At 39.4% G+C, this 112,547-nt stretch overlaps 2 protein-coding genes across 3 annotated transcripts; both read left to right on the forward strand.

Moving 5' to 3' along the window:
• The first annotated feature begins 34,486 nt into the window (after window positions 1-34,486).
• On the forward strand, window positions 34,487-59,089 carry LOC127464477 (desmoglein-1-like). Of its 2 annotated transcripts, none has more exons than XM_051774811.1 (16): window positions 34,487-34,752; window positions 41,306-41,341; window positions 41,711-41,839; window positions 42,514-42,669; window positions 42,798-42,945; window positions 43,806-43,969; window positions 44,220-44,354; window positions 44,930-45,115; window positions 45,297-45,556; window positions 46,472-46,614; window positions 46,764-46,982; window positions 48,126-48,602; window positions 50,744-50,892; window positions 51,565-51,625; window positions 53,011-53,219; window positions 54,665-59,089. In XM_051774811.1, exons 1-16 carry the CDS (start codon window positions 34,705-34,707, stop codon window positions 55,634-55,636), a joined length of 3,492 nt encoding a protein of 1,163 aa, XP_051630771.1. In that variant the 5' UTR covers window positions 34,487-34,704; the 3' UTR covers window positions 55,637-59,089. The 2 variants fall into 2 exon arrangements, with proteins under 2 accessions (XP_051630771.1, XP_051630779.1); XM_051774819.1 differs by lacking the exon at window positions 34,487-34,752 and adding an exon at window positions 39,995-40,179.
• An 8,321-nt stretch (window positions 59,090-67,410) lies between these two features.
• On the forward strand, window positions 67,411-93,190 carry DSG2 (desmoglein 2). The gene is made up of 15 exons (XM_051774823.1): window positions 67,411-67,616; window positions 74,301-74,336; window positions 75,220-75,354; window positions 76,323-76,481; window positions 76,743-76,887; window positions 78,100-78,260; window positions 79,086-79,220; window positions 79,364-79,549; window positions 80,597-80,856; window positions 81,679-81,821; window positions 82,471-82,698; window positions 84,648-84,878; window positions 85,901-86,047; window positions 87,070-87,404; window positions 89,399-93,190. The coding sequence occupies exons 1-15, from the start codon at window positions 67,572-67,574 to the stop codon at window positions 90,419-90,421; spliced, it is 3,369 nt and encodes a 1,122-aa protein (XP_051630783.1). The 5' UTR covers window positions 67,411-67,571; the 3' UTR covers window positions 90,422-93,190.
• Window positions 93,191-112,547: the final 19,357 nt, after the last annotated feature.

Raw genomic sequence — 112,547 nt, forward strand, 5'->3', positions numbered from 1 at the left:
GAGAAAAAAATTATTTAAATAAAATATTGATAATCATGTTAATAAATGGGCTGCTGGTACTAAAAAATAAAGTTTATGTTCTCTATAACGTTCTTGCTCAAATGATTGAGTGAGGCTTATGAATGTTCCAGCTGTACTATTAAAAAGAAATCCATAAGAAAACATTGAACAGAGCAATGCAACAAGAAACAGGATTGTCTTTGCTTGTTTAGCTTTCAGTTGGTTCCCAGGACAGAGTTATTTTCTCTACAAAAATGCTATTGTTTTTCTTTGCTAATCCTCCGTGCAGCTATGACAACAGATGACTGCAATAAACCTTTTGCATTTTCTTGAGACAGACTGGAGCAGTCTTGATCACAGTTGATGACTCGTAAGAAAATAAAGATAGAGGCTGTCCTAAAAAAGAAATCTCTAAAAGTGATTTTTTAGACCATGATAGTTGATGCACTCTTAAATGAGTTATGTTCTTATATTTAGCATATTGTTTCACATATTTTGGTTATGTTCACAATAAATATTTTCATTAGGTTTGATCATTATGAAGTTAAAAGTTTCAGCCATCTCTTTCGGTATTGTGCTTTTGCCTCTTCACTGAAATTGGTTTTAATTAGAGTTCAGCATGAGCTAAGGGAAAACTCCTCTCTGCTTCTGGGTGACAAAACTATATTCACGTGTAATCTGCAGTTGATCAAATATCTCATAAAATCTGTGAAATTGTTTTGGATGCTGTAGTGTGTCATACAAAATAGCTGAGCTTAGGTAGTGTCTTCTCTAAAATGTCTACCATCCAAAAGGTAAACCTGCTAAACAACTCTCTAGGGTGGGGACTTTTTGTGAATAATTAGCCTTGAGCAATGAAACTCTAGAGCCACACCTGGGCTAAATCTTTGATCTGTCTTTATAGAGTTAGAACCAAGTTAGAGAGTTCATGCATTATCTTGATGTTGCAGGTGATAAAATCTTAACTCTTGCTTACATACTGCAACAAATATACCTGTGTGTGTATGTATACATGAATATATACCATATATATATATTTATATAGTAAAAATGGATGTTAAGGCTCACCATCCAATTATGTTTCTTCATTGTTCATACTGGTGTGGCTTAATCACTTTTAAGATTTGTTATTTTTCCTTTTTTCACATAAAAGATGAAACCCAGTGACACATTTTTTCTTAATAGCATCAGAACAATATGTACAACAATCAGTGTGCTGACAGAGCACAATCTTTACCTGACCTATTTAGTAGGCACACTTGTCAAAAGCAGTGAAGTAAAATAAATTAATCATTTAAAACATGAATGTTTATTTATTGTTTTACACATAAAACCCATTTTTTATACAAGTTTTATTAAATTACAGAAATGGTTAAATACTCTCATGTACCTGATTTGGCTGCATATGGTTTTTATTGAAAAGTCTACAAGCAGTGTGAACACAATGATAATCAGTTTGTCCTCCATTTTAATCCTTGATGCACTTCCAGCTCTACCTGTGGCCTTGGGCAAGTCCCTGAACTTCTCTGTCTCTCTTACACATGGAGTAACAAGTATAATAATAATTAATTAATTGGCTATTTGTTTGCCATTTTGAGGATTGCTCTCTTACTTATACTAATGTAATATCCCAAGTGAATGAATTTTTGAACGTGTAATTTAGAAAAACTCAAACACAGGTGATACCCTCATGCTTAATGTTGTACATCTCTTCTGTCATTAGGTTCTGCAAATACACATGGGAAACACCCATGTTGTTATGAAATTGTCAAGAATAAAAGACTTTTCTTCTTTTATCCTGCGTAGCAATAAATGCTTCTGATTTTAAAAAAATAATTTTGTATTCAGTTAATAAACTAGACTCAGTGCTTTGTTGTGAGTGTTAACTCTTTGCTATTTGTAGTTCTTCAATACCATCAACATGTATCTGTATGCTTCAGTGACACTCCTCCCATAAATATTCAGATTTACTGAACTGATGTGGTTGATACCACTAAGAAGTAACCATGCAGAGTCACAACACCTCGGGTGGGGAGCACTCCCCAGCTTCCTCTGCAAGAAAGAAGCCCTCATGGCTTTTCAGATCCAGCAGATACTTACGTTCTGTCATCACCCAGTCTTGGTTTTGTGCTCAAACTCGTGGCTGATTCTCTGAGAAAGTCCAACAAATCTTGCATCTGAGTGAGGTTTCAGTCAAAACCTCAAATAGCATTGGTTAGCAATGTTTACAGTGCTGTGGTTTCAACTACAGGCTAAGTAAACAAATATTTAATGAGCAATAAAATTTTTAAGATACTTGAAAAGTAGGGGAATGTGGTTTTGCTTGGCTGCATGCTGTCTCATGCTGAGATACCAAGTAAAATGTTCAGTGCTTGGTTTCTTTTTAAGACCCACGCAAAATGCTTCCAGGATTAAAATTCACTTCAGGTAGCATTTTAGTGCAGGACTCATATATTCCTCTAAAAGTTTTCCTAACAAGATTGATAGCAACACAACTGGAGGACCAGGTGATTTTTCCAGTGCATAGCTCAGAGGTAGCATGATGCCCAGTCTCCTCATTAGCTTTATTTCCATTCACACTGCACAGCTCTTCTGTCCTGCTGTGGGTGTGGTGTGCTTCCCTATTTATCAAGTATGGTTTTAAAAGCTGTGACTGCAGCATGAGCTTGTCACTTGCATGCTTAAAGAATTAATTTTTCTTCCTGTTGTTCTTTCTCTCTCATTTGCCCTGTTCTGCTAAACCCCAGCCTACAACATTCTGCATTAGTACACCACATGCTGCAGTGTAAATTCTGAACTAAATTTAATTCCTGCTTTGTTATGGGTTTGAGAGTGATGGTGCAAAAAAATCCTAGTGGGAAAAGATGAGAAACCTCTATAATCTATAAGGAACAAGACAACTGGTGTAAGAATTTCCTCCCCCCTCAGATTTCTCACAGAGTCAGCAAGACTGGCCCAGTGTTTAGCTGCTGTAATTCACAGTCGAGTGCATTAGCCAACATCCACTTTGGTTGACATTGACACGCTGGGCTGTGAACTGCTGTGCTTGAGGAACAGGTTCGCGTCCACTTCTGAGTCCTGGCTGTGGGGAGGCAAACACAAGCAGAAAGGTGGTGCAGGCATCCCCAGTGCTATCCTAAAATGTCTTGGCACCTTTTTTTTAGCATAAGGCACTTGCAATTCTAGAAATGGTAAAAAACTAGAAAGCACAGTAGGAGTGAGAAAATACAGGAAAAGAGGTTAAGGTTTCAGGCTTCAATGTAAACCTTTCCTTTTACTCTAAATAGAACGGAACTAGTTAAACAAGTTAAGCTGTTACTTTGTCCCAGCTGGTTTGCCTGCAAGAGGGTGAAATAATATTCGCTTTAGAAAGGCGAGATTGTACCTCCCTCACTGTGGTTAGCTAGGCCACACTCCATGGCTCTTCTTTACATATTCTCTTTCGTTTAATGTTGTGATCACCTCTTTAAAGACGCAGGCAGAGCTGATTGCCAGGCCGTGCTGATGGTTGCAGATGCAGGCTTCTTAGCATTCACAGGAGGCTCATATTTCACTTCTGTGGTGGTAAAAGCAATTCGAGTTTGCCAGGTGAAATATTTTAGGATCATGTGATGTTTTATTTCCTTAGGTGGTTATCACCTTCAAACAGTAAATACAATGCAATGATCACCTGAGTTAGTTAAACAAGAAAAAATTTTGGATTTGCTTTAAAATGCGTCTTTTACATTTGTATTTTGTATGTAATGTACAACATATATGCAATATACATGCAATATGCAATATATAAATAAATATAAAAGTCACATATAGTAAAAGGTTTCCTGCATTGTTAATTCATGCCCATCTAAAAAAAATTCTGCTTTGATAAGTGAGCAGGAATGATTTATTCCAGAAGTATTTCAAGCAGTTTTATTCATAAACAGGAATAATTTCTTCTGGAAATATTGCTATGTAGTCAGGCAAACAAAAGGTCTTTGTTGTTAATACCATTCATTGGGCTATTTAGGACTGATAATGTAAGTAGATTGTGACTAACACCTCTCCCACCCCATTCCTCAGGGTAAACTAAGTCTCCATGTGTTCACTAGGAAAGCACAGAGATCTATGACCAGCTGCTGGGAACACTACACTTGTCTTAGCCCACCTGAGGTGCCTGAACAGGGCTCAAGGTGCATTGGCTACTCTGTCACCTAAGGTGGTGCTTAGTCCAAGGAGGAATACAGCTCTACATCGCATGTGCAGAGGGGTAGAAACTCTGGAGATAGAGCTAGGAAAAAACAGAGCAGGCAGCAAAACACATCGAGGTGCTCTTCTTGTCACTATGATATCAGCTTTGGTAAAAATTAAAGTTCACAGAAGCAGTAAGCAAAGTATGTAGTTATTTTTGAAAGAATGAGTAATATAGATAGCAAAATAATCATATCGCTTCAACTAGAAAATAAAAATTCAGTGTTTCTACAAATGCAAAAATTATGACATCGTAACTTTTTATTGCATTTTGGATTGTGCACGTAGTTCACAAGTGCAGGATTTTCTTAATATATCTGATGTGTAAGCACATCAAATTGTCTCTGCTCTTCTTGAAAGCAATTGGATTGTGACAGATTTGCTGTTGGCAATAAAAGCACATGACATAATATTTTATTCTCATCTGTTGCTAAATAGATAGTGAATATAAAAACAATCTCAGAGTTTCTCCTTTGTGTAGCACTCTCACTGCTTCACAAACTTTTATGGTATAGTCAATATTAAGATTAATCATTGAGAGTATATGTTTCTTCTTTGATGCATAGAATAATTTCAAAACAATTTTTTGTTGAGTCAGAGATTAGTCGTCAATATTTTTATACAAAAACTTAAAAGTAATCAACTAAGCCTGCATTTACTGCAGGTAATCTGTCACTTTCTTTTATGTTTAATAATTGCTTCCTTCCAGGTATTCAAAAGATAAACATGCCTGTCAAATGTTGATTTTAGTGTTTGTCTGGTTACAGCCCAATGGTATTTCAATCCTTATCTGTTGTTCGATTACTCTTTGTTAGTCTTTAAGAACAGTTGTTTTTCAGCTAAGTCTCCTGGGACAGTTCTGAGGCTTGAGGCGCTGTCTTTTAGTTCCAGTCATACTACTAAACAAAAGGTTTTTCTCTAAGTGTGACAGTACATTCACTACAAAATGAACCCAAAAATGGCTCATGGCACAAACATGATTAAAGAAGAAGCTTCTCAAGGGGTTTAGAATAGAATAGAATAGTTCAGTTGAAAGGGACCTACAACCATCATCTAGTTCAACTGCCTGAACTCTGCAGGGCTGACCAGAACATAAAGTATGTTGTTAAGGTCATTGTCCAAATGTCTCTAAAGCACTACCAGGCTTGGGGAATCAACCGTCTCCCTAGGAATCCTGTTTCAGTGTTTGAGCACCCTCTTGATAAATAAATGCTTCCTGATGTTCAGTCTGAACCTTCCCTGGCTCAGCTTTGAACATTATCTTATGAGATATAAACTCTTAGAGTGTTGTGTCATAAGTTTAATATTTCCTATGTCTGTGGTCAACAAAGATAGTTTACTCCAATCCATCCAAGTCACTTTTTAAAAAGAGTTAATTACATGTAATATTTCAGTAAGACATTTTACATGAATAATACTAGATATTTTTGGCCTTACTTTCAGTATCACTACTCAGGAGAATGCAAAATGAAAATTTTAAACCAACCAGGAGCTCTGTTGTTCACACCTACTTTATAAACATCATCATGTTGTATGTAACTGGTCATAGTAATCTTGCAGTCATGAAAAGCTCTGAAGAATAAAAATGAAGATATGTCCAGAAAAATTTAACTCCCTTTGCAGCACTCCAAAATATTTTGATTTACGCTCAAATGCTACAGTCTTTACTCAGTCAAATTTACTTTCTGAATCCAGCACTGTAGCTTAGGTAGTCATTTTCCCCTGTGGAAAGTGCGCAGAAAATAATTACAGTTATAAACACTTGTAATATGAAATATGTAATTGCTACTTCTCACTTTATAAATGACTGTCCAAGGAAAGATGGAGGAGACAGTAATGGAGTAGAGAATAACTACTTAATGGCACCTTCTGTGAGCAACTGTGAAGGCAATGGGCCTTGTTTCCTAATTGATTGAACCTTTTTACATCTACGTAATACTGTTGATCTTTTTGAAACAGGTCTTGGTAGCACTGACAGTAATGATGTGAACTGAGAAATAAGCCTACTCACTATTCTTTAAAAATATTAATATGCATGATGGAACACACTAGATTGCATGCCTGTTAAGTAGACAGTAACTTGTTGAGACTATTTTTTGGGTGTTTTCTTGGACTATATTATTCAGTCAAAGCTAAGCAACAGGTAGTATCTTGTTCTCTATTTTAAGTCTGTGTGCCATAAGCTTCTGCACAATCTCTGGAGTTCTCCAGAGCTTGCTGATACATTTTTTCACTATTTACCATATTTACACCATATCAAACCACATGAAACCTGAAGACAAGTTTTCCTTTTCACTGTTTATGTTTTCCTTGTGTGCGCAACACTTCCATGATAACTATTTCCCCATATACAAAATTCAACTCAGATCTGAAGCACTCAGCTGCCCTTTGTGCGGTTAAATGAAACCCAGGAGGAATGATTTAGCAATCCAAATCTACCTCCAGACAGTTTTGCCAACTCTTATTTATCTTTCTATTTTTTGCAAAAATCCAAATGAAAACAATTGTGTGTAAATGAACATTAAACAGCAAATATATTCCGCCTTGTGAAAACTACAAAGACTGAAAACTTTTGTACCAGTCTAGGCTTTCTTTTCCTTCCCTATTTGTTGGGGTTTTTTGAGGGTTTTTTGAGAGATATTTAGATACATTGTACTTCCAAACTAGGCTAAGAGGTACTGAAAAGAGTAAGGAATGCTCTGATCCATGCTAGTGGAATGCTATGAAAACCAAGCTGCAACATGCATGCTGATGTACAAATGTCTGTAGTGATTTATTAAAAAAATTTCCACATACTTAGGTACTGTATTCAATGCACATCACCACACACAAATACAAAATACACATGCAAACACACATTCAAGTTTACTACTAGAAAACTTGTATCTACGAGAATGAACTTTCAGTGCAACAACAGTAAGTTTGGCTTTAACATTATTCAACAATACATGTAATTTGTAAATTTTAAGGAAGGAAATAATTCTACCTGTGTTACGTCAAAAATATTCTGCTTATGAATAAAAATACTTAGTTTTACAATTATGAGAAGGAAAATGGCTAACTAAGCAACAAGATGCAGAACCGGCTCTAACTTTTTGAGGATCACAAGCTGAATTAGATCCAAGATTTTCAGCTACTGAAGAAAAACAAGCCATAGGAACAACAAAATCATTATTCTCCTGATAACTCTGATATATAAACAGAAGTACTGTTTGTAAGACATAGAACCCAACTTTCTGATCTCCTAATATCTGATAAGGCTTTATTCATGTTGGACTTTTGTAAGATGCCTACAAGAGAGATACAAGGTGGATCAAAGGCCAGGGAAACTTGGCCTGTGATAACAGTTTGGCAGAACTTGTGTTGTTTAGTCCAAAGAAGAAGAGACCCAGAGGAGGAATCATAATTTGTTCAGAACTGCTGCAGGAAGAAGAGGGTAGAAGAAGAGAAAGGTAATTTCAAGATAAATGCGCCCATGGGAGGATCTGTGGGAGGATCTCTATACAGAAGTCTGAAACAAAACAGAGGAAGACCCTTTTCTGCAACATTTAAGAGCATCTCCCAGCCCTTCGATGTGGACAGTGGGCCTGCCTAGCTTTCTTTCCCTATCTTCACCCTACTAGACCACCTCTCCCATTCCTCCCTAAGTGCCAGAGAGGTAGAGCTCTTCAAGAGCATCACTGGCCTCTCTTGACATGGGAACAGCTTCCTACTGCTAGGCCCTTTTCCTTCCCTCGTTACTCACTCAGCCACTCCACTCCCTGAATTAAATATATATTTTCAACAGGGTCTGTGTGAAGGCCTTCAAGGATTTCATGATTTTTCAAGGACCGCATGTAATTGTGAACCAATGGACCATATTTCATGAGATAATTCACACCTAAAATTTTAGCACAGCTTTCAGATTCCAAACTGAAAAAGATATATTAATAAAAATGCGCATAACTTTTGGGCTTGAAGTTTTCCTGGATTGCCCTGTCATTTTGTTTTTGTTTCTATTTATTTCTCTCTCCATGAATTAATTCTTATATAAAATGCAGAGATGTAGAAAAGTGCAAAAAAAAAGAAAATTATCTCTTGCTTTTGTAGAGGGCAAAGAATTACACAGTAACTACAAGATGTTTCTTCTCATTAGAAGATACTAAAATGAAAATTATTATTATTCCACAGGTTTTACATCTGATTGGATTCCTTTACCCTTTTCACCTTCATTCACATTATTTTTCTTAAATTCAACCATGAAAAAGAGTAAACCAAATGCTGTTACACCTGAGGTGCAATACTGCCACAACAGTAGCGGCAGTCAAATGATAAAGGAAAGGGCAATATTTGAAAACTTACAGTGTAACCCATTTGTTTCAGATTCAGAAGGGGAAGTATTTGAGGATGAGGCTGTATCTATGTATTTATACCATCAAGGCTCTTCTCTTGCTATTGAGGGTAATTGTCCAAGAACATATCTGTCTCAGGTTCCTATCGAGATGAAGCAGTTGACGTCTGATAGCATCCTCTCTTTCTTTGCTGGAGCCTGGCAAATTCCTACTGAAGTCACAAGAAAGAATCCCTCTGACATGAGCAAGAAGTTAAATTGGGCTTTCTTGGGCAAGACATAAACTCACTGTTCCATAAGTAATTTAGCTGCATGCTACCTTTCAATACTACAGTAAGCCAAGTCAATAGTGAATTTGAAGTGTGCAGTTCTTCTATGCTGCATTTCAAGCAGTTCAGAGAAAAGTCTTACTTCAGGTACCTATATATAATTATAAAACTGCAATCATCAGATGTTAGAAGCAGTTAAAATCTGTAGGCTACACAAGGGTATTACAGAGTTGTTGGTATTTTTTTTTTTAATATTAAGATAATTGAGTTTCTGTTTACTGTATCATCTGGAAAATGGACAACATAAGATAGGGACTGGCAAACAAACAATTGTTTTCATGTTTTACATTTTTTCCCTTATGATAACTTTAAAGTTATGATTCATGGATGCTGTAATACTGCATTACATTAAATTTTTAAAAACTGAAAGTAGGGAAGGATTAATTCTACTTCTCATAAAAGAAAAACTATCTTTAATAAGCTGAAGGCCTTTTCTTCTGACATACAGTTTCATACAGGGAAGTTCCAATTTCTAAGGAAATTTATAGAAAAAATAAACAATAATATATATATATATGCATTTTTTATTTCAGCTGAAACATAGTTTAAGGTACAGAGAGAGAATTGGACTAATATTTGCTTACAAACCAAAGTTGAAGTTATATCTTATAAAGATCAGAATAATCATAGAATCAAGCCTGACAACCAAAAAGTATTTAATTGTTTTTACAATGTAGACCATTGTCTGTTTGGTTAGGAGTATTTGACAAAATTGGTTAAGGAAACATTTAACCTTCATTTCCAAGCACCCAAAGTAAGAATCATAACCAGTCCCTGAAATTTATTTAGTGTGGGGAATTGTGTGAGACTCATCTGACTAAATTAGTGTTTACTACAGCAACACAAACATATGAGCTTGGATTTTTTCATAATCAGCAGAGGTCTGGCCAATAGTTGATGGATATGTCTTATCCTAAACTCAATACCTACATTGGGTCAGATTAATATTGCCCTGTATGGCATTGATCGTATCTATTCTACTTCCACTGACTACAGACGGTGACTAGGTGACCGTAGGTTACCTGGGTGACTAGCTCAGGTATAACCATCTACGCTTCAGACACCAAAAAGTTAGATAAATGAATATTGGGTTTTTGATAGTATAAACAGAAAAGTTGGACTCCGTGATACTTGTGGGGCCCTTCCAATTCAGCATGTTTTGTGATTCTGTGAACAGTGTTCTTGTAAGATTCACTCGTATGTTAAACACAACTAATACAAGAGCATGAGCAAGGCACAGTTTAAATAACCAACCAATAGGTTACTTTTCTGAAATAGGAAAGACCTTGGGACAAATCTTTGTTCTCATTTATTCAAAATAAGGAATGAAATCAGCATATTTTACATCCTATCAAAGTTTACTAATTACGGGACTACCATAGTTACTATTCTGATCTGAATGGCACTTAAAACTTTGCAAGATCCCTTTTTTGTTACAGTGCAGGACTCATTTGAAAATTTTTAATAGTTCAAAGAGATAGAAAAAATATGTTTTGATCATGTCAGTTCCACATGATTATTTGCTACAGTGTGTGTCTCCAAGGCATAATTGGACATCTAACCCTTTTAATCCATCTGGTAGAATATATACACAGAGCGGGAATAATTTTAAAGTGGTTTTGATTAACTGTAATTTACACATTCATATAGCTTTCTTCTATCTACTTAACATGGCACACCTTTACCCAGTCCCTTGGCACACTAATTAAGCCAGCTTTAAATTGCCCTACAATTTCTTACTCTTAGACTATGAAGGATAAATTCAGAGATGAACTCTCAGATGAAGAGGGAATTCAGTGAGGATCTAAGGTGGTTTACATGCCTGGCAAATTAGCTAAACTTAGATTACCACTAGAATTATTTAATCTTACAACTGCAGTTACTTAAATTTACATAAAACCTAATTCCTGAAGGTGGCAGCATCCTGACCAAACATATACACAGTCTTAAATGCATGCAAAAGCCTAGAACATGACCATGCAATTATAAGTGTTAATTTAACAGTAGTGTCATACGTGATTTTTTAACACATACAACTGGGAGTATGGTCTGTGTTAGCAGTTGGTTCAAGTATTCCCACTGAGTATTTCCCATGTTTTTCTTTTGAGCTGTAAAACTTAAAAAGAACATTTTTTTCCCTTACACGTCTTACAGCATTTCACACTACTGGTCTTCATGAACTACTTTAAGCATTACATACAAGAAATGGTCAATTTTTAAGATTTCTGTTTGATCCTTTTTTCACAAATGTCATTTTACGTAACACAGGCACTGTAAAAAAAGTCATATCACAGATGTGATTTTAAAGCCCTCTTCATAATGTGAAATGAACACTGTAGGAACTACAGGTTCCCTATTTGTCTACAAGGTTTTTTGTTTGGTTTAGTTGGTTTTTTTCCCCCTACTTTATTCTTCATAGTTACTAGCTATGCCTGTGTAGACTAACTGGTTACAAAAAAAGGAGGGGATAAGGGTTTCACCCAGTCATGTTCCTATGTATACAGAGGCATGAATCACCCATTTTTACATAAGCAAATTTTTTAAAACTGCCTTTGGTAACAAACACTTGAGAGCATACTAAAATCAGGGGGAAAAGTTCCATTAAGCTTACAGGTCATGGGATAAAGCTTTTCTTTAACTAGACTCAGATCAGAAAAAGCAGAGAAGAGTTACAGGTTGCTGTTGAAAGTCCTTGGGACAGCCAGAGGGAATTTCAGTCTGTCCCCAGAGGAACAGAAGCTGTACTTCATCCCCATCTACTCAAAAAAATCAGGCTTTTCAGAGAGGGCAAGTCCAGCCTCTCACACTTGGCTAAGCAGGACAAACCACCCCATGCAGGTGGCATTGCTATGGCAAGGTAAAGCAAAATGTAGGCATGTTTCTCCATGCTTCTTCCTGGAACAATTTGCATCATTCCTTAGTAATGGCTACACCTAAATGTTGCAAACTAGCCCTTAGCTGTTCTTAACCATTTTCTGATATGCAGAGCATATTTTCCAGTCCAGCAGGACTGTCTCCCTGCTGTAGCACAAGCCTCTGGTTGTTGGGTTCCCAAAGCAGAAACCTTCAGACCAGTGTTCTGCGTTTGTGTTTCATTCAGCTGGAGAGAGTGGCCTGGCTTCCCTGTACCTCTCCCAGTGTGCTGCTGTCTCAAAGGCACCCAGCATCTACCCAGCTCCATAAAGCACAAAGTATCTAATTAGAAAAAAAGCATTTAGGAGAAAACATGCCTTAAAACTGTTGAAATAGCATGAGTAACACTTAGCTTACCTGCTTGTCACATGTATTTTTCCACATCGAAATCCTTTAGAGAGTTTGCCTTTATCTTGCTCAGTCCTACATCTCTCAGTGATGATATGGGTAAAATGCCTTTTCTCTCACGTCAGAACCAAGATTCACTGCATTTTCAGACTCTCCATCTTCTAACACTTCCCAAACCTGGCCAAACTAGTCTGAACTAGTCTCACAGGGCAATACTTCAAAAGGCTTTTTTTCTCCTTAATTTTAGTATTGCAATTTACCCTCATTATTTTTAGTTCCTACAACAAACATATCTATGTTAATAGATAAGTCAGGAAGACTTTAACTAACAGCTCTGTAAAAGGGTGTATATAACCTCAGTAAACTCAGGGTAGTTGCTGCTGCGTATGCTGTGCTGCTATAACATCTGCAACATTAGCACAGATGGAACGACACCGGTGCTGCAGCCTGTTATTTGTGCTGGGGAGTTCCTGATGCAGCTTCTTTAGGATTTCACTCCAAAAAAATTTTTATCAGTTCTCTCTGGCAAAAATGCAGCTGCCAGAAATCCACTGTATTACCTTTGGCCCCAGTTCTGCCAAGGCAAAATTAGCTCATCTCTGGTGCGGTTGTATGACTATCAGTATTATAGCTGTGGGGTTTTTTTCACCTGGGCCACTTTGCCTTACAGATGTGCTTGTAGACTGAGATGTGAAGACAACATGTCAGAGTGTATCTCAAAGAAAAAACTGGAATAGCTGAGTGGCATTACCTCAGCTAATGGCAAGTGTTACTGACCTGCCATTCTGAATAATCAGCAGGATAAAAATAATTATTTAAAGGAGAAAAAAAATACACAACAAAGGGAAAAATTAAACAGAATGGAAATGAGGACTGTGTCTTCCTTCTGTGTCTGAAATAAGCCTAGACTTGTAGAAGAGACCTGAGTGTGACAGGGTGTATTAAATGAACCGTGCCCAGACACATCAAGGTCAATCACTAGAAGACAGTCCTTCCTGTGCATCCTTCTTCAGGGGCAGCTTGTCTGTGTCCTACCTCTGTATCCACTCATCTCTGATGAGCGTCACGCAAAGAAGAAGGGAAGCCCAGCTCCCTACTCCTGCCTCCACTCCTTTCTCACTAAAGAGCAATACTTTCAGAAATCTGTTTTTCTCTTTTCTTCCTTGAGCTTTCACCTAGGCTATGACTAGATAAGTCATAAATGCTTTACAGACCATTTGTATCTATCTTAGTGATAAGACAGTTTGTCTAGTTAGCTGCTGCTTAAAAGCTTTTCCAATGTTTGATTTAAATCCTCATATTTTTAAATTATTTTAAAGTTTTGCCTGTTTCTAATGCCAGATGAAAGTTTACCACTGTGCTGGATTTGGTTGGGGTAGAGTTAGTTTTCTTCACAGTAGCTAGTATGGAGTTGTGTTTTGGAATTGTGATGTGGATTTGATGAGTGGAAGTTAATCTGGTCTAGGGCAAAAAAAGTCAACGTAATTGCACAATGCAGCCTTCTCAGTGCTCACAAGTTAAAGATGTCCAAGGGTGTTTTAAGAAATGGTAAACAGAAATGTACGTGATCTCTTAGTCATAAATAGAAAGTTTTACCTTTACATCTGGTTGCTAAACCCATAAAAGATATTCACAATATTTTTCTGGCAATGTGAAAGTGGCTGGAATTCTTTGCAGAGATTTTCTCCAGATAAAATTATTAAAAAATATTAGAAAATATATTAGAAGTACAATGTAACCTTCATATAAAAAAGTAATGCAGATGCTTGTGCTTGATGATCTAATACATATAAACAGATATTTTCAATTTTTATATATTTCCTTTTATTAACCTAGAAGGACCAAGGTGTACTGCTAAGGTATTTGTATGTTCTAAAACATGTTTGTGTTTCTGCTTTTATGGACTTTACTCAGAGAAAACTTCCATATGAAGTGCTTCAATTGTATCTGAATCTCCAATTATTAAAGAGATATTAGGCTTTCATGGGAACTGAGAGCTTCAGAAAATGGTTTTTAAATCAGAGTGACTTGGCTTGGGAGTTTACACTGGCTCCCATCCAAGCAGAAATATCCAAAAGAGCAAATTACACCTCCACACCCAGTTAGAAAGTCTGCAGGTATTAAGTTGTTTGTTAAGTAGAGTCATTGCGTTAGTAATTTTAGATGTGTTTGTTCTTTGTGGAAGGCAACAGGCTCTTCCAGATAGTTTCAAAACACGGCAGGGCAAAACTTGATCTTATTAAAACTAAGTTTCTACATGAACTGTTGTTTCTTGCTTCACAGGTTTCCTCTGCTATTCTCAGCCAAAATTATTGCTAGTGTATCTTTCTCTATGAAACACTTTTTCACAAACATTTTTTTCAGAAACTACCTTAAAAGCCTGTTCTTTAGGGAAAACAAGCAAAATCACAGTGTTCACAGCAGACTCTTTTGCCTTATTATTTTATATTTTACCCAGTTGGAAGAAAAACTGTACCTCTCTTGCAGAAAAGCTCTGTTAACCTTTTTTTGGGTTTTTTTTCTAAATTTAAAATTACAAAGCAGTAAATCAGATAAATGTTTTTTAAGCTTCCTTAGACTTCTGAATAGAATGCCTCAGGGCTACTTAAGGCTGTAGCTCAATTCCGATCAATGAATATCTTACTAGAGAAGTCTGGTCAGAAATTTTTTTTTTTCTTAATAGATTTGTCTGCACAAAGCAAGGATGACTAAATGATTACAGTAATAATAACTTGTTTCACTTGGCCCTTTACTGTTGTACTAGGAAATTTCTCTTGGAACCCTGAACTGAGTGAAAAAAGCTGTCGTCTTTCCTCTGCAGCAGCAGTGAGACTTCTCAACTAGTTTCAGGGAAGGGCAAGGCTTACTAACTCATAGAGGTGCAGCTGAAGGTAGAGTTCAGTTCAAAGGCTGATATATATGTAACCAACAAGCCCAACTTGTTCCTCTGGCTCCATGGACTCCTTGTATGAGGAGGAAAAGCAGGATTGTGTTTTGCAGAGGGAAACAGTGCTTTAACACTTACCGTATGAAACCACAATGTAATCCAAAGGAAGTCTGCTCTGCAGTGCCTAGTGAAGATAACCTTTCTAACAGAGGATTCCAGTGCAATGCTGTGCCCTCAGTCAACTGTATATCTTCAGGGTGCCTGCAGACTACTGACATAACCTTATGAGAGATGTAGCTGTGGCAATGAGACATGCAGGAATTGCAGGCACTACTCTTTCAAACTTCCTTTGCCTTGCATACTGCTGCAAAATTGCCATGCAGACTCCTTTCCTCCTACCAAGGAGCTCGGCTGTCCCTCAGGCTCAGTGACTACTGCTGACAACTGGCTAGGGCAGTTTGAATTACGCCAACTCTAAAAGGTGATTCATCCTTCTCTTGTCCAAGTCTCAAAGCATGCTCAAAATCAGCATATTTCAACTCACATATGGTTTCTAAACCAAAAAACATTCAGCTGCCATTGCTGTGGATCGTATGGTTAATTTCCAAGTTTAAGAGGCATGAATGTCTTCTTGTTAGCTGGATTTCTAATATGCAAATGACAGGATAGATTTTCTTTTGCCTTCTCACATCCCCTCTGTGGAACTTCTCATAAATTCAGTTGCAGCATAGACACCAGAGCTCGTTTTGCAAGTTGTGCAGAAGTGGGCTGGTAACACAACTAAACAGAGCATAAGCCTGGAGGCTTCTTTTCCAGCCAGCTGTCAAAGCTTTGAAACTATTGGGTGTTTAAGGCACTGAAAGGTCCACAGAGCATGATCCTGATGGAATGTGTGGTATTCCTTTATCTCTGGAAGTTTACATGTCCTACTCAATGAATTAGAGCTATAAAGTGATGAAGCGAAAGATGAAAGAAGCTACATAGGAGTGAGAACTTCTGCAGCAATACAAACTGTTTGAAAGCTTGAATTCACCAAACAAAACTTTTACTTGAAAGTACTTTCAGAGATGAACAATTGATTTTGTACCTGAGCAGGTTGCACTATAACAGTGCTCAATTCCAGTATGATTTCTAATAGCTGGTCTAGAAAAGGACAGTATTTTCCATTTAACAGATAATGTGAGCTCTGAAGCCGAATTGTGAGTAGATTCCTGACCCTGTGTCACAGAGGAAGGGTGACAGGAGAGGGAATGAGCCACAAGAACACCCTAACAACAGAATCATCCTTCTCTCTTTTTAGGAGTAAGCTTTAACTCTTAAGTGCCCACAGAGTTCTGCTGATGACTAGGCAACCAATTTGCAGCTTATACTATATATAAACAGTCTATATGGCTATGAGTTAAGAGCAGTGTACTCATGTGTTTGCTTTGAATTTAGCCAAAACAGCAATCTTATGCTGCAAGGTCACTGCAAAAGCTGCTGAAGAATTGATTTAAACATCCAGAAGACAGGGTCTAGAGTTGAACATGCTATGCAGCTCACTTAAGCCATACAACATTGTTTCTGTCATCACACCATGCAGAATAACTTCTGTAAGTGGAGAAATATCTGTACAGTGTATTTCTTACAAGGGATGGAAAGCCAACTCAATGTAGGGCTTAAGCTGACGCTCTGACTTACTAAATGTCATCACCCTGTGCTCCCTCTGTAGTCACTGGGAGGAGATAAGTATCTCCAGCAAGTAATTGAGATCTTGAATGCTCTAATTCAGCTTCTACAGATGACTTCCTCTCCACCAGCAGCACAGGGAGATGGTGCTCGTGTTTGATTTACCCAAGTTAGCTGTATAAAGGTAAATGAACTAAAGATTCCTCCAGACTAGCCAGGGGAACTCCAATGTTTTCTTCCGTCTTTGTTTCCTTTTTTTGTCCTGAAAAGCAAGTTACACAGAATTTGTTTTTAAAATATGTATATTCCCTTAGGCATATATATAGACTGGGTACGATCTCCTTTTCTCACAGAAATAATAAGGTTTACTTTTCTTATTGTTATCCCCAACTGCAGTAAGGCTTTACTCCAAAGATTTTGGGAATGGTTTGGGACCACTTAACTCCTTTCCTCTTTAACAATAAATCTTATGCTCCTAAGCAGAAATTTCCAGCCTTACTGATAGATTCAGTTTAGGGGGTGGAAGGAGACCACAAAACTCCTTCTCCACCTCCTCTTCAGATATGAATATTGCCTTTCTGGGAGAGGGAATCTCTCTGAGGGATCACTTTTCCATTGAATGATTGCATGATGAAAGGAGAAGGGTGAACAAAGCAGACTGTGGCCTGGTGCACAGGGGATTTATTGTGGGTAGAGTGGGAATAGCATAGGAGCATTTGGATACAGAGTCTAACATCCCCTCATCAATCGCTGTTGCAATGACAGCCCGTTAAAAGGAATTTTTGTATGACTATTGCCCACCTCTTTCGCTTCTCTCCTCTCAAAGTCTGTTGTTGGTAGGATGTAATCAGCCATCTATGTATTTAAATCTAATTGCATATTTTAGACACAAAGAGAAGGAGAAGAGGGAGCTCTTGATTAAAAGATGGAGACTGCTTTTATAAACAGAGACTGAGGAAAATGTCTTGCAGCTCATGACTTCTTCTAGGAGGAACAGTGAGTTTTGCCTGTTGCTACTGGTACCACTTGTGACTGGAAGCAAAAAGGTCCATAGGTATTTTCATGGGCCATAATTATGCACATGAGTAGAAAATCTTGGCCTTAGAGTGCTCTTTAACTTCAGTAAACTAAGCAAAACTCCAGATCTGAATCTTTATACTAGAGAAACACAAGCTGTAAATGTGGTGCAAATTTTTAAGATGGAAGTAAAATCATGGCTAGGCTTCACGAACGAAGATTTGGGAAGGCTCTATCCACATTTGTTACAGGCACGCTGGTGGCTTATGAGGCCAATACAAGACAGACATATCCGATTGCAAAAGGCACAGCAGAAAGACTCCTTAGGTGGTGTGTTCTGCAAGACACGATTCTTTCTGCGTTGCCTTTTCTCCTCAAGAGTGATCCTGCGTGTGTTCTCAAAGGAGACAGCTGCGTTATAGATGGTGTGTCTCCAGGCCTTCCGATTGGAGGCCAGAGTAGACCAGTTATGGTGATCAATATGGCCAAGGCTGAGATGTTGTTTCAGGGAGTCCTTGTATCTTTTCTTTGGGGCTCCTCTCATGCGGCAACCAGTGGCAAGTTCACCATAAAGCAGGATCTTCGGGAGGCCGTGGTCCTTCATCCTGGAGACGTGCCCTGACCAACGCAGCTGTGCTCTCAGCAACAATACTTGTGACTGCTGCTTGTTCTAGAACAGATGTATTGGTCACAAAATCTGACCAGTGGATGTTCAGGATTGTACGGAGGCAGCGTTGATGGAAGCGCTCTAGGAGACGCAGGTGGTAGCGGTAGATGACCCATGATTCGGAACCATACAAGAGAGTAGACAGCACAATGGCTCTGTAAACACTGATCTTGGTACTTTTCTTCAAATGTTTATTATGCCAAATTCTTTTGTGGAGTTTTCCAAAAGCACTATATGCCTTTGCTAACCTGTTGTCTATCTCCCCATCAATCTTACCATCCGAGGAGATGAGGCTACCTAGGAAGTAAAATAGATATTAAAAAAATAACCAGAGGAAGCAATGGAATCTCCAGCATGCAAAGGCTTTAAGTCAGGACCAGATATGTTCTGAATTAGGTACTCTGTTTCTAATTCATGGCAAGTAAAATTATTGTAATGGTCCCCTCTAGCCTTAAAACATATGAACTGCTTCCTCTGGTGCAGCAACCTAACACAGCAGGCCGAGGGGAGAAGGAGTTTATTGCGCCAACCACTGCTCTTAAATCCACGCCCCAAAGGAAATGTGCTTGAGAGGAAATTGGTGCAGTAGGTTAATGGACAGACAACAGTAACCAACACAGAGAGAGGGATTCACACATGCTGCTCTCTGTACAAGCACCCTTTGCACCAGCTGGGGCAGAAGGACCAGGAGAAGCATCTAGGAAATCAAAGCTGAGAGTGAAAACCAGGATTCAAGAATGTTCTTCCATTCTCATGGTTCAGTTCTCTAGTTTTGCTTCCTATGTCTGTGCAGAGACACTATCCAATTGCCACCTTTCATGAAGGTAGTACCTTTCTCCCCAAGGAAAAAGTATCAAGTGCAAACTCAGCTCACAGCAGCCACCACAAATTACTTATTTGCAGATTCCTCAAACTTTTCCAGATAGCTTCCTCCTATAAAAAGCTGGCTGAATCTGCGCTGTATGTCTTTTTGAGTTAATGAATAAAATCTGAAGTGATTTCAAAAATTTGAAGGTTTTGATGACATTTCCTCAAATCATTTCAACTTCATGGTAAAATGTTAATTTTTTCCAGAAAATTAGAAACTCTGAGACGGCAACAAGAGGCATAAATGCATCAGATAATATTTTCCAGTCATTTCTAGTGATCAACAGCAAAGAGGTTTTTGAAGTACAGGGTTTTTTATTCATAAATCATGATTGAATTTTAACAGGATTATTACGAAAACTTCCCCCCCATCTATGGATTTGGTATAAGTGGAAAGAGCTGTGTTTACTAAAAAGAATGTCAGTCTGCTTTTTGTTTCCTTAGCAATCTCCACACCAAACTACTGACTATGTCACTGCCTTTCTCAGCAGTTTTCTAAATGCAGTTGTACCAGTAGAGTGAGGTTGATTTATTACACTTCTTCTAGCTTTTCTGACAACTGTTAAGAAAAAGACTATTAAGTTATTTTAGAAGATCATGTATTTTACACAAAGACACCCAGTAGTATTCATAATATACGAAGTTCTCTTATAATCTTATTATAGGCACCTAGTCCCATTATGCAAAATATTTAGAATTCCTTTATTATAACAGGGTTTTTTTAAAGATTTTTTACATTTCTGGTTTTGTTTCCCATTCCTTTCAACTCTGCAATATCTGAGCAATTGCTTGGAAAGAGAAAAAAACCCAAATATTTCTATCACAGAAAGATTCTATTGCACATACCACACAAATATTTTCTTGTTTCCAGGGCCAGAAGTTGGACTCTATGATCTTTGTGGATCCCTAACAACTCAGGTTGTTGTTCTTATATGATTTCTCATTGTTATTACCATTATTAATACCATTGCTATTAATATAAAATAATTATACAACACTGTGATTTTTATGAACATGACTAAACCCAAAAATCTCTTTCCCAAAGAATAAAAAAGAGGAGTTAGAGATGAGCACATGCCTGTAGGTTATGATCTTATTTGCAATATGGAGAGAGTGGTGAGATAGGTTCTATGACTGGAGTGCTGGAATGCAAGGACCCAGGCTCTTTAGGATGGACAGGTAGGAGAGGCAAGGAGGCAGTGTGACTCTCTAAGTCAATGACCAGTTGGAGTGTACAGAGCTCTGCCTGGGGATGCATGAGGAGCTGACTGAGAGTTTATGGGTCAGGATTAAAAGGAGGCCATGGATAGGTGACTTTATAGTGGGCATCTTCTATAGACCTCATGAACAGGAAGAGGGAGAAGATGAAGCCCTCTTTAGACAGATAGGAGCAGCCCCGTGTTCACAAGCCCTGGTCCTCCTAGGTGTATTTCAGTCATGAGGATATCTATTGGAGGGACAACACAGCCATCCAGGAGGTTCCTGGAATGCACTGATGGTAACTTCCTTCTCCAAGTGACAGAGGAGCCAACAAGGAGAGGTGCTAGGCTGGACCTTGTTCTCACCAGCAAGGAGGGACTGGTGGGGAATGTGAAGCTCTGGGACAGCCTTGGCTGCAGTGGTCATGAAACAGTGATATTTCAGATCCTTAGGGCAGTGAGGAAGGCACACAGCAAGCTCACTACCCTGGACTTCAGGAGAGCAGACTTTTGTCTCTTCAGTCATCTGCTTGGTAGGGTACCAGGCAATAAGTCCCTGGAGCAAACAGAGGCCCAAGAAAGATGGTTTATATTCAAGGATCACCTCCTCCAAGCTCAGGAGCAATGCATCCCAATGAAGAGGAAATCAAGCAAAAACACCAGAAGGCCTTCATGGATGAACAAGGACTTCCTGGACAAACTCAAACACAAAAGGGAAGCCTACAGAGGGTGGAAGCAAGGACGGGTAATCTGGGATGAATACAGAGAAATTGTCCCAGCAGCCACAGATCAGGTTAGGAATGCTAAGGTTCTGAAAGAATTAAATCTGGCCAGGGACAAAAAGCTTCTATAGATAAGTCAGTGATACAGGAAAGATTAGGGAAAATGTGGGTCCTCTCTAGAAGAAAATGGGAGATCTGGTTACCTGAGATACGAAGAAGGCAGAGGTACTCAAGGATTTTTTTGCCTCAGTCTTCATCAAGCACCACCCAAGTCACAGAAGGCAAAGGCAACAACTGAGATAATGTAGAAGATCAAGTTCAAGAACAACTAAGGAACCTGAAGATGCATAAATTCATGGGACTTGACATGCATCTGTGCGTCCCAAGGGAACTGAACAAGGAAGTGGTTAAGCCATTATCCATCATATTTGAGAGGCTGTAGCAGTCCAGTGAAGTTCCCACTGATGGAAAAAGGGAAATGAGGGAAACAAGAAAGACCCAAGGAATTACAGGTCAGTCAGTCTTACTTCAGTACCCAGCAAGACCATGGACCAGATGCTTCTGGAAACTATGCTGAGGCAAATGGAAAATAAAAGATGATTGGTAACAGTCAACATGGCTTCACTAAGAGTAAATTGTATCTGACAAACTTGGTGGCCTTCTATGACAGGATTGCCACATTGGTGGATAAGGGAAGAGCAACTGACTTAATCTATCTGGACTTGTGCAAAGCATTCGACACTGTCCTGCATGACATCCTTGTCTCTAAACTGGAGAGACATGGACTAGATGGACGGTCAGTTGGTCAATAATTAATTGACTGAATGATCACAAATCAAAAAATTGTGGTCAACAGCTTAATGTCTGTGTGGAGAACAGTGATGGATGGCATTATTCAGGAGCTGATACTGGGACCAGCCCTGCTTAAAATTCTTGTTGGAGATATGGACAGTGGGATTGGGTGCACCCTCAGCACGTTTGCTGATGACACCAAATTGTCTGGTGTGGTCAAGATATTGGAGAGAAGGGATGCCATCCAGAAGGAACCGTTTCAACTCAAACCATTCTGTGATAAGAGGCTTGCCATTAATTAACAAAAAAAAGACAGACACAGTTACAGTCCAATCACAGTCCAAAGGTGGGAGGGCAGAAAGGATATATATAGTTAGCAGAGTGGCATATCCTTGCACAACACACAGAATCCTCTGTGTTGCTTCCTGGCAGTGCAGTCTCCCAGTCAACTTGAAGTCAATGCTTTGCTGAAGTACACGTTGGTTTCATACACCTTTCTAAAGCTAGTTTGGCAGACCTGCACTACTCAGGTGCATAACTAAATCAGTGGATGAAGAGTTCTGTCTTGCTGGAGTTCAGCTTATCAGTTTGGATGTGGGGTACAGAAACTGTTTATCATTTTCCTGAGTGACTGGTTGTTTTCTTAGGTGTGTTCCAGTACTCAGTGCACTATAAAGCCACACCTCTCCATTTTCACCACTCTCATTCCTGATCTAATTACATGTGCACTGTCATACTCTTGAGAAACCAACTGAATAACTTGCTAATATCATGACAACACTTCCTTTCTCTCTGTCTCTCTCTATTTTTTTTTTTTGGTTGTTGAGGCATCAGCTTTATATCTAGCACTGATTGACACATTTTTAGTGTTTAATCTTTGCTTCTTCTTACAACATCCTTTATTCATCACAGTCATAAAGACATAAACTGCTGGTAATGATTTACTTTTTACAGAAGGAAACACCACTACGAAATCCAGTATTTGAAGATTTGTCCTTATTCTTATCACTTGCTTTTCTTTTGGCTTCACCTTCTCATCTTTGTATTTGTGTAAAAGAAATCCAAATGGTTTAAAAGTATCTTCGAAGCTCAAAGATGGCAGTCTGTAGGTCAGTGGCATGTGGGTTTTTTCTAAATTTGCTGCAAGAGACACCTGTCTCTCAGGGTCAAAGTTCAGTACATTCCTAGCTGAGAAACAGCTGCCAAGGGAACGCAAGGAGTGGATGACTGTGAATTCAGCAAAATGGCAGACAATATTGTCTGAAGTTGCAGAGGTATCAACATCTTTTGGCAGATGGAAGGTGTTTATACATTCCCACCATATTCATTAATTTCTGAATGTGTGTACAAGCACTCTGTCATATTTCGAGCATGCATTAGATATACTAAATGATCAGAGATAGCACCTGGAATAATTTGTGTATCTTCCAGAGCAGAGAGGGAGCTGTCCTCAGAGATGACATCAGAAGAGGAAGCAGGGGAAAGTGGGGTGCATTATAAAGGTCTGGAGAGTGAAGATGCCCCACTGCAGGTATCAGGGAAGGATCTACCACAGTGACAAGGTCTGCCCTGAGGTAGACCACTGTGGTACCCCCTAAGACGCTACAGGGCTCAGTACCAGTCCCTGTATGCACTGCCACTAACAAAAGGCACTAAAAAAAATAATCACTTTTAGATTTGTATGGCTCAGGTCTGAAACATTTTAGACAAAATACCATGTAAATGAAATTAGAAAAATATATATCTGCTGGTTTAAAAGAGTTTCCTGGAGTCAGGTTTCCCACATAAACCACTAGAAGGGGGAAAATAATAAATAAATAAATAGAAAACAACAACGAGAATAGTCAACATGGAGAATACCTATTTCCCTAGATTTTCTGATATACCTAGAATGCTTGTTCAAGTGACTTAAACTAAGCTTAACTGAAAAATTATCATGTATCCTTTCGATATCACACACAGGATGAGCACCTGACATCAGTTTTGGCTTCCCCCATGCTCAGAGGCAGTGCTGTCATCACCAAGCTCGTTGGGAGCTGCGGCTGCTGTGGTGGTGGTGTCTGTGAAAACTGGAGTAGACAACTGAGAGAAAGGAGTTTTCATATGTGTAGTAAAAGATGCATTAATTAAACTGGATCCTACTGGAAAGCAGTAGGATCCAAAACTTTGCAGCAGGTCAATGCATTTCCTCCATGTTATGGTGATCAAATGAGAAAACTAGTCCCTTGAGAATCAAGAAGAAAGAGAAACAAGTCGATTTTGTGGATAAAATGCAGAACTTTATAACAAATCCTAATCTCTGCATTGTATATACAATTAATGGAAAATAATAGACAAATATTTTTATAAGAAGTATTTTAAAAGAGAAGCTTCAATAAATGCCGAATTTTATATTTGCTTGCACAGAATCTCAGTTGCACATGTAATCTCAGTAATTGCTTCCTTCTAATTAGACTTGTAATAGGTACCCAACCCAGTCTAGATGTTCTTCGGCAACTTGTCTGAGAAGTCCATGGGCCAGATTGCAACAGAAGCTGACACAGGAACGATGGAGTAACACACCACAAGCCTGTCTGTCATCAAGTGACCAGTGCAAGGGTCGGCCACATCTTCAGTTCACACACAATTTGGAACTTGGATAAATCCCACCTATCTGACTAAGTGCCTGCCCAACAAAGGCATCAAAGAGCATCATGTTAGGAGTGCAGCGACTTCAACTTTCTAAAAGTCAGAAAAGGCAATCTCTGGAGGCTCATCTTTGAGCTGTCTTGAGCAGGTGACAGTCTATTGACTATATATGTATTTGTGATGCTCACCTTAGGTAGGTGACACAAGCCTAGGCCTTGAAGGGATATAAAGGAAAGCTGGTCCACAGAGCATAGAAAACCAATAGTAGACACACAGCTTACTATACGCTGCTCAGTCTCTGGTGATCCCCTTTAGGCCCTGGGGGATTTATTTCTTGAAATTAAGGGTGTGAAAAATCTCCACCATCTGCTCTTCAGCAGAGCATTTGTAAGGCTTATAAAACTAGACCGTTTCATGTCTTCTGGTGTTCAAATGCACCTGTGTCAGGAGAATAAACTAAAAACATGATTCACATAATTTAGGATTCCAAGTTCATGGATCTGTATACGAATCTTCTGTGGAGGTACTTCTTGCTCTACTTGACTACATAAATAAGGGAAACCCATTTCACCTACAGAAGCACATCTCCCCTCATGGGACCTATTCCAAAGTTCAGCAAACTCAAAGACATCCTTTCCCATGAATTCAATAATCTCTGGGTCAGTCACTTCCCAGAGATGAAAGACAGAATGCAGAACAACTGGAGAGATAAAACAAGCTGATCTTTATTTCCAGCAACGCACCATGTAAATCCTTAATGGTGTATAATGACTGATATTTACAGGGAAGGCTGACTCTTGATTAAAAGAGAAGTTTAGTAGTCATTCTTAGAAGGTATGCTCTTTATTTTGCTGTGTAAGGTACCATCATTCAGTAAGATGCCAGCAAATGACCTGGAGAAGGTGACTAATGAACGATTACTTTCTGCTTCTCATAACAGAGTCCATTCAATGAAATAATCAGTTCTCATGTTTAAAACGACAGAAGGAAGAATTTTTTCACATTGGACTTAACTAAATCTGAGGAAATCATTGCCAGAGGGTGTTTTGGCGGCATAAAAGTGTTAAATTAATGAAGAAAGGTGCATCAAATACTGTTAGGCATAGCCTTATGAATGCAAGTTCCAGCTCATGAAGTTCCTAACCACCAGTGACCCTCTTCCATGAGTTCCTTTCTGAACTTGAGTACTGCACTAAGCAACTGCTGTTGGCCACTCTCAAACTCTAGCTGTTAAGCTAGGGGGAACTCTGGTCTGATGTTTACGGATAGTGATGTGATACATTTTTATGTCATTATCCCCACTTAATACTTTTATTAAGACATCTTCTCACAGGTTCAGTTTACATAAATCCTCAGCCAGACATGTTTTATAGACCTTGTCTGGAACATAAAAACAGTTCAGATGCCTACATTACTAGTGCTCATATAAAATCAGAAAATAAAAATGTTGTTGTACTAACAAAGTTGATGCATAATATGTTATGTAAACAAAGTGTAAAACAAAAGTATTACATTGTGGAAAACAACTAAAATACATATTTCAAGCTCAAGCCTGGGCATTTTCAAGCCTGCTTTTTCACTAGGAAAATAAATAAGAAATCTGACATCTTAAAACATTTTTGTGGGTGACATGGAAATTTGTAATGACGTCATAAAAACTTGTTGAAATTGAGAGAACAGGGATCACTACTCAGGAATTCAGTATTTTATGTTGGTCGCAGAGCATTGTAATACCACAGTTCTCCCTCTACAAAGGAAAAAGAAAATAACTTTAATTTTACTTAGCGATTTTTGTGCCTTATTACCAATTTTTCCTTAAAGCACTGTACTAGAGAGATGATTTTGACCTTACTGATTATTGTTGCCAGTGGTGATACTGTAATGATGATTGCTGAACCATATTACTTCCACTTTCTCATTGTGCCTAAATGCCCAGATGCAGGCTACGCCATAAAATACGCCTTGAAAAAAGACAAGGTTATCCATGCACCAAAATAATTTGGAGAGTCAGGGCAGCACCTGAAGTCATTATCAATGTAGTGATGACTAATCTGGCAAAGAAAGCCCCAAGCAAACGGCTACTTCTTCAGGGACCCAGTTCATACTTGAATAAAGCTGCATTCAGAATATCTTTGTGCTATTAGTCATGCAATTCACACAGCAATCACTGCCTGAGCAGTCAGATTAGACAAGAAATTGCATGCTTTGCTTGTAGCTCACATACTTGGACCATATACTCAGTCAAAAAGAAGCGATCACACTCCCAGTAGTGTCATGACAGCTGCTCTGTAATTGCGGTCGAAGTGTAAATGCTCCTTGAGCCTCACCAAAGGCAGCAGATGAAGATTGCTGACCATGCCCTGCAACAGTATCTAGAAATACTTGGTCATTGCTATCTAAAGCCTGCACTGTAACCCCCTGTAACCCCCTTCAAGCATACTCCATTAATTAGAGTTGAGGCTCCAAGGGCTAGAAGGAAAGGCACTGCTTTCCTTTCTCTCATCTGTCCTTCCTTTCTTTCCAGGAAGAAGAGGTAGTTGAGGGATTAATTCTCCTCCCACCAGATGTGAAGACATTTCAAGGAGCATCCACCCAGAAAAATTCCTGCTACCTCTCCATTAGCTCCACTGCAGTGAGAGCTGGAGTGAGAGCAGGCCTGTCTGTCTATCTCTGATCTGTCTATTCTACTCAGCAGTTTTCAGGGGGAAGGAAACACATCAAGGTGTCTGAGATAACACAGTTATCCAGAAATCCATGGCTGTGTTTGAATAAGATGTGAATGTGACTTTCAGTCACAATCTCTTGGCAAGAGGAGAAAAAACTTGAGAGTAAAACTAGGATGAGAGCACTGTGCTGCAGGGGATTACTTGTCTTTGGGTACTGAATGCAGTAAGACTGAGTAACAATATAACATTGCTCAAGTTTCAAATCCATGGATGCTTTAGTACAATATATTTAGAGATGGCGAGTTTGTTTGAGTTTAGACACATGTTCCTGCCTCATTTGTGGCCTGAACATGGACTTGAATTATATATACAAAAACATATATGTGAATACTGATCTGAAAAAATTCAAATTGTCCTGTCATGAATGATGAGCTTCTTAAGCTTATACACAGATTTTATCCTTGCTGTTTACGTCTCCAGTTCTTAAAATTATATGTGGTCTTTCACACCCTTCGCTTGTCAAGACAGAACTTCTGCAGCACATGAGATAGCATCACCATTCAGAAAATGGTTTGTTTTGAGGTTAGATGGGAAATTCTAGCTGCAACTGACATTAAAAGGCTAAACACATATATCTTTGGGTCTTACTAACATACACATTGCTGAAATGTGCAATGTCAGTATAGATTTTTCCTTTGAGAGAACAAGCTGCAAAATTGAACTGAGTAACCCACATTTTCACAGCACTGAAAGTCAGTGAAAGCATTCCTAAAGCCCAGAAAAAAATTCTTATCATGTGCAAAGGGTTAGCAAGTCAACTGAGGGAGGAATACTGGAAGAAGGACTCCAGAAACAGTTTTATAGCCTTGCTCTTTACACCTAGGCAATTTTCTGCTCTTCCGCTTGCTTATCTGAAGGCAAACCCTGCTGAAAGTGATCCCTAACTTGGCACCATCTAAATCAAATTCACCTTTAACTGATATAAGTGTAGGGGTTCACGCTTTATGTTTCCAAGACAAGATTTTTTGGTTGTTGCCTTGTTTTGCTGGTTTTTTTTCTTTACTGGCTGCTGAAATTAGACTTCTAAAATCATCTTCTTTGGAAGAGATGCTATGATGCTGTTACCCAACATGGTTTCCTAATTCACAGGTCTGATTTTAGCAGTGCCAACCTGGTGGTGCTTGAAAGTCATGCCACTTAGATGCCTTCACAAGCCTGTTACTTGGTAAAAGCTTTTAGAAATGCCGTTTGAAGTTGAGCTTCCACTTGTCATAGAATTGGTCCTAGGTAGCTCTATTTTGCTCCTATAGCACCTAGATCATTATTTTCTTGCTTCTTCAGCACTGTCTCCCTTAAATCTAGGATTATGACTGTTCTTCGTCCCAGCATGGAGGTTCTATTCTTTATCTCTAAGCAGGATAGCTCATAGGATTTTTAATGAATTTTTAGTTAAACAAAATATACAGTAAAAGCAAATCTTCCACATTACTATTAGTTTTATACTCTTAAAGCACTGAAAAACTTTGTCTAAATGCTAAAATATAGAACACATTTCAAACATTAGGACTGAATTTTACTTATCCACATTGGTTTAACCACCCTATTCTCAAAACCCAGCCTTCTCTCGCATGTACTTCACTCGTTTTTTTGGTTTAGGTTTCGGGTTTTTTGGGGGGTTGGGTTGGGGTCTTTTTTGTTTGCTTTGTTGGGGTTTTTTTAGTTTCTGTGATATAATATATGACTTTGGAATTATTTAAATTCCATATGTATAATCAGATACCACTAATTATCTTTCACATAACACTGATGGTTGAAAAAAATGCAACAAATAATTAAAGATATAATAATGTTAAAATACTTGCAATAAGATATAAATTGTAGATTGTTTTTTGTTTAATAAGCTATAACAGCTGAAAGATGTCTGGAAACAAATGTGTATAGATGTTTTATTTTAGAGATAAGACAGGTTTTCAACCTGTGCCCGTATTGACCAATCATTTTCTCTTGAGGCTCTGAAGGTAAGATTAATTCTGACTTGTGAATTAAGTCTTCCTCAGGAGATAATAATGAGTAAGAGAGGATAACTTTGGGGTTTGAGAGAGATGGGCAGGGCTATATTCCTCTAAGACTTTCTTGACTTTCCACTATGAGACTTGAAGACCTCTGAAGAACTTCACTGGTCAGCACTTCATGTTCTCTGATGTCACCTCCCAGATTTTGCCACTATGGGGACATGGAAGTGAATGTTCTATTTTATACCAGAAGTCTGTACTCTGTCACTGCAGACCTGCCTTACACAGAAAAAGCAACAGAGTTGGTCCAGATCCTCCATGCAGACAGGCCTAGGATCCGGGAATTGTTCCTATGATTGTCATAGTAGAAAGATGGCAAGAGCATTAATACTGACTTTCAGTGTTGGGACTCAACATTTGGGGGGAGTCATGGTGGTAACTCATGAAGGCAACATTAACCTGCATGTAAGCCTAGACCCTACTGCAAACCCTAGAGTCAGTGAACTTGGCGTCATCAGAAGATAAAGCTCACTGGCTGCTCAATATAAATAAAAGAAAATTTTTATCCAAAATTGGGAGAATAAGAAGGTAGCCAGGACATGCTAACTGCTTGAAAAAGTAGCAGATGACTACTACTCAGGGCACTTACGAATCTGAATATTGTCCTGTTGCTGTTGACTCCAAAGGTTTGAAAGAAAAGACAGGCATTATCTCAGAATGAGCAATTTCATTATTATATTGCTCTAATCATTCTTATTTGCGCACACTCTTTCTTACATACATTCTGCTCCTTGCATCATGTTTAATTTTCCTAGTTTTGTTGCAAGGCTGTCTTTCTGATTATGTTCCTAGATTTACCCCACACATTTTCTGCAACTTCAGAAGCTATAGTTACCATCACATTTATTATTATCAACAGTCACTAACAACAGCAGTAAACTGAATGAATAGGGTGCAAAAATCATCTATTCTGAAGAAACTAAAAAATTGCATTTGGCATGATCCTGCCAAAATCAAATTCTAACATTCAATTTCATAACCAGACAGATGGGACCATAATATAATGAGAGAAATCCTTTTGGACTAAAATGGATGGTTAGCAGTCTGAAATAACCTTGACAGGAAAAGCCCACACTGCATACAAGTTTCATCAGCAACAACACGGATCCTGCTGATATTTAACTGAGATTCCCGAAACATATCAAAACATAAAGTACATGATGAAACACAGACCTGTGTATCATAAGCAATGCAAAGTGTGTCTCTGTGCCTTACCTGTCAAACAATTCCCAGGAACTTCAGCTCCATAAATGTAAAATCAGATATATCAGAGGTGAGCGCACCAGGTGAGACAGAGTCCTGCCCCTGCTTTGCTGAATTATTTCAGACCAGTCACTTCATCTTGCTGTGCCTTGGGTTCCTCGTATTAAAATAAGGCAAATCATGCATCAATTTGATAGAGCTCAGAGCATTTCCCATTTGCCTTCTCTTGCTAATAAAGACACTCTTTTTTAGCCTTCCATACAGGTCTGAATATAGCATTGATAAAATAATTTCAATCTACATTCCTGGGTGATTGCCAGAAAACAGTAGTTCAGGAAAGACTTAGGTTGGCTTTTGCTTTCAGAATGAAGGTCTTTACTAATTTAAGTATTACAGATTCCCCAGATACTGCTGCGTAAACATGCTTCCTTTAATCAAGAAGATAAAGCTAGAGCTGAAAAGTTTAATTGTTTCCATTGTTGGGGTTTTTCATTTCCCACACAGGAAGGCTAAGTTGAGAGTGCAGTGTTAGGGGGTGCGTTCATGACTATCTCATGTAGATACAAGACCCTCTATGGGGGAATTGCTTGTTGATGACCTGGAGGACAAGCCTCCTCTCCGAATCCCGTGACAGGGACAGGCATGAGTCACACTGGGGACTGTGCCAGGAAGGGTGCAGGACCAAATATTTTCCTGTGAGATGCTCAGAAAGTTGATTGAAATGTCATATATATGCGTGTATTCTTTCATGAAAAGAAAAGTCAAGCTTTGATTAACTGCATTATATGCCAATTACATTTTTAATTATAGAGTTCTGTTTACAAAATGATCCTCAGCCCTTTCCTCTACTGTTCTGAAAGGTGCTAACAAGAGTAAAAAGAAAAAAAAAGCATAAAAACCTTCATATAAAATATAAAGGAGAGAAAAGCTCCAAGAACAAAAAATGACTGTTAGGTAGATGCCACTAATTCTATGTTATTAACTCCAGCATTCCCAAAGGGTAATGGTCAGTGGATTAGGATTTCTTCTTCAAGCTGGATTAAATTACTCTATTTTTTTCAATCATTTTCATTTAGACTAAACTATTTTTTAAAAATTGTTAATGTGTAAATTATATTTTTCAAAGTTTGAACATTTGTTTTGAAATCTTATTTGAAATTACATGACAAGTTTTCCCATTAAAGAATTATTCTAATTTTTTTTTTTCTGATAAGTCCATGTGCACTCTTCATAATGAGGTGTGGTAAAGAAAGACATAGTGTAACAGTTGCAGCTTTCATTTTCACTTCTCTAGGGCTATTGTCATTTGAGGCATTTTATCGTCTTTTCTAGATCAAATTATCTTCTGTTATATAATAAAAAATTTGACACAACAGAAGTTGGATATTTTGATCTGTAAAAGAACATGCCTATTTTACATTTCCAAGAAATAACTTCTATTCAGTAGTCAAAATGGAAATTCAGCACTGCTAGGAGCAGTTTTGAGTGAGACACACTTTCAACCTTTCTTGATTTCTTATCAAGCCTCCAATATAGCTTTCACATGCAGTGATTTCTTGATAGTTTAAATAAGTTTTATCAATCTTCTTTCTGGGATATTCCAAAAATAATCTACTGACTCAACTCTCTGAAGGTCTGTAGAGAAGTTTGAGAACTACTCATTCTGAAGCACTGTTTGCCCTTTTTCTATGGCCACTGGTCCACTTCATATTGCAAAAACATAAAAATATAGGCCTGACACCAGATGCACAGAGTCTATTAACTATGAGTCTGGTTTATTTAGCACAGTTTATTGAACACAACATATATAGTTCTTTTGGATTGCCAGTGATAAATGCATTAACTGCAGAATAGCTATATATAGCACTAACAATACAATTGCCAACACAAGCTTAATTTACCAAGTCAAAACACTAAACGTAGCTGAGGACACAAGGCTTACCAAAAAGCATGACTTTTGTGGAGGGAGAGGAGGTAAGAACTGCCAATATGTCCCTACAAATTTTGTGTAAAAAATTTGGTACAGGTATGAAATTGGGGTACATCTTATATCTTATTTATCTCTATTGTGTAAAGTGCTGAGGGTGGGACTGTGGTCAAACTTTCCATTCTTTGTAATCACGTTGTACACAATATTTCTTGGTAGGAGATGTAGGAGATGGACTTGATTTGTACAAAACATTTCTGAATATCAAGCAGAAGAACGAGATCACGCAACTTCCACCCCATTCCAAGCTTCTCCCCAATGCCATGGCAACACAAAGTACAAGACCTCCATCCAGTTTCCATATCTGCACCATGAGCTCCATCATGTATTGAGCTTTGCATTTTCTTCACTGTTTTATGCTTCCAACACTTCAAACACTGACTATTGCATTAGTAATATGGATATTTTATGTGTTACTGCAATAATGATCATATCGATCTGGTATAAAACAGTAAAAAACATACAAAAATAATGCTTGAAATTCTGTAAAACAAAAAAATATAAGCCTCCAAACCAAACATTTGAAAAACCTAGAACAAAAAATGTTTTTAAATTGTCATTTTTGGAATATTTGATTAGGCAAAAGTTCTGAAATAAGATACTTTGGTTCATAAAAGAACATGCATATTTTATACATGCAACAAATAACTTTTTATTTTTATTTAATCCAAACACAACTTTTAGATTGTTAAAAAATTCACAGAAAGGGGAAAATCTAGATGTGATCCATTTAACTTTGCCTGTTCCAGTTTGCCTCACTGACTCACTGCTTGGCATGTTTAGCTTAGTACCAAGAGCTGAGTGACAATGGGGACACGCACAACTGGCTTTGGCAGCCCCAGCCAGCTGCAAGACACCGAAGCATCCATGCTAAGTGGCATGGAGATATGGCATGCTGCAAAACTGCTTACCCAGCAGGAGCATGAGACCTCATCCTGGCAGGTGCTGAGTAGCCCCAGAGGTGCTGAGCTCTCTTTTCCCAGCCTGCATCCAGGTCTAGGAGATATCAAGTTCCATGGAGGGCTCAGCAGGCTCAGGAGCACACCAGTCATATTGCATTTGGGGGGATGAAGTGTGTACCCTTCTCCCAGGTTCAGTGCCAGACCAGAGGGTCACTCTGACTTTTTCTTGCCATAACGGAGTGGTTCAGGTGTCCCAAAGACACAAGGAGGGATTAACAACACTTCTTCTGCAGAGAGGGCTTCTGCAGAGAAAGCTATTGCAGAGCAAAGTGGGGAGTCTTCTTTGATTTCTCTGTCCCCCAATAACTGTGCTCGTGCCATGCAAAATGAGGCCAGAAGCGAGCTGTGTGGGCACATCCTCCCTCTCCTCTACTTCCTGTTGTTTTGTCTGGCTCTCCAGTTTCTCTGGGACAGGGCATGTGTGCAACTCTCTCTCTCCGCTGTGTCAGTGAGAGCACAACCCATTGGAAGGCAATGGTATGGCATGAGGCAGCTTTGCAGATGGTGAAAGCAGAAAGTCTTCCTCTGCTTCAGATATGCCTGTGGCCTCATGAATAAAACATGATTATTTTTTTTTCCCCAAATTGACATGTTACCTCTTTAACAACAACAACAACCCCATTCTGCTCTCAATGTTTCACTTCTGTGAATAATGTACATGGCACTGACTTCTTTGTGCCTGTAAGTAAATGGACTTCTAATTCAAACAAGTAATTTCTTAAAGTCCATATTCTTCATGGTAATATTCATTAAGTTCTTCTATTATACTGGGTGCAAGAAGAATACTGGCAGTTGCATTGAAAGCAATGATAAGTTACCATTTTAATGATTCCTTATGTTGTGAGTAATTTATAAATCACTCGGTATCTTCTCAGCGAAGCTTGCCTTCTGTTTTTAAAACTTACCCTTTCGTATCCAACAAAGGGTTTCAGTGCAGTAAGAATTAAGGTGTGTCTCTTAGCTTTTACCTGCAAGCAATAATGATGTTGTCAAGCGTTTCAGGTGAGACCAGCCCAGGATTTTGGGGTGGGGAAAGACACTCTGTTATACAGCATCTTCAGTGCTTCCCTCAGAGGGAGGCAGAGACACTTTGAAGGGCTGAGTATAAGGACACATACCAAGTGTCTTTTTAAATACTCACTAGAGCTGAGGGGGGAGGGGAACAGGAACAGGCTTGTAACCACAACTCAGTTGGACTTGTATCCGAGAAGTCAGATGCCATGGATTGGCTTCCTCACCGAACGGCTGCTTTTCTGTTCCTTTTGTTGGTAAGTCAGATTTTAAAACAGTATTTGTAAATTCTGTGACTACGCCGGTTGAGTCTTCCTCAGGAGACCATTACATTTTACACTGTAAACTGGTCCCCCAAAATATCTTATGAAATTTACAAAAAAACCAAGGCTTTGCTCATTTTAAACAGTACTTCTAAACATTCTACAGAATTAATTTAGTTTTTCATTAAATAATGACAAATGTTACTTTCTGTGTTGACTTTCTGCAACCTCTTGATGATCAGCATGTGGCTTTCTCTGTTTAATGCATGACTTTTCAGACAAATGTTGTCTGTGTCTACTATTTAAGGGGTCACTGTTATTAATAAAAGACATCATTATAAAAATTGTAATGATTAGATATAATTTGTTTCTACATCTTTACTTTTTTATCAGTTGAAGGAATATCTTTTTCTAAAGAATTCAAATCTCTTTTTCTAAACTGATTAAACTGATTAGCAAGAGCACTTCAGAGCTGACAAAATCCTACAGCTATATTAATGAGAAAAAAACCAAAAATTCAGTGAAAATCTTAGTTGAGTAAAAATCAAAACTGGGCCTATTTTATCATATTACAAAGAATTCCTGTGTTATAGTGCATTAGTGTCTGAGCCGCCATGTGCTGAGCAAGAGAATGCATGATGAAAGTGTTGCTCTTTGGGTTTGTTTTCTCACTGTAAGAGGAAAGTTGTGGTGGCTATGGTCAAGGGGCATAGTTGTACAATGTGTTCATCAAGACATGGAAATTACCCAGAAGGGACTTAAAAGGACTATGGAGGCCTTATTGCTCCTGCAATCTGATTTTTGTGTGGATTAATTTTACTCATCTGTGCTGCTCTTTTGAAACCAGGTAGAGGTTTAAGGCCAGGAAGATTGAGAAGAGTGAGATTTCCATTATAGTTATGTCTTTCTGTGATTTTCATGCAATTTTACATTTTACACAATGTATTACTAAGCATAAATGTTTATTAACTTCTCGTTACTGACGTTTCTAGGAATGTTGCAGTCTAAGTGTGTTATAGAATATGAAATCCTAAAACTAACTTGAAAACATAATCCATTAATTTTAGCTGACAGCTCTGCGATCAGTAAAGTAGAACTAATTAGCACAGGGCAGCTGCCAAGCAAACAACAGCAAAACTTGGCAAAAGCAAGTTACAGTTTGGATAAGTTTCTGCTTGTTTAGGCTAGTGCAGAGATCTCCGAGGCTGGTCTGTTGCACATCACCAACACCTCTGGATTTTCATGTTGCTCTAGTGACTATCCATTTCACTCAGTTACCTGGTGATGCATACTCCCAATGTGTCAAAGTTCAAAAAGCTTGACTGTACCATGTCTAAGATCTGTCCATTCAAAAGAGATTTTACTGCTTTACTTCTGTCAGCACTCCTGAAGCCATTTTCATTCTTTTAGTATATTATTGTTGCAATTGTGAGTGACGGAGGGTATGTGTTGGGTCACAAAAAAAGAGCAATTGTGAAAACTGCCATTGTGTTTTGATGACTATCAAGCATTTGAACTTCTACTGCCCAGAGGAAACAATTGTAATTATTATGTGTTCTTCTGCATAGCAATGTTCACGATGGTCCATACAGCTTAATAACATCTTTCAGCACTTTATAGAAAGCTAACAGAAAAACTGTAGAGATCAAATAAATTATAAATTTATGTATCCAATTTTGGTGCATTGTGAGAAAGAGTCTTGGCTTTCAGCTTGATTAATCTTTCATGAACATTACCTGTCTGAATGGTTTGTCTGGTTAGTATATTGTTAATAAGTTGCTTCAAATAAAAGTGCCGTGGAGTTATACATATTTTAGTACATTACTACACTTTCAAAAAAAAGAAAACTTACCAGCCCTGAAACTAGTAATTTTCTGCATGGATTTCACCATCGGTGGGACTGATTCTGCAACCCTTGCTCACGTGACTTCAAAGACATTATTCTCATGAGTAAGGGAGTTCTGTTTGTGATACTAGCACAGACACGTTTTATGGAAATAATCTGTTTGATCAGGTATGACTCTTCTCCTGCCAGCTATCATGTGACAGCCAATAATTTTAAATACACCACATCTCTTATGCACTTTTGTCTGGCCACATTTTCCCATGTGTTATCTATGCTTTTTTTTTTTCCCCCCCTCCAGTTGTTAGGCTATGGTTACACCTCCTACTCATAACTTGGTTGCACATAAAAAAATTAAGGGGCTAAACTCTCTCCTTGCATATGCATACGAAACATCTGCCGGGATTTAATCAGGAACTTGCAGGCTCTTCTGCCAAATAATTTTGTTGTAGAAATAGAAACTAAAGCAATTTCACATTCAGGAATTATCACCTATAAAAGGTTCTCATGCCTGCAGTTTTACATTCCTAAGTAAAATGGCCATTAAGCAAACATGCATTTGCAGCCAGAACACTCTAAGCCATATCAGAATTCAGGTTTTATTGAGGAGATTTATTGAGGGCACTTAGCATGACTAATTTGAAAAACTCAAATTTGAATGATAATGGCATACACCCTACATTGAAATTACTTTTCTGTTCATTTTTCTAATGGTTACTGTATGGGAATTCATTATATCTGTATGACTTAGCAGAACAGAAACATTGCAGTGGAAACTTTCCCAAAGTGTTCAGTTCTTTGAATAAACTTATTTTAAAATAAATAAAACTTTGGAATATATTCTTCTACCTGACACAACCATTGTCATAACTCTGCTGAAGTAGCAATGGATCCTGGGTGCAATACAAAATATTGACATCAGTAACTGATATAGGAACACCTGATTTCCTCTAAATTAGTAAACAAAATGCCAGAAAAATCATCCTGAAAAACTTTCCCTATAAATTGGAATAAGTACATTAATTAGTGACCTATGAAAATGAAAAGTATAGAATAAAACCCCATCACGTTTCAATTAACAAGTGATTAAATGGCATCTTTTTAAAATACGAGGTTTTGTCATGTTTGAACTCTGCTTCTTATTATCTCGTGCACTGATTTATCATTTTTTAAAGAGAATCAGAATGAATAAAGGGAAGGGTTCATTATTGCAACCCTTTATTAATCAGAGCTTTGGATGAATACGAAGATATAAAAGTCCCAAAACGCTGACAGTACCAGAGCTACCACTGCACCCTGATGACTAATGCAATACATTTGAGTTCTCAGCACTCCTCCCATCCAGGCCAATAACAATACTGCTGTTGACTTCAAAGAGAGGAAAGCAGGTCCCATATGAATAATGCTGGGAAGATGTTAAAGGCGTGTTCAGTCATTTAGATTTCAGTAGGTGGAGGAGGGAGGATTCCATAATTGCGTATAATATTGCTTGGCACTCAATTAATGATTAGTTAATTCTTGTTTGTAAATTGCTTTGAAGGTGCAAAGAACCATACACATCCTATGGGCCTAATTCTATTTTCAGTTACATCAGAATAAATCCAGAATCACTCCAGTGTGACTCTAAGGTGTCATTTTGGACAAGGGTTCAGGTATCATTACAATAAAGGACAAGCTTTCAGACAGGACACTGTGCAAATGACAGCCACCATAACTTGTTCCCTGACAGCACATCTCCCAGACCAAAACAGAAACCACTTCTGCAACCAGCCTCTAGCTTCTCTGCAGCTTCCTTTTTCTTTTCACAGTCTCTCAGAGACTAACAGACCAGCAAATCTTGGCATCATTCTGATCAGCCTGCCTACCCCAAGGTCCTCGGGATGCATCCCACACATTCCAGTGACTCCTGTAGCTTTAATTAATGTTATTCACTGGGTCTGTGGAAAGTGCTGTACTTGGATACTGGTTTAGAAGGAAATTTTTTTCACTACCTAGAAATATGACAGAGTTAGCTGCTAGGAGACAGCACTTCTCTGCTGGAAATAGCACTAGAAAAAAACAGGTTTGCCTCCAAGATAGATATTAGAAATAGATAACTGGTCTGGGGGAAGACTTCTAACTGCTGATCATAGCAGACAATGGGAAAGCAGTAGTTGGGGAGGTAGAGGAACCTCCATCCCTGTATCAAGTTGGATAAATATAATCTCAAAACTGTTGAGGTTTATCTGATGAACCAGATAGCTTTTTCTGGTGTCTGCCTGCCCTCCTTCCTATAAAAGAGAGATATACCAAACACAGACATCAAGTTCATTGGATCAGCCTTTTCAAATAATAACACAAATTTTACTAAGTACTCTGGATTCAAGATCTTCACTAGCAACAAGTAGCAGAATAGGGTTATCCTTGATTAGCATAGGACAAGTGTGGAAATACAGGGCCTAAATTTACAATCCCCAGCATCCGCAATGGACAAAGTCCTGACATTCTCATTACTGGTGCTCAAAAACAAAGAATGAGACTCCAGTGTAAAATACATATTTTTCATTGCTTGAAAACAGAACTTGGTTGAAATTAAGTGTTTTATCAGTATTCATAGCCTTAAACAACAGAATTCTTTATGGGCATAATTCTTATTTCAGAGGTACTCAGAATAGTTTTTCAATTAGGCCTGCTGAGTATGAGTGATGTGTCTGGGTGTGAGGTATCAGTCTCACTGTTGAGTAACAGGATAGGCCACAGGATGCAGACAGCAGACAAGATTCACTAGCATTGCACTGGGAGGTGTATTCTCATACTTTGCTGGGTCAAGACAATTGCTCTCATGCCAGAAGGGATTTCAGCCCAAGGGTGGAGAGTATTTCATTGTGCTCACCAAAGGAGGCTCTGCTCAACTAGTGGGATTGATTGATAAGAGACTATTCAATTAGTGCTCTTTCTGGTAGACCTCATCACTCAGGTTCTCTCTGAGGGTATAGTCTGTCCCTTTGACTTTCCTGTGTTTCCTCATGCTCCAAGGGGGATTACAAAAGGACAGGCCTGAGCTCCCACTGGGGTGGAAAAACCCTGCCATTTACCTGAAGTCTGACATTGTCCCTTCTCTGAGATGAGTAATGGCCACACATGAATTTGAACCCTATTCTGAAGCTCAAAATTTAAATAGTCACCAAGACATAAACTCAAAAATATATTAATGCTCTTAGTACAACACGAACATATTGTTAAGATTTTTCTGCAGAGTACTTTTCTGAACCATTTATGTCAATAACTTCCTCAAAGAAACACGGAAAAAAAATCCTTTCCCTATGAATAGTCAAATAAATTTCAAGGTATATGTACATCACGTGGGCAAATCCACAGTCTAAACTCCCTCATTCAGAAACAGATTAGGGCAGCCATTATGTGCCAAGGTCTCAGGGAATGTTCTGGGCAAGACCAGATCATTGAAGACATTGTTTTTTAAATGACAGATGGTGGACCTCTTGCAGAATAAAGGTAAATGGGGAAAAGAGAGAGAGCAGAAGAAGGGTGAAGCTACTGTTCATTAATCTGTTCCATGTAAGAGGTTGTCTTCACATGAAGTAAGTGGAAAAAAGTCTGTGTCCATGTTCCAGCCTTGCCAGAACAATGCAATAAATTTAAAGCGAGGAAAGTCCCATGATGTAAACCATAGGATAAAAGATTGTCACAGATTTTATCTAAGTACAACTGGCATAAAACAAACAAAAAAAAAGCTATGGGAAATGACAAGGAAGTGGAAAACTCATAAATGCAGATGTTAACAACTTTTTTTGAGAAAAGAAAAGCTCTGAAATACTTTTTGAGTTACCTGGATATTTTTTTTCTCCCAATGATGAATGAAAAAAGCATCCAGCCCTGAAAATCCCATATTCTTCACCTTTATTGTCTGAAGAGAGGAAAACCTGGTCCTAAACCCAAAAAAATGCTCTGAAGAGGTTACACCTTATTTAGGAATAAGGTTAATTAAACTGTGCCTTCTTTTAAATTGTGCTAATCAAGAAACTGAGGCTTCTCTCATTTAAATTTTAATTTTAAAGTAATTACATATTGCATCTGATCCTGCCACCTTCATTTACTCAAGACTGGTTGCATGGTTAGGTCTCAAATCAAAGCCCACTGCACTCCAGGGAAATATGCTTGATGACTGCAGTTCTCTTTCCATCTTACTTTGAATGTCTTCGACTTCACTGGGAAGTTCCAAGAAATTATTTTCATTCTTTTTGGTTTAAAAACCTAGTTAAGTATTCCAGGTTTATTACGGACAAGGAAAAATACATTATTTAGAATAAAGACTCCTTCTCTAGTTTCCTAGATATTTTGGTAACAATTCCTGCAACCAGCTGAGGTGTTAAAACATAAAAATCTGTGTGAAAGCTGTATTTTAATGTAGGTATAGCTTGAAATTTGCTATGGTGTATCCATTCAAACCCAGAGTTCTGTCTTGAAAGACAGAATTAATTTTGAAGGTTTAAACTGTCAAGGAATTCAAGTGCTGGAGATAGAAAAAAATGAATTGCACAAAGTCATTTCTGGAAATCCTGTAGCTACTGCCTAGATAAGCTATTTCAATAGACTTGAGAAAAAGTACTTCTCCAGTCCTGCAGTATAACAATGTCTTGCAGTTGGGCTTTGCTTACTGCATCTTGCCTTACATTTTTACACGCCAATCTTTCATTGTTCTTGCAGGTACTCTTGGATTTCAGCACAGGATTTCATGTAGAGGTAATATATATTTCTTTAGAAACTGTTTTTCTGATCAAATGAAATGTAACCAATGAAAAACCAAGTGGAAAATACTGAACTAAGACACTTCTGAACCTGAAGATTGAAAAGATATTTAAATATTAAACAGCTGCAGGTAATAACCTGCTCGCTCCCTTGAGAGAACTTTTTCTAAACCTAAATGAGTATCTCACACAAAGGAATAATTTTAAAGTAAACATGTACAGTCTTAGAGTTTGGGACTCACAGACATGTAAAAAAGCACACGGTCTAAAAAAATCTCTTTCCTCCTTATCATTGAAAATTCTAATTGTCTGTATTAATTTAAAATGGATTGATGTCATATGACACTGGAACTCTGTGTCAAAGGTAAAAGAATGGGATGAAAATGGAATGGCAAGATGGAAAACCTTCAGAAGACAAAAACGTGAATGGATCAAATTTGCCGCCGCTTGTAGAGAAGGAGAAGATAATTCTAAGAGGAATCCAATTGCCAGAGTAAGTAGAAGGAAAAACAAGTTTCACTGACAAGGAAGTTTTTTGCAAAGACAGGCTGATAAAACCACAGAGAAAAATATATTTGCTTAGAGTAGTTGAAGCAAGGAATGCAGAATAGAAGAAAGATGATGCAATATTTCCAGCTCTGTTGAGACAGTCTCATAAAGTGAACCCATGTGGCTGCTGAGGAGTGACCAGAGGCTTCCTAGAATGTTGCCATCAGTCTACTTCCTGGGCAGCTCCAAACGATGTCTTTGCATGCAGCGTCTATGTACCAGAGCACAAAATTTTTCTTTTGTCTCTCACCCTGATAAACTCCTAAGCAGAAGCTCAAGCATTGTGTATGACTTCTGTGGGAAACAGAGCAAAGATGATATCTTCCTGTCCTGTCCTTTCACTTACTGAGGTCCAGCCACAGTGTGATAATCTTGGAGGTTTCTCTCTTCACTTGCCTAACAGATTTAAGAGAAAGCCTATCCAGCACTTAAGGGGAGATGGATCTCTAGGTTAATTGTTTAGTAGAAGAACTCTCCATTGGTTCTGTCAACTGAACCTTGTGAATAGTGGTTGAGAAACAGAAAGTACATAGAATGTTTTATGGGAACTAAGAATAGGAGAAAAAGCCCTGCGGGTATCCTCAGTAAACTTCCATAAATTATTATTTGTTGCTGTAGATCCGATCAGACTGTGAAGAAAACAACCCAGTCACATACAGCATCTCTGGAGTTGGAATTGATCGTGCACCCTTTGGAATATTTGTTGTTAACCCAAGAACAGGAGAAATTAATATAACATCAATAGTGGATAGGGAAGTAACCCCAGTATTCGTTGTAAGTACTCCCATTTTTTTATACCTTTTTGATGATGGATCCAGGGTGGGGTAGACAACAAATTAATTTGTTTCAGATTGCTACTTTGCTTACTTTTGGTTTTAAAATGAGTAAATCTCTTTATCTAGATACGTTGCTTTGCCAAACACTCAGTGACAGGTATGGATTTGGAACCACCTCTTGAACTTCGAGTCAGAGTTCTGGATATAAATGACAACCCTCCTGTATTTGCACAAACTGTATTTACAGGATCTATTGAAGAGAGCAGTATGGACAGTAAGTAACTACACTATGCCTTTATAGCAGTGCTAGTGAAGCTCCCAGAATACAATAAATATAAACCTGAGGTGCTCATTCTGCTTTTTCTTAGGCAATGACATAGATTAGCCAGGGCTACTGAAAAGGAAGGAGCACCAGATGCTTCTCCAAGTACTGTTTGAGCCAGGGCCTGAGCTTGTTGCCATAAATTAAGCAGCAGTGCTTCCTTCCCCCTTTCCTCCCACACGTGAATGCTGAATGTTCCAGTTTCTAACCATACCATTATGCAAATTCTTTCAGATGTGAAAATTAAAAATAAATCAGTTCATTTAGGAAATAAAAATAACACTACACTTACACTTATTTCCTTTGAGGATATATAAAACACATTTTTTCCCATTTTTCTCTTTCAAATATTTGTATTTGTAGCCTGTGTATTGCAGTCGCAGTAGAATATTACTAAATAAACCCTTACTTAAATGATTAACATGGTTCTTTTTACCTAAAGTAAAGAAATTAACTGAGGTAATGGTGCCTAACACTCATTTTCTACTTTACAGAAATTCTCATTTAAAACTGTGGCAATTTTTTACATTAATATCTACAAGCTCAGTACTTACTGTATTTACATATTCCCTACGGTGATTTCAAGAAGTTCAGTGAAAATCTACGTTATTCCATCTGACCTTGATTTTTAATTAATTTAAAGTCATTAACATTCAGAATCAGTATTAAAAAACTAAATTTTTTATTTTCTTTTTAAATGTTAATGAAAGCCTTCTATCATTTTCATACAAGTTTTAGCATTGTGTCGATGAGTTGTTCGTGGGAATACAAAAGATTTTCTGATTTTTTTTTTAATTATTTTTTATTCTTAGACACACTGGTGATGAAAATCATTGCAACAGATGCAGATGAACCTAATCACTTGAATTCTAAAATTGCCTTCAAGATAGAGAGTCAGGAACCTTCAGGTCCACCCATGTTCATTATGAATAAATATACTGGAGAACTCCATCTTGCCAATTACCTTGACAGAGAGGTAACATTTCCTTTTCCAAAGTTAAATAACATGATTTTTTGGTGTATATGTGTTATGAGAGCATGAAAGAAAATAAAAGAGAGAGAAAGGCTGTGTTTTTTACAATAATTATTGGAGAAATGCATATTTTCAATGTGTTACAATAAAATGTCTAAGGTAAATTCCTATATTAGGAAATAGTAGTAAGACATGAGTATTTATAAGATGCACCGCTGGTCTTCTAACACACTCATTTCTCTTTTTGTGACAGCAACATAGTAGCTACACTCTTGTTGTGAAGGCATCAGACCGGGATGGAGCTGCAGATGGAATATCATCCCTTTGTAGCTGTAACGTCAAAGTTATTGATGTCAATGACAACTTTCCAACTCTTGCTCAAAGCTCTGTGAGTTTTCAATACCAAAAGCAACATAACTGTTTTAAAACCCTGTTAAAAAACCCCGTTGATAACAGAGCCCTTACTAACCCATAGAGCACTTTCACATTTGAATGCTTCACTGGAATAAGAGGGTTGTACTGTCCTTGTTCCCTTGTAGTGTCCTCGAAACACAGTCCATAGATTGTGCACCAATTCTGGTAACACACAAATAGATTATTTTTGAATTCAGAGAAGTCAATCCTGACACCGTCAGGACTGACTTCTTTGTATTCAGAGAAATCCGGTACTTCAGGCGTCCAGATCCCTGAAGTATGGCTAGATTACGCAGATTAACCCAGTCTTTTTAAGATCTTTTGCTATAGAAAGCACAAATCCTCTCCCTCTAAGATGCCTCTGCAAACACTTGAGGTGACACAGCTCTTCAGATCTGCAACCAGAATCACAATTGAATACATGTTTTTTTATTTAATTCGCATGGGCTGTGCACAGGACATTCTTCAAAAGAATCTCTGCAGACAGCTATGTTTTCCTCACATTATATATATTATAGTTTGCTAACAGGTACTTATCTGTCATTCCAGTTTTCAGCAAGTATTTCAGAAAATTCACTCAGTTCAGAACTGCTACGAATACAAGCTCTGGATGCTGATGAAGAGTTTACAGACAATTGGTTAGCAGAGTTTTTCTTTATATCCGGTAATGAAGACAACTGTTTTGAAATTGTTACAGATCGAGCTACAAATCAAGGAATCCTTAGAGTAATTAAGGTATGGATAAATATTGTGATTCAACTCTTGAAATAATCATCTTTAAATAGTTTTAGTTAATTGTTAACAAAATTAAATGGCCAGTAAAAATATTGTCACTCAACCACTTAAAATAAAAAATATTTAAATAAAATTAGGGAACTTTTATGTATTATCTATTTCTCTGTGGTTTATCTTTTAGGAATTGGATTATGAACAGCTCCGAACCCACTCATTGATGATTGGTGTCAGGAATGTAGCTGCCTTCCACCACTCTGTTGCACAAGAATACCAAATATATGGAACACCCCTCACAATAGAAGTAAAAAATATGATTGAACCACCGAGGTTTCACCCATCTTCAGTCGTGTTTTCTCTATCAGAAGGCACAAGAGTGAATTATGTTATAGGAACATACACAGCCATCGATGAGGATACAAGAGCTATTGCATCAAATGTTGTGTAAGCTCTGCTCTGCTTAACTTCCTGGATGAAATAATTCTTTTGAGATTTCAGTGGGATGAGGAATAGGTACTTTAAAGGATGCTTTAAAAAAACAACTTAAAACAACATTCATTCATTGGCAATACAATAATAGCAATACAATAGTATATCGTTCAGCCCTTTTTTGTGCTACAATTGCTTTCTTTTCTGACCTACTTTCCTTAGCCTTATGTACAAGACAAAGAAAATAACATTTTTCCAATAGGCTGTAACTTATATAAATAAAACAGGTGAGTTTTTTTTTCTTATCCAGCCTAAGAATAATTTTTTCTTGAAATGTTTGCTACAAATAGGGAATTTGTTAGCATCTCTAAAAAAGCAAACAGAAAATCCCAATAATGGGCAGTATTATCCAGTCAGAATAGAAGAGGTCACTACCAGCTCATTCTATAGTAAAAAAAAAAAAATTATTTGACACTTATTTCCCTTGAAATTGATGATAATAACTGGGATCAGAATTTGTTTTTTAATGTATGTAGAAATAAATACAGCTTATTGACAAACGTTTGGGAAAAAATCATAAAACTGAGAAATGTGTTAGCAAATACAATTTTAGAATGCTACAGGAAGAGCTGTGGATTTAACCACTGATATCAACAAGGATTCTAGTAAATTTTAAAGAATCCAGAGAGATTTAATTTCAAAACTATGATGCCACTTGCAAAATGTACACACCTACTTTATTCCTAATCACTTTTCTGGTGTACATTTTTTGAAGTCTATATGACTTTTGCTTGAACAGGTTTAAATGCAAGAGGACCTAGCACAGCCTAAAGAAAAATGTTCCAAAATGCCAAATATTATTTGCAAAATAAATATGTAATACATATACTCATAACATAACACTGAGTATTTTCACTTCACCAAACACAGATATAGTATAGGACGTGATCCAGCTGCCTGGTTCAGAATCAATCAAAACACTGGTGAAATCACACTCAACAAAGCTATTAACCGGGAATCAGTCTATGTCATCAATGGGCAGTACAAAGCAGAGGTTCTGGCTATCACCAGAGGTAAGAAAAGAGATTAAGGTTTCTGAAAGAAAACTCTTTTTGTTTTCGGATTTCTATCAATTTTTTTCCTGTTTCTAGTTTTCCAACCCAAACTGCATTATTTATAGTATCGATACTCCCTCCTGACCACAAATATCTCCTTTTTACAGGGGTTCCTCGATATACTGCTACAGGCACCATTGTGCTTTCAATAGATGATGTCAATGCCAACTGCCCGACTATTAATACTGAATTAAGGAAAGTATGTATGCACTCCCCATCAGTGATTATCACAGCAAAGCACAGGGATGGAGGTCTATATGCTACGCCCTTTACATTCACCATACATGGTGAACCTCAAACTACATGGATAATCAGATCAATAAACGGTAAATTAACCTACATTTTATAACAGAATAAACCATAGCAACAAGTTCTTATATAACTGAGTAGGATAATATTTCACTAACAAAAAAAACAGTTACTAGAATCTATTCTAATCTCACTTAAATGTGATTTTATGCTCATATGGATCCAAGAAGTTGCTCCATATTTGCTTATAAACATATAAAATCATATTACAATTAGAATCAGAATTATTACATGTGTTTTTTAAAGGAAACAGAAATTTAAAAAAAATAGGGCAGCAAAAACTATAGTTTGAGTACAACTATGACAAGAACTTCTGTTGGTCTAAACATGAGTAAATCAAAAGGAGTAATTTGATACTTTTTATTTCTATAGTATCTAAAAATCCCAAGCATATGACAAAACTCTTAAAATTTTGTAGTAAAGAATAAAATTTTTAGTTGGCAGAGCCGTACTTATGTGAGAGGCATGTGAAAATGGCAAATTAAAACTACAATTTTTGTAATTTATTGTACCAATTAGACTTACTTGTATTTCTGCAAAAACTGTTTTCGTCAGTGTGCAGTGGAGCTTTTCCAGTTTCTTCCAATAAGACATGACAAACTAATGAATTAATCAAATCTCATACATTACTAAATGACAGAATTTGCATAACTTACTGTATGCATAGAAGACTACATTAAATGTTAAATATCACAATTACAACTATTCTTGAGTCCTAAGCAAATGCACCTGTTTAACTCTAAATTTTTTAAACCTACTGAAAAATCTTTTGAAAAAATTATTTAAATTCCTTGTGAGAGGAAAAAGAAATGCATAAAACTCGCAATTTTTATGTTTACCATTGTGCAAATAAAAATCAGGAAAAGCAGCAGTAGAAATAAAAAAGTGCATTTGCCTCTTTTGTATTTCTCAGGCTTAAAAGTGATAACTAGACTGATCTGGCTCAAGTTTTACAAAACAAAATCTAGCAGAGAGGAGTATCATAAGTTTCAGCTTTGAATAAGTACTGTAGATCAATAAGTAACCAAGGATCTTAGAAAGGGAACTCTTAGTCTCATATTCTGTTCTATGAATATAACTAACAAAAAGTAGAGACTTGTAGAGCATTTATAGTCAATACCTTCACCTAAATATTTTTCTCTTTTTTTTGTCCCCCAAAGCTTCCTCTGCAGAACTAGTGAGTCAGAACATTGACTTTTACCTTTATAGGATCTATATCACTGTAAGAGACAGCCAAGGCCGACGCTGCCCCAGACCACACATAATTCCTGTGCAAGCTTGTCAGTGTGATAGTCGGAATTACTGCACCAGTGGGGCCACAAAAATAATTATCATCGGTGGTGGTGGTGGTGGTGCTGGTGGTGGTGGCACTGAGGGTGGTGGTGGTGGAGAAGGCCGGGAAGATACAGGAGGACAAGGTGGTGGTGATGGTCAGACTAGACCTGGAGGAGGATATTATGAGGACCACACAGACTGGCAGGCTTATACTGATGGATACGATGGAGGTGAGGGAGGATATACTGCATCCATTGACGACAATTATGGAAATGAAAATTATGGCAGAGACTACCAATCACCGACCACACTGAGCGGTGCTGCCATTGGCCTGATGTTTCTTGGTGGATTAATATTTGTTCGTAAGTATAAAATTAAGAAAACAATTTTATTACCTTTCTAAAAGTGTACTTTGTAATTCTTCTAAAACAAGGTGACTTTTCTGGTTGGTTGTTAATCTATTGGCTCCTATAGGCCATTTGACAAGAAAAATTTGTCTTTTAAATTAAAAGAATTTCTATATATTTTATGTTATACACATTTACATACACATTTCATTCAGAATTAACTACTTCCCTTCTAAAACTTAGGGTTTGTTTTTTTTGTTAAGATGTTATTTAGTTCTCAAACCATCAGACAAAGCTGTTCAGTCACTTAAAACCTAGAGTATGCAATTTGTCCTTCCATTATGTTCTTAGAAGAAATGGACAAGTATCAGCTCCAGGTTGGGTAAGAAAAGATGTAAAGACCAAGATTCCTTTGTGCTCAAAGACAGATTTCAGTAGTAGAACAATAGATACTATCATCTTAGATTTTACACTTTTGGCTATTGCTTCCAAATATTATATCTATTAAAAACAAGTAGTATTTATTATAACAGGATCAAAAAAGTACATTCATTCATATGTCCTAGTATTTTGAAGAAGTATGAGTTTCATGGATAAGAATGGCTCAAGTTAGAATTTATGCAAGCAATTATTTCTCAGAACACCATAATCAGATATGATCTACCCTCTCTAATGGCCTGGGCATCAAGTAATCAACATCTAAAATTTACCATTGAAGAAATACTGACTAAAAAAAACTGAGGATATGGATTTTTTTACCCTGATTTTCTCAGGAGCAGGGTTTGTTTGGGGTTTTAATCTTTGATTAGTAGGAGTCAAAACCCACAAAAGTTTGGAGTGGCAAGTGCTGTGTTATGGGTGACTAATGTTACAGGACAATCATTCTGCCTTTGGAAATCTCCTCTCCTAGTTGGTAGTCTGGACTAATATGTCCTTAGTAGTGCACTGTGAGGCAGCACTTTGTACACTGCTCAGCCTTTCCCCCTTTTCTCTTCAGTTCACTTTGATGTTCAAATGATCAGAGGGCTGTAGTGACTCTCCTGTGAAGACAGGTTGAGAGAGTTATGGCTGTTCAAGCTGGAGAAGGCTACAGGGAGACCTCAGAATAGCCTACCTAAAGGGGGCCTACAAGAAAGCTGGAGAGGGACTTTTTACAAGGGTGTGCAGTGATAGGACAAGGGGAAATGGCTTTAAACTGAAAGAGGGCAGGTTTTGGAGGAAATTCTTTACTGTGAGTCATAAGACACAGGTTGCCCAGAGAAGCTGTGGATGCCTCATCCGTGGAATTGTTCAAGGCCAGGCTGGAAGGGGGCCTTGAGCAAAATGGATGCTGGAAGGTGTCTCTGCCCATGGCAGAGAGGTTGGAACTAGATGATCTTCAAGCTCCTTTCCAACCCAAATCGTTCCATGATTCTATGAATTAATATTGCATTGCCTTTTTAAAATGAGCAGTGTTTTCAATGTTGGTATTTACAGAATTTTGCAATTTCCAACACTGTGTTCTTGAAACAACAAAGCATAATAACAGCACACTGGGAAACCTGACTCACTCTACGTAAACATTTGTGGAAATCTGGGCTTAGGGTTTGCCTCTGTTGTTTTTTCAAATCAAGCACTATGCATATGTGATGTGAAAACTGCAACTGGAACCTTAGCCAAAGATCACTGTAGTCTGATGGATATCTCTCCACTGATTCTCATATGTACATTATTACTAATGTGTATTTCTTTTCAATTACAATATTTGAAGAGACAAATGTATGCTTATATATCAGGAATGAATAGCACTAAATGCTATACATAGCAAGACTGGTTCTGTTTGTTTAATTTTCATATGTATGCGACTTATATTGATTCAGTTGAGACAGATCAAAGTCTGTTCCCAGGTCTATGGGCATAAATTTGGAGTAACAGCCCTACTCCACCCCTGTGTTGCTCTGCTATAACTAAAGGTACAAATTATTCTGAATTTCTAAATACATTCATTTCCAAAAGCAGCTAGTGATTCTGAAAGCCAGACTTGCAGGCTGCTTGGTTTGAAATATTTTAAAGACATATTTTCAAAAGTTTGTGAGCATCTCCCCTCTGAGAGAAGCAGCTATTCCTGTGAGAAAGAGATGTTCTAAATCCCCGTTTCCTGTTCTCGTCCTGTTAAGTGATTCCAATTTTGATGTCAATGAGCGACTGTTGTGGCTGTGGACGTGGCGCTGCAGGTGGAGTTGGAACTGGATTTGAACCTGTACCTGAATGCACAGAAGGGGCAATTCATCCATGGGGAATAGAAGGTGCACAGCCTGAAGACAGGGTCAGTACATTCCATGTTTCTAAAATCAGTAGTAACTCGTATTTAGAGAAAAGACTGCATTTGACTGTAGAGAGTGATTGTGGTGTTGTGTCTTCTCCTAAAAGAAGTCTGGCATTGTCAACAGTTGCCAGGCAGACACGAAAGGTGATACTTAATTAATATTCTCAGATGGAGTTTATGTGCTTTTAATTGTGTTCAGTTAGCTTGGCACAATAGTTTGGTGTTACTATTCCCTCAGATGAAACACAATAACTAGCAAACTTCTTCAGTGAAAATTTAGGACAAAGTAACACAAATCATCCCCACTGATCACTGCTTATGTTGACAATTAAAAAAAATTGTAGTGTTTGGTTTGGTTTTAGTTTTAGTTTGGTTTTGTTTTAATGGGGATGATAATTAAGAGCTCTCCCTAGAGAGGAGATCATGGCACTGGGCCTGACAGAGTTCAAGAAGCATTTGGACAATACTCTCAGGCACGTGGTGTGACTCTTGGGGATGGTCCTGTGCAGGGCCAGGAGTTGGACTTGATGATCCTTGTAGGTCCCTTCCAACTTGGCATATTCTGTGATAAATAGTTTGAAGTGCTAATTCCTTAGCATGATTCTGAAAGTCTTGGTCTTCACATGGGAATTTCAAGGTCATCACTAAAGGAGTCAAAATGTTGTTTTCCAGGATGTCTCGCACATTCTTGCCCCAACAACAGCTGCAGGAGGTGATTTTGGTGAACCCTCTGGTAAGCAGATCCCAAAATCTTCTATGTACACTGTCATAAATCTATCTTTCAGAACTTCATGCCTTCTGATTCATGGAGCACTTTAGTTTCCCAGCTATAACACAACCCTTCCAATCTTACATCTACAGATAGTCAAACTGATGCTACTAGAACCTCCAGAATGAATAAAGAATCTGAGGGTTGAGCTTTAGAGGCTTTCAAATCTCAGGCAATTTTTCTTTATCATTCCAGCTACTGAGTGGAGGGTCTTTTCCAGACACCAGTTTTAGCAGAAATCAATCCTGAGGCCAGAATAAGGAAATTTGCTTTCATAACTCAGCATGAAAGATTCCCAGTTTCCAGGCTCTGCTTCCCAAAAGAGATGTCAAGCAGCTAGGTAATTACTTATCATTTGTGCATTAAACTAGACAGAAAGCTGTTACATAGCACAATAAATTTATGCTTCTGAGATAAGGTTCCCCCAGGAATTCGATGACCATAGAGAATAAATCAAGCTGCGTAGTGCCACTTTCTCTTTGCCCCTCATTCCTCACATGACAACAGGAAGGAAGGATGCTAGTACAGATCCATTTTCACTAGCTTCTGACAGGAAGAAATGTTATTCTGCAAGACAATTTCTCTTCTGACTATTAATTATACAAAAATGTTCTCGTATGTTTTCACTCCATAAAAATGAAAAAAATATAATTTAGTCTATGTTTCCTAATATAACCATAGTCAAGGCTATTGTATGCAATTCTATTATCATAAAATACACTGATCATTAAGACCACTCTTTCCTTGTTATCCATATATGAAAAAATTTTGAGAAGATAAAGTCCTGTAAGTATTACTTTATAACTTATTGTGAAGACTGTCTTCATTCTGCATTATAAATCAGTGGTTATTTTGATCCATTATTGTTCTCTCTAACCCCCCTTAAAAATTTAACCACTAGAAAATGTGAAAGGAGTAAAAGAGCCTTTCTTTTTTCTAAGACCTTAAGGCAAAATAATTTTAAACCTGATGTGATCTCAAATATACATTTATGTATTTGCATAACTATCCACAAGCATTATCTGATTTTCTAATGCAAACCCCATGACAGCATATATGTACATCAGGCAGAACAATGCCTCCAGCCAATAACTGAAATAAATAATTGATTTACTAAAGCATATCTGAACATGCTGCCTAGCCTCAGGAATAAAATCAAGGTCTTAGATGTCCACTAATATGTGCTTAATTGTTATTGCAGGTTTAATGCTTGTATGTATCTGTGACTGAAAGTGGTCTAAAATATGTTTAGAAACTCAGTAGTGTCTTTATAGTATTTATAAAAACAACTGGTGAATTCTGTGTAAATTTTAATAGAGCATGGGAAGGATAACTTTTTCTGTTTTCAGAGATATATAATAACACATATGGAGGAGGAGGAGTAGTAGCTTCCGGTGTTGAAGAAACTACAGGAGTTGGTTATGGCACTGGTACTGGTTACGGAACAGCTGGAGGAATTTCTGGAACAGGAGAAGTAAAAGGGTCAATTGGAGGAACAATAAAAGAGTATCGAGAAGGAGGAGTGAACATGGCCTTCCTAGACAACTATTTCTCTGAGGTAATTAGTTGATATTCTTTGAGTTACATCTGTGAGCCTACTTTTTGTTAGATTCTTCTCCCCAGGTTACATGGTAAAAATCCAAAATGACTCTAGTCAATTTGAAACTTCCATGGTATAAGACTGATGTAAAAGCAAAACTGACTGGACGAGTAGGAAAAATTACACTAGTAGTAGTACTGCCTTTGAGCTGCTCCTGTAGTAGATTTGATTGCTCAATAGTCTTTTTGTAAAACTGATGGACACACTGCATTTGTGGGTAGAAAGCAACTAAATTACTTCAGCTTTGTAAGTGGCCACTAAATTAATGTATTTTTCACCTTTTTCAGTGTATAAAGAAATAACTTTGTGAAATTGTTCACTCCTACTTTCGGTACAGCCTGAAGTGACTTCAACCCCTAAAGAACTGTGAACATCAGTTCACTGTTTTCCTAATTTTTATTGCCATTTCTGTTCACTAAAATACTTGTGAACTACAAGGGACAACAATATGCAGTTTTGCCATTGACAAACATGAATTAGCCTTTAAATATGGTATAAAAAGAAGGTATGGAATTTACATGATTAATGTCTTCATGAGATAGATTTTCATAATAGGCATGAACTATGAGGCATAAATGTTATAATTGCATATGTCACCAAAATATCAATTAATATATAAGGATTACTATATTTCAAAATCTAAGCAAGGGTCAGTGGAGGAGAGGACAGAGCAGTCTTGATGTCCTGAGCATGGACTTCTCCCAGATCGCAATCAATAATTGTCTGGCAGCCATGGCCCTCCACAGATTACTCCTCCTACTGACCATCTCAATCCCCAAACTCTCTGACTCTCCCTCCCAGACCTCCCCTTCCATTGTTTCCTGCTTCCTCCAATCTCACCATGTAATCACTTTAAATTCTCCTCTTTCCTACTTGATCTCTCTGCATCAGCCACTTCAGGATCCCAAACACCATCCTAAATCAGCAATCTCCTTCCTGTTCAAAATGGACTCCCTTCTGGGCTCACCAAGTCTTCCCCACAGTGGCCAATCCTCCATCCCATCTCTTCTATCCTGGCCTCTCCACTGCTCCTCTCAATAACCTGCTTCACTCCTCTTCCTACGACTTTGTTCACATAGTGCTACCCAAAGAGTGCATTCGTTCACCCATCTCCTTTGCCCCCCAGTCAGACCCACTGATGGCAGACCAAACTGGAGTTGCAAAATGTTGGCAGAAACAAGAATAAAACACAGTAATGTTTGAATAAAAATTATTTCAGGATTAAAAAATGTTGATGGTATAATCTGTCCTGTTGATGTCCCATCTTTCAAGTCAGCTGGGTCTTACCGTGATTAGGGAAACCTTACTATGGTTTGAGTATCCGTGGTTAAAGGCCTGATGAAAAGTCACTCTGTTCTGTTCCTTTTTTTTTTTTTTTATTTTCCTGCTTTTGCAAACTACAGAAAGCATTCGTGTATGCAGATGAAGATGAAGGTCGGCCAGCAAATGACTGCCTATTAATCTATGATCACGAAGGAGTCGGTACTCCTGTTGGCTCTGTGGGTTGCTGCAGCTTTATCGGAGAAGATACAGATGAAACATATTTGGATACATTAGGACCAAAATTTAGGACCCTGGCAGAGATCTGTCTGGGCAAAGAGATCGAACCTTTCCCTGACGTCAACCCACCCTGGCCAGGCGTCAACGTCACCTTTCCCAACCCTGAAAGTGATCTAAACCTCCCACCACCTGGAACCACCATCGTTGTCAATGGAAGTGCACCGATGCCTCCCCCAGTTGGCACTACAACGGTTGTTACTGAAAACACCTACACATCTGGGTCAACCATACAGCCCCCAAGGCTGATGCCAGATCCCTTGCTCCACGGCAACATGACGGTGACTGAGACCTACACCTCTGGCTCCCCCTCTCTTTGTGTTGACCCTCTGCGGGCATCAAACGTCGTCGTAACGGAAAGGGTTGTCGGTCCTGCATCTGCCTCTGATTTGCGTGGCATGCTAGATATCCCTGATCTCGCAGATGGGTCCAATGTTATTGTCACCGAAAGAGTAATTGCACCTAACTCCCGGCTTCCAGCATCTCTGAGCATTCCCGATCTGGTAGATGGGTCAAATGTGGTAGTGACAGAAAGGGTGTTCAGGCCTGCCTCCGGCATGCCAGGCAGCCTAATAAATATCCCCTCAGAGTTATCAAATGCCCACAATGTGGTGGTCACGGAGAGAGTAGTGTCAGGGTCTGGCATGAGCAGCCTGGGAGGAACAAGCCTAGGGGGGGCAAATCTGGGGGGCCTGAGCAGCACAGGTCAGGTGCTCAGTGCTGACTGTCACCTTGGACAGGCAATGGGCACAGCATCTCCAGGCACCTCCCGGAGACGAGTGACAAAGTACAGCACCGTGCAGTACTCCAGTCAGTAAGGCCTCTGCCAGCATCCCTTCCCGCTGAAATCGCCGTTTGCACTGACACTCATTAGCTGCCACCCATCGAGAATATTATTATTATTTATAACTAAGAAATAGCGCTAAAATTTCAGGGATTCCTACTTGTGTGAGGATTTCTGAAGGGTGCCCCATTTCAAGGTTAAATGCAGGACTTTGTCAGTGAAGGGAAAGCAGAAGTTAGCTTTAAATCTATTTATTTCTCTCCAGCTAGCACTACAAGTGTACAAACAGACATTAATGTTTTTGGAGAGAGATCTGATTACCAAGCAGAGCAGTGAGAGAGGATCCTTGTGTGCATACAGTACATCATGAATTAACATCATACAAAAGAGTGTTAAAGTACTATGCTGCTTAGTGATCTTCCACAGTAAGCAGATTTGGGTTAATAGCCCCTCACTGACAAGAAAGGAAAAGAATGTAATTAATAATTAGTCAACTCAAGACTAAATAAGCACTTTCAAATGCGTCATTTTACTTTGCATGTAATTCAAGAAGCGCTACAAAACGGCACTTTCGACCATTTCTCCCATCACCTACAATAGTTATAAATAATAATTATAGAAACATAATACATTTTCACTGCTTTTTGAAGTTCTCAGTAAAACAAACACTCTGCCAGAGCCTGCCATGCTGTTACTCTTATGGTGAGGAGCGTGACCAGCGATTCTTCGTAGCTCGTGCTGCCGTGTTGACACTGTCACGCAGGAAGATGTTGGGTTTCATCTTTTCTCCATTACCATTACAGCTTTGCTTAAATATAAAAGGACTTCAGTGACAACCAGGAACTCTTAGTCAGAATTTTGTGCCAAACTATGACTACCATTTAAATCTCCAATGTCAGGTTATGCTAAGAGAGCTATAATACACCATGCCAATTCTCTTTTCTAATACTGACAAGAAAAGAAAGTCTTAGAAGCTTTGCGGTGTTAGGAGGCAATAGCAAGTACTGTATCACTGACACTGGTAGCTGAAGTCTTCCTGAAAAGAAAAAAACACTTGGAAGCAATACAAATTTGCTAATAAGCAATGTGGAGAACTTTTATTTCATATGTCAATGTATTTTGCATTGATATTTTGAAAGTTTATTTGAATGTATTAATTGAAAAAGTCTTTATGATTCTATAATTTTAATTAAATCTGGCTTTTATTTTCCCACAAAACCAGCTCTACTGGACTCTGTTATTCTAGCAGTACCTTATCATGGCTTAGAATACAATCCGAAGGAGCAAAATACTGAAATGTAGTTCCTATCTCATTTTCCTTCTGTAACATATGTATAGTAACCCTAGTGTATGCAACATCACTTCAGTGTAAATAAAATAGAGTTATAGAGAGGGACTAGCATTTATTGCTAGATCACCAAATCAGTAGTTACCCTCAAATTTTACTTCTTCAGCTTTGACAGATAGGTCACTGAAAAGTTTAAGAGTTGTGTGTGAATCTCCCAGTGTATAAAATGGAAAAGAAATTTGCATATCCAGACTAACTTATCTCAGAATAAATGGATGACAAGTTTCTGAGTCTGATATCAAGAAAGGGTTTTTTAAAAGATGCTTTTCAAAATGCAACTAGACCTGCTGTCAGTAACAACCTGCAGTGCCCTCTAAGTCAATGCCACTGCCATTAACATCAGTAATCCCCAGGAGTTATGACCAAATTCAAGGCTACCTTGAGAAAAGGTCCCTTCCATAGCCTTAAGTTCTTTTCTAAAGCAGCTGTGCATGCTAAGTGTTCTTTCCATAATATCTGTAGTATTGTTGGTTCTGCTTCTTTGTTGGTTCTGCTTCTTTCTATAGCCTTGCTTATCTCAAGTATCACTAAAATTGCATTGCCTTCAGAGGGATTCGTCTCTCCTATAAGTTATGTACCAATTGTAATTACGGTTCCTGGAACCATTCTTTAGAGAAGGAAAAGATGTACTAATATATAAAGCTATATCCTTTTATATCTGGAGAATTTGTGTGGAAATCACTGAAATGCTGACAAACTCCCTTTCATTTTGGTAACCACCTGTTTACATAAAAAACATCAAACACTTGAAATATATATGACTCTCGGGACATTTAGAAAGCCTATGCAATACAGCCAAAGCCCACTAGAGAAATTTTTTAATGTAAAAAAAAAGAAAAAATGAAGTCTTGTGTAAATATTTCCATAATCGTCTTATGCAAATCAGAAATATTTTTCCTAATTGTGTTTAAAGTAATAAAATTAGTCTTCAGGAGCACATGCTGAATTCCTTGAGCAGGAATGTTGTGTGAAGTATGAGTGTCTGAACTATGGTCTCTTGCATGTCTAGAAATAGAAAGAGGAAGAATTAATAGAGAAAAATTGTTGTTTCAAAGGACAGATTTTGGTTATGGAGCGATTGTCTACTTCTAGTACTATCTTTTACCAATTCTTTAATTATCAATTATTATTTAATCCAATTTCCTGAAATATTTCTAGCATCTTTTAATATTGGTTTCTCACATCAAACAGCAATTACGTTATCCCTCAGTGCATTTCCAGTGTACTTCTGAATATTAATTCCTATTGCTGTGTAATTTTTACAGACTTTCTTAAAATTGTTCTCTTAGTGAAATGAGGATATTTTTAGGCTACTACAAATTGTGGGGAAAAAAATGTATCTGAAGATATGAACATATCATTGGTTCATTAAATATTCTCTGCAAATTCTTTTCCTATCTTTATTATTAAAAAAATAGCATATAGTTTAATCCTGACTAGCAGATGCTAGTTTTGTTTCTTTTTTTCCAGTTGTAATTTAGAAGCCTGCTTGCTGTCTTACCTTTAATCATACTGTTTAATAATGAAGAATTAATGGTTTTCAGGAAAGAAAGACAGTAGTGATATCAATCCTGCTCTAAACCATTCAAACAAAAAACTCTTACTGAAGTGTAAGCAGCTTGCAACACCAAGTTTATGACTTTCTTATTTTTTTAACTTGGGTTTTCTTGGCAGCAGGATCCTACAGTTTTAAACAGGCTCACTGACATCTTGGCACGATGAAAAATATACTGCCATAGAAGAAAAGGGAGCCACAAGCTGAGGGTCTCATTAGATTTCTATCGTGGGAATATGATCTGAATTTGAACTGCGAGTTTCTGTCCTGATTTTGTGGTAATAAATAACACTTTTAAACTGTTGTGAGAAGCACTTAGTATGTGCAATATGAAAAGACCACACAATTTAAGCAGCAACAAAAAGAAGTCTACTGTTTTGCTTGAATTAACATAACTGCATAATTCAAATGATCCTTACTATTAAATCACCAAATGCATCATTTAAATTTTATTTAAAATATAATTAATATTACAGTGGTTGTGTGTCTTCATAAATAAAATATTAGAGATTTGTTTGTAATAATTTCTGAATGGCACTGAAAAAATACAATAAATGATCATTTGGAACATCATGTTTTAAGTAGACTGGCTCAGGGTATTTTTTTTCCATTTATCAGTGGGAAATGTAGTTTTTTTAAAACTGATGGTTCATTCAGAATAAATCTCATTCTTTCAGGGAAAAAAAAAGGAAAGAAAAAGTATTGATTTAGCAAGTAAGGGATCCCAAGACAAAACTATTTCTGGTGTCAAATTGACTAAGATACTTTGTTTTAGACTGTCAAGCAGAAATTTGTGCCAGGTCTCACAAGAATTACAGTATAATTTCCTCAACACATTATTCTCTGAGTTGTTCTCTCTCTTTAGGAGGCTTTTTCTGTGATATCCTTCTGTCCTGCAACTCTTCAGAGGAGCTATAGATTAATGTTGGAGAACAAGCCACAGAAAAGAAAGAGAGCAGAAGGCACTAGAAACCCACTATTTGGGCAGCACAATCGCAGGTACATTCAGTGAGTACTGGTCAAAATTAGTTGAATCAAGCAAAAGCACTTTGGTTCTAAAAGTATAAACTGAACATTTTAACTTTTCTGAATCAAATTTCTTTCTAATGTTCCAGGCCAGTGTTCATGATAATAAATATTTTTACAGAGATTTTTAAAAAAGGTTCATCTGAATTCAGTAAATAATTGTCTTTTAAAAAGAGAATCATGTATTAAGTAAATGTCACCTAATCTATCATTTTATTTTGCCTTAACATTTTGACATCTTTTTTCCTCAGTGTTTCATACAGAATGATTTTTGGTACTCACACATATTTCAGATAATGATTTAAATATCTTTTCAGGAAGTTAAATTAGAAAAAAAAAATTGTACATCTTCAAATTTATAGCAATGACATTGCTATTGGTCAGATGATATTCCAATTCCAATGCAACAAAGATAATTTGTCATTTAACTTCTGTGTATTTAGAACTTGCTTAAGTGGAAGTAGATCAAAATTATGTTAAACAACACCAGTTGTTATGCTCAAGTAACTTGCGTTAAAATCTATGGGAGCACACGTACAAGTTAAAAATGGGTCAATAGACAGTTATTTCATATTTCAAGTGCACTGAAATTTTACAAAAGGGAGATTAATGACAAAATTACATTTGGTGGTAGTTTGGGATGCATATTTTGTCATATTTTCTTACTGTGACCAGTGGTCAAAGAGCTTCTTGTAATTCAGGATAAAATGAAATAAGTTATGAAGTGGAACAGTCATAATATGCCTATTTAGGAAATAAAAGCTGCTTAATTGACACGCACTACATACCCTGACTTTTGATGTTCATTATACACTATTGGGCCTACCTGAAAATTTAGATAGCTATCTGCTTAATCCTTTTATTTTTCCTACCTTTCAGGAAAGCACTAAAAATATTAAAAAAAAAAATACATATACATTACTTACGGCCTTTTTTCCATCTGCTTCATTAAAGATTTGTTTCAAGCCAGTCAAAATCTAGGTAAAATAAATAGTAATTTTGTACCTGCAGGCTTTGATTTACAGTGATCCAGTAGCAAAGGTCTAGGTGAGAGTCTGTCTCTGTGCCAGTCGCTGCAGGCTCAAGTTGTCAGGGAGGTGAACTGTGACACCAGACCAGAACTTAGGAGACAAAGTCTTCCCAGGACCTTGGTATGTTGTTTAATTTTTCTGAATTTTCAATAAACTGTCTTTGAAATGGAGAATGGTCACTTAGTCTCTTCCCCTTAGGAATATGATTATAAATTCATCAATGTTTGTAAGATGCTCAGGTGTTCAGGTCTTTTCGTAAGACCTATAAATACATTGCCAGCCATGTGCCTGTAGCACAAATGCAGAGGACACTTCTCAAGTCTTTGATGCTGAATGTCTATTAAAATGAATGCCATTTGACTGTAAAATCCACTCTAGATCAAATGTTCGTATACAAATAGCAAAATAACAGCTATTGGACATGCAAAATTCATTAATACTAGTAGGAAAATAATGCTTTTCTTGTGTTGTTTCTGGGTATGTACATTGACTTTTATCTTCTTGACTTTTTTTAGTTAATATGTTACTGAATAAAAATGACCATGGTAGGCTGTAGGTGCACCATCAAAAGCCTTAGAAAGGGACAGGAGAAATTCATGTGTAACAGGTCTATAAATACAAACTAAATAGGCTCACCTGGGTGAGTACTAGGGAACGAACTGCAAACAATAGCCAGGATTGTACACACTTCCTAAATGGCATCTCTAATTGCCATTCTCAGAGACAGAATGAAAAGAAATACACCCATTCGTATTGTAAGTCTTAACAGTTCTGCTCCACTGTCATGCTGGGGGTGCTCTAAATTTTATTAGACCTAAGTTCAGAGTTTAGTCTAAAAATTAAGCAGGAGTACACTGTGAGACACTGGAACAGATTGCCCAGAGAAGCTAGTTCCATATAGGTGCCCCATCCCTGAAGTGTCCAAAGCCAGGTTGGTTCAGAACCCCAGGACATCCTGCGGTTCTGAGCAACCTGGTCTAGTGGAAGGTGTCCCTGCCTCTTTTTATAGGGCTGCTCTCCAGTCACTTCTCTCCCAATTTATACTTGTGCCTGGCTTTACTCCATCCAACGGGCAGAATTCAGCATTTCAACCTGTTAAATTTCATCCCATTAACCACTGCCAAATGCTCCAATCCATCTAGATCTCTCTGCAAGGCATCCCACCCAGGGAGGCTGAAACTAGATGATTTTAAGGTCATAAGATTCTATGATTCTACATCCCTGATGGCTAAAAAACAGCACCTGACTACATCAGCAGCCCTTCTCAGATCACCAGGAGACACTAAATAGGAAAGCAGAGTGGTTTAAAGGACAGGAGTTCACAGTCCCATCTAACTTGTTTGTGTTTTATTAAATCAAATTTGCCTAATGCAAATCGGAACAGAAGGGATTCAAGAGAAGATCAATTTTACTGCTAACTTTCCTGACAAATGGCCATCCTAACCCTAAGAGTTTCCAGCAGTGAGGATTCAACAGCTTCCCAGTTGTCCTTTAGTTACTACTGGAAAGTTCAACTGATAGCTTACTTAAATCTTCATATTTGCTCTTCGTCATCCCCTGCTTTATCTTCATTAGCTTGAATCATGTGACTGCTCCTGAGTGCCCTTCTCACTTTATAAATCAAAGACTTGGAAAATTTAAGAATATGTATATAAATTGTGTCCTGAGTTTTTTTCATTTAACTTGGAATTACACTCATTAATATATTGTTCTATTATATAACCTGATCTAGTTGAAGATGTTCTGTTCATTGCATTGGAGTAGATGACCTTTAAATGTCCCTTCTTACCCAAAAAATTCTATGATTCTATAAAAATTTGAAGGAACTTTCTCTGCTATCACAACCAGTCCATTGATAACTGGCAATCACATTTCAGAATCACTTTTGTGAGCTGACTGAAATCTGCCTAAAAAACCAGTTGAGTTCTTGTCCCTAAGTTTCCATATGAGATACTCCAACACCCCCAATCTGAGAGTTCACAATTTTTCTAATTTCCAGCCTAAACTTCAGATCAGTTGATAACTGGTTATGTGCCTGTGTTGTTCTTCAGTTTTAAATGGGCCCTCTTTTTTTGCTAAGCCAAACCCTTCTAAGGTTACCTACTGACAGTGCAAAGGCACACACAATAGTTTTATGTATATTAGCTCATGTATCTCAATTGTGACAGAAAAAACCCCACAATAATACTCCTTTTTCTTCTGAGACTGGGAATGCCACATTCCTGTATATAGAGTCGCTGATACACTTAGACTGATCTACTTACATTGTACCATTGCAGCTGACACTGGACTTGACAGATTACAATAAGATCAGCAGAGAGTGCTTCCAAGGTGCAACTTTTCAAAATTACCTTTTTGTTGAATACAGTTCAGTTGTCCAGCATTGACGAAAATTCAAATACTAAAAAAAGGCTAATATTTCTACAAATGTCAAACATATTTCTACATATGCCAAGCATAAACTGGGAGAAGAGTGGCTGGAAAGCAGCCCTGCTGAACGGGATCTGGGGGTGCTGGCTAGCAGCAGCCTCGGTGTGAGCCAGCAGTGTGTGCCCTGGTATTCATGGCTAGGCTTCGCGAACAAAGATTTGGGGTGCCCTGGTAGCCTAGACGGAAAACCCCATCCAGGAATACATCAAACACAGCATGACCAGTCAGTCAAAAGAGGCAATTATCATTCTGTATTCTGTGTTGGTGTGGCCTCACCTGGAGTGCTGTGTGCAGTTCTTAGCTCCACACAAATCAAGAAGAATGTGAAGGTCCTTGAATGTCTCCAGAGGAGGGCAACAAAGCTGGTGAAAGGGCTGGAAGGAATCTCCTATGAGGAGTGGCTGAGGACTTTGGGTTCATCTAGTTTTGAGCAAAGGAGGCTGAGGGGCAACCTCCTTGCTCTCTACAGCTGCCTGTAGAGAAAGTGGAGAGGGAGGTCCTTATCTCTTCTCCCTGGTATCCAGTAGTAAGACACAAGGGAATGGCTCAAAGCTGCACCAGAAGAGTTTCAGACTGGACATCAGGAAGCATTTCTTAATGAAAAGGGTGGTCAAACACTGGAACAGGCTTTCTAGAGAGGTGGCTGTTGCCTTAAGTCTGCCAGTGTTTAAGAGCCATTTTAACAATGCCCTTAACTACACACTGTAACTATTGGTCAGCCCGGAAGGGGTTAGGCAGTTGGACTGACCACTGTAGGTCAGCTGAACTATTCTGTTCTATTCTATCAGCTGCACAGAGAGCAACTGTTTATTTGTATCCACCTAAACGCTCTGTGGCATGTAAAGTTTCCCAGAAAGAGAGTGACACTACCCTGAACAAAGTCTCCAGGCAACTTCAGGGCAGCCTCTGTTGCTATGCTATGCAGACGAAAGCAACAAAAGGGTTGCTCTGCCACTCCTTGTTTCATACACATAAAAGACAGTATTTCATCCTGTCAGACAGTAACAAAATGCCTGTGTTCAGGGCAAGGATCTGGTCTTGCTATATTATGGGTCTGCCAATCCCACAGCTCAGAGCTCGGCAGGCTTCCTCATTTCCACAGCTGCACCTGGCACCTGGAAAGTTAAACAACCTGGCCACACCAGAAAAGAAAAACCAGGCAGGCAGAAAACAGGAGAGTGGATATAAGGGAAAGAGCTGAATATAGAAAGATAAGGTGAAAGAAGCTGAGTGAGAGAGGAGTTAAAGAAAAAGAAAGGGGGGGGAATTATTCCTGGTGGTTATAAGGGACTAAACTGTTTGAATTTGTTTAAGAAACATGACAGGAGGCATGGGGAATAAAAAACATAGCTAACACACAGAGGAAGAACAAAGACTCCATTCTGAGAGTGCCAAGTGTTTGCTTTAAGTATCAAACCCTGTTGCTAATGTATTTCTCTCCTCAGTCTGTCCATTGTTTTCCCCAAAAAATTACAGGTGGTTGGTCCTGCAAGCACTTCAAAGCTGGTGACTGTACCTAATGCAACAGCTCCAGTCTCAAGAGTTGTCTGGGGGTTAGCAGACAACTCTGATATGTATAACTTTTCACAGAATATGCATTATCCATTATCTATTTTGAATAACTAAATGCAATTTTGATATATTCATGCACAGCCCTGATACACTGCTTTCTACTGGGATCTTTTCCCAAAAAATGAGTAGCAGCTGGGGCACTAAAGAATCTTTAAACAATGCAGAAAAGATTAAAGACATAATTTCAAATAATGCAAAATATTTGTTTAATTAATCTCAAATGAATTCCAACATTTCATGACTAAGAATATGCACTTGAATTTTCACCTTAACACCATTTCCTAGGTACTGCACTTGTCACATTTGGTTGAATCACTTGTCTAAAAGAAGAAACTGTACTTTTCTAGAAGAAACAAAAAACCTCAACAAAAAACCACAGCTGCAGTAAAGTTACCTTTGCTTTTGTAAGAAACACAGGTGGACTCTGCTGGTCTGATCTAAGTATGTCCTTGTCCTCCACCCCAGGGAAGCCAGCAGTTTCCAGGCACTGCTGTAAGGCAGTATTAGTCAGCACAAAGAGGGAGTGGTAGGCAGAGCTGGGGGCAAGGCAAGGTTTCAGGGGAGTCACCAAGATCCAGCCACTGTCCCCTACACCAAGGGTGCAGTAGTAACTCTCTAGAATACTTGTGCTGACAACTACCATTCCTGAAAGCAAACACTCTCCCTCCCGAGAAAAGTTAAGTTGTTTTAGACGATAACTTATTTGCTGTTAAAAGCTTATCAAGAGAATTTAGACAGATGTTTGTACTCTGAGACAAGAGCAACCTTGTACGTGCCTCACACCTTGGAAAACTCCTCACCAGGCACCGAGAAAGGGCTCAGCTGCTTTTTTGGTTTGAAAAGCAAAGATGAACTTTCTCTTTGTTCTGCAGTGTTGGTGAACTCTGAACTGCTGCTGTCTCCAGAGGGAAAACAAAAATCTAATGTTCAGTGGAACCTCCCATGCAAACTGATTGTAGGGGCAGAACCGCAGCCTGGTTGTGGGAGGAGGAGTGTTTAGCTGCTGCCAGGTTAAAGCGAAGGAAAGGCAGAAAGAAATTCAGCTTCAGTGGTTGCTGACACACTTACTATCTGTTTAAAAAACAAGTCGATACTGTTTGACATTCATTTCATAGCAGCAGGCAAATTATTTCTGTAAAATATGAATAATAGAAGATTTTCATACAAGGGAACTAAGTAAAAAAAAAAAAGGCCTAAACTTTTTTATGATGGCTGAGGTTCTTGTAGGATGTGTAAGACATGTAGCTGACCCACACTAAAATTATAAGCAACATAAGAAGAGGCATCTAAGCTCTGGCAAAACAATTTGCATAATTGTGGCTATTGAGCTCTGGAAAGAAGAGAGGATTCTATTAATGCCTCCTGTAACTTCAAAGGGGAATCAATGTTAAGAATTTTTTGAAAGAAATTAAATTAGCTTTTTACTCCACCATATCAGCATTAAAAATTGACTAGTAGTTGTAACTATATATATACTATCACTTCATTAACAATGTGTTGGATCGGCAACTAAAATCTGTTTCAGAATTCCACAAAGCAACTCGCAGATTAAGAAGAAAGTTGCAAATCAAGGTTCTTCTCTCACAGTCTTTTGATGTTAATAAATACTTAACCATCAGTCTAGAAAATGTAATATACATCTGAAAATAGAATCTAATTCTAAATCACCCAGTTAAAGGGGTGTAATATGAACCGCTTTGAGACATGCTCTGCCTCATCTCAAACAGGAATAAGTAAAACAGAACTTCACAGTACTTCTCCCAACATTAGCTATGGTAGCTACATCAGCTATTAAACGTATACCAAACTACACCTTGACACCCCGAAGAAGATCCTCAGAGCAGCTCAGGGTGTTCTGTTGTGTGAATGTACACAGTTCTGTCTGGTTACAAAGTGATCAGTCCAGTGCAGTGCTTTAGTGTCAGAACAAACAAAGAATCCAAGAACCCTTAATACTGTGTGTTTCACATGTTTTTTGTTTATGCCTTTTGTTTTCTTTAAATTAAGAATTTTTTTTTTAATGCGGGGTATCAGCAAATTCTGTAAATTGTGATATTCTAAGTAAATAACACAAAGAGATATACATAACCTTCAGAATAACTTGTGAGGTAAAGCTGTTTCCCTCGTGATGCCCATGGATATTACAATTGTTGCAACTGACATCACACACAATATGAAATTATTTATTGTGCACTGTTGCAACATGTAATAAAGGGACATAATATGATTGGAAGGACTCCCATACGGCTGGTTCCCCTCTCCGAGCCCTAACAGTATCACACATAGTATCACAACGAGCGGCTTCAAAAATTACTTACCACAATTGACTGTGATCCTGGAAAGATTAACTAGGTAACTGCCTCAAAGAAGAGAGGATGCACGGGAAGCACATTTAATTGTTTCGCCATCACGAAGAATCAGCTATGCCTTCATAAGCATCAATTAATCAGGTGTATCCAGTACAGATCTCTGCCAGATAAGAGTAGGAAGGGTATGGCTCGGAGCGCAGAAAAATGAGGCTTACAGGGACGGCTGTACTAAAAACGCTCACAATTTTATTTTCCCATGAGACTGCGCTCCCTCTATAAGTTGCTCGTTAGTTTATTAGTTTGGTGTCGCAGCTGCCCTGCATGCCTCCTGCACGGTCCGGCTCGCTCCCCGCGGCGGAAGGGAGGAAATAAAACGCAAACTTCGGAAGCCCTTTGGGCGTCCAGCCGCAGCTTCCCGAGGGCTGCGCTGGCAGCACCGCCCCGTCCCTCCTCAGGCTCCCCGGGCGGAGCTCGCTGGGGCGGACGGGACCTGCCGCCGCGGGACGGGCTCCCCGAGGGTGGGACGGGACGGGCGGGGCTCGGGGCCGGGTGCCACTTGCCCCCTCCCGACGCGGCTCCCGCCTGGCACACTCCACCCACCCGCGGATACTTGGGCGCCCCTGGACGGGCCGCCGGCATTTCCGCGGTGGGCGGCCGGAGGAGGTGGCCCGGTGTGTCCCAGGCGGAGTGCCGTGGCCATGTCGCGGGGCCCCGCCGCGGCCGTGCGGCTCCTGGCGCTGCTGGTGAGTCCTGGGATGGCGCGGGGGTTCCCCGGTACCGGGGCGGAGGTTGCTGTGCGGGAAGAGGGGCGCGGGAGGTGGTACCGCCGCGGGGGGCTTGTGTGCGGCCGCCGGGGTGTGTTCCCGTCGGGGTTTGGCAGCCTTCCCACCACCGGCCTGCCTGTGGCTAGGAACGAGTTTTCTTCCTTTCTCTGGGAATTAGATAAAAGCCATCGCCGTTTGATTGTCCGAAAGCAAGTGGAGGTAGAAGATCCCGACAGGAACGGTATCTGGGATGGGTGGGGTTGCTGAGGCGCTGGGAGGAACAGGAATACAGTGGAAGAGTTCACATTATTGCCGTCTTCATGTTCAGCATATTATCTGTACTAGTAAATTGCACTACCTTTTTGAGGGAATAGTGCCAGGAAGGGAATACGAATCAAAAAGTTTAGAAGTCTCTATCGCCTTAGAGAAATTACTATCTTAATAATCCAAGACACTTCAGGCTTCCTGCCCCCCCCCGCCCTCACTATTTTTCAGCCATCAGCCTTAAGACCTTCCATCCTATGAAATACTTTTTCAGGCTAAAAGCAAGGGCTGTCACATAACACACTGAGACCAAAACACCTGGTTTGTTGGATTTGAAATGACGCTTTCTAGGTGTTTCTAGCTGGTTTACAGCAAGCTCTCTGTCAGAGAGCCTTTCCAGGCTGGCAGAATGCCTACGGAAGTCCGGCCGCCACCGCTCGCACAAAGGTGCAGGTGGAGGCCAGGCCCTGGGCTGTGCCCTGAGCTGCTGAGCAGGGATCAGTAATGGCTCATTGCATGGTGAGGATGGAAGGTGTTGAGGATTGGGACCTTGCTCCCTGAGCTTGAGGTCCTGCAAAATCAGATTTGTTATCTGGAGAACTGTTGTCTGATAACTTTGATATAGACATATGGTTGTCCACAAGTCAGCCAGCAACAGTTAACCCCGTTTTTTACAGCAAGCTAGGAGTTAGTTTGGTTGGAAAATGTTTAACTCTCATTTTGTCCAAAAGAACAATGGAAAAACCTGTGGAGTGCTACTTGTGCAAAAGTTTTCACCAGTTCTTTGTGTAATACCTGAAGCCACACCATCGTCCATTTTAATAGGCTTGCGCTGGCTCAGGATGCTGTTAGTTTTGCCTGAAGAAAATTATTTTTCTCAATTCTCATCATCCTCAGTCTCAGCTAAAGCTGGGGCAGGGTATGGTGTACTGAAAGTCAACTCAGTTTGATGCCTAAAAGCCTCATTGTTGAATAGAATATTAGAACAAATAAGGCTGCCTTAGTTGGTTGGTGTCAGAAGAGAGAGAGAGGCACTGCTGGGTTTTGCACTTTTGGTTTTTTGATTTACTTTTTTTTCCTGATCTAGACAGAGCCATTCATGTGGTAGAAAGTCAAGTTGCTTCTTCAAGGGTTTCAGATTAGTGTCATTTATTTCTTATTAATCTTAAGAAACTGCTGAAAAACAAGGCTAGTCTAAAAGTAGTGTCTTCTCAAAGCATCTTCTGTCTTAGACACAACAAAAATAGTAAGTTCTTCCTCTCCCAGTTTTTCCTGGAAGTATCTCTCGGTGCTCCCTCCCTGCCTGCAGGCTGCCTCCCTGTATCATCATTCCTGGGTACCACACAGAGGTCACGGCAGATTTCCCCTGGTCCCTGCCTCTGACCCTTTTCCAGGAACGTTTGGGTGTGCTGAATGGTAGTGCGCCCGAAGGGTTGGGCTTGACTTGGTGCATATCCAGGGCACACACCCAGAGCCATGGGCCTGCCAGGTGGGCATGGCTATCAAGGATTATTAGACTGGGAAGTTTCTCAGTCATTTCTAAAGAGGGTGGATATCATGTCTTCAAGAGAAGAAATCTTAGAACACTTCCTGCATTTGAGTGAGAGTTGACAGATGTATGAATCTTACTATGGGAGTAGCAAAATTTACTTATTCTCTGAATGTCTTCCTCAGATTGTACTTCATTGATGTTTGGGATGTTAGACGTAGTCTGGGTATGGTGAAATTCAGGCTGAGTACATTAGATCACTGCTGTAATGTCAGAGCCAGTAGCAGTTAATTTTCAGAAGTCATAGAAACAAGTTAAATAAAAAAATACCACAACATGATACTTAGTTTTACAAAGAGCAAAGGTGAGCTAATTGAAAGCAGCCCAGCTTCTGTTACCAGTAACATGTTGAAACATGGTAAAAGTTATTAACAAGCATCTGTGCATTGATTCAACATTTTAGTATTGTTCCAAAAAGCAGGGGAAAACAGCTATGGTGAGGTCTGAAGGCAGCTGAGAAATCCATAAGAACTGGTATTTTATCCATCCTATTGAACTAAAGTGGTGTGTAATTTTTGATACCAGACTTCAGAATAAAGTGAATCTGTCCAAGAGAGAGTAGAGGAAAGTGAAAAAATGCAATCTGAAGCCACAAAATCGTGCTTTATGATTTTTGAAGGGAAATTAAAGAACTGAGAACTGAGAAAAGACAGAAAATGTAAGTTTGAAGATACATGAAAGGTAATTGTGAAGAAAAGGGAATTGCATTGTACAGTGAGAGCATTGTCGACATCTCAATATAGATGTTTGAGTTTCTGTTATGGTAAATGGAGATGCAGAGGATGCTGAGTACCCCTGTTTGGTTGGATCAAATTGTACTTTCAAAGCAAATCTCCAGTGTGAATTTTATCTCTCCTGGGAGAGATAAAATATATGTTGGGAGATGCATCAATCTGCTTGTGGATGTTTGATCTGTGGGACCAGACTAATTCTATTCTGAAGGAAAACCATCAAAACACAGGTTGTGTAGTGTTGGGATCTCAGTGTCAACTTCTTTGATCTAGAAATTCTCCCATACTGGGCTTAGAAACTAAACATACTTAAAGTCAGTAGTGCACAGAGAGAAGTAGATATGGGCTGGTTTTGGGGCAAGTTGAACTGCACTTTATCTCTTTGTATCGGCTATATTTCTGTTGATTATAACAGAAGTTTAGGCACTTAGCTTTTATTTATACACATAAATTTGTGTGTCTTACTCTGAAACTGAATCTCACGCAAGCAGCAATATGGTCAACTTGCAAAGAGCTAAAAATTAGGATAATACAATGAAGATAAAAATTAACGAAGGCTTTCCATCTCTAAGACTATCTAGGCACCACCTTAGGTTAGTGAGGCTGAGGGACCTCCATCGCTCATTTTTAAGAACAGGATAAGCAGTTGTCAGGAAGCACTTGGGTGTACTTTGTCTTTCAACAGGGCCAGGAGATGTACTAGTAGATAACCTTGGATGGTCCCCCTTGTTTGCTTCTCTAAGGTCTTCACTTGTCCATCATCTTCAACACCAAACTGACTCATGGAAGGTACAAGCTCCAAATCTCCCAACACAGAGCATACAGGAAAGATCACATTTCTAGGAATTACTGTTTCATGGTGTAGTGAATGCAGACACATACCTTCTTGGTTACTCAGTCTTTATATCTTTACAGTTTAAGCTGTACGTTGAAACTCTGTCCTTCAGTCACTTCCTGACTATATATGAACAGGAATTTGGGCAAGAGCAGCCTTGCATGTCCTATACACAGCAGTCACTCCCTTCTTTCCCATGGCTTCTTGCTGATTACTGCTGCCATCCTGTAGTATTCCATTCCAATTTTGTTACTTCAGGCCTCACTTTTTCCACCTTGTGTTTTGTAACCATCCAGTTTTCTTCTGACAATGCATTCTCAGCTCTGTCATCAACAGGTGTCATCAGTAGATGTCTGGGTTTTGTGCCAAGGCTATGATTCACAACAAATGACAGACAGAGCTTTCCTACTCTTACTAAGCCATTTAACAGAAGGCAGCTATAGGGTATTATAAAAAGGGGAGAAATTCAGAATTTAATGCCTGTTGAATATGTGACGTTTCACTTGTCCTTGAAGAAAATGTCACTAAGAAGTGCTTTTTTTCCTATTTAAAATTTTTGGAACCTTTAAAAAATTTCAATAAAAAAATGTGAGATCCTTTTATATATTTGTTCCACATTTATTTATGCATCTTGTAAATAAAATTGCCGTTCTTAAACATTTTTTGTGGGTGTCTTTTAAGTCCCTTATGAGGCTCCGTGTGGACTACAGATTCAAAAGGGCAAGAGCAAAAGTATTTTTTACTATTTTAGCAGTAAACTACAATGTTTTGAAGCCATTTGCTACTGTGTAAACAAATTGATTTTTACTTTTACTTGTTTTAATGAAAGACTTTCTGTCTGTAATGACTGATGGAATTTTCTACACTTTCGTGATATGCATCTCAGTGGAAGATCTGCTTATTTTTGAACTTCAGACGCTTTTGTTTATACTGGATACTCTCGGGTTTCCAGTGCAAGGAAACTTCTCACCACATACCTCTTATGTTTATTCAGTATTGAGGTAGAAACGCTTCTTCAGTTTAACAGTAAGAACAACCAAGGATGTTTCCCATGACATCTTGACAATTATTCACAGAATCACAGAATATGCTGAGTTGGAAGGAACTCACAAGGATCATCGAGTCCAACCCTTAGGCCCCTCACAGGACCATCCCCAAGAGTCCCACCATGTGCCTGGGAGCATCATCCAAATGCTTCTTGAACTCTGTCAGGCTTGGTGCTGTGACTGCTTCCTGGGGAGCATGTTCCAACACCCAACCACACCTTTCAAAAGAGTTGTAGCTTCTGTTGGAATATCTTGACTATAAAGCAAAATTCTCCTGTCACTCTTGGTGGTATAATCTCATTCATGAAAATAAATTTTGGAAATCCATACAATTAATAAAACAAAATAAGACTAAGAATATTCATGACAACAGCTTGGTCTAAGGTGTAAGATCCTGTAGCCTTCATGATGCATATCCATTAGGGAACTTACTGCTTGCTAATTTTTGTCTTCGGAATATCATCATGGCTGGGCTTCGTGAACAAAGATTTGGGAAGGGCTCTACCCACATTTGTTACAGGCACGCTGGTGGCTAAAAAGGCCAATACGAGATAGACACGTCCGGTTGCAAAAGGCACAGCAGAAGAACTCCTTAGGTGGTATATTCTGCAAGACACGATTCTTTCTGCGTTGTCTTTTCTCCTCAAGAGTGATCCTGCGTGCATTCTCAAAAGCATCAGCAGCATTAGAGATGGTGTGTCTCCAGCCCTCCCGATTGGAGGCCAGAGTAGACCAGTTATGATGATCAATATGGCCAAAGATGAGATGTTGTTTCAGGGAGTCCTTGTATGTTCTCTTCAGGGCTCCTCTCATGTGGCAGCCAGTGGCAAGTTCACCATAAAGCAAGATCTTAGGGAGGCGGTGGTCCTTCATCCTTGAGACGTGCCCTGCCCAACGCAGCTGTGTTCTCAGCAACATGGCCTCGATACTTGTGACTCCCGCTTGTTCTAGAACAGATGTATTAGTCACATAATCTGCTTCAGAATATATACATTGGGAAAATTATCATTTGAAAAAGAGTTTTGTTGTGCAAGTTGAAACAGAATTCTACTGTATTGCTCAACACAGTCCACTGCATTGTGTGGAGAAGAGATAACATCTTTTTTAAAAGAAGAAACTGTCATCAATTCAGTAATCAAGGCTGAGTCAGAGGGAGGAATAGGCAAATAAGCAGAACCCAGTCAACAGACTAGAAACCAGTCAAAGAGAATATAAAGAAATACTCCTTGACTTATTTGGGTAGAAAATCACCTTTTCTGAACTTGCTTTGCCTTAGCAGTGGTATGCCTAAAAAAATAATCAGTAGGTAGTAATAGTTTTGAGAATAATAGCAGTATTCTCTACCTATACAAAGCACAGAAACTTGATTTGTAGGTTTCGTCTGCTGTAATAGCCTACGTTTTGTTGGTGCTGTTTCCCTACACCTACATTTTTTGCAGTTTGAGGGATGTTGGTACTTGCAGAGTCTTTGGTGCCTGGAGAGCGGACATAAACATGAGGTCTCTGGTAATTTGGCTGCGGCTCCAGTTCCTTCCAGCTGGAATTTGGCACCTAACTGAAGTGTAGCTGTCCTGGTGCCTGTAGAGGTGGGCAGTTGCAATACTGAATGTTGGCTTGTAAGGTTTTCGTCAGAGCAAGTGTGGTTTTCCTGCTAGCATGCACATGCCTCTGTCATGTTTAAATACATGATGCATGTATACCATTTATCCTCCCAACACGGTGCTAAGTCATGTTTTTTTTGGTTAGTCCTTGCCTTTAAATATTATTTATCCTGTTTTGTTCTCTGATGTGACTGGTAACCCGCCACAGCCGCAAATCCATGGTTTGCCCAGAAGAGGGATCTCCTCTGGAGTGCTGCTGTCAACTAGCACTTGTTTCGATCAATAGCAAATTCTCATCAGTTTGGAATAATGAAGTGTTATTTAGCACTAAGGAACGGCTGTTTGAAAACTACTATAAAGTCTACATTCCTTAGAAAAAAAATTACTAATTTCTTATAATCTGTTCCGTGATGGAAGAAAAGTGAAAAATTAATAATTATTTTATTATAGTATGTGTTTTTAATGTCAATGGTTATGGGTGAATTTTTCAGAAGCTGTTATGGGTAAATAATAAATATTAATTTATAGAGGTCAGAAGTCTTTTCCTTATGGCTTATGAGGGAGGTCATGTCAGTTAAGTTTTAGTAATGCTAAAGTGACATAGAATTAATAATGGTTATCATAATTACCATTGCAGATCTGTTTGAATTGTGGAAATGGACTCTACGTGAAGGTAGGATACAATGGAAAACTTTTTATTTATCTGTGCCCAAAGAAGTGTTCTCTGAGCAAAGTGACAAAGCCATGCCTTACTTCAGTTGACAAATATCTTGAATTTTACCATTTTCTGAAATGTGAAAGCTGCATAATGGATAAAGAAATGAAAGCTGACATTAAGTTAATAGACTCCTACATCCATCACACTAAGTGGCACTGAACTTTGAGAAAACTTCCCCTAAAATATTAAGTTTGTAAATAACATTTTTGAAGTCTGTAAATGAAAACAACCACTATTTTATTGCATATGTTAATTGGAAATGTTTCCAGATGTTAATTGGAAGTCAACAGAGACAGTAGAGACTAAGCTGGACAGAAGGATGATGGGTGTCATGCGGAGTGACAATGAGAGGTAGCTGAGCAAGGATAGCAGAGACATTTGAGTGAGTTGAACTGAGGCCTGATATTTCACATATTCTGTTTCAGAGAGAAGTTTGAGTACAAGGCAGTATTGGTGGGATGGTAAACACAGTGATAAGGAGAAATGGTGGTTCAGAACAACCTTAATGCCAAAATTTTTCCCACATCTGATGACTAGCATTGAAATCTTCCTGATCAGATGTATTTTCACCAACCCCTTGTCATGGGAACTTGCTCATATATTTAAAACATGTCTTACCTGCTTCTGTCTTGATTAAAAGACTAATGTAGTTTGCCTCTTCAAACAACTTGAGGAGCTCTTAGATTGTAACTGAAAAGGCTGATGCTGCTCCACAATTTTGAAGTCACTAGCTATTGGAAGTGCACAAGCTATTCAGAAGTCTGGGCTACAGCAGCAATAAAGCATTTATCTGAAATGGCTAAATGTAATGCTGACATTCAGTCTTGTTTTTTCACAGGTTTATAATCGAAATGACAGGAGTGGCATGCTGTCTCATCCCAATAGCCTAGTCAGGCAGAAGCGAGAATGGACAGTCCCTCCAGCCTTCATACGGGAGGAAGAGGACAATTCCTATAAGAATCCAATTGCTAGAGTAAGCCCAGAAAAGAGATTAATACGGAATAGATATAAAAACAGAGATTAAAATGTAAAATAAGGGTGTGGCTGCCCTAAAAACACATGCACAAGTATTTCTTTAATTTTAAAGGACTGTTGGATGTCAGTTGAATGTCACCATATTTCCTTCTGTTTCCTTCCTTCATCAAATGTATTACTTATGAAGCCTGATTTGGCTCAGTCTCATCTTTTCCCAGCCCCAGTTTTGATTAAACTTTTGGGAATGCAGTATCTTTGAGCTTTTTCACTCCACCACCCCTACTCAGCTGTGGTTGAACTTGGCAAGTGGGTCCCAAATATGCGGATGGTGATTGGGCAGGAGGGTGTAAATAGAGCATGATATTATATATGCCTAGTCTTTTAGGAAACAGAGCTAAAAGTGACCAAGGCGTTATCCTTTGTGCAAGAGTGATCTGCAGTTGGTTCAGCACCAGTGTTGAAACCTGGATGCACCACAGCTGTCACTTCAGCATACAAAGTGACTGCAGGTCATAGCTGGCTGTTATCCACTACTGGGGCTGCCCCTTGATGGTGGTGCTGGCCCAGTGCACATGTGCTTTTCCAAATGTTTTGGGTATTTTCTGACAGCAGGGAAAGGGTTTAATCTCTACTCTATGCAGCCTCCTCTACCTGTTCATCTCCAGGACTGACCGTTCTTCTTTACCCTATCACTTCTCCATTCTGGTCATATTCACTAGCTTAGATCTGATCTTCTAGGTCATCTCCCTGCTCCAGATGTTTCTCATTTCCCTGAACCGGATCCTCAAACAGAACATGCAGCTCTTCCTGCGTTCATCTCAACATCTCCACAGTCAAAGGAGTGCAGTGAAATGTGTTTAATATTTGCTTTTGTTTCCTCATTACAAAATAGCAAAAATATTTTATTGCGCTTTTATACATGGTTTTATTTACTGAGTGCTATTTAATCTGTTATATTCCTGCTAGATACATTCAGATCTTGAAGATACAGGGATAGTAGTAACTTACACTATATCTGGTCAAGGAGTAACAGAACCCCCTTATGGATTATTTGTTATCAATGGAAAGACTGGAGACCTGAACATAACAGGAAGGGTGGACAGAGAAAAGACTCCAATGCTCCTTGTAAGTTGAAAATTAATTTTTTCCTTATAAGTGCCCTCCTGTTCATTTTTTTACTTATTGTCTTCAAATGTGTTTACTTGAAATATTGTTAATATTTCTGGATATTTTTGTGTGTATGCATGCTTCTATTTCTAAGCATATGCTTATATAATGTCTAGATTTTGTTATATATAATATATGTATTTCTATTTTGCATATGTATTTATGTGTTTACAGTCACTCATTGGGTGTGCTTATTGTTTCTGTTTGTGTTATTATCAGCTCAGAGGTCATGCACTAGATAAGAATGGGGCAAAACTGGAAGAGCCAATAGATCTCCCAATTAAAGTTGTGGATATAAATGACAATTTTCCAGTGTTTTCACATGAAGTTTTTGTTGGTTCAATTGAAGAATTAAGCGAAACAGGTAACTTATTTTTAGATTTTTTTTTTCATTTAGCTTTTCTCAACACATGCAAGAGCACAGGTGAATATGCACTTCTCAGCAGTATATCTGCAGTAACAAGGGTACATTACCTTGCTGACATAAGCCAAATTATCCATGTCTGAATGCAAGCTTTTATTCAAGGCTAAGCTGTGTGGTATCATTAAGGGAGTCCACCTAAAGGCAACAGAGAACAATATTTCCTCTTGTGACACCTTTGGTTTGATATCAAAGCTTCCACAAATCCAGGAACCAGAGTCCTTCAAGAGGAATTGCACAGAACATGCAGTCTGCCTTCTGGCCTAGCAGTCACAGCCTATTTGGGAGGGACTTCACTCTGCCATGCTCATCCAAAGCCCTGCTTTGTCTATGGGCTGGAGAGGTATTTTGCTGTTAAACACATATGTCTGTGCCATAACCATTGAAGAACAAGTTAATACCCATTTTTCTATTGACATCAGTAAACATAAGAGCAACAGATTATTTCCAAGAAGATAAGAAAAGCTGGAATAAAACAATCTAATAAATACCTGACATTATATCCATTTCAGTGTCATGATAATTTGAAGAAACAAATTCTTGAGTAAGGTACTGAGTAACCTCAGCAATCTTTCAAGTCGGCAGCAGCTATATGTAATGGCTCTTTTCATGAATTCCCACTAATGTCAAAACCTGGGCACTGGACACTGAGGTACACACTTTCTCAGAGGACAAAACCCTGAGCCATGAGTTACAAAGGGATTGCACTGTGGGGACCACCATGTATTTTCAGTGAAGCTGTTGGAGGGCATCAATACAAAGCAATTGTATTAACAATGTTGAGGTAGAGGAATTATTAATGCTCCCTTTAGAATATTGTGTGAGGGAAATGTAGCTCATTTTCAAAAACTTATGCTTTCTGCTCTGTCAGGATTATTGAAAAAATTCAACCTGTTGTTTAATTAGTACATTGAAGTCTGTGAGTTACAGATATGTGGATACAATCTTTTTCTTAGCTGGAGGATAAACTTTTAACATGTGCAGTTTGGTTTTAGGAACACTTCTTCAGCTGTATTCATTACATAAATAAAGTCAAGAGCATCAGGCAGTTGTGTAGTTCATCTAACAAAATTATTTATTGTTGACATTACAATAAAAATATTTGCCAGTGCATGGTTGTATAAACAAGTACTGTATTTTGTTTTCTTTTTCCAGGTACGATTGTAATGAGGATAAATGCAACAGATGCAGATGAACCAAATAACCTAAATTCCAAAATTGCTTTCAGGATTGTGTCCCAAAGCCCTAGCGCTGCTTTCAGTATGGATAAGAATACTGGAGAAGTTCGAGTAGCAAAAATAAATCTTGACAGAGAGGTAAAAATCCCTCCCATTTTTATGTGGTCTTCTGGTGCCTGTTGTGTCACCAGCTCAGCCTACAGGGTAAAGAGCTGGCCCTCTTACCTTTTTTCACCTTCCTTGGGATTAAAGCTTTTTCTGGTTGATGCGTGTTTTTCAGGGATTGGGGAAGGAGGTGATGGGATTGAAGTTGTATTCCCCCATTACCTACCTAGGACAGCACCAGCCTGGTGGTTGTTGCTTTCTGTGCCTCCTGTGCAGTCAGGGCAGCAGTTACACAAAGCAAGGGGTCTTTTCTTTCTGCTGAAGAGCATATGGCAAACACAGTGCAGACCATCACCTGCAACGCTGCTGATTGCACCTGGATTTTTGTAGCCTGCTATGCAAATCGGGGTGCAAAGAATTAGGACAGGTGCTGCTGTGAAACAGCATTTGAAAGCCACGTGTTGCCAGCAATGTCACCTGTGCTTGCAGAGTTTTCCTTGGCCAGCAGATGGGGATGGGGATGTTAGCTCTGCAGCTGAGGGACACAGCTCTGCCTCTAGCCCTGTCCTGACATGCAGATGTCACTGGTCCTGTCCTTGTATACAGCCACTGAATTTTTTTTTTCCTTTTGCCATGTAAGTACAGTCTAACTCTTTGTGGGGAAGATGCAAAAGTCCCATATCCTTTTCAAAGCCTCAGTTTTACTCCAGCAGAGTCTGTCAAGTTAGTTGTGTGTGAGATGTACTTTAGATAGAGAGGAGTTATAATTGACCATGAGAGATATTACAAAAATGTAATAGAGATATTAGAGAAAAGAATTTTTAGCCTTGATTAAACACTTTTTTCTTACCATGACAGACACAAAGTAGCTATTCTTTGGTGGTGGAAGCAAAAGACCGTGGTGGTCAATTAGGTGGGAATGCTGCAACATGTTCTTTAGAAATCAAGATTTTGGATGTCAATGACAATCTGCCTGTTGTTGAAAGTCATACAGTAAGTACATTTCTCACAATTTTTGACTTGTTCCTACACCTGCCAATATCTTGTTGCTTAATATGACATTGTGCAAAATTTCTTGCACTGGTGAAATGGGGTAAATCATGACATCCTTTTAAAGAGTAGTTTTTTGATTGCAGTTTGAAGGAAGCATTGAAGAAAACAGAGCAAATGTGGAAATTATGAGAATAAAAGTATTTGACAAAGATGAAGAGTTTTCTGATAACTGGCTGGCAAACTTTACATTTGTTTCTGGCAACGAAGATGGGTTTTTCCGTATAGTAACAGATACCCAAACAAATGAAGGAATTTTGACTGTTGTAAAGGTTAGTATAGATTTTACAGATTCTTCTGTAATTAATAGAATAATTTATTCCATCTAAGTTGACAAAGAAACTATATATATTCAGTTAACATATAAAAATGTACATTTACATGGTGGACACTCCTCCTTTGTCATATTGTTTTTTATGTATTCAGTAATTCTATGCTAATTAATGTTTTTGTCCAGCTCTTCCATTTGCATGCTGTGTGATCTCCAATATATCTAGTAGGCCAGAAGTTCCCAGACTTCGCTTGTTATTTGGGCAACAGTGCTAACATACTGTAAACTTGTTGATGTATACATATTTAAAGAAATAAAATTTCTTTATTTCCCCTGGCCACTGATAACGTTGGAGGCAACACTTGAGCCATTGGCTACAGACTGTTTTATGAATATTCATAAGTTGAAATTATGAAACTATTTTCCATAGATGGAAATGTGTATTTTACAGATTTCACTTTCCCTTAGTCCTCAAGAACTGAAAATGCATGGTGCCTTAAGTACCTTTTTCTTTTCTTCCTTTTTCTTCCTTTTTTTAACTTTTTTTCTTTTTTCATTTTTCTTTTTTCTTCTTTTTCCTTTTTTTCTTTTTTTTCAGCTTTGATTTCCTTATCTGAAAGCTGCTAATTGTAAAAAAAAAAAAAATAATAATTGATGAGCATTATTAAGTAAATTCATTGGTTTAAAAAAAAAAAACAAAAAGTAAAATTGGAAGAGATAATTGAGCACTGATTCACTGCAAGTACAGGCAAAAAATATGGTAGGACTCCTTGCATGTACCTTAAATTAGTTTTAATTCAATAATATAAAGCCATGCTTATGGTGTCATCCACTAAAAATAAGAAGAGTGAGAGTAACATGTTAACAAACTTCTTCATACTGTAGCATCCTTACTGCTTAAATATCGCTTAAATACTTCCATTCTTATTACTTCAATAAAGATTCTACAGTATTATTTAAATATTAAATATATGCATGCTGTCTAGATATCAGATTCTGACAAATACCGAATTTTCTTTTATTTTTATTATTTTCTTTATTGCTCTAGGAGCTGGATTATGAAAAAATGCAAAGCGTAAACTTGGGCATTGTTGTTACAAACAAAGCAGAGTTCCACAAGTCAATTAAATCCAGTTACAAAGCACAAACAATTCCAATCAAAATTAAGGTGATTAATGTGCAGGAAGGCCCTGTGTTCCCTGGTGGCACAAAAATTATTGGAGCAAGTGAGAAACTGCAGATAAAACAGGTTATTGGGCAGTATCAAGCCTACGATGAAGACACCGGAAAAATAGCAGAGCGCATTACGTAAGGATTTTTTTTAGCCATCATAACTGAGTATGTTAGAAGTCACATCTTATTGTAAAAATGTGCATGTTGAACTGAAATAATTTCAAAGGCAAGAATTTTCTACTAAGCATAATTCACGCCTTTAAATCATTATCATCTTCTTCAGTATTCTATTATGCAATATTCTTTTGTAGTACATGGTGAGACGTGAGTGTTTAGGCTGAAGCTGTACATCCTTGCAGTGTTTGTCATGCCTGTCTACTTTCAAGAGTAGATTTACCCATCTGATTTCATTGTCTCCAGAAACATTAGGAAGAAATATGCAGAAACATCAATCAGTAGGACAGAAAAGGTGTACCATAGATATGTCTGCATGTGTGTGCTTGGATTTTGAATCATAGCTCTTCAGCTAGAATGTTATTGAATCACCACCATAGCTTTTACAAATGGTGTACAGCAGAGTTGCATAGCCCCTCTCTCCCATGCCCGTAGTACAGTGTCTCCTGGGTGGCTGATGCTCAGCTTTTGCTGAGAGCAAAGGTGGAGGGGAAGACAGTGACCAGCAGTGCAGCTCCCTCTCCTTTTTGGTCTTGCTCCCTGAGTGTACTTTGTGTAATCTCTCCGCACCTAAATCCTGGCTTTAGGGGAAAAAGCAGGTTTCAACATTCAGCATAGGTTTATAGTTGAAACCAATTACAGTGGCAGGAGCATCAGACCTCAGACCTAGAGATTTGATCTCTGCTTTAAATGAAGAGTAAGCATACTGTAAAGATGTTTTTTCTGATGGTGTTCGTTTTCCTCATTATAACTGTGTACATCTTTATATATGATTTTCATCAGATATGTGAAAGGAAGAGATCCAGCAAACTGGATCACTGTAGACTCAGTCACAGGTGAAATCCGACTTGCTAAAAAACTCGACTACGAATCATCTCATGTAGTAAATGGCACTTACACTATCACCATGTTGGGTGTAACTACTGGTAAGTTGAGAGGGTTTTCTTTTCACCTTAATTGATTTGTTTGCCTTTCTATAACAATAGTTGGTTTAGTCTGCCTGTCTTTAAAGTTAGGCACGAAGTGCAGTTTCCCATAGGCTGTGTATTCAGAGGAGAGACACGGGCAACACATTACCATGGAATGGGTTCCCATAGTGCCTGTTTCTCCTCTTTGGCTAGATGAAGGTGAATGTTTTGTAAAAGCTTTGCGAAGGTAAGTTTGATAGGAACATCCCTTGTGAAGGTGGATATTGCCAATATCTCAGTATGCCAATTAGCAGACTTCATAGTCTCAACTTTTCTTGACTACTAAGCAAGAAAGAACTTCCCTGAACTTCTTGTGTATGTAATTGAAATTCTCCATTTATAATCTACATGTTACTTTGTAACCATACAGGAAATTTTTTTAAAGTTAAAATAATTTTAAAGTTAAAATAAAACAACTTGCCTTCATAAGAACTTTGTCAATATTTTTTATTAACATTAGGAATGAAATACTACTCTCATAAGCTCCATGGAGAGCTCTTTCAACTTACTTCAGTAATGTTGGTGGTTTGGAAAATATTAAGTTTTTTATTTTAAGATTTAATTTTTTGCACAAATCAATTTAATTTTTCTTATTTTAAAATTATAGATTCTCCTAAGAAAACGGTCACTGGCACAGTTGTCATTCAAGTTCAAGATGAGAATGATAACTGCCCAGTTATTGTGAACCCTGTGCAGACTGTGTGTTCAGATGCAAAATTAGTTGATGTTACAGCTAATGATTTGGATGGTTACCCAAATAGTGATCCCTTCAGCTTTACTGTCATTGATGAGCCAGAAGGAACAGCAAAAAAATGGATAATTGCATCCAGAAATGGTAAGAAGATGTATTTTTACTTTCAGTTCTTTGGAGTCCTGGTGTTGTAATTTATTAATTCCAGGCAAACTGACAGTTTGGCTGATTCAGACAAAAAAAACCCTATATATGGAGTCAGGCATTAAGACTATCACTTGCATTCTGCTCCCTTCTCTCCAGAGGTTATAAAAGCAGAGTCATGTTCTCTGGGGCATGTTGCCTTCCCTCAGCTGGACCATCTTTTCCTGGCTTGATGCCCCATATGAGGTAACCAGGATTTCATAGCTAATGCTGGGATCAAGCTATCCCCATCTTATCACAGAAAGCATGCAGTTGATGGAGGATGGTTTTTGTTAAAACTGAGCTTGGAGGTGTGATTGTGTTACTGGCTGCACTTGCTCTAATTTACAAATAAATAAATCTGTCTGCACAGTGAACCTCGAAAAGGAGAAATACAGTGTAACCTGTCTAAAGATTGTCCAGCATGATAGGAACAAAAGCAAAGCAGAAAGCATAAATAATTTTAACAAGTATTTCAAAATTAAATGAACATTTTCTTATATTTCCATTCATATCAGCCTGAAAAATGCTCAAAGGAGCTACTGCTTCAGGTAGATTCAAGGCACCAGAAAACAATTTGTTTCCTTCTCAAACTCATTATTCTGCCCTCTGCAATCCTACACTGCAAAGCAATCAGCAGAGGCATCCTAATGGCCAAGTTTAGGACCAAGAAAGAATCTTAGTTTTCATCACCTTGCTTGCAGCCAGACTAGTAGTAATTGTAAGGATCACAGCTTTTCCAAATAGGGTAGCGTTGGCAGCTGGGAACATCATCTGGACATAGACAGCAAGCTGTTCATGAGCCAGCAGTGTGCTCTTTTGGCCAAGAAAGCCAATGGTATCCTGGGGTGCATTCGGGAGAGCATTGCCAGCAGGTCAAGGGAGGTCCTGCACATCCTGCCCTTCTACTCAGCTGTAGTGAGGCCATATCTGGAGTGCTGGGTCCAGTTCTGGGCTCCTTGGTGCAAGAGAGACATGGAGCTTCTGGAGCAGTTCCAGCAGAGGGCAACAAAGGTGATTAAGGGACTGGAGCATCTCTCTTACAAGGAAATGCTGAGAGATCTGGGCCTGTTCAGCCTCAAGAAGAGACGACTGAGAGGGGCCCTCATCAATACCTATAAGTACTTGAAGGGAAGGTGTCAGGAGGGTGGGGCCAGGCTCTTCTCGGTGATGCCACCCACTAGAACAAGAAGCAATTGGCAGAAACTGATTCACCAGAAGTTCCACCTGAATATGAGGAAGAACTTCTTTACTGTGTGGGTGACCGTGCACTGGAACAGACTGCCCAGAGAGGTTGTGGAGTCTCCCTCGCTGGAGATATTCAAGAACTGTCTGGACACAATTCTCTCCCATGTGCTCTGGTATGACTCTGCTTGAGCAGGGAGGTTGGATCCGATGACCCACTGTGGTCCCTTCCAATGTTACCCATTCTCTGATTCTGTGATCTCCTGCCTAGTTGGGCCTTGACATGACACAGCCACAGGAGCAGGTGTTATGTTGGCTCCCTGTTCTCTGCCTGTGGCTACAATAGATTAATCTCCTAAAGATTGAACCTGGGTTTTTTTGGGTTCAGCCTTTATCTATCTGGATATTGTGTTTGATACTATATAGGTGATTGGATTGGACTTCCATAGTAAGTCTCTGGTGGTGTGAAACTTCAAATTTATGTGAGGCTGCAAGCGAGCATGGCTGCTTTGTTACCAGCATGAATTACTTGATAAAAATGAAAGCACATGTACTGTAAATAGCAGCAGCTAATTAAACTTAATTCCGTTGCATTGGCTAGAGGGGCTTTGTTGGGAGACTGTGAAGGGGTTTTTTTTACTGAGTTTATGGGAGTCAATTTTCTCTCCACTCATTTCTTGTATTTTCTTTTTATTTAACCCCACCCCTGGCCACTTCTGCCTCAGACACAAGCATACAGCTGGTACCACAAAACCTGAAGCCAGGCAGAACTGAAGTTCCCATCTTAATACAGGATTTCCAAGGCCTCAGCTGCGCTGCACCACAGTCTTTGCAGTTGACTGTTTGTGAGTGTACAGATGACGATGTGTGCCAAGAGAAGTTTATTGGGAATAAGTCAGTGGGTCTGGGACCAGCAGCAGTTGCACTAATCATCTTGGCATTTTTACTTTTGCTGTGTAAGTAATTGTTTCATATTATCTCAGAAGTACTGTAAATATGGTCTGCAAAGCATCAGGAAAGAAATAGTCCAGTTCCCAAGTTTTAGCATCTCGATATATTCTGTGTAAACTCCTAGTCTTGTGGGAAGTCATGGCAGATCCCCAACTAAATTTTGGTGATATCAGCGTTTCAACCTCAAAGGATTTCAAGCTGTGCATTTTAAAATTAATATGAACAACTTTAATATTTGTTTATGGTGCTGTAAATAACAGGTGGGGAAGCAGTGAGGAATCCTTTTGGTGTTCCCACGTGTCCCCAGGTGAGCCCTAACTCTTCCTACTCAAACCACAGTGCATTCTCCACTCTCTTCTCTGTCACTGCAGGTCTGCTGCCTTGCTCAGAGCAGCATGTGATGTTGTTCTTTAATGAGACAAAATAGAAGCTCGAAATAAGAGATGAATACTTGTAGTCAGGGTATGGCCATATGTAGCAGTGCTGCATTTAAACTCACAATAATTTATTGCTTGTGCTGGCAGCAATCTAACTGTGATAAAACAAAGTTCATGCCACAGGAATAATATGCTCCACTCCTGAAAGTGGGTTATTTTGAGTTCCCCGGGCAACACTCTAGCCAAGTGAAAGGAGTGGTAAGGTGGAATTTACGTGATGCCATGTTGTTATCTAGTAATAAAAGAACGGGAGGAGTTAGAAATGCTGAGGTTGTACAGTCATATCAGGGCTTGGGTTTGGTATATGAGATCTTTGATAGAAGTGTATCTACCTACATGTGTGGTTATCTGCAGGATTCAGGCCCTGACGTGTTAATTGTCAGTTTACTCTCTAGGAAACTGGCCTGGCATATGTTTCTAGTAAATGCCTTTTTTGGGAACCTGTCTTTAGTCCTTGTCAGCCCTCATACTGATCACTAGCTCATTAAAGATACATTTAGACATGGGAGCTGGCCATACTTATACTGGCTGTTAGTATGCTTAAGCGCTAACAATCACATAGTTAATGGCAATCTTCTGTTTCCCTATAGTTATTCCACTGTTACTGCTGCTGTGTCCTTGTGGCTCGGGAGCAGTAGGATTTGGTGGAGCAAAAACATTTGCTGCAATACCAGACTGCAGTGAAGCAATGCTGCGTCAGTGGAACAGCGAAGGAGCAGCTCCTGAGGAGAAGGCATGTATCCCTGATAGCATTTCTCTTTGATTTCTGTTCCACTGTTCATTTTGGCACTTGATGCCTTTTCCACATCACAGGCTGATGTTTTAAAGCTCTACAGAAGATTTTAGCAACACATGAACATTAATTAAAATTAACCCTGTGAGGCTCAGCGAAGGATGTGTGGAAGATGGATTCCACCAGCAGCTGTAGAAAAAGCAACCATAGCACTTTCCATAGGGAAAGCAATCAAGCAAATGTTGATGGTATCTGAGCAGAAGATAGGACTGTGGGAAAACCATCAAATCTATAGAGAGTGAAACATTTGCATTTGCAAGCCTGGAATGTTCTTCACCCCTCTGGGAGCATGGTAAAGCAGAAAGAGAATGGGTTATAAAGCTTAGCTGCTTCTTGTTGGTTTAAAGTTTAAGACTGTGATTTAAATTACTTCTCTGTGTATTTTCTAAACAGAGGAAACTCTTAATTAAAAAAGAGAAAGGCAGAAAAAAAGTGCAAACCTGCAGAGGGAACAGTGAATGCCAAGGGAAGTTTGCCTTTTGTTGTTATGCTACAAAACAAAGTTTTCCAAAAAAAGGGCATGACACTGACATGCTTTTGCACAATAACAAAGAAACAGAGGGTGAAAGACTTTGATTTAGGCCCAATGCTCACACCAAATTCTTGTTAAAAGATAATTAACAGGGAAGCCAAACTGCTAGGAAAAAACAAAGGGGCAGCCTTTTTTTAGTGTTTTGGTTTTTGTTTTGGGTTTTTTTTTACGCTTTCAATCCTCTAAGTTTCAAGAAAACAGTGATCTGTAGAAACATTGCCATGATCCTTCTTGGGAATACAGTTGTGGAAGCTGCACCCTGTTTCAGGACGCCTTTCACTCTTTGCAGCAACACGTATAAGTGCAAATTCAAACAAGTCATAAGACAGCACCCTCCCAGGTCCCACCCAGCCCCACTCTGGTTTGGTGAGTTCCATGTGCTAGACAGCGAAGCTTTCATGTCACATCTTAATTTGTCTTATTTATGTAGCCAGTGCTAAGCTTCATTCCACCCACTGCACTGGGGAACTCAAAAGGAGCAACAACAGCAGCGGCAGCAGCAGCAGGAGGAGGAATGAGTGGAGGCGAAACTGTAACAGCAGCAGGCAGCTCTGTCTCTCACGTGGGAGAGCATCACAACACTATAACCAAGGAAAGATGGGAAGAGCAAAGACATCTTCTTTCCAGTGCCGAGCATGGAGCCATGGCAGCTGGAGCGGCTGAAGGCATGGCAGGTATAGAGGGCAAGACAGTGGTGTCTGGAGGAGGACTTGCAGTGGGAGCGGCAGGAGCTATGAATGAAGAATTTTTAAGAGACTACTTCAATGACGTAAGCATATGACACAAAAATAACAGTATTTTGATATTTACACTTAGCATTGTGAAATTTTGTTCATTTTACTACAAACACAGATGAGTAGATAATTGTGTATAAACAGTCTTGATACAGTGCCCAATGTTGTATGCATGTGGAGTCAGGGGCATTAAGGATTTTTGGATTAGCCTCATGTGCAAGGCTTAGAGCATGACAGTGCTCGGTTTTATAGCACTGAGTGCTTGCAAGGTGTCCCACAAATAGACCTTCCTCTCAAGGAAGGTTCTTTGGAATGGGATCCAGGAGGCCATTGCCCAGGAAAAAGCCAGGAGAAAGGCTAGATGATCTAAATCTCAGGGATTTAGGCACATTAATCTGGCCTGTAGGAAGGCACCTGTGACTCATCATGAGTCAGAGCTACAAACTTTACCATGAAGCAGGTTTTGGAAAGATAAGCTAAAGATGTCAAACGTCAGAGGGTGGGTCTGCCTTTTCAAAATAGCTGACTTGCTGTTTGCCCAACAGCCTGGGTAAAGGGCCATTCATCAAAAGCCTGTAAGGCACATGTTGCAATCTCTTTTTTCCTTTTTTTTTTTTTTTTATTTACTGACCTAACCATTGGCCAATAGGCTGTTCCTACTCATTGCAAGTATTCCTCTTTGTGTAATGCACATCATTAGTCTTTTGGCTGGTGATCTCCTTATAGTGAAAGTTTCACTTCCATACCTGTACAAACACATTCCAGCTGGCTGGTGATGTGGTTTTGCAGGGGAGTAGCTGTTCAGATTTGAATCACCACCTCAGGCCAGGGAAGAATTTGAGCTTTAGATACTTGTACATCTTGAAGTGCTCTAGCTGCTGGTATTCTGGGTGAACAGACACAACAGTAGCAATCTGCTTTCCTTCCAGTCTTTGTGCTTCCTAATATTAAGACATACTTTAAGCATAGCTGCCTGATGAAGTCCTGCAGGACAGAAATCATACTCAATATTCTGTACAACTCCTGTGAGGCTAAAATATCTCAGATTATGAGGGTGCAGAAACAGACAAATAACCAAACCAAATAGTTTCAGATGTGTGCTAATTTTTGTAGCAGAATCTTGGTTTGTGTGCCTACTCCCAGAATCAAATGCAAATATACGTATAGTTGGTTTGGGTCTGGATATATACCACATTACACATATGCCTGAGCTAATATGAACTCTAGAACATAAAATGTGGCAGAAGAGTGGTTCTGAGCACAAACCAGGAACCATAATATAAAGCTGGTTCAGCAGGCTCAGAGGATTTGGCTGTCTTCACTTCTAGAATTGGAGCTGACACACGCATGTACACAGATATTTGTGCTAGCACCACAGCAGCTCCATTGCAGACACTGCTTTCAGATGGAGCTGACCCTGTAAGCACTGTAGTCAGAACACATGAGCCCTCTGTGTTGCCAAATGTCCTGCATAGTCTAAGAATTAACATGATGAGTCCATCATGTATGAGACTATGTATCCATACTTACCAATCCATTCGACTTTTTGATTTGTTTGCTGTTGGGCATCTTGGGTGTGATCCTGGAGGCTGTGCTAGTGCAAAGGACCATGGCAGGTGAGAACATGTCAGCATGTACTCATTAAATGTTTGTTTAAATGTTAGAATACTCTCAGGCATGCTATCAGGATTCTTTCACAAACACCTAGTTAGAGGTGAAGTTCATTCACTGACCAAAGTTAAAACAATCTCTTAGCGAATATGGAGCAGTATCACAAATGGCACAGCTACTGGAAGGAACAGCAGCAGGTGGTGATAGTATCAATGGTTTTCAATTTAATCTCAGATTTTTCTTCTCATCAAGTGTGCTTTCAAGTTCAGACCAACTTCAAAAAAAGTGGCCCTCATATGGTTGACACTTTCTGGGGGTTCAGTTAATTTTTTTAACCAAACATTCCTGATTTTTCAAAATTGTTATGTATAGAGCTGACATTGATGAACTTTTGCTTGCTTTTGTTTTCTGTCTGTAGAAAGCTGTCTCTTTTGCGGATGAAGATGAAGCACAAGCTGCCAAAGACTGTCTCCTGGTTTATTCCCAGGGAGAATCAGGCTCCCCTCATGGCTCCGTCGGCTGCTGCAGCTTTATTGAGGGGGATCTTGATGACCATTTTCTTGATGATTTAGGAGACAAATTTAAGACTCTAGCAGAAATATGCATGGGCAGACAGATCAACATGAAAGATGGTGGTTCCAGGAGTGAATCAGGTTTCAGTCTTAATGACACAAAGTCGCAGTTCTTAGATCAGCAAAATGCTTCTATCTCTGAACAAGCCTTTGCCTTGGGCAGTCATTTCCAGCCCGCCCCGCCAGTGCACACAGGCAGTGGCACAGGAGAAGACACCTTGTCCAAGGAAGTGGTCACAGAAACAACCTTTTCATCCCGTTCTGGGCAGCACAATGCCCAGCCCCTTCCCACAGCCCACGCGGAGACCAATGTCAGCATGACGCAAACATCCTATTCTGTGGGGGCTCCTGCCCACCCGGCTGGTGTCTTTCTAGACCCCCAGTTTAAGGAGAATGTAGTGGTGACAGAGAGAGTGCTGGCACCTGCATCGAGCATTCAGAGTATGGTAAAAATCCCTGATTTGCCACATGGAAGTAATGTGGTGGTTACAGAGAGGATGGTGAAGTCGGCAGGTGCAGGGCCAGGAGCGCTGATGGTTCAGGATCTTCCCGACTCCAAGTATGTCGTGGTGAGGGAGCGAGAGAGGGTACTTGTGCCTGCTGCAGAGCAGGGCTCACTCAGCTTCCCCACTCCAGCAGAGGAACACAGCATGGTAGTGAATGAAAGGGTGGTAACAGCCTCAGGGCTGCAGAGCAAAGCTGAACAGGCTGCAGGTGCCAGCTTAGGAAGGCAAGAGCATGTGTTGATTACAGACTCTCCACTTAACCTTATGGGCTCCAGCTTAGAAGGGCCATCTCCTGCCAGTGCCACACTGAGCAAGTCTTCCAGGGTCACCAAGTACAGCACGGTGCAGTACACTCGCTCATAGCTTGGCTCCTCACAGGGGTGACAGTGTCCGGCACCCTTGTGTCTGTATGTGTCTTGCCTTGGGCTCTTCCATGAGATCTGAATTTGCTGGAGCTTCCAAAATGACATGTACTCACTTGCACTAGTTTGTATAAATGTGGATTATATGACCAGGAAGCAAGTAAGGAAATCTACTGTTACTATTATGTAACATTGGCAGCAATGCTTTTGAAGTGGGAAGATGTGGAAAATATATTTTTTTTCTTGTTTGCTATATTTATAATTGCTTTTTATTATTCAGTTAGTGTAATAATACCACATTACCAGAGCTGCATAATTACTGAAAACCATGAAAAAAATCTCAAATCTAGTGATGGATAGTAGCATGCAAAGCACAAGTTAGGTTTCTGAACTGCTCTTGAGTGTATCTGCTGAAGTCCTCCCACGAGGTGAATTAATTCTCATTTTGTGTTTGCCACCTATTACCTTGTGGGCCAGGGAAGCTTCTGAGCTGCAGATCTCTGCACCTTGGTGACTTGCTAAGAAATCTCTCGTCCCTGAGAAGCCCAGGCCACCAACGTCAGTACATCTTCAGTGGTGTGTTGATCTCCTGAAGGGATGTCACAACTTCGGGTTATCAGCATTTGTAACTTAAGCAATCAATGCTTGCACATTAGCACAGGGGTTAGAGACAGCAAGTAGCAAAAAAGCTGAACACCACAATTTTTTTGTCACCTCAGTGTAAGAATTCTATTACTTGGTGTAGGTCTACACTGACATGGACAAGTAAGCATGGACAAGTACATTTTTCACTGGCTCCTAATTGGTCCTTTATTTAACATATGAGAAACAGCTAAAACTTACCTTACCTTTAGAGGCAGAGATTCAGACAGTGGCTTTGCTAGCAAAGGTTATGGCCCTTAGACATCTGTAGGATCTTATTTACAAGTGCAATTAGGTATTTGCAATTCTGTCTGTGAACTCTCAGATGCAGAAGTGCAGCCTGGTATATATGAGGTTCCACTGGTTCCAGTACAAGAGCTCAGGTGGCCTTTATAGTGCTGAGTAATGGCAGCTTTATTTGGCTCTGACAAGACAAGAGAAAGCTCCCTTTAGGTCTACAACACTTGAGACTACTTTTATTTCCTGGAAGTTTATGTGGTAAAAGCAGAAGACAGTACTGCACTGTTTGGCAGTATGTATATATGCACATGTAAATATTTGTATGCTGTTTGCAACATTTAAAAGTTAATTTTATAAAGAAAAAACTGTCATATACTCCTCATGTTTTCTCAGAGTAGATCAGGTATTGGTACTGTGTTTATCTCATACCTGTGAAATCAGCAAGGTGGTCATATGGTACTGCAAATCCTGTGGATCTGCAGAGCTTTCAGGTTGTCTCCATCTCTCCTGGAGTTTTCCTGCAGCTGCAGTGTTATGTTTTCCACTGATATGTTTTGCCTTTGACTAGAAATGCTTTCGGTGTGTTTCATTTTACTAATAATGATGTAAAAGTTGCTTCAAAAACATAAACATATAAACTAGGAACCATGACTATGCTCAACATGTCAGATGTGCCATTATATGAAGTAGAGTAGTATTTCCAAACAAATCAAACTACTTTCTTGCTTGGACCTTTGGTTATTTCTCTCTTACACTTCGTTTTTAAAATATGTGTATTTACTTTTAAGCAAGCCTGCGGTTCTAAGTGGTCACCACTTTCCTGACTCTCTAATGGAATATCTCTGTGGGTTTATGCAATCTTAAAATAAAGGACTCTACTGTATTTTTTGGTTCTTCATTCAGGCAGCTACCCCAGTTAAAACACTGACATTCCTATTACAAATAAAGAGTTTAAAGATGGAATGAGAACTGGGATTTCCCAAACAGCCTGAAGGAATATATGAAAGATGCAGATGTAATAAAAGTTGGTGTCCTGCTAACTTAGAGATTCTGAAAAAACTGTGAATTCTGCCTTCTGGTTAAGTGGACTAAATTCTATAATAATTTGATGCAAGACAACAGCATTCTAGGCACAGTTTTACTGGGCTCTGAGTCAAACTCTTCTGATCAGTTTATACAGACAACATGGCATAAAATATTGTCTCGGTTTTATAGTTGTTAACACATGCAGTTGTTAACATCCAGAAGAAGATGTAAGAGTCACAACTGTGTCACAGAAATCCTGGCTTCCCTGTGTATTGTTTATATATAAACCTTTATCACAGATCTGCTTGTGCTGTGAAGAGTCTATTTGAATAGATTCATTAAGAGCGAGTCTCCATTATTTCACTTAGTCTTGTACCAAGAGTTCAGATGCTATCAGCATGTGCTAATGCTGGCAGAACATCCATCAGATTAAGTCACTTCTAATAGAACTGTGTTTTGTAAATGATGGTGAGTGGTGGGAGGAATGTACAGACCCAAATTAATGGAAGTGCCTGGTTAGCATCTGACTACTAGATAACCCTGAGAGGGGAACTAGCCCTAGACACTTATCTTTGTGAAGATGCCTTGTTCTGACTTCAAAAGGAAAAACAAGGTCTGTAATTTTCTTATCTAAGAATAAGGGAGCACAGTTACACTGAGATGCCAGCATGACACGGATTATATCCATGCTGCTCTTCCGTGATTTATAATAACTGTGAATCCTTGCTAAGTATGTTGGACTCCATAAATATGAACCAGCCTGCCACAACAAGGATACAGCATGCATCCTGCATACCCACAAGCAAGTATTTCCTGTGTCATCCCTCAGAGCCAGGCTAGACTTTGCAGGACAGGGCAATCTCTTCCAGGCTCCATTCCTTTCTGGGAATTTGACCATAGTGCATAATGAAAGGCTTAAAGCTTGTCTGGATTATCAGCAGTAAATCAGCTGCTGTCCCTCAGAGAGTGATGATAAGTGTTTATGGCCTTGAGGCATCCCAAAAATGCATCACTCCATCAGGGTGCACTGCAGTAGCAGAGCTAATGGCACTGGCTGTATCTTCTGCTGGCGCCTTCTCCCTCCTGGTGGCCTTTGAGCTTCCTGTGAGCTCAAAGTGCAGTGGCAGTGACAGTCATCTGTTCTTCCTGTCTTATGGGCAGGAAGGTTGGCCTCTACCTGTTACTAGTGCAGGCTTTCAAATACATTCCTCCTGCCAAACCAACTCAGGTGAAAATCAGGATGGGAGTAGAATCAGGACAGCAGGAAGGACAGCACCAAGGTGTCTGAGGTCCTCTCAGTGCTCACCACATCGTGCAGAATTTGCCAACACACCCTGAGCTGCAGGGCAGGCCCCCAGCAGTACCTGGTTTTGTTGGCATGACAGGCAGAATGGTGCCTGTCCACTTGGGCCCATGAAGACTTTGGCTCAGGGGCCATCCATGGAGATGGCTGAGGGACCCACCTGGGCTGTGGCCTGGTGTGGGGAGCAGCACTGTGCCCTGTGCCATAGCTGGTATTTAGAGGGGTCAGAGCATGGCAAAGGACTTGGGGGCTTTGGCTTTTCCTGACAGAATTTGAATCCACTGTTCTCCCAGCCCAGAATGCCTCATGTGGGAATGATTGTCACATCTCGTGCTCCACAGAGCACACCTGCAGCTGAAGCACACACTCCATTACAAAAGCTGCAAATGATAGAATTTACATGGTTGCAAGGCACAAGTGCATGGAGAAGCAAGGCATTGGGAGTTACTGAACACACAGAAGTGGCTTCCAGCCATGGGAAAAGGTGATCTCTGAGAGCCCTGGTGTGAAAACCCTCTTCCATAGGCATCCTCCAGTGGTGAGTGCTGCTGATGAGATACTGGATAACAAGAACTCTTGGCGTGACCCAGAAGAGGCTTGATGTCAAGGGATAACAGGACAGCATTCACCTGAGGCAAAAGGATAAATCAGGAGTGTGACTCAGTAGAAACAGGGTATTTGCCTTCCCTGCAGAAAGAGCTATCACTGAATAAAAAACCAATGTGGGGCAGGGCCCTAATTGCCCAATAAGCTCTAGTTCCCCAATAAGCCCCCAACCCTCTAGTGAGTCACTGCCAGGAAACAACTGCACAAATGTAGCTGTTGTGACACCTGAGCTGAGCAGAATTATTTCAGTCTTCAGCTCCTAGTTTCTCCAAGTGGCCTCACCTCAGGATCCAGCACTAGAGGCAGTCAGGCACCCTGGCACATCATGTTGCTCAGGGCCCAGCTAAAAAATGCATTTTTATGTAATTCTAAGCAACCTTTTTTACATGCCAAATGGTGAAAGTTCCAACTTGTGTTAGCTAGTGAAGCCCATGGAGAGAGGGATTCACACTGTGCAGATGTTCCCTCTACTTACTTCATTAGTTTCTATTAGACACTGATACATGTACAAAGTGGTAGCACTGGTTTTAAAATTGCGCTGAATCTCATTTCCTTGAGATATACAACAGAAGGTGTCTTCAGCCAAATGGTGGGAATGCATCCAGAAGGTGCTGTGGACGAAAAAACACATAGCAAACAGTTCTCCTGGGTGCTGGGGGGTCGAGGGTTTATAGCCCTCCCACCTCAGCTCTAAGCTGGTTTCTGACCTACGATTCGAATGTTTCATCAGAATAGTTCTCCTAGATCTGTTATCTCTAGCAAACAGAACTCAGAGATATCACCTCACAGTGATTAAGCAACAAACTGCGTCGGTTGATTCCCTGGCTAATGATTATCCAAGATCTTTGGAGAGTGACTAAAGTTTAAACCCGGGGGGGGAGAGCAGGAGTTTGAGTAGACAGTGCTAGTACCACTGAAACAGCTCACAGGTCTCTGTCGGGCCTTGAATCCAGCCTCTGGGAGCAGCCAGCTACCCTTCTCCTGCTGAGGATGGGGCATCTGGGAGCAGCTGTGGAACACAGGATGGTGGCAGACACTGAGCTCCTGGGAGTAGCTGAGTGGCAGTGACATGGCATTGGGCAGCAGGAGGGCCCAATCCCTGGGCTGGGTGCCAGGGGCAGGGCTACAATAGCCCAGGGCAACCTCCAGCCTAGCTGGGTGCCTTCACCACATTCTCTGGCCACCCACTACGCTTTCCTTGCTTCCCTTGATTTCTTCCCCTCATGAAAATCTCTCAGCATTGTCTTTCTAACATAAGGCAGATTTACTTTTTTTTTTTTTAATCTGTAGATATTACCAATTACTTCTTTTATCCTTTCTTGAAAAGAAAACTAAAACCAGAGCTTACAAGTAGAAGGAATTATGTACTTACGGCATCAGCTTTTAGATGGAGCCAAATCCCATCTCCCAGATGATGCACTGCACTTGATAAAATGCACACCTGACAACACACAGCTAGTACTGACAGGGGCAGATTTGCTCTGTGTGCAAGCATGCTCACCATTTTGCCATTTATCATCCTGTTTTACATCACTACTCTAACCAGCAAGCTTGACTTTTGCAACAGCAGGAAAGACAGATAGCCTCTCACACTCTTTTTGAATCAGAACCCCAGAGAGGTACTGTCAAAATAATAGATCTGTTAAAGAAAATCTTGCTTGTCATCCATCCTTTTTTTGTGAGATCAAATACAGATCCATAACAGTTTTTAATTTTTCATAGTCCTCATAACTTGGAACTCCCTACACTCTTCCTTTACTGGAATAAAGTATTTTTCCCTAACACAAACAAACCAAACCATTTCAATCAGAGTTCTGAGATGTGAAGTTTGTCAGGCATCTCTTTAAACAAACAAGCAAATTAGACTTAGTGTCAGATGGGTAAAAGAGTGGTTGTCCCCTAAATGCCCCAAATACTCTTTTCCAGGGTGTGTTAGTGGAATTGGTTAGTAGTTGAGCTTACTGCATTTGGGGCAAGTAGCTGTCAGCTGGGGCAGAAGAAGCCCAGACTAGAGCAGGTAAACAAGCGGGATGGATCTCAAGGACATGTCCTAAACAAGGAGCACAGGATCATTCTCACACCCCAGTTCTTTGAATTAATGAGCATTTAAATATTTGATACCATGTGAAGCAAGTCCAGGCAGCACCCTTGAAGACGTTAGTTAGGATGCTCTTATCAAAGAAAGAGAAGACAGAATGGAACTGAACACAGGTCTTCTCTCACAAGAAAATTTCCCTTACAACTTGAATATAGTCAACCATCATTATAAACTCTGCTACATTTCCTGGCTCACTCTGCTCATGTTACTTCATAAGATTAGTTCAAAGTACTTGTGAGACACACAGAATATTTTTTTCAAAAGATAGAGTTAAAAGAAAAAAATCTTATCTGCCTTTAAATCCTCATCCCTTCCCATTGTTTTCATCCTTTCAACTCCAAAAAAATTCCTGCAAAGTAGTTTAAAGTTAAAAGAAGATACAAGTACCTTGCACCTGTTGAGCATAATAAGAGCTAAGAAAGCAACTACAGTAAAACTGGACTTGTAAATTAATCCAGGTCAGTATAGAGTTAACTGTTCAGGGATTAAGGATGTCTTTTGAAAGAGATATTTAAACAAACATTCTGCTAAAAAATCCTAAACTTTTAAGACACCCTCTAACCCCCTTATAAGAGGTATTTCGGTGTATTTTTTGCCAAAGATCTCACCACTTTGTTGTGATTCCCTTCCTACAAATCCCACTGATAACTTGTCATGTAGTCTCACATCCCACTGTACTGGTTTTAGCTAGGATAGAGTTATTTTTCCTCATAGCAGCTCCCATGGTGCTACATTTTTCATCTGGGACCAGAGCAGTGTTGCTAACACAGGGATGAGTTGGTTATTGCTGAACAGTGCTTGCAAAGTGTCGAGGCCTTTTCTGATTCTCACATTGCCCTGTCAGCAAGAAGGCTGGGGGTGGGCAAGGCAAGTATTTGGGAAGGGAGAGAACTGGGACACTACATCCACAGTGCAAACTCCAAAGAGAAGGGCAAAACACGGTGCTGTTTCAGTGTCTTTACTTATTTCTCAGATATCCTATTCAGGTTTTTCACTCAGAAGGAGTATTCTGTCCTAAGCCAAAGAAAAAAAAAAAAAACCTTTTGAAGAACCTGAGTGGAAGAAATATTCTTGATGTGATGTGGTGTGAGAAGCAAGAAAATAATATGAGGAAGAAAGCTTCCAAGTTTATGAGCAGTAAAATTCTACTGTAAAGACGATTTTAGACTCTCTTATTGCATCAGCTGAAGTTTGAGATTAGCAGAGAAAGAGAGTATGAAACAATATATGATGGTGTGGAAGAAGGAGAGAAGCTATTATTTTTAAAATTGTTTCTGGGAGAGAGTGTGCTGAATGTACCACTCACTCCAAGTTTACAAAATCATCTGCTGTGTCTTAGGGATAAATACCCTGTGAGGAATGTTTTCTGCACTGAAAGGAATTTGTACCACATACAAATGAGCAATTAGGACCACTAGGGTTCATTTCAGAGAGAGCCTTCTTTGGAAAGTGCTGTCCCTCAGATAACCCCTCTTTGTTTCTCTCTCACATCTACCTTTTCCTGCCGTGCTCTACGGCCAGATTAAAGGATCAATATGTGCTCTACGGCCAGATTAAAGGATCAATAGGAATTGAAATACTCCACAGTGCTGCCTACTCATCCAGCAGACTGAGTTCTTTTTTGTTTAGAGGAGTTGGAGTTTGACAGTATCTATCTGAGTGCATAAGTTTGTCTGCGAAGCATTAGAAAAGAAATCCAGGCTTTCAAAGGGAAGGGAAATCTGCCTTCAGCATTTTTTCTTTGTTTACTTTGATGACAGAATGATTTTTTTAGGGGATTTATTTTTTTTTATGTCTGGCTCTGTCTGCCACCACAGATAAGCTTCTGAATCACAGTGACAGAGGAATGGCTGACATTTTTCCTGGTGTTGTTGAAAAGAGAATAAGAGAATAGGTTTGTTATCTTTATTACCAACAGATGACTAGCTGCTTCCCAGGAGGCACCAAAGGTGTAATGCATTTCACAAAGCAGAACCATTTAATCTTTCCTTCAAAAAATCACAGAATTTTTAGGGTTGAAAAGGACCTCTATGAGACCATGCAGTCCAACCCCCCTGCCAAGGCAGGCTCGCCCAGAGAGCATGTGACACACGAACAGGTCCAGATGGGTTTTGAATGTCTGCAGAGAGGGAGACTCCATGATATCACTGGGCAGCCTGTTCCAGTGCTCCGCCACCCTCAATGTAAAGTTCTTCCTCATGATGAGGTGGAACTTCTTACAGTTTAGTTTATGGCCATTGTCCCTCATCCCATTGCTGGGCACCACTGAAAAGAGTCTGGCACCATCATCTTGGCATCTGTCTTTGGGATATTTTTATGCATTAATGGGATCCCCTCTCAGTCTTCTCTAGACTAAGCACACCCAGCTCCCTCAGTCTCGCTTCATAAGAGAGATGATCCAGGCCCCTAATCCTCTTTGTGGCCCTCTGCAGGACCCTCTCAAGTAGCTCCTTGTCTTTCTTGTATCGAGGAGCCCAGAACTGGACACAGTACTCCAAATGTGGCCTCACTGGTGCCGAGTAGAGGGGGAGAATCACCTCCCACCTCCCTCGACCTGCTGACCACACTCTTCCCAGAGCATCCCAGGATACCATTGTCCCTCCATCTGTGTAGGGAAGCCTCGGAAAACAAAGCAAACGGGAAAAAAAAAAGAAAAAAAAAAAAAAAAAAAAAAAAAAGATATTTTTCCCGGAACCGAAGAACACCCACCCAGGGGTGGGAGGAGGAGGCGAGTGGTGCCTGAAGCCACCAGGTGGCAGCCCGGGACCGCGCCTGTCCCTGCCTGCCGGCGACGCCGGGATGCGAGAGGCGCAGCCGAGCCGGGTGCGGGAGGGTCACACCCGAACCGCGGTGTCACAGATTTCAAGGGACGGGCAATGGAGCGGGTGGCAAAGGCGTCCTCACACCCCGCAGAGCCACACAACAGTCGGTGAGGGCTTTCTAGCCTCGTTGCGTCTGAAAGGCTTTCGGTTTGGATAGAAAGACATCATTAGTGGCATTAAAACATAACCACTGCTCAGTAAAGCCCATGGGTTTGAAGGACAAGGTCCTGGACTGCAATACAGCCTCTCTTTTCTAGTACTCTGTTTTGTGTAGGTAACAAATCCTTCTAAATAATAATGATTTTTCCAGCTTTGTCATCGATCTCTTAAATAAGATGTTCTCTGGCAGCATGCTAACACTCTCCTGCTTTCAAAAGAGGAGGAAGAACTTAGGAAGAACTTACAGCATTTTTCTTTGAAAAGTTTTGCTGCATTCTGTAATGAAAAGAGAAAAAATAACCTAATTAACAGAACTGCAGCTAACAAAAGGTGACCTGAAGGAGTAGTACATTTCCTTATTGGTCTTATAGTCAAGTAATACCAGAGCAAAGTCTTTAGCAGCACACCTCCATGCCCATATCCTTCGCTTTTCTTCCTCTCATCTTTGCAGAGCTTTAACCTGAGACAGCTCTACCCATGTGCTGGCCTTATACAGGGGATGAGTCAAGCTACAAGGGAAGGAAAAAAAAACATCCCAGCGTTGCAGTTCACTGTGTGGTGGTTTCTGTTTGGCTGTCACCCTAAGTCAAAAGGAACAACCTATCAGTGACACCTCTAGAAAGGGACTTGTTATGGATGTTGATTTTTTTTCATAACAGCAAAAATTAAGAAGGGATTGAAAAAAACTATTACATAAAACAGCACAGGATGTCCCCTTGGAAAGAGAAGAGCCTTGTTATGTGCTATGCAATATGATATGTTTTTCCACCCCTTTTCTCTCTCCCTTCTTCAGAGGTTTTCCACAGAAAACCATCCATTCTTTTTCCATCTCACTGTTCTGGAAGATTTGCAAGAGGAGAATAAACTTGGCCTAGGGTCAAGACTAGACCCTATTTGCCACAAAGGTACTATTGTGTTTGGTTCATTAGGGTTCTCTTGGTAGTTTCCTCAGCATCTAGGCAAGGGCACCACTAGAGGGTCCAGAAATCTCTTTTCCTGCTGAGCAGAGCTCAGCCTGGGATGAGAGGAAATTGTAGTTCTAACAGGAGTTTCTGTAAATCAGAGCAATAATATAGGGGGATATATGTAATTACAAGGTAAGGGATAAATTAGTCACAATGTCATAAGTGAATATTCTGACAAATAGTGAGGCTGCCCTAGTCCTTATAATTTAGTTTTCATAGGTGCAAGCAATATACTTTTTGATAACTGTGGTCAAAGATGGACTTCAGACTGCAGATGATTAATCACAAAAACAGTAGGATGTTTGTAGGAGTGAAAAGAGAGTGCTCTTAATTTTTGAAGAGTATTTTTCTTCCTTCCAGAACGACTTCAGAAGAAGGGGCCCTACCTGATCGTAGGTAAAATCTTTTTTTTTTTCCCCAAAAGCTGCCTGCTCATGGGGTTAACAATCAAAACCAGGGGCTGTGTGTATTACTGCTCAGAAGTACACACTGGTCCCTCCACCTGCTCATTTCTCTAATTTCCACTATGTCCACATGGAAAGCTCTCCCAGGCCCTTACTTCTGGAGTGGTCTCTGGGCACTGCCATGATGAAGTGAATGCTACCTTTTCAGACTGAAATCCCAAAAAACCTGTGCCTCGGATCCTAATGGATTCAAATGAGAAGAAAAGAAAGGTAGTAACATCCTGTCCTCATCAAGGGTGCTGTGAGAGAACAGAAGAACCTCAAGGGCAGCAAACACCTCCTGCAGCTTGTCAATTCTCTTCTTTGAGTCCAAAGGAGACCCATAACATACATGGGAAAAATTTGTTCTGGGATAGGAACTGCAAAGTGAATGTTCACCTTATGTTTGAACAGCTGATTCATCCCAGCAAGAGGAGTTCCATTTTTGGACCCACCTCTCTAGGCACTAGCTACCCTGATGTGGCCACTGAGCTAAAACCAATCTCAGCAAGCAGTGTCCTATTTGAAAACAGCGGTTACTTCCAAAGAGAAATTACATGCAAAGCTACAGCAGAGTGGGGTGACAGGAGCATTACAAAAGCTCTTTAGAAAAAAAGGACAGTGTGTATTTGTTTCTTCTAAAATTTGAAACAAAAAACCTCCAGAGTCTCCTTTGCAAGGAGCTCTGTAAAGCAGGATGTCCAACAAACACAAAGCCTTGAGCAGGCAGAGGGGCAGCACATGTCTAATGTCAGCTACAGTTTAAAACACAGAGACTGACCCAGAAAATGTTATTTCAGCCTTGTTTTTTCTTGAGTTACTGCTTCCCTGGGAGACTTAAGCCTAATCAGGTGAAAAATACCAGTCCCCTGAAAAGCAAGTATATTGAACTTCCCACAGATTTGCTTTTCTATACACTGCTTTCCGTTTCTGTGTTTGATTTGCACAACAATCTGTGTCCATCACCTCCTGAAAGTGTATCCTCTCTCCCACCACACAGCCTTCCCTTCCGTTGTTTTTGCAGCTCTTGTTTCTCACCATCCCTCCATGCCAATCCTACCTTTTACTTCCCTTTTAGCCAGGCAATTCCTCTCCCCACTGGCTTCCTGTCTCCTATTAAATGCTCAGCTCGTGTTCCCTCCTCCCCCTCAGTCTCAGGGATGGGTCCCCACGCAGCGCCGCCTTTCTTTCTCTCTGCTCTTCCTTGCATGGTTCTCCTTGGCACAGCTTTTCTACTTAAAATAATCTAAGCAGTTTTCCTACATAAGGGGGCCTTTGCTCCTCATGCTTCTGTGGATGCACATGCTGTGTACTACCACCTTCTCCTCCCAGCTGACAAACTACATCTTCTTCCCAGGCTTCTCTTTCCCTTTCTGTCTGCATTCCCAGCACTAGCCAGCTATGCTGTTTCCTGATTTTTCTGTGCCCTTTTCAGTGTTCCTCTGCAACCCCACTTAATTTGTTCCAGAAGTTCACCCTTAACATTTAATAATTATCTCAGCCACTCAGGCTTGTGTCTTCCTCCATTTTCTGAAGCTCCTTGACCATTTTTGCCTGAGACAGTGGAACATATGCACTGGGAAAAGAGAAAAAAAATAGGGAATTTTTCAATGAAGGAAGCAAATGTGTGAGCTCTGAAAGATCTGAAGTCTTTAAACAATTTTATATACACTTTCTGCTCTCCCAAAATAAATACTTCAGAAGGACTAGGGTAGGACTTTAGTTTCTGAGATGCCCTAACAGCAGAGACCCTCAGGGTACCCAGTAGGCAGAGCCACTCTGGGGTGCAGAGGCTGAGTGTGGAAAGGAAGGGACCAGTTAATCAGGATCCTGACAAGCCCCTGAAGATAAAAATCTATTGAAGGGTGAGGCTGAGATAGAAGCACAGTAGCTAAAACTCAGTTCTCAAACAAGAAACTGAAATGTATAATTACACAAGAGCACTGAATAGAGGTTTCTGTTAATCTGTGATCCGATAATCTTCTTTCATTGCCACTTAGCAACAGAATTCCAAACTGATGATGGAAAGCCATGTTGACTTAAAATTCCTCTCTTTGCAGGGCAGAGATGAGAAAAGGTCCCTTTCTGCGCAGGCATAGCAGGTTTTCCAGGTACTGGTTATGTTGTGCCTTTTAGCACTAAAATGCAGACAACCTGAATTTCAAGTTGCCCAAAGTCCAGCTCAGTTAGGCAAACAAAGTTGTTTATAAGAATTAGCAAATTTTACTCACAGAAACACAGGATTAATCCAAACACACACATCCACAGACTTCATTAAAATCATACATCATAAGAAGGGGGAATGTGGAAAAAGGGACCAGTGGGCCAAAACTGCTGCACTGGAAATTACTCTTAACTGATGGGTCAGACACCAGTCATCATACTTTTTGGGTATCCACAGTATCACAGAGATGCTCAGAGAGTAATGCAGGAGGGTGTTATCCTACTGCAATGATCCCTATCCAGATTCACTGGCCATCATTGTTTCATCTTCAAGAGACGCTCTACACCCAAACAGAGCCAGCCTACCTCAGTCCTCTCCTAGGTTCATCTATTTTCATAAACATCACAAAAAGTGTTAGATTTAGGTGCCTCTCTTCTTTCTGTCTCCTTCTTACCTTTTATTTTTCTACTTCTTCTTACCTTTTTTTCTTTTCCTGTGCTTTTTGACTACAGAGTCGAGCAGTCAGATAAGATACCATCTTTCACAATGAGTCTGGGGGTAGAGAGGCAGCTAAAAGACGTCCTATAAGCTGCTTAACAGTCAGGCTCAGCCGCATCTTGGAGTGGCTGGTGAGGCTGCATGCCCTGCTTGACATTCAGCAGGTTCTTCCCCACAGTCCAGTTCGGATGCCTTTTCCTTTGCACGTGTCATGATCCTCAGAGACAAGACTCCAACAGCAACAGCTTCCTCTCACCTTGAGGAATTTGTTTCCCGTACTGTGGAAAGAATGGGCTCCCATCCCAGTGCTGCTGCCCATCAGCAGAGGAGAGAGAGGAGGTATTCCAGCCAAAGGGTGATAGACCCAAGGGTGCTGTTAAAATGAATGTTTGAATTAATATTTACATTTTAAAAAGACTAGCTTTGCTTTCCTGGGTTTATCTTCAGCCAAGGACACGGCCCTTTTTTTTTGTTTTGTTTTTACAGTAATGTTTTCTCTGAAACTGAGGAGCAAAGACCTGCCCATGCCAGACACGTGAACTCTGTTTAAGAGGGTGCCTTTATACCACAACATGACTTTGCTCCAGATTGCTGGAGCTCTTTATTCCCAAGCCAAACCAACTATGGTGGCATCGGTCTGTCCAAGGGGGCTACTCAGCTCCATGACTGCTGGATGCCTTGCCATGGACTGCAGGACAGGGTCCCCTCAAGAAGGACTTGATGGAGAGGCGAAGAGGAATGGCAGGATATGGCACTCTGCTACCTCTTCTACTGTTTTGGGTGGCTGGGTGAGAGGAACAAACAAGGAATTCTGCTTTCAAAAGAGCCCAGGGGATGATTTCTACAAGCAATTACACCTGTTTAATTACACCTGTGTTGGTAGGTGTTACTAGAGTACCTATGGACCTCTGCAGGAAATAAACCCACCATCCATGAGTCAGCTGGATTTGTGCAGCATGCAGTTGTGCAAGCACTGCAGGCAGAGGGGGGAAAAAGTCTCCTGAGACATGTATAGCTCAGTGCTTTCATGCCCTGAGATTTTCCCAACTTCTGCATGCCAACACTGGGTGTAAAAAAAGACAAATTGCTCAACAGAAAGGAGTGTGACTAGCAATTACACACTTCTGCTATTTACAGCCTTCCTCACATAATGGTACAAAGAAGGAGCAAAATTAGTATGTGTTCCTCTTTTTATGTCACTTTTTGTACTTTGTGGAAGAGCTTCAATAGAATCATCAAGATGATACTAATAAAAGATCTACAATTCTGTCTATAGTCAAATATTCCCCAGATAATAGTCGTGGGCTGGAGTTATTTGCTGGTTTTTCCCACCTGAGGTTATGCTTCTTTCATCATTTTTCAAAGACTAAAGCACCTACTTCCTGATTATCATCTTTAAAGAAAAAAATAAAATTTGGTTTTTTCCTATCACCAGGACCCCAATAGCTAATAATGTCAAGCTCATTGGGAATCACCAGTACAAAGCAGTAGCCAACAGTGTAGTGAAGTCTAATACTGGGGACAGAGGGAATCTTTTAAATTGTCTGAAGGAAAGCAGGGTAAAGAAAGTAATTCAGAGTGCATAAGTCTTTTGTCCTCTGTTGAGGGAGAATGCTAGTTAGCATTGATCTGACATTTCAAAGCCTTTTGAGGCTGGCCAAGCAATTCTAAGGACTTGTCTATTTGACCACACTTGAGAGTTTGTTAAGGTAGAACATAAAGTGTGGCAACTGTTCTGCTAGGTGTGGACAAGCTGCTGGCCTCAGTGCCTTCTCTGGCCTACATGAAAGGGATTAAAATTCTTTTGAATCATGCTTAGAGGAGAAAATCACAGAGATGAAGAGGATTAAATGAATTTAGTTTACCAGTACATATTTCCCTAAGCTGTTTTCCAGTGGCTCCAATTTTATGGGCTGTAATGCACTTTCAGGAAGACATGGGATGCTGTGCAGTGCATCATGTAGTAGCAAAGAGATCATAGTGCTGCCCTACAAACAGGGAGGGCACAACCTGGCCTCCTTAGGGCACCACTTGGCCTCATGCAGCCCCCAGATCAGCTTTGCATGAATATTGGGATGATGAGGAGTAAGAGAGGTCCATGAGCTCTGCTTGGGGAACTGGTGTTAGAAGGCCAGTACAGCAATCACAGTTCATACTATAAGGACTGCAGATTTTCTTGGATTACTTTAGTCAAACTACACTGAATTCCTCAGAGATTTGAAGAACACAAATTCAACCTCTGGAGGAAAAAATGAGCCGAAAGTTAAAACAAAACCTAGGTATGTTTTACGGGTACAATCTGTACTATAATCTGCATTATAGAATTTATAGATTTTAGAGTGAAGCAAGAAGAGTTTAGACTAAGTGCCTGAATATGAAAGACTTATGAGCTTCTATTGAAGCTGAGTCATTGATATATAGCATAGAGTGGACAAACATCCAGCATCAGAGCATTCTTTGGATGGCTCTGCTACGAGCTGGAACTGCTGCGAGCAAGAAAAATGATTCTTCATAAAAAGTTGCTTGACCTCCACATCTTGTAACAGTGAGCAGTGGGAATAATTCCCCAATAGCTCCATGCTCATCCCGCACTGGGAATCACTCTGCTTGCACAGTGTTCTTTTATAAAATATTTAAAATCACTATGTGAACTCCAGGTTTGTGACACAAACTGCTGCTAGTCAGGAAGTCAAATTTCCTATGTGTTTGACTTGAATACAGGCAATAATCATTTTTCTTAACTCTAGCAGAGACCTGACAGGCTGCTGTAAGCCAGCTACTGTTTCACCCCCTGGACACTACATACTGGAGAACACATAGAGGGTCTGTTGGATAAGGTGGTTGTTGTTCTGCTTGATTTTGTCCTAAAGACACAATAGGCCTCTGCTTTGTTACTGTTATTGATAAAGCATGCCTGGATGCAGAAAAAGTCCTGAACAGTCCTGAGACTGAACAGTTTCTCAGCAATGGTGTGTGGTGGGCCAAAATACTATGCAGATCAAGAAAGAGAAGCCATATGTTCCCGAGGAAGAACACAGACAGAAACAGGGCTGGGATAAAATGCACACCTCAACTGCAAAAAGCAGATTTTGTAATAGCTATGATTTTAGATCTAGAACAGTGGCACAATGGTCATAGATACAGCTAAGTTGTAGGCTCAGCTGATATTTATTCTACTTTCATGCTACAGGAGGTGGTTTGAACCTAGTTCAGAGACAGTGAGGAAAGACATTGCTATTTTTATCTGGGGCAAGTGTTGCATTGAACTATTCATAAGCTTGCACTCTATAAACCTGAGCATGTATCTGTTATGTGATTAGAATTCAGTCTCCCAGCTTGGCTCACAGTAGGTAAAGAGGGATATAACCACAGAGGCTTAATCATGGAAAAGTATACACACGTTGCCTTTGTTCATCCATTTAAAGCAGCAATCTGTGTTTGCAATTATGTATGGCAGATAGGAGTTCAGGCAGAAAGCACACTGGAGAGTTTGTGTATTTACATATATGAAAGCATACAGAAGTTAGATTTTTCCTTACAATATATTACTGAATGACTGCCAGTTAATCTTCTATTGACTCAGATATCCCACTGAATTTCAAAGCGTACAAATTGGTTTTGTCCCACATAGTACAAAACTAGCTCAATTTATGGGCAATATGGGGAGAAGCACTAGGAATCTCAAAGTCACTCATATTTTTATAGTATGCTTTCATCAAGTATTTCCTATCTTGGTCACAGAGCTAGCTTTCACATCTGCTACAGGTATTACTGGCAAGAGCTTTTGGCTCAGGGAAGCTAGTCTAAGAGCAGTGGCTGGTCTACAATAGCTATTAATTCTTCTGCTTATGCATCACGCTGCTGGTTCCACTGCATAGAAGTGTTTAGCCCTTCTTCAAGGGCTTTATCCTTGATATGTTGCAGTATACTTCATTCTTGTTCTTAAAAGTTGAGGAAGAGCAAAATAAAAAAAAACCAACAAAAAAATCCAGATGTTATTAATGTATTCATGTATTGCACATAAGGGTCATAATCTGCTCTGTTCCTGCCCTTTTGAAACACCTATCTTTTTTTATCCCTCAAAAAATACAAAGTTATTTCCTGTCCGTTCAATTTTCATGCAGTACACGTTTGTTTTTGACAGACCAGTGACATTGGTAAATGTACTTGGAAGTTGATGCAAAAGTTCAGTGAAGTCTGTGGTAGACACAGGAACCCTGTTTATGAGATAAAATGATTAGTACAGCATTTCCTCAGAGCTTTTGGCAGGAAGCAGGCACCAGTCCAATTAATAAAAAGAAAGGCATAAATGTGTCACTGTAACTTGGAATCTTCCTGCTCAACAGCATGCCCAAGGGGTTTTATTCCAGGGCAGATGAAGATATTATTCCAAGATGGGCCAGATCGACAGGAGGGATATATGGTCTGGTTAGCCCAGGACGCAACAGAATGCAAAGGCACTTAGAGATACACCAGCAACAGTTCACATCAAAGCTGCATCCAATGAGTTCAATGCAGTGATCTACCTATGTCTATACTGATCTCCACTAAAGAAAGACTTGAGCAATTCAGATAACATTATAGGATGATTAGCCATTAACCAATGGCTAATTTGGCCTTGTGCAAATTTGAAGAAGCTTTTGAAGAGCCTACTCAGGCAGCCCTGCATGATGGAAAAACAGGCATTTCCTCACACCTATTTGTATTCATGTACCAAACTGAAGTGCCTTAGACTCGGCATTTTACAACCTTAAACAGCAAGATGCAGAGCAAAGTACATAGCTGCAATAGCTTAGCAAACATATGTAACCTAAGAAAAGATTATAATTTAACCCTGCAGGACCTTTTTTGGCCATTATAGCTAGAGGAAGATTTTAATTGTCATATCCGATCTAATTAATCCTTTGACATCTGCAGTCTGCTAAGAATAAATTGATGGTTTACAGAAATTCACTTTAAAAATGTCTTACACTACCAAAAGAGTGTAGTCAAGACCCTATGAAAATAGTGATCTCTGTTAATGCTTTTTTGCCATCAGAAACATTTCCATCATGTTGTAGATTTACTGTGTACGTCTTACTGTAAAAAGGGCACAAAAAATAAATTTATGATATGAACCACCTAATCATTTTACTAATGAATAGATTGACCTTTAAAAACATTGATCTCAAGGCAAGTTCCAGTATCTTTCAGCCACAGAAAATGTTACAGCATCAGGGCTGGTACAAGGCTATTCTGTTAGCTTTGTGTATAAACTGAATTTTTTTTTTTTTTAGCAATCACTTGTCTAGACTGATAGATTAGTATGTAGACATGAATACATATAAAGTTGAATAATAGAAGTTTGTTTTCAAGGGATCACAGGGACTATAAGGGTATCTAATGAAGTAGGAATATTCAGTGCCCAGTGACCTTGGAGTTTAAACACTTTAGAGCAAAAGCCTGCTGAGATGAGCAGGTGCCAGGTGGATTCATACACTACAAATGCCCTAAACCAACAATCATCTGTTTAGATGGGGTTTTTATATGGACTTTGGGCTATGTCCGAGGATGCCCCCTGTACATAATCTTGAAATGATAAAAAAACCTGTGATTTTATACCTCAAGACGAACTCAACCCATCTATCTTCAAAATTGTTTCCTAACAGTATATAATTCCTCACTGGATTTGATTTAGGACACAAAACAAGGATGATATTCTTATTTTTCTGTTTAAAATAAGTAGTGTTTCCTTACTTCCATTGAAATAGGCAGTTAATCCTATGAATAAATTCTGAGAATGACCATTAAAACTCTAAATACAAACATACTGCTCATAGAAAATGAAAATGGCAGCAGGCTGACAAACATGTAAACACCACACATACCTGAAATACTACCATTTTTTATTGCTATTCTTTACAAATTGAAATTCACACTCAAACATGAACCTCCCTGGGCACATTTATTAATTAGAAAAGCATTATCCCTGGCTTTGCAGAGACAGGAAATATTATATAATTAGCAAATAGTGAAAGCAACAGAACATTTCTCACTGGCTTCAAGCAGTTACTGTGTTGAGCACTCTACTGACGTGCCAGAGCTCTGCCACAGCAACTCAGTTGGCAGACACCTGGAGTAAAACTCGAAGAATTCTTGACTCTAGTTCAGAAAATCCAGGCAAACTTCTTTGAGAGGTAAATTTCAGGTCTTTTCCTGTAAGCCCCCATGGAATGTTACTCCAGAGAAGTGAAAGAAGGTGTCACATTTAGGCCTCTATATTATAGAAAGGATTTTTTCATAGCCCAGGAATTCATTAATTCTTTGAACAGTACTAGGGAATTCTACCCAGATTACTGAATGGCTTACCATCTATCAGTCCCTTTCATTCCAATGTCACAGGAGGAGCTTACAGGTTTTTATGGTCAAAGTCGGGTATTCCAGCCTGTCTGAGCATTTTGTCATGTAGAAGCAGTTGCTTTCTAAATAAAGTCAAATAGAAGGGAATGCAGCAGAGAATAAGGAGCTTATCTATGTAGAACAAGCCTAAGTGTGTGGAAGAGAGAGAAAAATACTGTAGCACAGTGGGAAAAATCCTTGACACAAACAAGAGTATTAGCAGGACATGTTTGCTCTTGACCTGAACACTATAATGCTTCCAAGCAGGGAACATGCTTTCATTAGAAATAGACATTAATCCTAATTCTTCAGAGATGAACTTCAACTGATTTGGAATTCAGATAAGCCTTAAAGCATTCACATATTTGAGGATTATCTAAATTTTTCCATAACTGGGGGTCTCATACTTCTTGGCTTCCATAAAGCTGAGGTTACTGTGCACACCAGGGACTCTTTGCCATTCTCTTTTCTGGCCCCCTAATCACCCTGGGTGAGCACCTCTTCTCCTAGATTTTGTATATACCCTCAAACCATGACACCTAGCCCCCGGACAGCTTTACACTATCTCTGGATTAGCTTTTGAACCCTACTGCTCCTTCCTAAATATCTCTTTCTGATGAGTTTTCAGTGACTCTGTCTACTTTTTTAATACAAAAGGACTTTTATGCTACTGCTTTGTGCTAAGGCTCTGTGTTGCACCACTTTCCTTGTGGCACATATCTTTCTAGTCTCTGGGATCTGTACTGCTTCCTGCTCTTCATGGCAGCTTCCCTGCTCCTTCTGAAGGCCTAGTTTCCCAGCCCCACTTACATCTCAATGTTCAGCCCCTTTTCATTTCACCTAATATTTTTTAGCCTGGGATAAGTTATTTAGTTTACAACTTCAGAACACCAATGCACAGAAAAGGTTTAACAACAGACAACAGCCAATCAGTACTTGGTGGACACTCAGCAGTTACCCACCCCTTTCTCCTTTTCCCTCCCACAATCGTGTTTTGATTCTCCATCAAGGGAGAATCATCCTTCTCAGCCAGCTGTTCCAAATTCCTACCCCTCACATATATTTTATGGAAGACATTACCATATGGTGATACTACGTTGAGACTAACAATGGAAGGAGGAAGATCTATCTAGCATTGCTTTCACTAGTCCATAGTAATTTTAAATTAGGTTCACATGGGATTTTAATAGAATTCTTTATAAATTCTAGACTCTTAATGATCAGAGATATAAAAGATACTTTTTTTTTAACCTTCTCACTGAGTCCACCTGTATCTTAGAACTTACAGAAATAATCTAGTTATGTACAAAATGTGTGAATGGAGATTCACAAATACACAAAGTATAATTTCCACTCATACTGGTGACCCTGCTAATAGTCTAAGTATCCCTATCTAGGTTATGTATGGGATGGTGAGAGCTAAAAAAAAACCCACCAGCAAATGAAGAATAAGGAAAAAATTCATGTTGGGGTGAGAATTTTTCATGTTCCTTATGCACTTTAAAAAAGAGCTGCCAAAAGGTCAATGTTATAAAAGAGGGAAGCAAAATAGATAATATGGACAGCTGAAATGTACTATCCCTGTAGACCTGATTTTTCAGAAACTGCTACTTTGCAGGAAAACCTAGGAGAAAATCATTATTTTTTAAAGTAATTCTCCCATAGGAGAGCAATTTCTCATGCAGACAAGTGCCAATATAATTAACTCCTTGGCATTATTTCCTTGCAGAACAGCTGATAGCAAAACACAGGATATCCTACTTTCCCTAGAATACAGATAATTTCCAGACATACAAAGCTGTATTGCTTCAGAGAAATATTTACAAACAATGAGAGCAAAATAGCAAAGTAAAGTGTTGGTGTACAGATCTAAGAGCAGTATTTAACTTTATAAGATCTGAATACAACACACATGCTTTGTTACTGCTGAGCACCTTGCACTGACTTTTCCATGCAGGCAAAGTGTGTGTAGAATGGTACCTACATATCAGCCTGCTTTGCTGTAAGGACAAAGGGCACTTTGATCCCAGTTCAGGAGATTACTGTACTAGAGATTTTTTTTCAAAAATCAACTTTGCCTAAAGAGAACAACTGCATAAAGCAGTCTGAAGGCATGAAAGCCCCTGGAGAATACCATCCATGATTTCTCTTTAAAACCTTCATCATAATCTTATTCAAGTTAAGGGGCAAAACTGCTTTTTATTAGAATACTGTGAAATCAGTAAAAAATAAGTGTGCCAGCTCCTGAGTAGTGTAGTCTGAGGGTTGTTTAGGCCACGGGGAGGAGGAAATGCCAAACAGGGCTGTTTCTTTGTGTCTGAACTAACACAAGGTACAGAATGGACAATTTTTATGTGATGCACCTGAAGAAACCCAGCTATATACCATGCCAACTCCCTCATCTGACTTCTCCCAGGGCTAAGTTTTCCCCTGAAAAAGCTCTGAAATGTACATTTTGGTGCATAACAATAACATTTCCAGCATAATAAGGGTTTGGCAACTAGAACGTTAGCCAGATGTTAACATAAGCTATCAGCCTATGCTAGCTGCCTTGGCTTCTTCTGGGGTACATGGTGCATGAGAGGACTCATTTCACTTCTCTGATACCTTTAGCATCCCAAGGGGACAGATCCCAGTGACTAAGAGGAGACCTCAATATCTACCTGAAGATGAGGAAAGATGAATCATTAGGAACTTCCACTGACTGGCAGATTTTGTTAGATCCTATCTAAATTGGGTCTCAAAAAAGAAACATTGCTCCTTTCCAACAAGCAGGGGGACTG

The sequence above is a fragment of the Manacus candei genome, unplaced genomic scaffold (genome assembly GCF_025592945.1).
Source record: "Manacus candei isolate 608988 ecotype Guabito, Panama unplaced genomic scaffold, ASM2559294v1 h1tg000008l, whole genome shotgun sequence".
Lineage (NCBI taxonomy): Eukaryota > Metazoa > Chordata > Aves > Passeriformes > Pipridae > Manacus > Manacus candei.

Excerpts from the sequence above, each read along its gene's own strand:
- LOC127464477 (XM_051774811.1), top strand. The coding sequence starts at position 34,705 with ATGGATTGGCTTCCTCACCGAACGGCTGCTTTTCTGTTCCTTTTGTTG. Across the intron at positions 42,946-43,805 it reads TGAAGAGAGCAGTATGGACA|ACACACTGGTGATGAAAATC; the intron begins GTAAGTAACTAC and ends TTTTATTCTTAG. Across the intron at positions 51,626-53,010 it reads TGATTTTGGTGAACCCTCTG|AGATATATAATAACACATAT; the intron begins GTAAGCAGATCC and ends TTCTGTTTTCAG.
- DSG2 (XM_051774823.1), top strand. The coding sequence starts at position 67,572 with ATGTCGCGGGGCCCCGCCGCGGCCGTGCGGCTCCTGGCGCTGCTG. Across the intron at positions 76,888-78,099 it reads TGAAGAATTAAGCGAAACAG|GTACGATTGTAATGAGGATA; the intron begins GTAACTTATTTT and ends TTCTTTTTCCAG. Across the intron at positions 84,879-85,900 it reads GGCATTTTTACTTTTGCTGT|TTATTCCACTGTTACTGCTG; the intron begins GTAAGTAATTGT and ends GTTTCCCTATAG.